Genomic DNA, 125,105 nt, shown 5'->3' on the forward strand with positions numbered 1-125,105 from the left:
GATCTCATAGCTTCAGTTATGGGAGACCGCGTAGTGGCTGAAATAATTCTCTGCTCTGTAATCAAGACCCAGTCGCCCTGTCAGCAGCCTTGGCAGTCTGTCTCGGTCCAGAGACAGCACCGACGGTGGGTCTGGGGGTCTGGGGGTCTGGGGGTCTGGGGGTCCGGGGGTCCGGGGGTCCCTCCGATACGGCTTATCTATTGTTTGTCTCGCTCTCTCTGCTCCCAACACACCAGAACCAACCCTGGACCTCAGACAGGAAGTCAGACAGTGTGTGTGTGTGTGTGTGTGTGTGTGTGTGTCAGTGTGTGTTGGATGATTCACGTCTGCTCAGTCATCCTTACATCCTTGTAGTACATCCACCTCCTGGGAGGGAAACATGGGTGTAGCATTTATAATTATAATTTAACTTCATTGATCCAAGACTGGAATTTGTTCAGAGGAAATGTACTCAAAATCTATTGGAGTTTCCTTGGACATTATATGTCGTCATCTTATACTGAAAGGTTTAAAACTGAAAACAAATCACAAATCACTGGCTGTTCTCTGCTCTGTTCAGCCACATACAGAACATCTCTTAGCATGGTTCTAGAATCTTGACACAATTGAGGAAGAAATTGAGATGTAAATATTCTCTTGATCCTAAATGTAAACCATATACTGCTCCACATGGTAAAGGAGAAGGATTTATGGTTCGAGGTAGTGTTCACACGCTCTTCCCTCTACTGTGAGGGGCAGCTCTCCCCTGTTTCTGCCACGGGCATTGGCAAGGACATCAGTTACTGTACACTATGACATGAAGTCACATTATCAATCCTGAGACAGGCCAATGACGCTCTGTTTCGTGGGAGTATTCAGTTACAACACTGTCAGTACAAGGCAATGTCAGGGGCTGGCAACAGTGAGAGGCAGGGGATGATGTCACTACCGAGGGAATATCAGAAAACCCTCACGACATAGATGTTTAATTTATAGCACATTAAACAAAGCAATACCATATTGTTACCTCTAACCTCTGGTAAGGGGAGACTGGAGCGGGCCTCCACACAGGAACATAAGGTATGGAACATGAAGAACATATAAGCCCCATCCCCTCTTCCTGTGTCTCTCACACACTCCTCTCTCAACATCAGTCAGGGCATGTGTGTGTTTGACAGTGTGTTTATTCATTTTTTAAATATTTTAATATATATATATATGGATGTGATACTGTGTGTAATATGTGAGAGGCTTTGCTGGGTGTGGTGGCTGTGTATGTGGGTCTGTAGGTATGACTGGTCTTGTGCTTGTGTAAATAAGTAATAAGTATGCTTGGACACAGCTGTTTTCTTGCTAGACCACACAAACACACACAGGGGAGTGAGAGAGGGAAACATGGGGGTCAGGGAGAGAGAAGGATAAAAGAAAAGGCTTGGAGGGAAGGGATTTAGAGACCAGTCTTTAAAAGCAGATTTAATAACCTGTGTGTGTGTGTGTGTGTGTGTGTGTGTGTGTGTGTGTGTGTGTGTGTGTGTGTGTGTGTGTGTCTGTGTGTGTGTGTGTGTGTGTGTGTGTGTGTGTTTGTGCGTGTCCACACGTCCATGTCAGTGCCTCTGATTCTGTGTCTATGTATGTGACCTAGATGAATTTAATATTATTTTGGTAATTATTCTATGATTTATGTCCCTTTCCCCAAGGACCTTATGATGCCATAAGTGCGCGTCTTTCAGGAACACACAGACCCTAGCCTGTGTAATGGCACCTGTGGACACTGACATAAACAGGACACAGTGACACATTCACCACTGGAAGGCAAATAAAAGGTAAAGTAGTCGCTATTCATTACTATTATTATTAGCTGTAGCAACAGTGTTAGAAGTGGTTAAATTAGAACATACTCCAACAGCACTTTGAAATGCTCGATATGACAGAATTGAGGCATGACAGCCAAGGAAAAGACAGGAGGTCATGTGTTGTGACGATGTCATTGTTGACAAATGTGACACAGTGGCAGTTTAATTAATTCACTATTGAAACCCTGTGTGAGGTAGGCGAGGTCACCTCTGACCAATAAGACACAGTGTCTGAAACAGTTTCACAGACAAGGTCAGAGTGAGCCAATTAAACTGTGGAGCAAGACTACAGTATAACTAACCAATGACAGGGTTGGGTCTCGGAGTTTAACTTCAATTATTTCATGATATCCCTGCATCAGAGCTCTTCCTATAGACCCATGTCTAAAAGTTGAGCTAACAGCCATACATTCACTTCACTAGAACCAGTGTGTGCAATATCACAAACTGTAAGAGACAACCACACTGATTCTCACAGTGCACATCCACATACAGTGCAGATAAATGTATCTTTCAAATTCTGTGACCATGTTCATTTGGCCAGCTGTGTGACCTTGTGAATTCTCTCACTGCTCAGCCGTGTAGCCTAATTGCTGTGTATCTGTGTGTGTGTGTGTGTGTATGCATACGTGTGTGTGAGTGTGTGTCTGTGTATGTGTGTGTGTGTATGTGTGTGCGTGCATGCGCATGCATGCGTACGTGTCTAAGACCTCCCTCAGGATGCAGCCACGTGCCACTGCAGCCCAGTGTCTCCAGGTCTGTAAGGTTAAACCAAAACTGCCATCAACACTGATGGGAATGAAAGACATGAGAGACGGGGTCCCTGGTCTCAATGTAATGGGGCTGAGATAGACATCTCTCTTATCATCACTGGCTCTGTTTAAACTGGGTCTGCAGCCCACAGGGGAACACATTCATTAGCCCCTCAGTCAATCCACCGTGAAAACAAACACATGCTAGGCTGCTATTCCAGATGACTCACTGCCCTTTCACACCAACCATGTATGTTAGCGCTGCCGGGCTATTTCCTGTCCTCTGAGCCTCGCCCTTCCCCGGTCCTGCTAGCCACCACTGCTGCGTTATCTGTCACTTTAAACTTTTAACCTTGAGTCTTAGGCCCCGAGTAAAGTAGAGTCAGACTTATGTAGCAGGGTTTGCTTATCATGTTCACTGACTACACTTGACAACGAGTTGCTATGGATAAGAGCATCTGCTGAATTAATAAGTCACTCTATGATATCTACTTGACAGTGTTTCCTCAACCATTATTCAGGCAGACAAGGCTCCCTCATCCAGCTCTGTTGTTCGACCCCAGAATTGTGGCTTCTCTTGCATGTTTTAGTGTTAGCTTGAAACCCTGAATGTTAATTTGTGGCCTAGAAGAAATCTAGCCTATCATCAATCTATCATCCTGCAACTGGATGTCAAATAATATACAGTTAACTATGTATGCCAATAAAAACATGGACATATAAATGCTGAATAGTATAAGGCTTTATAACATCCTCTCCTTCACACAGCAGAGGTTTGTAAGACCATGTGTTGTAATCTGTTTACTTCATTCAGGCTTCGCTGGGAGTGGGGTGTGCCGTCCCAGTCTTAGGGTCAGACTAACCATGTTTTTCTGTAAACAGCGAGACCAGACCTGGACTCTGGCCTGTTATACTGTCTAAAACTGGGGTAGGCAACCCTGGTGCTTTTATTCCACCCCAGCACTGAAATACTAGATTTGACTAACCAATCATGAATCATGGACTTGCCCTTGATCTTGTGTTTGTTTGTTTATTAGGATCTATTTTAGTCCATCATAGGCTAATCTTCCAAGAGTCCTTAAAATGTAATAACAGGTAAATCAAGTGTTTCAGTGCTGGGGTCAAACAAAGTCCTACAGTACAATGCACACACCCTGTTGCCATGGCAGCCTCATGCCTGGTCACATTTCAGTTCAGCTCTCATTCAAAAAACATGAAGGCATCCTATGGGCCTTACAGGCCTAAAGAGTCTACAGTATGTGTAACGTGTCGCCCTGCTCCTTAGTTTATGTTTGTCTTTGTTTCATGTTATTCATTTATTGTTTCCTGTTTATTTTTGTGTTCCTCACCTTGTCTCTCGTTTCAGACACTTCACCACCTGCCTTTGTGATTGTCTACCCCGCTCTGATTGGCTTCACCTGTTCCTTATCATCCTTCCATGTGTATTTAGTCTGTGTGTTCTTCTGTCTCTGTGCCAGTTCGTCTTTGTACCTTTGTGTCATACGTCCCAGCTATTTTCCTCGTGTTAAGTATTCCTTGCTTTTGATCTACGATTGGTTTTCTGACTTTGCCTTTTTGCCTACCCCTTATCGGATTATCTGCCTACCCATTGACTGCCTACCTGTGTACTGAACCATTTTTAAAGTAAAGATTATTCTATTGGATTTAAGTTTTGTCTCCGAGTCGTGCATTTGAGTCCTCTGCCTAAGTATTACAGTCTTTACCGTATGTGTGTTGTTGACACCTCAAATCCAGGAACTATGGGTCTGGGTAAAGGACTGATACACATGTGATGTCTGCCTTTTCATCTGATAGGAGAATTCATAAAGATGCTTGCTATTCCAGCTATGCTGTCATAGAAACCATAGAGCAGATATATCTGGTATCTAATATCCTGTGTTTGACGTTTTGTCACATCCTATCAGTCTTTCATGACTACACATGGTACTTCACCATAGCAGCATTCCTTTGCATGAAAACATACATGTACTGTAAGGTATGCTCTTATCCTTGGGTACATATGAAATGGGATAGGGTCACTGATACAACATAAAGGCATGTGCAGTACAACATGTACAGTATAACGTGTTATAAGTATATGCCATTCAAGTTGATAACGGTAAGGGATGACAGTCAAGCTGCACCTTATTTACTGCAATAAAGGTACTACTAACTCAACATTACAGTACTTAAGCGTATGAGTTATTATCAAAGTAAAGTTACAATACAATGCTGTGATGTTGTGAGAGTGATCCTGTATGTGGGGAGTGAGTCTGTTCTGTTGGCCGTTGCTGTGAGCCTGTCAAAGGCATACTCCTCCATGTACTGCCTTAAATGGGAAACACAGCGAGCAAGGCCTGTTCTCCCCGGCATGGATCTAATTAAGACCAGCTTGGCCTGTAAGCCTATGTGGTTGGTTCTGACCCACAGCCAATTCCCATTCAGGGACTGTTTTCTCTATTCTATGCATACATTTACATACGATTTCTCCTGTAACCTTTTTTGATTCTGTGGAAATCAAAGAGATCTGCTCTTAATGCCAAATGCTGTGGGGTCAATTGTCCATTATCCATTGCAGACAAGATAAAACACATGTGAGGTGAAGAGACTGACTGAATCTATTCGGCCTTTTCTACCAGACTAAGTTAATAAAAGTTATGATGAGTAATATGGTTATTGGGTTATGTTATGACCACTCATTAGTCACAACAAAAGAAGGAGAACACATGGTAAAGGATTAACCAAAATGTATTCAAAAGTGAACACGAAGGAACATAATCATAACTAGATGAGGTGTGGCAATCAGTACATCAGTGTGAATGTGGAGTGTAGCATGTGGGGTAAGAGTATCTGTGAGGGTTGTGATGGAAATCTTTCAGTGAACAACAATAAACGATGTTTGGTCTCAGTTGAGAGTTTTAATGCATATACAAAGTTTAAACAACGTTGTTTGAAGCTGGATCAGCATTCCTTCACCAACAGTGTGGATTCAGATACTGATGCTGTGGCTGAGGAGAGGACCGTCCTTAACTCCAATGCTTGTACGTCATAGGTCTAGGGGTAAACATATCTTGCACCTGTTTGCTGATAAAGAAGCTGGGAAAGAAGCGTAGGCGTTGTGAGCTACTATCTCAAACCTCAGCCTGCAGTTAGGAGTGTTCCAAGGTCAGAATAACATCTTTGATACAAGAGAAGGAGCAGTCGGTTTTGGTTCTTCCTCAGTCACAACAACCGAGGAAAAAGAGAACAGCCCGAGAGCCGCAGGTCTTGGCCCTCTTAAGGCCTCTACGCAGCTGCAGGTCATGAGCTCGATCATAGCCTACAGCTGATGTGACAGAGGCACATGTCAGTTGTATGTGTGCTCCTCATTGGTGCCACAGATCACATTTGTGTGTTTGTTTACTGAACAATAACACATCAGTGATGTACATTATCTCTAAATGTGGGGAACAATCCCCCAAAAAGCTATACCTGATAACATTTTTGGGGAAACAATTGCAAATGGGGAATGTGATATATGTATGTACAACTCTGGAGACAGTGATGTGTGGTTATCAGTTTACCTTTCGACTCGTGCATGTGTTTAACTGATGGTGATGATGACTGATGACAACGATGATAGACGTTTTTGCAGCTCCTCCTCCTCCGCTGAAGATGATACTTTTACGACACGTGCAACAGAATAACATACCAATTTTGTCCCTCTGTATACCCCGTAGGTGTACGTCATCAAAACAAGCCAGTCTCAGATGGCATGGAGATGGTCGCATTGATGAAATACTGACCTTCACATTTAGGCTTCAGTTACTCAATAAAGTAAGTTGCTTAAATCATGTCAGTAAAATAACATGAGTGTTAACTTCAAAACGGAGGTTTCGTTCGTAAACTTCCTTCACACCAACGCGACAGTTAATCACCTTGCTAATGCTATCAGGTCTCCATATAGTAGAGCATTTATTATGTTTCCCATCTCGCTTGCATCTTGAAACTGTTTTCATTTCCCACGCAGATTCGTTGACAAAAGACTGGTCAACCATCAAACGTTTTTACCATCGCACTTGGTTTTTATTCTGACCCAGGCATAATTGTGTGTTCTTTACAAGGATGTCGGTGAAGCAGGCATCGGTCCATGCCAAATGGATCATCGGCAAAGTGATCGGGACCAAGATGCAGCGTACTGCCAAAGTCCGAGTGACCAGGCTGGTACTGGACCCATACCTACTCAAGGTAAACAAACTAATCATACAAGCCAGGAGCATCTCACTGGTGCTGGAGCCGTTCACTATCCTGGTGCATCTCACTTTTTGGGCACATAGTACTGTAGTCCTAAGAAGCATCCCCTTCTCATTTCCTTTTATTCATCTGCATTGACTGAAAAAAAAAATCCCAGTAGTTAATGCACACTTTCTGTTTAATTGATTGCTCAGTGTAACGCTTTGAGTTGTTAGTAAAGAGTGAGTGATGATAAACTTTCTTGTATACATCACAATTTCCAGCAGCACTCTGCTCCATGTGACAGTTAACACTGCATTTGATAGTGTGCTAGTTGAAGCTTTCCTCTTGTTGGCCAATTCCATCACTGGCACTGAAACATCCAACAACATCTGACGTTATCATCTTTCCTGCAGTACTACAACAAAAGGAAGACCTACTTTGCTCACGACGCCTTGCAGCAGTGCACTGTGGGAGATACAGTTCTTCTGAAAGCCCTGGTTGAGCGCAGATCCAGACATGTGAAACATGAACTTGCTGAGATAGTGTACAAGGTGGGGAAGGTGGTGGACCCCCTGACCGGAAAGAGAGTGGCGGGGAACGAGTACCTGGAGCCTCTGACTGACCCTACACAGAGCCTGGAGGAGGAGACCACGCTAACAGAAAAACTACAGGAACTAAACATCACTGCTGCCTCTGCAGACCTAGCCTCTGCCTCGACAACCACAGCCTCCACAGCAGCTCCAGCACCCTGACCGTGGACTATTATTTGAAATACCATAGATTTTTTTTTTTATTTCATATCGTTATGTTGTTCATTTTGTAATATTTTTTCAGTGTGGACAAAATGTATTTAAATGTATCAAGGAACAAGCAATAGATTGTTTTATTATACATGTGTCTGTTATGCACTTGGGGGAATAAAACAAAAACACATTCAATACCACACACTCTTTAATTGAAAGAATACAATAAAAACACATCAATGGAAAAATACTGAGAATGAGCACCACTTCTTGTGTTTGTTCACAAACAACATTAATTTATAGGACCTGTTATTGATGTTAAACTGCAGTTTTCACACATGGTTTTAGTGACAGAATGCATTTGTAGTTTGCCATAAGAAGAAAATTATGTGATAACAACTTATTTTTGACGTTATGAGCTATTTGGTCACTTATTGAAAACACACTAAGTGCCTGAAATAATTGGCCCATTTCATCGAGTCTCCTGATGGACGAAGTTTCTCTTGATCTGCCTTAGGGCAGCCCCTTTTGGGACATTTTGTGTGGGTTTGCTGCCATCTAGTGGAAGCAGTGGGCATTCCGTGATGCAGTAATAGTAGTACCAGTGTACACACAAGAACGCACGAAAGGGGAAAGATGGCGACCCGAGTCCTTCAGAATGTGGGAAACGGCCTGAAACAGGCTAGAAACGGGGTCAGGACGAACGGACAGGTCGCACTTACAATCAGGTTAGACAGGTCATTTGATTCACAACATAAATGTGAAAGCACATATGTATGTAACAGTTTATTTGGACCAATACTGCTTATTTTAGCTAGCGCTAAGAAGCATTCGCCGTTCCCACTTTTAAAACAGCGTTGTAAGTGTGGTAGCTAGAGCTAGCAAGCAAAGTTGAACAAATTGTACATTTAATAGATAACTTTAGCTATCTGTCTTAAAGCTAAATTACCAAGTCAGCGGCGTATTGACACTTTCTACATGTTTAAGACAGTTTGCTATTGTTATCGTGCACGGTGCAACTATTCACATACAAAGTTAAGTTTGACCATGCTGCAGCTACAGCTAACTGCTTGGATTTGCTGCGCATTAAATGTGTAGCAAGGGATATCCCAATCGAATTATCTCAAGGTCATTACAAAATGCTGTTGTTGTGAACGTGACTATGATCGTTAGATCGAGAAATATAAGTATGTAAATGTGGCTAATGACGTGCATTGTTGCATTAAACTTTACTGAGACGCCCCACTGAATTTACTATGGTGGCGCTTATGCCAGCTGTCAAATCCTGCTCCCCCTACCAGTTACCATATATTGTGTCACTGCACGAATGTGATCCAGGCCCGGAGCCAGAACCAACACCTTGGAAGGGCTATTGATTTTGTAGGGGGGGGGGATTAAACATTCAAACACGCCCCCGGAATATCAGCAATTCAGGGAAAAAACAACAACTTTTGATTGGGTGGGCAAGACGCACGTTTGGGTGACCTGAGCCCACCCCTGCCCATAGCCACCGCCGGCCTTGATATGATCCTTCACTTTTGTCGAGAATTGAAAAGAATGTCAGTAAATGTCTCCAAGTAGGTCATTTGCTGCGTAGCTAGTGTTGCTTAACAGTCTTACCAAAGGACATTTAAATTGGAATCCTATCCGACTAGGCCGAGTAAGGAATGCACTAGTATTTAGCCTCCTAGATTACAGACCATTAAACATGATGGCTATGCCAAAGTACCCCACCCTATATCTTTATTCCATGCCATGGTCAATGTATTTGTGTTATTATTGTTCAAATATGATTAAAGTGGAACCAGTATTGATTGGTGATTGGCATGAAATGATGTGTATGTGCTCTCGTTCTATTGCTCAGGAGTCTCTCAGCTTCCACCAATAAAAACCGTGAAGACAGCTGGTTCAAGTCTCTGTTCGTCCGGAAGGTTGACCCCAGAAAGGATGCACACTCTCACCTGCTCGCTAAAAAAGAAGACAGCAACCTCTATAAGATACAGTGTACGCCATTGCTCTACTACTCCGTACTAAGACACACACACACACACACACACACACCCACACCCACACCCACACCCAAGGTTTGAGTAGCGTTGTCTGCAGTACACGATTACAATGTTCTAGACAGGATTAAGATGGATTAAAAGATGTTAGACTTTTTTTCAGGCTACTGCAATACAATCTGTTACAAGATGAATGACCTAAAACAACTATTTATTTTGCAGTTCACAATGTTAAGCCTGAGTGCCTTGATGCTTACAACAAACTTTGGTAAGACACCCCCCCAACAATTTTTATTTGAGAGTACTTACATGGTGTACTTGAAGAGCAGGACTGTGACACATAGGAGTCTGTGTGTGATTCTGTGTCCTCAGTGAGGAAGTTCTTCCCTCCATCAATGCTGACTCTCACTACCCCTGCGAGCTGCTGGGCACCTGGAATACGTGGTACGGAGAGCAGGACCAGGCAGGTAAGGACACATTTACATCTACATTTACATTTATGGCATTTAGCAGACGCCTTTATCCAAAGCGACTTACAACAAATACATTTGTTTAAGTAAGTGAATCATCTATTTATTTTTATTATTTATTAACAGGAGAGAACTTGTACAGGGAGGAAGTGGACACACACACACAATCACACACACACTTGTTAAATGCTGCAACTTCAATATTACCGGACTCATTCACATTTCCAACATATTGTAGGTGATTGTGTTGTACTGGGAGGGGGCTCAGGGGGCTCCCTGCCTCTCTGCGGGGTTTCTGCTATGCCAGTGTGCACACACACACACACACACACACACACACACACACACATAGGAGGACATGCAGTAGCTCAGTTACTCACACTGTCGCTTATTTCACTCCCATCCTCTTAGTTCACCTGTGGAGATATCGGGGAGGGTACCCAGCCCTGACCGAGGTCATGAACAAACTCAGGCAGAACAAGGTAAAAAGAAAAAAAAGGAAAGGGTGTATTTTAACTGTGTTTTAACGCAGCTTGGTCAGTGTTTGTCTCTAACAATTCCCCACTGTGTTGTAGGAGTTTATGGAGTACAGGAATGAGAGGGGGAAGATGCTGCTGTCCCGCAGGAACCAGCTGCTGCTGGAGTTCAGCTTCTGGAATGAGCCTGTCCCTCGCCCAGGGCCCAGCATCTACGAGCTCCGCTCCTATCAACTCAGGGTGAGGGAGGGGGGGGGGGTCATTCTTTGTTTCTCTTTCTCTGTCTTTCTCTTTTTCTTTCTATCTTCTCCCTGAGATTCTCCAGCTCAGTGTCTCTATTTCTTCTTGTCTCTTTGTGTGTATCTCTTGCTCCCCACTCAGTGTTGATTTCACTGTGTCTTTCTCTCAGCAACACTTACCGTCATTGTGTGTATTCCACACCATAGCCGTTGTTTCTTGTTCTGTCTCAATACTGTCAATGTTTTTATTTTGTAATATTTTGTGCTGTAATCTGTTTTTCTCATTATTAGTTGTTCCTCTCTCTCTTTCAGCCCGGAACTATGATTGAGTGGGGAAACTACTGGTAAGGCAGCTCTTTTTCTCACATGGGTTCTGTGAAGGTTATCATCTTTCACATCATTTAAATGGTCTTATGTAGAGACAGCAACACTTATTTCTTGAAGCATTTACACCTTTTGTATTATTATTATTACCTTTACAGATTAGCTGTGCATATGAGAGTGAACGGTACCTCTGGCTTGCCCTATCTATGCATGACTCAAGCATGACTGAAAATGGAGAAAGGCATAATGATTGATAACATAATTAGCTAATATGGACTCTATATAACAATATGCCTGCTGTAATTTGTCAGTAAAAAACACTCTCTCCCAGAATTGGAATGTCGGAACAATACAGACCAATCTGCTTGTCAAATCCTTTACTGTACATGGGGGACTGAAGTAATCAAAACAACAATACGAGGAGAGTCACATAATCAATGTTGTAACATTGAATTGATTCATTTGATATTTTGAATTGATGACTCTTATCAAGTTTGATCAGAAAAAAAACTGACTGCTGCCTGGACTAAAGCAAGAGTTTCAGAATTAATTATCAATGAAAGTTAATATAAAAGCACCCCTGATGAGTGGTGTTATCAGCTCTGTGGATTGGCCAGTTTGTGCCATGTGACCTCAGTGTTCTGTGTTCCGCAGGGCTCGGGCGATAGAGTTCCGCCAGCAGAACCATGAGGCGGTAGGGGGGTTCTTCTCTCAGATCGGGAGCCTCTACATGGTGCACCACCTCTGGGGTAAGACTTGATGCTGTGTGTTGTGTCGGAGCCTATACACAGAGCAGCAGCTTTGCCCAGTTTTTGCATTATTAATGTTTTTTCTCTGTCTTTAGCCTACAAAGATCTCCAGTCAAGAGAAGACACCAGAAACGCAGCCTGGCAACATGAAGGCTGGGATGAAGTTGTTTATTACACTGGTAAATCTCTGTCCATCTCTCTCCCTCTTTGTCTTTCTGTCTGTCACACTGTGCATTCAACCCCATAACGAACATGAAATGCCAATTCCCTTCCTTTCTCAGTTCCTCTTATCCAGCACATGGAGTCCAGAATAATGATCCCCATGAAGACTTCTCCTCTGCAGTAGCCCCTATGAACGCCCAGAGGAAACACCACACTGATTCATAGAGAACTTAACCAACCTCCAGAGTGTGCACTGCCAGGGATTTCAGCGTGACACCAACATGCTTGCCACATCTGTTTTCATATTGATTTTCTATGTCTTCACTGTGTGCGCCTAAAATGTTTTATTTCGGCTGAAAAAATACTGTCAACAAGATAATAGTATCTGTTACTGCAGGTGATATGTTACTGAACCAGACACTTGTGTTTTGCTTAGATTAATATCTCCCTTCTTCTTCTCTCTCTCTCTCTCTCTCTCTCTCTCTCTCTCTCTTCTCCTCTCCACTGTATAGATCACTGATCATTTGAATTTTTACCAAAATATTTGTAATTGACAGTTGTAGCTGACTTTTAGCCAGTGGTCCTGAGCACTAGTCCTGAAGGGCCACAGGTATCTGAACTCAAGCCTTGGTATACCTTAGTATTTCGTCTCAAAGTCAGACATTTTTCGGCTGGTTTCCATTCCTGAAAACGTGTTAACTGAGTATTTTCCATTTACCCTCCTAGAATCTAGCCTGTCTCTCCTCTGTCAAACTGAACCACAGCTTTTGGATGTTGACTGTGGTATAGCACTGATGACTCTTTCTCCAAAACATGGAGGGGAGAGGAGGACTCTTGACAACATATTGGTTTCTTTCTTTGTTTTTAATTGAGACAGACTAATCAATACCTGCAAACCCCTGATAAATTACTGGTTTGGCCTTAATGTTGAAACCCTCATATCAACCAATCAGGTTACTCCTCTTCATGCCAATCAACACATCAACCAATCAGGTGACCCATGCTGTAACACAGAGGAGTGTTTAGAAAAGGTCAGAGGTCAGATTGGAAGCAAAAGCTGACCAAGGCAAATCTGTTACAAGATACCATTAATATATATACCATAAATGAAGAGTTGTGTGACTTCCATACTGTTAGACAGAGGAACAGGATAGGCACGGTTTTTGCAATGGTATGTGAAATGCAGTGCTTTATTAAGATTAGTTGTACATATTGAATTAAACTTAATTAAACTGAAGTAAACAGCCTCTTTTGTTTTCACTATTTCTCCCATAGAAAATGGCAATATATAGCATTCAATAAAAGGCAAATGAATTGAATATGCAAATGTTCCTTAAATTTGTGCTACATTGTAAAGAAATGGAATTTGTAAGACAAACATGTAAAAGTTGTTGTAGATTAACAATATACACTGTGGTAGGCCTGATCAGTAACAACGACGAGTCGGCCTACAGGGAGGAGGTCCAGCACCTGGCGGTGTGGTGTGCCGACAACAACCTGGCCCTCAACACCAAGAAGACCGAGGAGCTCATTGTGGACTACAGGAAAGCTGGAGGCTGCAGACACACCCCCATATACATCAATGGGATGGAGGTGGAGCGTGTCTCCAGTTTCAAGTTCCTGGGTGTCCACATCTCCGAGGACCTCTCTTGGACCCTCAACTCCTCCACCCTGGTCAAAAAGGCGCAGCAGCGTCTATACTTCCTGAGAAGACTGAAGAAAGCCCATCTGTCTCCTAGGATCCTGGTCAACTTCTATCGGTGCACCATCGAGAGCATTCTGACAAACTGTATCACAGTGTGGTATGGCAGCTGCTCTGTCTCCGACCAGAAGGCCCTGCAAGGGGTGGTGAAAACCGCCCAGTACATCACCGGTGCCCAACTCCCTGCCATCGAGGTCCTCCAGCGCAGGCAGTGTCTGCGGAGGTCGTGAGGCATCAGTAGGGACACCTCTCACCCCAGCCACAGACTGTTTGACCTCCTCCCATCCAGGAGGCGGTACAGGAGTCTCCATTCCCGCACCAGCAGGTTCAGGAACAGCTTCTTCCCTGCAGCTGTTACTCTGCTGAACTCGGTGGTAGCCCAGCCCACCCCCCTACCAGCCGCCCCCCCTCCACCCCCCAACAAGAGGGACATTGACTACTAGTGTCAGTGTACCCTCCCCCCATACCTCTACTGGCTGCACACTCAGGACTTCAATTTAGCTTTTGCACTACTGCTTGTTTGCACATAGCATATTTATTATATTGGTCTCTAATTATACATCTCACACATACACTGTTTTCTTGGCACACTTTGGGCTCGTTAATACCAATCAATCATCGCTTGAATGTCACAGCCTATTTGAGTATTGTTGCTGACCATGTGCATCCCTTCATGGCCACAATTTACCCATCTTCTAATGGCTACTTCCAGCATGATAATGCACCATGTCACAAAGGAAAAGACAAACGGGTTTCATGAACATGACAATGAGTTCAGTGTTCTTCAGTGGCCTTCCCAGTCACCGGATTTGAATCCAATAGAAAACCTTTGGGATGTGGTAGAACGGGAAAAATCTGCAGGAATTGTGTGATGTAATCATGCCACATGGACCAGATTCTCAAAGGAATGTTTCCAACATGTTGTGGAATCAATGCCACGAAGAATTGAGGCTGTTTTGAGAGCAAAGGGAGGCCCTACCCAGTGTTAGTATAGTGTTCCTAATAAAGTGTTTGGTGAGTGTATGTAACATACCTCAAGACCTATTGCCCTTGTTCAACTGTACATATCATATTGATATTCATCTAATGTATATTCACCTATTATATTCATTTATTTATACTCACTGTAATACCTTATACTGTAACACCATGCACTGTCTACAATATAATGTATTTTGCACTATGCCACTACTTGCACTATCTGGTTAGATGCCAAACTGCATTTAGTTTTCTCAGTACTTGTACTCAATGACAATAAAGTTGAATTTAATCTAATCTAATCTAATATACAATTATGTTAGATTTATACAGTCCCGGAATCATGTCTTCACCAGTTCCCTCAGAAGCTCTCCGAAACTTGTGACGTACCAGGAACACCTCTCCTTGATCTGCGGCCTCACTACATTACCCCCAAACCCGATGAAAGCATCCTGGAATAAGAAAAACACAAGTCAAAGCAGTCAGTGGCTGGTAAAGTTATGCCACAGCATTTGTCATTGCCAAAGGGACGAGAGCCTTCGTATACTGTATAGGACCATCACTCAGAACAGAAGAACATCAGTTAATTAGTGAAAATGTGAGGTGTGTATAATTTATGTGTATGGGGTCCGGTTTGTGGAATGTGTGTGAAGTTGGGTACAAGTAAAGTTATGCACCCATAGAAAGTGTGTTCTTAAGTGTGTTCTTACTGCTGGTGGGCAGGCCTCCATGTCTGTGGCTCCGTCTCCGACCATGACAACGCTCTGCAGACCGTAGGTCTCCTTCAGCAGGGTCACCACCGTCCCCTTCCCCCCTGACTCCGCCGTGGGCTGGGACTCATCAAAGCCTGCATATTCACCTGGACATCCATACAAAACAGGACAGTCAAGAACCAGTATGCACTTTGGCATACACACATACTCAATGAACATACTCACCTGGACAACCACACACAAAAGGACAGCATATACGCACTCTTCAAACCCTGCATACTCATCTGAGAAGCGTGGTTGCTCTACATGCAATACATTCCTATCATTGTATTGAACAAGACACTGGACCATCTATGGTGGTGGTGTCTGTGTCTTGGTGGCTCACCGTTGAAGTAGAACTTGAGGCGGTTTGCATAGATGTGATGTTGGGGGATCCCAAGCTGAGCTGCCACATGCTCCACAATACACCGGAACCCACCAGAAACCAGGAACACTTTCACCCCCCTCTGCTGCAGCTTATCAACAAGCTCCCTGATGATCATGTCCACACAAACAAAAACAGTCAGTCAGTCAGTCAACCAACCAGTCCATCAATCCTTAGTGAAGTAAGTCAGATTTAAGGGTAACTCAATGGAAATTCTTCTCCACTCTCTTCGATTCAAACGGGACACTGCAGCAATATATGATGTGAACTGGCAGCACAGTATTCATTCATACTGCTCAAGCAGTCAAGCCTTAATTTCCCCATTTCAGAATGAGAGGAATACACTCACTTTATTCCTGGGGTGAGTTGGGGAGGGTGGTCTGTGATGAGTTTGTTGACTTGCTCCCAGGAGCACCTTATGATTGACAGACGTTCTGACAGGGCAGTTCTGAATGTCATTGACCCTCCCATGGCCTTACGGGTCCTTCAGAATGTGGAATGAAATCAGGATCAGAATAAAAACAGAAGGCCAAACAGCATGATCTCCTCACACACTTACTATATCTGGGAGTTCCGTTCTAGATATGAATAGAAGTCATGCGAACAGGGGTTGATTAGCTGATGTGTTGTAACTGTCTGGAGTGGGGATCAGTTCCTTTCATATGTACTTTGGACCCTCAGGCCTTACTTTGGATAACCTTGGATCACATTCAACAACTTTGCTTTCGTCAATTAAATGTCTAATCTGTGATCACTTAAAGGAAAGAGGGAAGGAATGAAAGTATGGAAGAAATGAAGAAAAGTTGCATAAAGTACTTGGAACACCACTCAATTGACTGCAGGGACAGACTCTCACAGACAGACTTTCAATTTAATTTGAAACTCAGCACACATTACAGCACTTATTGTACTCACATCTCTGTCACTGCATCACCAACCCCGCAGAGCGTCGCCAGCTCATCTATGCCCTCATCTCTGATGACAGTGCTGTCCACGTCGAAGCACACGGCTTCAGCGTTGCGAAATATCTCCTTCGTCTGCGCTAGAGTTGTCATAATTCCAAAACTTGGAACACTTGGATGGGTGCAAGGACAATCGGTTTGAAGCAGCGGTGTGGCCGTACGTCTGGACTGTCTTAAGAGTGAGAGAGGGTGGTTTTGTAGCATAACAGACGATCAATAGGTTGAGGTTTAAAAAATAACGACTGACCGTCCCGCCTGGCTTTTTCCATGATCTTATTGAACGTGACCAACCGTGAAAAGGTTTGGAACAATGCATCGTTCTGTCATGTGAAGAGACAGACACATTCTTCAAATTTCTACAAACGACACATCGCCTGGTCTAAGCTGTATCCCCGTTATTTACAGCCATGGGAACAATTGAGGAAGGTCGTTCCTATAATGAAGAGGAGTAGGCCTATGAAGAGTATTTTTTTTCTGATCTTCCCATCCTACTTTAGCCAATGACTGTAGACCACACTTTATCTACTTGCCCCAAATCATTCACCCCTGCAGTCCATCTGCTAAAAGATAAAATCCCGAGAGACAGTATATCCCGTCATCGTCTTCTTTCAGGTGAAATTATTTGCAGCACACTCATCACCATAGACTTTTAGCTCATCACACGTCACAACTGAATTGTAGGACATTGACTTGACACTTTCAGTAATTGAAACCTTAATCAAAATATTTAATATTTGTGGAACGGATATTCTCTGAACTATATTATATAGTAAAAGCTAATGCATTGTATAATTTATTTAACACTATACCAACCATCTATTGTGATATTCGGTCACGAATGTTTATGTTTTATTTGTTTTTATTGTAAACAATTCACAAATTATCAGTGTAAACAACAGTATACAATTCGGAAAATAAGTTAAAAAGCTAGGGAGTTATTATTCATTCATTCAATCAAAGTGGTTGAAACCAACTTACTTTCTTTGATTCAATTCATTCTAGACAGATCTTTCGGATTCAAAGAAAATTGGCGTACATGACTGACAATCTGCTTAACCAGTCACTTTAGTTCATCTCGTGATATCTGGCCAATCAAGGGCGCTGTGTAGGGAGGGCCGAAGAGCACATGCTCGAGACTTCTGGAAGCAGCTTCCCTTCCCTTCCGCTAGCGTTCCAAGCTAAGCCCGCTGTCTCATCTCTCGACCAGCGGTAATCTTTCTTTTTCACTGGCTGTATTTTCACCACCATGTCTGCCGTGAAAGCTCTCAACCCGAAGGCCGAGGTGGCCAGGGCCCAGGCTGCCCTAGCCGTGAATATCAGCGCTGCCCGGGGGCTGCAGGATGTGCTCAAGAGTAATTTGGGACCAAAAGGAACCATGAAAATGTGAGTCCCTAGCTAGCAAGCTACTTCTGCGTGACACCATGCGCAGACGCTTTTGTTGGGCACACGCATGCTAACCACTTAGCATTAGCTGTCAACTAATTGCGTTGCTAAGACAATTTATACGGTCGCTGTTGCTTTACATAGCTAATGGATTTAGTAAAGCTAGCTAGGCTACTTTCTCTGTATGGATTTAAAACAAGTGACTGATACTTTTGAGGCCTACAGCCAGCTAACCGGATAGCTAAATGTTCCCCCACATGGTTCCTCTGTGTCATCGTCATGATCCGGGTTAGCAGGCGAGCGTGACTCGTCTAGCCTCAACTGATGCTTTAGCTACCGTTCACATACGCCACATAGACATTTCACTCATTTTCGGTTTAAACGCTATGAATAAACTGCAAGATCCAATTCGTGTATTAAATTGATTGACAATGAATTGTGATGTAGTGTGAATATTCGTAACTGTCATATACCGGTATTTTCTTTGTCCCGCCCCACAGGCTCGTGTCTGGCGCTGGAGACATCAAGCTGACCAAAGACGGCAATGTCTTGTTGCATGAAATGGTAACACATTGTAAACAACGTAAAATCTCGCACTGGTTAGAAATTAGCCTCCATATGTATAAGATGTCTATATATGGCCTAGTATTAAGCTTTTAATTTGATTTGACTTTTAATCTGGCTTTGACCACACCCCTGCTGCATGTATGATGTACTGTATTTGGCTAGGCTATAAGTTGATATCTGTCCCTTCTGTGTCCCCCATTACCTACCAGGACTGCTTTTATTTTGTGCTTATGAAAACCTCTTGGGTACAGAATAACTTTTAGGTCTATAAAGATTAAATTGAAAAGAGTTTACTGCTCTATATAAATACATTTGATGCATAGAGAAGACCCATGGATGCTTGTGTAGCTCTCCCTGGTTTCCTATATCTGTGCTACAGTGATGTCTGGTCTGTACCTCTGCATAGGGAGAGTTGTCTTCTCTCCTACATGTATTCAGCGGACCAGCACAACCATATATCAGTTATCTGTCTTGTGGTCCTCTGTGGCTCAGTTGGTAGAGCATGGCGTTAACAGCTTATCTTCTCACCTGTGACAACATAAGCATTAAGTCCTTCCCCTGATATTCTTGCTTCCTCATGCCTTGTAATGTGGTAAGCTGTTGCATTCAATGTTAATTCATTGTCATTTTCCTTCACCATTTACATTTCTAGCAAATCCAGCACCCGACGGCATCGTTGATCGCCAAGGTTGCCACAGCGCAGGATGATATCACAGGAGACGGAACCACTTCTAATGTCCTCATCATCGGAGAGCTCCTCAAACAGGCTGACCTCTACGTGTCAGAGGTGAGAGGTCACCCAACACCCCTATAACAGACCTAAGGCTCGCATTATGCCTTCCCAAGAAATACACCCATCATATTGAGCATATTTGCAAGAGATCAACCCTGGTGATAAACATTGAGTGAAGGATGAACATTGTTGTTGCTAAAAATGCCTAAAAGAAGCTTATGGTCATAGTTTTGTCTAAAGAGACTTACGCTTAACGTCTAACCCATCTTTGTTGTGTTGTCCCCCAAGGGCCTCCATCCCAGAATAATTGCAGAGGGCTTTGAGGCAGCGAAGGAAAAGGCCCTGGAGGTTTTGGAGGAGATGAAGGTTACAAAGGAGATGGACAGAGAGACTCTCATCAACGTGGCACGCACCTCTCTCAGAACCAAGGTCCATGCTGAGCTTGCAGACCTCCTCACTGAGGTAAGAAACAGGGGAGAGACATCGGTCAGGAGTGAGAGGTCAGCAGCTGAACTACGACCACTTTTGGGTTGTAGAACACAGCTGATGCTACCGACAGGCTGTGTAGATTGGGATGGGGGGAGGGGGGGGGGACCACCAGTTTAGGGCTCTAATAAACAAAAAAATGTGTGCGCAATACCACTGTCCTCAGCATCCGCTCTATTGTCAGGGGAAACTCATGCTTTGTGGCTTGATGCTTATGTATCTCAATTATTTGTAGACCATTTTTTGATGTTTTGATCAGATGTATTTATTGTCTCTCGGCTGGGGTAGTTGCTGATGGTAGTCTTTTTGTTACCAGGCTGTAGTCGACGCTGTGATGACCATCGCTAAACCCAATGAGCCCATCGATCTGTTCATGGTGGAGATCATGGAGATGAAACACAAGACTGACAGTGACACACAGTGAGTCTATGGAAGCCCAAACTATACAAAACAATATGATCCAAAACAACCAAGCTTAATTGACCCCTTCAGTGGCATTTTTATATCATTGGGAACACGAGCACTTTTATCTCTCAAACTCTCTTTGTATCTTTACTCTGCTGTGTCTGACAAGCAATACAATAGAGCAGAATGAGGAGGTATTCACAACATGAAGCTGGTTATTCAATCAATGATCAATATTGATCCAAGTTTGTTTTCCATTTGCAACTACAGAGGTGTAGAATGGTGCATTGCACATAAAATCCTTTGACTGGAACACTGGTCGAAGGGAATAAATCCTAAGAGTAAGGAATAAGAGTATTCACTACAATTGCGTTTCTCACCAGTAAGGTATGAAAGTTTGTATATTGCCAACCCTAATGGTTGGCATGACTGAATTCTGTGTTACTCTGCTTGTCGTAAATACAATCAGACACCATGCAAAACACCACTTATTCTCTGTATACCCGGCTGTGGGAGCACTGTCTCTCACTGCTTCAGAGAGCAAGGCACAAGCTACCATTATTACTGTACAGGAGCCGATCCCCAGAGAAGACGTGATGCCAACAAACGGTGTTTAAGCTTCCATAGCCTTTAGCTGAAAACATAGCCGACACTCTGCTGTCTCACCCTCTCCCAGGCTGATCAGGGGGCTGGTGCTGGACCACGGCGCCAGACACCCGGACATGAAGAAACGTGTGGAGGACGCCTACGTGCTCACCTGCAACGTGTCCCTGGAGTACGAGAAGACAGAGGTCAACTCTGGCTTCTTCTACAAGAGCGCTGGGGAGAGGGAGAAGCTTGTAGCTGCGGAGAGGAAGTTCATCGAGGAGCGTGTGCAGAAGATCATTGCGCTGAAGAACGGCATATGCCCCGATGGGGAGAAGGGCTTTGTCGTCATCAACCAGAAGGTACAGAGAAGGGTTGTAGTAGTGCTCTTGTTATGACATAGGGTTGCTTTTGTAGCGCCATGGGCTTGCCTCCATTTCAGGAGGCACCAAACTCCAATGTGTTTTGAGCCTGAAGTACTACCTTTTGCATAGAGAAGACCCACGGATGCTTGTGTAGCTCTCCCTGGTTTCCTATATCTGTGCTACAGTGATGTCTGGTCTGTACCTCTGCATAGGGAGAGTTGTCTTCTCTCCTACATGTATTCAGCGGACCAGCACAAACTCTACCCATGTCACAAGCAGTTGTCGATATGGGATTCAGCAGTGGTGTCTGAGTTTGAATGAGGTGTGTGTGTGTGATCTCCCTCTCTCTCGTAGGACATTCGGTAGTTATGAGGTATGATTCATAATTGTTTAATTTCTGTCCTGTAGGGAATTGACCCCTACTCCCTGGATGCTCTGGCGAAGGAGGGAATCGTAGCTCTGCGCAGGGCCAAGAGGAGGAACATGGAGAGGTAACAGACAAGACTGCTCCCACTGCTAATATTCTGACCATGCTATTACAGCACTACAGTTGTACATTATTGCCATTACAGGTACTACAAGGCTCCAGACTAAGCTTTTCCCCTGGTGGGCCAACTTTTTAATTTTGTGGCATCAGCACATGATTTGATCGCACCAAAATGTTGTCATACAATATAAAACAGAGAGAGTAGGCTATCATGCTAGAAATTGACTTGCCATTGCTTTCAGAGAACTTGTGCTATACATGTGGGGAAAAAATCCTCTTATTACAATGATATTACTATTTACAAATGCATTATATGCTACATAGCCGATTCTTTCATAATACAAAAATAACATAAAAACGTTGTTTGATCATGACATCGCAATTGCATGCGGAGAAGGCACTTCCAGGCGACATGCAAGTCACTGACAGTATAGGCCAAGACGAGTCATATGGATATCGAATGGAGAGACAATGTTAAATTAGTCTTTTAAACAGCTGTCCTCACACAGCGTTAAGGAGTGTCTATACAAATTATAAGGCACTTTCTGGACATTTTGTGCTGCTTTGGTGAACGCCTCCGCTCTGTATACATGTGCATCCCAGATACAATATCCTTGTATTGCCACAACTGGCAGGGTCTGAAATGAACACCTGCCAAGCTCTAAATGTGGGTGGGCCTACATTTTTCTTGTGACGGGTCAATCTTGCAGTGATCACCTGCCACTCTGGGTGAAACGAGAGAGCTGAATGAAATTCAAACATGTTGCATTCTAAAAACATTGTAGGCTAATGAGCACTCTCTCATTTCTTTTTGCAGCTTGCACCTGGTGCAACCAACCATTTTCAACTTGCACTGCAAAGTCAAATGGTTGCAAAATGCAACCAAATGGTCACACTCTGGAGCCCTGTACTACTGTTGACTTTCACCACTGCAGTTACTGCTAATACTGTTACTATTACTTATAATACTATTACTATTACTTATAATACTATTACTATTACTTATAATACTATTACTATTACTTATAATGTGTGTGCCCTCACAATGCCATTTCGCTCTCTCAAAACCCCAAGCTGTGTCTGTTATGCGAGCAAGTTTGACATGGCTGAATTCTGTGTTACTCTGCCCGTAGTAAATGCAGTCAGACACCATGTAAAATCACCTCTCATTCTCTGTATACCCAGCTGTGGGAGCACTCTCTCTCTCACTGCTTCACAGAGACTGAGGCACAAGCTTACAGTATTACAATTGTTGTGAAATGATATCAGTCCATACTGTATTATGTCTGCTATCTCTCACAGATGCCTCCTGTATGTTTCCCAGTAATTTTCCTATAACTTTAGACTGAAATTTAACTTAGTCTGTGTACTGTATTTGTATATTAAATATTTATGAAATTCAGGATAGTTTGGGTCAATAAAAAAAAAAAAAACTTGCATTGGTTTGAGACCCCCCCCCCCCATAAATGTGTAGCAGCAGTTCTATTAATGATTTCTGTCTGTGTCCTGCAGGCTCACTCTGGCCTGTGGAGGTATTGCCATGAACTCTGTGGACGACCTCACTCCAGACTGCCTGGGCCATGCTGGTCTGGTGTACGAACACACACTGGTGAGTGTGTGTGTGTCTTTAGAACTGTAACTGTAAACCCCAGAGAATTGTAGAACTTCACTGCACATTATCTGATGCGTCACAGTTGGGTAACCATGACAACAGTCACAACATCAGGGTCAAAGTTCAATATTTTATACTAGCTAGCTCTTGGCTCTACGAATGAAATAACACCAACTAAAAATGCTTCACCGTATTGGATAAGAATGGATAAAAAAATTAATTAAGGTACCCAGACATACATGTGAAGTTTGCTGTCAGGTTATAGTTGTTAATTTTGTTCACTACAGCCAACGCCTTGTATAAGAGTGGGGTATTTTGCTTCCAACATGCGCACACATCTTACTCAATGTTTGTAAACACTGAAAGGAGTCTACATGCAGGCTTCTGATCATGACCTCTATTTGTTGAATTAGATGCATTACTGTCCTAAAGAGCTGTCCTAACCCAGTGTGTTTGCCCCCTTCCACAGGGAGAGGAGAAGTTCACGTTCATCGAGAAGTGTGGGAACCCTCGTTCAGTGACCCTGCTGGTGAAGGGACCCAACAAACACACCCTCACACAGATTAAAGATGCAGTCAGGGACGGCCTGCGGGCAGTCAAGAACGCCATTGAGGATGGTAAGAAAGGGGGAGAGTTGGACCTGCGTATGTACTGTTTAGTTATGAAGGGATGGGGGTTTTGGCTGTGAGTGGATGTGTACACGGTAACATTGTGTGTATCACTCTTTATAGATAAGATGGCCTCCGAGGTTAGGGTGTTTTAGTTACTTAACTGGGTGTTTGTGTGAAAAGGTTGTGTAGTGTCAGGAGCGGGTGCGTTTGAGGTAGCTGTGGCAGACGCATTGGTGAAACACAAGCCCAAGGTGAAGGGAAGAGCCCAGCTGGGAGTGCAGGCTTTCGCAGACGCCCTCCTCGTCATCCCTAAGGTCAGATATCTCTATCTTTCTCTCAATATTTTTGGTAATATTTTTTTTTTTACTCCATCAATGACTACCTTTGTAACTACCACTGTTTATTATAGGAGAAAGTAACTTTGATTGCAATATCCATTTGAGACCTTTGAGCCTCCACATTCTCTGGGTCTGAGTCATTGTCCTTTTGCACAGAGAAGACCCACGGATGCTTGTGTAGCTCTCCCTGGTTTCCTATATCTGTGCTACAGTGATGTCTGGTCTGTACCTCTGCATAGGGAGAGTTGTCTTCTCTCCTACATGTATTCAGCGGACCAGCACAAACTACCCATCTAAACTTTTTTTTTTTTTTTGGTCTTATCCTGTCTCATACACTTTCCCTCTTCCACACCTGTCTCGGTACAAGGTGATGCAAGGTTTTCACAGAACTAGTGTTCTTTACTCTTTTTTTTGTTTGTTTTTGATCCACCTCACTTGCACCAACAAAGCTGATCTAAACACCTCTCTTTTTCTCAGGTTCTGGCCTGCAACTCAGGGTATGACCCCCAGGAGACTCTGGTGAAGCTGCAGACGGAGTATAAGGAGTCTGGCCAGTTTGTAGGAGTGGACCTTAGCACAGGTCAGTCACATTCTGCAACAGCACACAGTACTGTAACCCACGGTGGGTTTGCCTGAGCTTAATGTTCTCCCTGAATCTCATCTTCCTAGGTGAACCCATGGTGGCTGGAGAGGCAGGTGTATGGGACAACTACAGTGTCAAGAAACAGCTTCTGCATTCATGGTGAGTTTATGGACTTTCAAATAGAGGCAATATTTTGATTGTAGCCGCTCATGAATTGTAAATTTCCTATAACTGTTCTTAGTCAATCTGTGTTGGTTGTCTGTAAGATTCCTAATATGCGTCCTCTTTCCCTCCCTCCCTCCCTTTCCTAATTTCTCTTGCTCTCCAGCACGGTAATTGCCAGTAACATCCTGCTAGTGGATGAGATCATGAGGGCTGGGATGTCATCTCTCAAAGGTTAAAGGTCAACTGAAGATATCCTCTGGGTGCCCACAGTGATAGTTTTTATTTCCTGTGGGGAAGACCATTGTGCTCGCTAAAAATGCCTCTCGGCACGCAAAAGCACCCCATGTCAGCAGATGAGCAGCCCACTGTAGCTAACGTCATGGTGTTACATCGCAATGTGTGTCAGAAACCATCATTAGCCCCTTCATGGATTTGTCTTTGCCTCCCTCCAAAATGATTGGTTTATTTATGAGATTTTGTTGAAAGCACTGAACTGTACCACTCAGTTTTGTTTGTACCCATTAAACGTTTTCTTGGCTCTTGGAATGAAATGCGTGTTGTTTTTTGGCACGTGGGGATATGATTCAATTACTTCTTGAGATGCGTCTGATTAAGTAAATGTTTACCAGTAGTATGAATGTAACTGGTGTGAAGACATGATGCATAAATCCACACCTACACAGTTGTATTTTTCAACTGATATTACCCATCATAATGTCCTCCACACTATTACGTACGGAAAAGGTGTCCAGTCTGAGAAAAATGTATAAGCTGCGGATAGACTTTGCAAGTGACAAACATTTTTCATGAAGCACACAACAGCATTTTTCCACGGAGCAATTTTCTGTCGGACCGCAGTTTCCTGTCCCTCAGTGAAAACAGTCCGACTGTTCCTCGGTAGACGAACTCATGGAAATCTGCAGATGAAGTTGAGAAATGCGTTTTGTAAATAAATAGAACATTTGTTCGTTAGATGGTGGGTCACGCACATGCAAGATCTTTCCATAACAAGTTACATATCTCACGAAGTGTATTAAAATCACATCGCATTATCGATTTACCATATAATGGACCTCAGAATAGCATTTGTGTGGCTCTCCGTTGTGTCTTGCATCGCAGGTAAGGTCCCTTGATTAAAAGTCTAGCAACTCAACTAGTCTTACATCGATTAAACATATTACAACACAAATACAGCCTCAAACTGCACACGTAAAGCTACAAAGATGACGTTATAGTTTGATGATTTAGATCAGACGCGTCTAATGATTTGCGATTTACATTTTTGTAGCTGATGCTGATGAAGGGATGGTGCACGTCCCCGGTGGTGAGATGACGATGGGAACGAATGCAGTCGACGGGAGAGATGGAGAGTCACCAACGAGAAAAGTGACAGTCGGACCATTTAAAATCGATACATATCCCGTCACTAATTCAGACTTCAGGTGAATTCAATGATATGCGACTTTGTAAGTTTATGAAAGACTGAGAAGATCTAACTCGTTTTTAAACGTATAATCTCTTTCCACCACAGAGAGTTTGTGAGGGCACAGAAATACAGAACAGAAGCTGAGACGTTTGGCTGGAGTTTTGTGTTTCAGGATTTTGTGTCTGATGAACTGAAGAGCACGGTTACAGAGAAAATTGAGGTGTGTGTACTGGGACTATGCTATCTGGTTTGACAATATTATAGAACACACACTATTTTATTTTGATGATCAAGATTGTTTTTGTAACTATCTCTCTCCCCCCTCACTCTGAAGTCTGCACCTTGGTGGCTGCCTGTCAAACGGGTCTTCTGGAGGCAGGTAAAACCATTCTTCTGTTTTTCCACTCCTCATGCTTTTTATGTCTAGCTCATCAGTCACTGTGGGCAATGTGAATGTAGCTGAGGGGATTTAGAATCATGCCTTTGTGGTGAGGTAGCCCTTCCTGAGACATATAAACTCAAGTGTTGCCCTCAAACCGAGAGGATGTTCCCTTGCCCTAATGGTAGACGCTTGTGTCTTCCATGTAGGAGACCTGGGTTTGAACCCCACCTGTCTCACACACACACACAGCATTCCAGCTTTGGCACTTCTCTCCTGGCCTCTGGTATTCTCCTTTGTTTTCTTGCATCTCACACTTGTCACTGGCTCCATTACCCCTCCTGGTTCTTTTACCCCATCTCCTGCTTCTGTCACCCCCTCTCTGTCCATTATTACCCCCATCTGGTTCTTCAGTTACCCTTTTCCTCTGATCCTCTCCCCCCTCTTGTTGTCCAGCCTGCTGGTCCTGGATCTGGGATCCGGGAGCGTCTGAACTCCCCGGTGGTGCAGGTGAGCTGGAACGATGCCCAAGCCTTCTGTAGCTGGAAGGGGAAGAGACTGCCCACTGAGGAGGAGTGGGAGTGGGCAGCACGCGGGGGGTTGCAGGGTGAGAAGGGTTCACAAAAAATGAGTAATCTTTTTTCCTGTCTAGTGGTGGTGTCTTTACTACATTGCAAGTTTAGAGGGTTTCACCATCACACTCAATATGTTAAGCTTCAAATGCAAAGACAGTGGTGCTCTTTGAGGGATTTGTTGATTCCCCGTTGTCTCCTCTTTTGTGTCCTAGGTACAACATATCCCTGGGGAAACAAGTTTCAGCCCAACCGTACCAACTTGTGGCAGGTCAGCTGAATGATACAAATGAAATATATCTATTTGAATGCAATGATTTGAAAAGGGAAAATCATTTAGTAACTATCCTGTCCTTTCACATGCTTGTGCTGAAAACTACATGTTGTATAACAATGATTTCATGATCATTCCTAAGCTGTTGAGTTACATTTTCCCAGGACGTAGTACTGGCTCATAGAATAGTATACTTTGTGTAGTATTTTCATGATGTAATTGTTTGTGCATGCGTGTGCTTGTGTGTGTGTGTGTGTTCCAGGGACTGTTCCCTGATGGAGACCTGACAGAGGATGGTTACCATGGTGTCTCCCCTGTCGCAGCATTCCCGCCTCAGAACAGTTATGGTAAATATCCATCTATTCAGCATTCTGTATAGAACATAACCCACAAGCCTTTGTTAAAAAAATACATGTACGTCTTTGGTACAGGTTGGCAAGGTTGTGGCTACAGGCTACAGTAGGTGTGTATGGGAACAAGTAAGTTTCGGCTTTAGTGTTGTAGATCAGTGTCTCAGTATTATGGTCTGTTCCTCAGGACTGTATGATATGATGGGAAACGCGTGGGAGTGGACGTCCACACCCTTTCCTGGAGCTCAACCAATGTACGTCCTTCGTGGCGCTTCCTGGATTGATACAGCAGATGGATCAGCAAATCACAAAGCTCGAATCACCACCAGGTAAGTAACCACTTCCTCTGTTGGGTCTTCTGTTTCTTCTCTCTCTGACCAGATTGTATGTCTTATGTATTGCTCATAATGGTTACTTGTAGACTTACCAGTCATTAGCATTAGAAGCATTGACCTGTGTGTTTGGTTTTTTTTCCTGCAGGATGGGGAACACTCCAGACTCTGCCTCTGACAACCTGGGCTTCAGGTGTTCTGCCAGCGGGGGCCAGAAACAGGGGAAGAGGAAGGAGAAAACAGATCTGTAGAAACTAGAAAAAAGATGAGGATATTATCATGACAAAGACAAAGATGATGATATCTGATGACATAGAAGATTTGATTGTGATGGTGATTGAAGCATAGGGACAAAACTTCAAGGGACCAACAGATTACAATGACGGTAGCATTTATGTTGATAGTGATGATGGTAAATAGTGAATGTGAGCAGAGATAAGCACTATTTCTCCCATGGAGACCTGGGATCAGAAACCAGATTTTTCTACTACTGTGATATCAAGAAAAATAAAAGAGGTTGGAAATTTTACATTAAGGTGTTGTCAGCTCTAAACTCTCTACACAAGCCCGTACAAAACACACACACACACACACACACACACACACACAAACAAACACAAACACATTCCATTGGTCTCTGACTCTTTGTGGTGTGGTTGTAGTTTGTTTATGTTTTTGGGTTGACCGTGAATGACAATGTCCTATAAATAGAAGTTGAGAGGAGGGACAAAGATAAAGCTCATTCATGATTGGTTTCAATGGTGCCTTTGTTCTTTTGTTTGCTCTCTGATGAGTGAATGGCTCATGTGAGATGGTTTCACTGAGATAAAGAAGGGACCATCGGAGTCGAACGATTGAGATAAACGTCACAGGGATTTGTTCTATTGGTCCAAACAGATTCACTTTCCTATGTGTCAATGAAATTATTTATTCGAGGGATAGTCAGTGAAACAGTGTTGAAGTGCCATTCCTCTCTACCACACAAAGGGGAATTAAATACTGTATACTCTTATCCTTTCTGGTATTTCCCCTTACTCCCCTAACTGTCTATTTCCAATTCTATCACCCAGTCTTCTGTTTCTCAAACCTTCTCCTCTTTCACTAATTGGCCCTTCTGCAGTCTATGATAAGAGAGCACTTTAAACAGACAGGTGAAGTACATCATGCCTGCATAATCTCTCACTGATTGTGTTAAACAATCAAAGGACCTTCTTCCCTCAATGTTGCCTTCAAGCCTTGGCATGTTTACACATATCCAGGCTACTCTGTCACCGTAGCGATAGATACGAAAACAAGGAGGAAGAAAAGCCAGCCACAGGTCTGTGGTGAGGGTGCAGCCTCCAGTGACATCACCCGATGACATCACACTTCAGATTTGCTGAGACACACGTTCTTGTTCTGTCCCTCAAAGTTCAGGAAAAACAAGTCGGGAGACATTCTGTTGGTGTCCCTCCCTCTCTCTCTCTTTCTCTCTTCCTCTTTTTCTCTCAGTCATATCCTCTCATCAACAGAAGTCAGTTTCTTGATGTTCCAGTGAGATTGTAAGCTCAGTCCTCTTTCTCTGTCTCCCCTGTCTAGTAGGTTTGCTGTTTGGTGGGATCTCTGTTGTACGCCATGGGAGACTCTGTGCCTTTCTCTGTCCTGAATGATAGACTGAGACCACGGTTCACTGCTATGGAGCGTCTCTGCTACTCTCTGGATACACTGGAAGATAGACCAAACCAGCCCAGCACAGTCAGGAGCGGTTCAACCACACGGTCTGCATTACTGAAAGTGGAACCAGAACCCACAGACAATGGGAGCTTGACCATCACAGAACAAGAAGATGAACCAGAGGAGGGGGATGTGGTCACAGAGGGGTTAACATCTTTGACCGAAGAGGGGGACAATGCTGAAACTTTGACTGTGGATAGTGACTATTTGGTCCCTTCTCTGACCATGGAAGACATTGGTTCTGTTGGTTCTGATGAGTTGTCCTTGGTCCGGGAGAGTTTGATTACCTCTCTGACCATGGATGGTGATGGTGCAGATGGTCTAACCACTGTTCGGGAGGGAGATGGTTCTGATCCGGCAACCACAGGCACAGAAGATGGGAGTCCAGCTACCCAGCAGGGCTACATAGATGGAACCTTACCAGACCTGATCAGGAGTGGCAGGCCGCTCAGCAGGCGCAGAACACTAGGACCAGTCTCAGACACGGTAGGAGAGAGAGAGGGTGTTTGTGTGTGTGTGTGTGTGTGTGTGTGTGTGGCGTGTAGTAAGAGAATGGTTGCATATTGTGATAAAGACTGTGTAAGAGGGAGAAAGAGAAGGAGACTGTTTATGTGCTCATTACCTGTTTGTGTACACTATGCTTGTGGCGTCTAATGCAAGCCTGCGTCATCACCTGATGGTGTCTAATGCAAGCCTGCGTCATCACCTGATGGTGTCTAATGCAAGCCTGCGTCATCATCTGATGGTGTCTCATGCAAGCCTGCGTCATCACCTGATGGTGACAGGCCTTGATTTGTGACTATGAGTGTTGGCTGGAGGAGAAGCGTGGGAATACTGTTGTCTCTTTGTACCACGTCCTTATCAGTGAGACAGCCCTGGTGTGTGTGTGTGTGTGTGTGTGTGTGTGTGTGTGTGTGTGTGTGTGTGTGTGTGTGTGTGTGTGTGTGTGTGTGTGTGTGTGTGTGTGTGTGTATATTAGCTCAGCCTGTATAACTGGATTCCTGTTCAGTGTAATCTCTACTGTTTCTGTCAAGAATCTTGATTAGCAAGGCGTTTTTCTGACACTGTCTTGACGTTTTCTTTTATAAAACATAGTATCTGTGTGTATAGTTAAAGGAGGTGCGGCGGGAGGTGGAGCTGTCTCGGAGGCGCAGTCTGAGGCTGAAAGCTCAGGTGGACAAACTACAGGAGAACAGAGATGGACCGGAATGGAGCCAACACAGAGAGAGGGTAACTCACCATTCACACACTAACACTCACGTGGATGAAAAAAGGGAGTCTACTGATGCTCATAGTTCAGACCGGGAAGAAACCTATTAAAGGGATAGTTCACTTGTTTACACCTTATTGTCAGATGGTTCCTTACCCTGAAAGTAGTCCATGGGCCAGGAGAAACTGTAATCCATGATTCAGAGTTGTGTAAATAGCCACTACTAACTTTAGCTAACTTTAGCCACTGCTAACAAAAAAATCAATGGGTGTGAATGGAATCAAGAGGCAAAGTTCAACATTGCATGGCCAAATCAACTCAAATGAACTTTTTGACTTTGTTGGTAGTAACATTGAGGTGATTTGGCCACAAATGTTGAACTTTGTCTCTTGATCCCATTGATCTTTTGTTAGCAGTGGCTAAAACTAGCTGAAGTTAGCAGTCTGGGGTATATCTCTCCCTGCCCGCATCGTGTCTGTCTCACTAGATCTCTCTCTCTCCCTTCTTCTCCTCTCTTTCTCTGTCTCTCACTCCTTCTCTCTAGGTCACTGAGGAGGTTTTATCTGTTCTGGGGCTGTTGCTCCCTCTAACGGAACCAGAGTCCAGATCTACAGAACCCTCGTTTCAGGAGAACCGCCTGGGCAATGCACTAATCCAGCTAAAGAATGTAGCACGCAAGCTGGCAATTAGTCACACTGGACAGGTGAGCACAGCTTCCTCTCCTGATTCCCTCTCTTTAATCTGCACTGATCATACAATTCACAATAGGTGAAACCAATAAGGTGGATGCCTAAAAGGTATTTGTTTTCACCACTTAAATTCTTTCGGATCAGTGAAGAGTGAAGATGAAGTGAAGTAGACAAGAGCTTAAATGAGGGGAAAACATTCAGTGCATTGCAGATAGAAATGCCTTATCTGAAACAAAGACATTCTTTTACACAGTGCTGTTTCTATCTGCAACATTCAGAATGTTTAACATGTTGCCAGGCATGTTCAACATGTCCTTAGGCATGAACTCAGATCATGACCTTGTTTACCTGAGTGGGTCAGGTCAATTGTCTATAACAAGCAGCGTGTTTGTCAGGTGAGCTTAGATCACACCCCTGAGGTGAGCCTAAACCCCGCCCCTCAGGTGAAACTAGACTGGTTCAGTTATGTGAACTGACAAGTTCAGGTGTATTACTGTAAAGCCAAGCAAAGAGCTACACCTGAATGCAGTGATGCCAACAGTGTGGAGAGCAACAGTGTTCTATTTGCTGTTGCATGGTGCATTACCATACAGAATATTATACCAACACAACAACTATTTGATCTGAAGCAGGAGAATATAAATATTTCCTATAGAACATATCAATATTTCCAATGACTATAAATATTAAATAACGACCCAACTACCATGCTTTCTGTTCTTCCCAGGGTTCCAAGTCTGGAGTGCGGAATAGGAAGAGTGTAGAAGATAATGCTATCCTACAGCAGGCACTACGGGACAGAGACGATGCCATTGATAAGTGAGTGTGCGCACACACACACACACACACACACACACAGGCACACACACACACAGGCACACTCATCTCTGGTAGCGTTAACTGGACAGAGAATAGCACAACTCAAAAGGAGTGTCAGCACTTCTAGATAGGGGGAACGTGGGAGGCTCTCTTGTGAAATACAATAAGACACTGGTGAAGTTACATTTTTTCCACTTCCTCCTGTACAGGAAGCAGGCCATGGAGATGGAGCTTCTACGCAGTAAGACAGAGATGATGTCACTGAACAACCAGCTATTGGAGGCTGCACAGAAACGTTTGGAGATGTCTCTGGAGCTAGAAGCCTGGAAGGTACTGGGGGAGATGGGGTGGACGGGTGGGAGGCAGGAGTCCAGTGAGACATTATAAAAGTTGAGAGAGGAGGGATAGAGTCTCAGTAGAGCTCTCTCAAACAGGTTTGGAATGCGTGAGAGAGAGGAATAGAGAGAGAGAGCAAGTGCGGAGGGAGTAATGAATAGGTGGAATGCAGATATAGGAGATTAAGACTGCCGAAGATTGAGAGAAAGTTTAAAAGAGTAAAAAAAAAAGAGGTGAGGTAGAAGAGGTCAGGCAGAAAGGGATAACCTCTGAAACATGGGAGCATATGGGGCTCGGTGAGGGTGTTACTATGGAAAATAAGCTACTTACTAATGAGAGCCAAAAGCAAATTACCCATAGGTTAACAGCCACACACACACACACACACACACACACACACACACACACACACACACACACACACACACACACACACACACACACACACACATTATGTTCAGTCCACATTCAGGCAGTACAACTGGTATCATAGCATGGTTGTAAAGTTTGCGCCATCTGGTGAGGGGCTTGCTCCCCCTAGTGTTTCTTTTTAGTAACATGCAAGTCACTGAACCGCATATCAGCTTTCCCATCTCCTAATCACACACCATGGCGAATGAGAAGATGTCATTACCATGTTTGATGTATCTAGCTTTGAACCTCTCTTCTCTCCCCTGACCTTTGCAATAATGTGAATGTGTCCTAAATCCATTTGCCTGGATTCTATTCAAGAATATTGTATTCTGCTCTAATTCTATTCTAAATGTTTTCCCTGTCTCAGGATGATGTCCAGTACATCATTCAGCAACAGCTGCAGAGCCAGCAGCAGGCAGAGGAAGCCCAAAAGAAGCCCACACGTATGGGGTTAATGAGGAGGACCAACAAACCCCCGATGCAGAGACCAGCCCCCACTCCTGTCCCAACCACTACACTTACATCCTCAATCTTTATCTCCAAACCTGCCCCCTCTACCCCTGTTAATACCCCAGCCCCGGTCACAGCACCTACATCTGCCCCTGCGCCATCTCCTGCCCCCCAGCGCACCTGGAGAGAGAGGCTGAGGATGGGCAAGCTTGGTCGTCATAGTGACCAGGATGCAGTGCAGGAGTTAAAGCAACAAGGGGGTAGCAGAGAGGAGAAGGGCTTTCATAATGTCTCACTAGACTAAATACTGATAACACACACACACACACACACATACACACAGTGGAGGGCTGTCATATCCAGAATGAATGCTCATCATATGCAATTAAGAGGGAGTTAGAGATAAGCAAAATAACATCTATCCATAAAACTAGTTCATACAAACTGGAAGAATGATGCTTTGGTGCTGATAGTGAGCAGACAATAGAATAGATGTATAGATGGAACTCCTGCACCATACTCGCACAGTGCACCATTATGATCTACTCTGTCTAAATTGCATATGATGAGCATTCATTCTGGATAGGAAAATATACTTAGGAGCTTTTATTATATATAAGAATATTCTTTCTTTTTTTTCAGTCGGCACAAAACGGACGCAAATTCAAACGCAGGCGTATTGACAATTTCGGTCGGGGGTAACAGGCTGTCTCGCTTGCGCTCAGGTAATCTCGTTCCCAGACACTTCCGCCCAAATGCGCGAAAGGTCAGGCGTACCAACGCGTCAAACTTGACCTTCATAAAGCCAATAGAAAGACCGTCGAAAACTAAGGTCACTCCCACTAATGCCAGGTTTGAGTCGTTGTTATTCCAGGCTTATATGTGCTGTGCGAAATAGCCTGTTAGCGCTCAGATGGATGGAACACCGGTAAACACGCCTCTTTTACCGCTACTCCACCCACCTGAGCGCAGGCGAGACACCGCTCCAGCGCTGTGGTAATTTCACCTGTTACCGCCGATGAGCAGTGCATCGGTTGTTCTGAAAAATTCTGGTCTTGAAAATAGCACTAATATTTCAGACACAGCGCTGACCATGTTTCCCTTTTATTGTAACCTTGCTCAGAACATTACACCAATTCATTGAGTTTATTTTCTATTGTAAATGAAAAGCACTGTAAGCATTTGTGTTGACTAATGTGTTCAGGCCTGATTAAAGTAATTCAAGTGGCTGGTGTGCTATTCACTGTATTATCCAAGTGTAATGTGTTCTCTTCATTGCATCATTCATGGTCTAGTGTGCCATTTGATTTGAGGTTGTTACACAGTTACACAATCTACAGCTGAGAATGGGAGAAAACAATGATCCACAGTCCCTCTAGAATATTACTTGTCTATAGACACCATCTTGTACATTTGATCTTTCCTGTTTGATACCATACATACAATTTCTATTTCTAATTGAGAAGAATATTACACAAATCTGAAAGGGAGGAAGACAGACATGCCGTAAAAGCCAAGTTTTAATTTTTAAATGTTATTATATATCAGTAATACATTTTATACAATTTCAATATACTCTATATCTCAATAATTATTCACACAATATATGCATCTCACACAACTAAATAACATCATCAAATTAATATCTGCCATGTTCTAGAACGAATGACGTTACTGTGGCAATGTTTTAAAAACAACCTGTTCAAATGCATATCAATAAATTACACTTGAAATAAAGGGAGACAAGGCATGCTTATAGTGAAATTCAGTAATGCACCTCTATTGAGATGTCTGTCTGTAAATTTAAACATAAATTCACATTTCCATAAAATCACCAAGTTGTTCCTCCTTGACACATTCATGTCCAATAGCAAGGCAATGCAAACACTGATCTAGGACCGTTATCTAACGCAAAACCGACCTCACCTACTGTTCCCATCCAACCAACATATTGTGCAACAAGATAAAACTGGATTAGAGGTCAGTGGTTGAGATGCGTAGAGCTTCACTAAACTATTTCACTTAAAACAAGGGTTAGTTCAACTCAAGTCATGTTTTAGATTAATCAAACCTGGCATCCAAGTGAGTGGACTCTCTAATAGCCCATCATTGGCTTCAACAGATCAACTTCTCAGTGCTATACAAATTATATACAATCTAAGTTAGCACACACTAAAACCCTTGAGGGTTATGAGTCCCTGACAACATACACCACTGGCAACACAACTGCCAGTCTCAACACTGCTGGCTATTACAGTAAACCTTTTAAGCAAGTTTTACAGAAGAAAAATAGCTCAAAACAAGAGAGACTCAATAGGCACACACAACACACATCTCACTCAAAAACAGACTTATGGCAGTATCTCGGTTCAACTGTACTTTTCCCACACAAATATTACCCTAAAGAACCAACCTGTCCACACAGAAGGAAAACTGATAAGATCAACAACATTGTTTTGAGTTAGATACATATATTCTTTGCAGCATATTTGAATACTCATATTCTGAAACCTTTAATAGTCTACTGAGTTCAATGTGATTCATATATTTCAATAAATTCCCATTAAAACAAAAGAGTAGATTGATCACAAACAGAGTAAACAGATAAAACAAAATGGCTGCTCACAAGACAGAGTAAAGTAGAGAGTATAGAGTTGTAACCTGGGAGATTCAGGATACAGTTTGATAATACAGTACCTGGAGGCTTAGCCTAGCTCTTGTTGGCATGAAAACATAGCTTGCTCTCTCAACTACATCACATGGTAAAGGTAAACGCAAAACTTCTACATGTAATCCAGAACTATGACACACAACAACAAAAAAATAGCATTATAAATTGTGGGAAAAAAATGTATGAAATTAAAAAATAAATAATTAAAAGAAAAAAATACAATAAAATGCATTCCAGACTAAATGTGTAGTCATGAAACACTTCCCATAACACACAAATAATGTTGGTAAAAGTGATTGTACTCAAATACACATCAACTCAGCCTCAACAGCCCAAGGCGTTCCCTGACATTTGGTGCTGAATCCTCATATCAGACAGAACCAGTGCCGCTGTATTAGACATTCCCTTCACTTGACCCGTCTCCAAGCCCAGCTTCACTTCTCTTATCCAGTATTATGAATTAGGGTTTATATAATCCAACTCTCTTGCCAAGATCCCCAATGACTCACCCCTGTAACCAGCCCAGAGATACTGTACAGACTAGAGCAGCCCCAGACTAGATAAGATTTGGCCGAAAGCCATCATCCCTCTATGCTGTTATAAATCTAGCTCACATACAGTATGATACTGTGCAACAACAAGAGGATCTTTGGATTAGTAACTCACCTCTAAACATCTGGTAAACTAGCCACTATCTACCTACAAACCTACAGATCTACCCCACTACCTAACTACAATATATACTTGTCTACCTATCAATCTACCTATCTAATGGAGTTAAGTAATACAGTTATATATACATTTATACACATAATCCTTGAGCATATTCAAAGGTTAAGATCGACTGCATGAAAAGGGTGAGTTTGGTCCAGGATTAGCAATTAGCATTGTCTACAAGGATGGCCATGCCTCCTCTAATTGTAGCCCCGCCTGCTGTCCATTTAGTGATGGAGCCCCACTGTGGGTTGGTGGAGCACACGTCTTCTATGGGGGAGGAGCTAGGGTTGCAGGAAGGATATAATGGAGCTGATGAAGTCTAGAGGTTTGTCTGCATGAATCCAGTGGCTGGCGTCGGGAATGTACTGGATGTCAGCGCAGGGGAACAGCCGCTGGATCTCTGGGTAATCCTCAGAGCTGACAGAGTGACGGGGAGGAGGTATGAGGGAGGGAGGGAGGGAGGGAGGGAGGGAGGGATAATAAGCGAGGAGGGAGGGATATATAGATATCAAGTGAGAGGAGGATAGGAATAGGAGAAAGACAGAATTAATCAAAAATGTAACAAATTAGTCTCACACCATGATCCATTTGTCTGGGATGTTCACCTGATATATGCAGAACTGGCTCCACCCAGGAACAGAGTGGGACCCTCATAGGTGGTGCTGAAGTCAGGGAAGCTCATGATGTCATCAAGGTGCGCTGAAATGGCATCTAGGTTGACCCTCCAGGCATAGTGACCGTTCTGCTCCACCAGATTAGTCAGCAGGAACTGACGCACAGAGTGCTCCTGTGGGCAGGAAGGTACACCATATGACTAGACAGTCACTATTATCATAGAGCACATATCCCTTTGAACACCTAGTCACTATTAATATAGAACACCTATGCCATTAAAAACCTCACGAGGGCCATGTTTTTGGTTTCACAATGATCTTGTGTCAGTCATGAAATACACAAAATGCCCAGAGTTCAAAGGGGTTAGGGGCTAAAATGAAGCCAGGCAGTAGGATAGTCCTGACCTTGACCAGTTTGCGTAGCTGGTCCTCCGCCATGCGTCTGGCGGTGGAGCGAGGAATGTCACTGGAGATGTTCACCTCCTTCATGGCCTGGATGTAGGAGCGAAAGTTGGTGCGAGTGGTGGTCTGAGCCGGACTGATGTCCACTACCACCAACCTCTCCACCAGACTGGGCTGGAAAGACAGAGAGAAAAGTGAAGGAAAATGGAGAGAGGGGGTGAGAAAGGTAGAGTAGAAATGATAGGGGGACAGGAAGGGGTGGATGAGAGTTGGTGGAAGAGAGAGACAAAGAGGAAGAGAGAATGAGGGACAGCATAAGAGAGACATACATACCAATGCATGACACTGTAAGCAACTTGTTCAAACAAAAAACTAATTCCAAGCATCCAAAATAAACCACAAAGAAAACACAATCAATCTCATCAAAATCAAAAAATACGTTTTGGGCATTTACCTGCGAAAGGGCTGTTGTCATGGCTACCTTGCCTCCCATGCTGTGTCCAATCAGGACGCACTTCCCGATGTGCAGCTGGGCGAGCAGGTGCTTCAGGTCGTTGGTCATCGCATCGTAAGTCAGCACATGGCTGTGCGTGCTATTACCGTGGTTACGGGCGTCGACAGTCAGCACCTGACTGGACAAAGGACATTTAGGACACTAGGGATGGGGGGAGCGAGGGAGGGGAGAGGACACAAGCTAGACTCCATGGGTATTTAGTTGAGTTTCCTTTTCTTGTGTCCTTTCCTCTGTGAGGGAGGCACATGCCGAATGGAGGCAACATGTATGAAAAGCTATCCAGTCCTTTTCAGGACTTTTACATATAATGAGATACTGCTCATCATCGGGAGAAACTGTTCAAATAATTCTGTAAAAGCATTTGCAACTCCCCCCTGCCTCCCTGCATTACCTTCCTGCCAGTCCGCTGCACCAGAGACTTGGCTATGGAGTGGAAGTTGGATTTGCTGCCGAACAGACCATGGAGAAACACCAGCGGAGTGTTCTCTCCTTTACCGTCAAACACATCATAGGTCAGGTTGACCGGGCTGAAAGAGACAACACACTTTGTTAAAACTGGCACATATCTCAAGATCAAATCAGCAGAGAATTTATATTACACAACAAAATAGTTCTATAACACAAGCAGATATAGTTCTATAACACAAGCAGATTGCCAACATCATTCATAACACCACAACAGCACAAAGGCATCAATGACAGCAACATCCAATTAACACACACACTGCTTGGCATTACGGAACATTTTGAATTTGACTCTGTAAGCTTGGAATAAGTCGTTATAGCATAAAGCTGACAAGTCCCATAATGTAGCCAGCCAGCTAGTAGGAACTCAATTAAACACACCATCCTCGACCTCGGATAATACAGCTAGCTAACAAACGTCCACAAATTAGGCCGCTGCTTTAGGGATTCCATTTGTTCTATAATTCAAATCTGGCTAATGACTGTATAGCCTGTAGTGACTTGGTAGCTAGCCGGGTTAGCTAGATAGCTAGCTCGCTATGATTAGCATGGAGCTTGTAGAGGGCATATACCTGGACGAGCCAGCAGCACGAGCCATGCGAGGCACGCCACCACCAAGGATATCCCGCTGTCCCGTTACAAAATGACATGATGTCCGTCCGTTGAGAAGTCCTCTCTGAATGATGCGACACAAAACACTCATGACCAGACTAGTTAATCCTCAAACTGACAGACGGCATAAGCTTTAAATGGGCAATTTTAGAGAGGAGAAGGAAAATCTTCTGACATGAGAAGAGCGGAAAACAGGCGGGGCCTAGAGAAGCTGCAGTGTCATTTGCCAGCTGACACAATACGTCATGACGTAAAGCGCACTGGGCATTCACGTTCTGAACCCTCCACCACCAGGTGGCGTCAGATCTTAAAGGTATCCCTAGGAGATAGGAAATATTTGTATTATTGTAAAGTTGAACCTACAGGTGTGGCCTAGGGCTTAGGTTTAAGAAGTGAAGATACTTCTTAAACCTAGGCTCTAGGCCACACCTGTAGGTTCAACTTTCCAATAATACAAATATCTCCTCCACAACTACAAGCCTATCTGGTGTGTGAGGAGGGAGGTCTAGTGCAATGCTCAACAGCAGTACATTGCCCAACAAAGTTTGAAATACACAATGATCCTTGGGGTGACCTAAAGGCAGTTATAGAAGGCAGTTATTCACATTGATGGGGTGACCACAGGTTCACATTGTTTACGGGCAACCCTGACTTGTTATGGGGAATGGGCACACCGCATAATTATAAGAACATTTTATTATGATCTATTTGGAGCACACCCATAATTAAACCCTTGCCCAAAAGAGACTGGAATCATTGAGGCAACAGTGTTTGGAGAGGATCGCTATGAACTGCCATCAAATGCAGTACTGGTCATGTTATTCAACAAGTTTCTTCCACCTGCCCAATATAGTCTGTAGAACCGTTGATTTAAGGCCGAAGTTTTGTGTTCTCTTTTAGCACGCCTGCCATCACAACGACATGCAACCGCAAAGAGGCCATCAATTTGACCAAGTTGGAGGTCTTGTCTCTCTAGCCTGTTACTATAGGAGACATGTTGACCAGGATATAGCAGGCAATGCATTGCATCACCATGGTGATGGCAATGACATAGAGAACTAAAGGGAGCCAACTGAAACTTTCTATCAATGTGTGTGTGTGTGTGTGTGTGTGTGTCTGTGTCTGTGTATGAGTGGATGCGGTGTAAGCGGGTGCTGGCCTTGTCCTTTAGATGTATTTTAGATGTGCCGGGGGCCTCAGACCACCTGCATTATGCTGATTCTCTCCTACTGTTTAATGTATCAGTTTTTCAGTTTGCAGCAGCCTCTAATCTTGTGTTGTCCTATTTGTACTTATCTGTCCGAGGGGCTCTGAGCCCCTCAAAACTAGACTCCAGTTCTTGAATTCGTCCAGGATGAGTCTACTCCATCATACATCCTGGTCCTTGCCACCCCACCCCGGACCCACCAGAAAGCTGCCCTTCACTATAGACCCTTGAACTCTTGTACCACACCACATTCCACATTCCACATTCCACATTCCACATTAGTTTACTCTTCAGCAATCAGCCAGAGGAGGAATGGTCCCCTTGGAGTCTGGTTCCTCTCAAGGTTTCTTCCTCTGAGGGAGTTTTTTCTTGCCTTCTTGCCCTATATTTTTCTCGTAAAAACAATAGTTTAGTGTTATTTTGTTGTGAAGCACTTTGTGACATTTGTCTATGTAAAAAGCACTGCACAAATAAACTTGATTGATTGACTATTGTATAGATTGCAGGGCTTGTTCCATAATGTTAACTTATTCAGAGTTTGATTTTGTGAGAATCTTCACACAACAGCAGAACAGCTTACCTACTCTATGTTGGTCTGAGGCAGGGTTGGGGGTACTTAAAATGTTTTTCCATTTGAATTTTAAATTAAATTTAAATCACGGAATTGACTGAATTCAAATCGATTGACCCCAACCCTGGTCTGAGGCTTGAGAATCTTCATACAACAGCCTTAGTGCCCGGCCCCATGTTGCGTGCAGTGTCTTGATGATGAACCAGTCATGATTAGAGCAGACTGTTGGAAGTTAGGGACAGCTACTCCAATTTTCACATCTCAATTAGGATTACAGCACTCAGAGGACCATTGATTCCTGCTAAGGGCAAAAAGTTTCATCAGAACACAATAACACATTATCATCACACACATAAGGCCTGTCTCAGTCAAAGACCTGGCCTTGCATAACAACTACATTGACATTTGGTTATTCTGAATGGAATAAAGTACAATTCAACCATGTCCGTGACACCAGCCCTGAGATTTTCTTCCAAACAAGTGTTATCTTGCTGTAAATTCAGTCCAGAAAGACAACCGTCACACTGAGTTGTGTGTGTCTATGTTGCAGGTGAATCAGTTTTTTGTAGGACATGATATCTGTGTAAGCAGTTTGTGTTTTAGACAGATATGACTAATAAAGGTCTCTATCTGGACATCTTTATTGAGACCTTTTGAGCTTCAGCTGCTGTAAACGTCCTTGTCCCTCCTTACATTCCTCTCAGATATTGACCAAATGCAGTCAGAACTACTACTATGTCCAAGCTTATGTACCATACAGTATGTCCTTCAACTGATGATGATATAATCGATACTACAGCTATTTACAATCATAAGAAGTGTCATCTGAGTTGTTTTGATCAGATAGCCAATATGAGTTATCTCACACTGATGCAAAAAAGTCAATATAGGTTAAAGAATCTTTGATAGCCTGTGGTGAAGGTGGGTCCTTGGGATTATTAGATAGGTGTCCCTATCAGTTGTCTCTTGGACTTTGCTGTCTGTTCATCATCTTGTTTATGTGAATTTTGCCACATGTCAAATCTGGATGACCTTTTCCTTTTCCTTCAAATGCTGTGGGATCAGTAACATCTAAGGGTTCAATATATATGTGCCTCTCTCTTTCCCGTTTTACCATTTGGTTTATATTTAATTTTAGTCATGTCATGAATTTGTCTAGTCATCCTCTCCTGTCCATATGCTCTAAGTTCCTCTTTGATTTCACTACCATGCCATTCTCTCTCTCCTTCCTCCTGCTGCTGTATCTTCTTCCTCTCACAGCTCATTGTTCCCCTTTTTTGTCATTTGATTTGTCAGGTAGTAATGTCAGTATCAATCTGCCTTTCAGATACAGATTCCAACTAATAAAAGTTGACTGCATGATGGTTGCAAAGAGAATAGATTCCTGTAAATATTTTTATTTGACACTTTGTGTTCTACAGTAATGCAATTTTTGTTGTTGTAACTACCCACTTGATTCTGAATATTTTAGATTATTTAATTTAATTTAATTTATATTTATAGTAGGTAATCATATTCTCTGTACAGGCGCAGTACTACCATGAACTACGTTTTTCTGCTCAGTGAATATTGTTTTGATGCACTGATTTGCTTTTGTGACTACATTTTGAGCTATAGTGCATTTAGCAAAGGAAATGTGGTGTTTTGGTAAATGTGTTTAGGGGAACGTGTCTTGAAAAGTTTAATACTGTTTCAAGAAATGTGCTCAAGAAATCGAGAAAAACTGCAGGATATTAGGACTAGTGTTTGCCATTATATCAGGGTTTATTCTGGGGGTGTTACAAGACATTTAATAAATTAGGTGTGTGTGTGTGTGTGTGTGTGTGTGTGTGTGTGTGTGTGTGTGTGTGTGTGTGTGTGTGTGTGTGTGTGCGTGTGTGTGTGTGTGGTGTGTATTCTTCCTGACCCGACCTTTCATGCAATCTTTTTCACATTTCACAATAGCCTAGTTTGCTTAGTGGGGCACTACTGGTCTTTATTGCCCTAGCTTATCAAATCAAAGCTAGGACAGACCTGAACAGGTACACTCTGTATAACACACATCCTGATTTCACCAAGTAGGACACGGTTCTGGATTGTCTTTATGCTCTAATAACCCAAACCCTTATTCGTAGACTAAACTACTGAACTCATAGCCTCATTTCAGCAACATACAGTAGAACATACTGTACCACATATTCAATATGTAATGGAACATAACACTACTGAAATTAAACAATCTTTGGCTAGTCCACGTTGGCAACTGTGCCACTTTGTTGGTGGATGGAGGATAGTTTCTGTGCAAGAGTGAGATAAGACTTCACAATAACAGAAAATAAACTAAATGTGAAGAAGACAACTGCTGTACGGCAATAGATATTTGTTATAATTCACCTTTATTGAAACATAGAGTACAGTTGAAATATTTAAACCAATACAGTACATTTAGAAACTTACATTTTTTATTTGAGCCTTTCTCTTAAAAAAAAAACATGGCTGTTTACAAAATCACTTCTGGAGCACACCTTCCACAAGGTGTTACTCAACAAGGCACTTTTGAGTCTAAGAAATAGCTTGAACTGAGAGAAGCATTTGCAACTAAATTCAACAACTGAAGATATCAGTTAGGTCTAGACAAGTCATGCTTGGTGTAGCATGGATAAGGAGAGGCACGGTTAAGTGTCCTTGACAGTAAGGATCACACAGGTGTAAGCCTGCTGACTCAACCATTCTCCCAGAGAACAGAGCTAGCAAGCAATCCAGTGTGTTTCCAAAGAAGCAATGTTTTTGCAAAACAAAGCTAAACAATTGAGAGCCCGTACAGTTTGTGTGTGAGGATATAAAGCCTCACTCTGCATACACACACACACACACACACACACACACACACACACACACACACACACACACACACACACACACACACACACACACACACACACACACACACACACACACACACAGGTGCTATGTGCTTAGGTGCTGTGCTCCTATGATTACCACTCCTCACCAAACAGGTCCTTTGGCTCCTTTGTTTGCCAAACAGAAGACTCCATACATTAGTCAGACTATTGTCCTCCTTTAATAGCTCTCTTCCTTACAATATTGATTTTACACACACAGCACTCGGAAAAATGGGAAATGGGACACAATGGGAAAAGTCATAACCCATTACGAATTACAATACACAAATATTTGTACACATTTTACAGGAAAATATAGAAGAATACAGCAACACATTGAAGCATATTTTCAAAAAGTCTACTTAAGTTTATGTTACCATCGTGAGAATGTACACACAAACACACACCTAAAGAATGGAACAACGAAACTGTGAGGAGGAAGGTATCTATGATGTGACCTGAGGCCGTATCATGGACCCATCTTCAGTTTCTGTCCTGACAGAATCTCTAATAACCAAATGCATGCAAAAGACACATGCACACACACACACACACACACACACACACACACACACACACACACACATACACACACATACACACACACACACACACACACACACACACACACACACACACACACACACACACACATACACACACACACACAGAATCACAGAATCACATAACCAAATCCATGCAAAAAGAGAGCTAGTTCCTCCTTGTCTTTGTTAGCAACACACAATGCAGTATTTTAACTGAAAGTTTCAGTGAAAGCTTTTTTCTCAACAACAATATTGAAACTGAATGGAAATGCACAACTAAGGAGAAGCCCAGCAGTAACAGTAACATGCATCCCTTCATCTCGGAGTCTTTGAGGAGTTTCTCCTCCTGGTTTTCTTCTCAGACAACAAACAAACTGATACAAAACTGCACATGAGAGAGACCTTTCCTCTCACTATAATTTTCCCCTCTTCCCCCCTCCACTTTTTTTCTATACCTTATTTCAAGCTGGTGGGTGAGGCAGGCTTTCTGTCAGACATAGTCCTTTCTGTCATAGCCACCTGCGGCCCCGCTTGTGCTGCGAGGGGCAGAGTAGGCCATGCGGGGGGGCTTGTACTTCGTTTCCCTGGGAGGGCAGGAGCTGCACAGCAAGGCCCCCCCAATCAGAAGCAGGGCTGCGGCCCCCCATCCGATATAGACCGAAGCCCCAAGCTCCCTCCTCTGGGCGTTGATCAAGACGGGGTTGTAGAAGTCCCTGATGACTGAGCTAGCCGTCCAAGAGACAGGGATGAGGACCAGGATTCCGGCCAGGATGAAGAATATCCCAGCGATGATCATCACTTTGGCCTTGGCAGCCTCGTCCTCGATGCAGTTGGTGCACTTGGCCCCGACTATGGAGACCAGCACCCCCAGGACCCCCAGGATGATGGAGACGATGGTCATAGCCCTGGCAGCCTGCAGGTCCTGGGGTAAGGCCAGCATGGAGTCGTAGACCTTACACTGCATCTGGCCCGTGCTCTGGACGACACAGGTCATCCACAGGCCATCCCAGATGGTCTGGGCAGTGATGATGTTGGCTCCTATGAAAGCTGTCACCCTCCACATGGGCAAAGCACAGACCACAATGCTAATGATGAATCCTATGACCCCCAGGGCGATGCCCACGATCTCCAAACCCATCGACATGCTGGCTCCCTGGGTGTGTCTCCGACACCTGCCTTTCCTGGTGAAACGAGGATGGGACTTAACAACAAGGTTCTAGAGCAGTAGAGATTCTAAACTTCTAGAATTTGTAGAGGTTTAAATCTAGCCAAAATTCTTGAACAGCAGATTGTGTGCCAAATCTTGAGCTCTACTCTCCCAGAGGTTTTTTGTTCCTTGCTGTGTTCTTCCTTGTGATGTCTTATGAGCTGTATCAGTGTGTGGTGTCTCTAAGTGATGCTGCCACGGAAACAGAGATCCTTTATACCCCTGGGGAGGCCAGTGAGAAGGGAGGAGTCCCCTGTTGATGATGTCAAAAACAACACCGGCCCACAGTGGCTACTTAGGAGGAGAGGCACGGGGGAGGGGATGGGAGGAGGGATGCAGCTGGTTTCACCTGTAAGATGACTCCCTCTTCACTGTGCCTTCCAGGAACACACACAGACAGTGCATGAAAATGTACCCTGTACTACTTATTTTGACTCTCTGAGGTGTTTTGGGAACAGGCTTGAAGAATGCTGCACCATGTACATTTAGTGTATTAATGAGTTCAATGTTTAATTACACATTAAGAGTGGGGTATATCACCTGAAGCACAAATCTAACATCCAATTGTCTTCTAATGGTTTGAATATGTCACACAAATAGTGATGAGGCGGGAGGGCTTACTGTTGATTTGAAAACAAACACAGCCTACATATGCAGTGAACTGTCCACCCCCCTCCGCAACTCCTCCGTTTAGGAAAACATAGAGACAAAAAGAAGGAATAATAGCCAGTCATTGTGATGCGGTCCACAGAGTTTGTTGTCCTCCCTGAGTGGTTGGGCCTGTGGCTACTTCAGGATTTAAGACTGACTTGGAAACACACACACACACACACACACACACACACACACACACACACACACACACACACACACACACACACACACACACACACACACACACACACACACACATACACACACACAAACACACACACATAATGGACGAGCTGTCTCAGTGAAACTCAGGTAATGACCATGAGGGCTCACAAAATATATAGAAGGAATATGACCCTTTCAGAATGGCTCTGCTACTGAGGTTGATCTACATCCTGGTACCACAGAGTCACTCAGGTTTCTGTGACAGATCCTACAAAAGAGATATTGTGTTGGAAAACATTCACAAATACTTTCAAACCTGTATAAACTGCTCCCAGAGTAAATATGCTCAGAGGCAGCCCATATCCTCTAGACACCCTTAGCACACACACACACACACACACACACACACACACACACACACACACACACACACACACACACACATACACGCACACACACACACACACACACACACACACACACACACACACACACACACACACACACACACACACACTATTTACTCATCTTAGTATCGGTTAGATCCACTCTCCCATTACATGGAGGGTTCTGCATCCTCCTACATTCACTTACACGCACACAAACACACAAACACACAAACACATAAATACACAAACCTGAGGAAACTGAACTCTCACTCTGGGACCCACATTTAGTTGCTGATATTTATAAGTCCTAGGGGGATAGCTTATAGACAAATTACAACAACATTGAGATCGCTACATTTACACATACAAACCTGTAACAAAAGGAGGGAATGCTATTCATCCTCTACATCTGAGTCTGGTATGTTTAGGGTTATTTGTGTTGATTGGTTAATTAAATCACTTGAATAACAAGTACAAAGGCAACAGCAACAATAACAACAACAATAACAACAACAGAGTGGCATCCCTCATTCACTTAAACGTTTTCCCCCAAATAACTACTAACATGCCTCACAAATTCTGATTGCCATGGATGATAACCTATACCTGGTCAACCTGGTCAAGTTAAGTAGGTCACATGTGATAATCACCTACAGCACTGACAGGTTTCTCCACTGAACCCTCTGCCTGCCTACACACCTGCCAAACCACAGAGGATGTGTTTGACTATTCAAATAAGCAGGCATCAGTATCGACACCAGCCAGTCCCTGAGACAGCAAGACACGCTGAGTCACAGTCAATGAGTGTCGTGTGGATGGAGGGTTTACACCAGTGTGAACTGGGAACTTTCCTCTGACTTCCACTTTTTATTGTGTTTTCTTCATCATGCATGTTTATGAATGTCTGTTCCAGCAAAATACATTATGATCACCGAAACCTGCTCACCACTGAAACTGTTTTCTGTTTTCTAGCTATGCATGGCACATGTGCTGTGGAACTGATGATAGTCATAGTACGATGCTTGAGTATAATGGACTGGTTATCAAGAATGATAGCGCAGCATTCCCTGGTACTCACGCCTCAATTCCCTTATTTCTTTATACATACTGTATGTAAAATAACAGCCTTATAAGAAAAATAATATAGATTACAGATCTCACTATGCTGTGATGACATTTTTGATAAACAGTGATACTGACAGTGCAGTGATACAAAACTTGGGTAAACAGCAGTGAAACTGAAACCCTGGGAATGTGTTTAGTCAGCCAATCCCCAGCCATCCAAGTACTCCTATCAGTGTTGTTTACTCTGAAGGGTAGATCCCTCCTTTCCCATGCCAAGTTCTCATCTCAAACATGTTTTATAGACATTTCAATTATCCCTCCCTAACCCCCTCTTTCTGTTTAGCAATATACAGAAATGTTGAGTAAGTCAGTCATTAAACAATGAAGTAAACACTTGTCGTTTTACTGTGGAGAGTATAAAACTTTTATTATATACATGGATTTCATTTATCATATTGTAAACACAATATTTTCAGCTAACAGGGGTCAGTTGATTGAAAGTTTGTATCATCAAAAGGTTCGAAGATAAACAGAGCCTATTGGCTATCGTATGTTTACCACAAGTAAATAGATAACATATTACAACAACAAAAGTAGAAATGATATCAAAGTTCAAACCTTCTGTGGATATGATTGTTATTCAGATGCTTTCATGCATGTACAGAGGTAAAGATTGTATGTCCTTTTTGAAGTGACAAGGAAGTCAGTTATTGCTACCGAGGCACTTTTCACTTCACGTCTCATGGATACTGCAACACCATTTTGACCTTAATGTTTGGTTGAGCCCCACAAATCCTGTGCAGAGTACAATGTATCTTTTGTGTATCTGCATTGTTCTATACAGTACATTTGAAATGTCTGTTTTATTGATGATTCTGACACTAAACCAATTTCCCCCTTAGAGAAAATAAAAATGAACAGTCATTTACTATATAAAACAAGCGTCTGTTGAATTCTATCTCTGATTTACAATACAAACCGAATCTCAATTTTTTTACAGTAATTTACTGCACAAACCTTGGGAAAGAGACATGTTTGAGTTGATCAAACAGTTACAAATGAGGATTACACACTGAAAAAGTTCCAATAAATATCATATAAACAGTTAGTTCGGGCAACACCATCTCATTATACAACTTGCGCTAAAACATAATTAGATATATTGAAATTTCATAATGATATGACCAATACTTTTTCAAATAATAGTAAGAGCCACGGGCACAAATCCTCGACTCCTGCTCAATTACGAGTGACTACCAAATGTAAATTGGACCAGAGGTTTAAAAATAAATCATTTGTCCAGTATACAATTATTCAAGGCCTTTTTCTCAGTCTCAGAGGAATAATAGTAAACTTGATTCAGAGCTTTCAGAGTCACCTCAGTTATCCTATTCCTCTGATATTTTCAAATATAGAAACATTATACTACATTCTCATATAGTATAACAAGCCCATACCCATTAGCCCACATGTACACCAATACAGTAGACATCCCCCTTCTTCTCAACACCCCCATTCTCAAACGTAGTCTCTCCTGTTGTAGGAGCTTGGGGCTGCCGACCTCGGAGCAGCGGAATACGCCATCCGGCTCTGAGGGGGTAATGTGTACCTGATGGATTTCTCCGCCTGGGGAGGGCAGCTGCAGCAGAGGATGGATCCCCCCACCAACAGCAATGCAGCCGCGGCCCACCCTAAATATAGAGCTGCCCCAATCTCCATCTTCTGGGCTGAAGGGATGAGGGGGCTATAGAACTCAATGATGATGGAGTGGGCCGACCAGGACACAGGGACCAGCTGAGCCAGAGCAGCCAGAATAAATGCACCACCGGCTGACGCCATCACCTTTGCCTTCACCCCCTCCTCTTCAATACAGTTGGTGCACTTGGCCCCCACTGTGGAGATGAGGAGAGCCAGAACCCCCACGATAATGGAGACCACACACATAGCCCTGGCGGCCTGCAGGTCCTGGGGTAAGGCCAGCATGGAGTCGTAGACCTTACACTGCATCTGGCCCGTGCTCTGGACCACACAGCTCATCCACAGGCCCTCCCAGTAGACCTGGGCAGTGACAATGTTGGCTCCTATGAAGGCTGAGACTCTCCACATGGGCAAGGAACAGCTGACCACACTCAGGATCCAGCCCAGCACCGACAGAATCACACCAACCAACTCCAGAGCCAAGGACACCATCACACACACTCACTGGGTCAACGAGGATAGCAAGCCTCTTTCTCTTACGTCTCTCACTTCCTCTCCTTGCTCTTCTTTCAGTCTCTCACTCCTTTGCCTCACTTTCAACCCTTCCTCTTCTTTTTTCCCACCTATCTCAAGCTCTCACTCCTTTCTCTTTCCCCTTTATCTCCCCACAGTCTCTTAATGCTCTGTCGTTCTTCTCTCTCAGTCTCTCCCACTTTACTTTATCACTCTTGCTTCTCTTGGTCACTTGCTTCCAGTGCAGTCATTTGGCAGCTCACTTCACAGTTTTAGAATCCAAAAGGAAGGCTTCTTTCTCTATCGGTGTGTTTGCGTACAGGTATAGATATCCGGTTCTCTCTGCCTGTTAAGGAGACGTCCACTCTTATCTTTATGTATTTTATTGCGCAGTGGTCAGACCCACCTAAGGGATGACATCACACCTCAAAATGAGCCAATCAGGTGTGTCCTGGGCATTGGCTATGTTAACCACAATGGTGTGTGTGTGTGCACTGGGTTTGTGTGTATATGTGTGCGTTTCGTCTCGTAAGAGGGAATGGTTTTATGGTCTAGCCTTTTGCCCATAGTAGTGCTGGCTCTGTCTTGTTTATTGGAGTTGATAGGTAATAAGTGGCTAAGGCAGGGCTTGTTATATGGTTGATGGGTAACCTGGGCGGGAGGAAGGAACTCTGAAACAAAGCTGTGAGTGATGTGAGTGATTGCGCGCGTGTGTCTGTGTGAAGTTACTGTGATTTTTGAGTCATTGCACAACACTCTTTTCACTTTATACGTTTCTGTGAACATTTGTTCTTATGTTTCCACATGACTGCATCTCTGCTTTACATTTTTTACTTTCCATACAGTCATACAATAGTAAGAGAGAGAGAGAGAGAGAGAGAGAGAGAGAGAGAGAGAGAGAGAGAGACAGAGTCTGTCATGTTTAATTAATCTATCTTGTAATTTCAGAGTTACCCCTCACTTTTAACCCCACAACATTTTTCAAACAAGATGAAGGTAAAAGAAAAAGAACATAACTTTCTAAAGTTATCTCATGCAACCTAAACCTCCGGTGACTGTATGTCTTCACGTTATGTTTGTTCACTTTACTGTACATCTAATTCATTACATCAAATTCACTTCCTTCTCTACTGTGTTTTTCTACAGACTTAGACTGAAACCCCATTAAAAGCCCTCATGTACAGGGTGATACTGAGGCTGTATGGAAAAACATATTTACCTTAGCTTAGAAATCCTATTAAAACTGGTTAGAGCAAAGCACAAGGAGCTGGACAGAGACACAGCACAATGTTTATAGGCAGGAGAAATGAGAGACCCTTTTTTATTACTGTCAATAACGTGGTTAAACAACTGCTAAACATAGAGTGAATTGGAACATCTTTACTGGGTCATGTGTGTAAATGTTATACTGTACTTTATGGTGAATGACTAACTGTGATAAATAATAATATCATATAAGGAATGTATAATATAAGCACAACGCTTGTTAGAAACATATGAGATTATATACAAAAAATCTTTCTGAACATTCATCATTTGTATCTCTGGTTAAACATCTCTTGACACAATATTTAGAGATGGTCCAAAAAGCATGTATGTGAATAATAATGTAATGAATAACTAAAAGGGTTTTGTACAAACCAACAATTGAGCAACATCCAGTCCTAAAGTGTTGACTCTCATGGAGACAATTTGCTGATAACAATGGTGGTGTTGTTCTAAGCAAAGCTTCCTGTTTTATATTCCCATAGATTGGCTGATAACCATGTACGGCTACGTTTTTATCAAGGTCAAGACTGCTGTGTATAAACAAATGTGTTTCTGTCAGAGTCAAGACTTGTGTGTTTATACTAATGCTTAGGCAAGCATTAGGCATTAACACTGGGTCAGCCAAATGAACAGCAGAAATGAATTATCACAGCTCCATATGGTAGCCAGTTAGCCTGATACCCAGAGCAGAAATAACATAATGTTTGGCTCTAGCCTAGAACAGACACACTTAAAAAGATGCTACAGGATTTTTGCTGCTAAATCTTCAAATTTTGGCTGAAGGGTTGACCTTATGGTTAATGATATAATGTTAACTGATGTCTTCTCATTAGAGGTCCTTAGTTTAAGGCCAACAAACTTTAGCAAAATAAGCTTTTGGTAATCAGGTAATTTCTTGACAATTGTTTCTATTTTGGGTACCTCGTTTTAGAACTAGTGACTGAAAATATATTAAAATCCTGTGGCATATCTTTAAGTACTGACTTATAGACACATAATAATAAGATGGAACACACACACACACACACACACACACACACACACACACACACACACACACAGTGCATTCGGAAAGTATTCAGACCCCTTCACTTTTTCCACATTTTGTTATGTTACAGCCTTATTCTAAAATTGATTAAATTAATTTTTTCCCCTCATCAATATACACACAATACCCCATAATGACAAAGCCAAAAGAAGGTTTAGAAATGTTTGCTAATTTATTAAAAATAAAAAACTGAAATCACATTTACATAAGTATTCAGACCCTTTACTCCTTTACCCTTTACTTTGTTGAAGCACCTTTGGCAGCGATTACAGCCTCAAGTCTTTTTGGGTATGACGCTACAAGCTTGGCACACCTGTATTTGGGGAGTTTCTCTATTCTTCTTTGTAGAACCTCTCAAGCTCTGTCAGGTTGGATGGGGAGCGTCGGTGCACAGCTATTTTCAGGTCTCTCCAGAGATATTTGTTCGGGTTCAAGTCCTGGCTCTGGCTGGGCCACTCAAGGACATTCAGAGACTTGTCATGAAGCCACTCCTGCATTGTCTTGGCTGTGTGCTTAGGGTCATTGTCTTGTTGGAAGGTGAACCTTCACCCCAGTCTGAGGTCCTGAGCGCTCTGGAGCTGGTTTTCATCAAGGATCTCTCTGTACTTTGCTCCGTTCATCTTTTCCTCAATCCTGGCTATTCTCCCAGTCCCTGCCGCTGAAAAACATCCCCACAGCATGATGCTGCACAGCTGTTTTCAGGTCTCTCCAGTGTCTCTCTCTTGCTTGGAGTTTGCCAAAAGGCACCTAAAGGACTCTCAGACCATGAGAAACAAGATTCTCTGGTCTGATGAAACCAAGATTGAACTCTTTGGCCTGAATGCCAAGCGTCACGTCTGGAGGAAACCAGGCACCACTCATCACCTGGCCAATACCATCCCTACGGTGAAGCATGGTGGTGGCAGTATCATGCTGTGGGGATGTTTTTCAGCGGCAGGGACTGGGAGAATAGCCAGGATTGAGGGAAAGATGAACGGAGCAAAGTACAGAGAGATCCTTGAACCCGAACAAATATCTCTGGAGAGACCTGAAAATAGCTGTGCACCGACGCTCCCCATCCAACCTGACAGAGCTTGAGAGGTTCTGCAGAGAAGAATAGAGAAACTCCCCAAATACAGGTGTGCCAAGCTTGTAGCGTCATACCCAAAAAGACTTGAGGCTGTAATCGCTGCCAAAGGTGCTTCAACAAAGTAAAGGGTAAAGGAGTAAAGGGTCTGAATACTTATGTAAATGTGATTTCAGTTTTTTATTTGTGTGTGTGTGTGTGTGTGTGTGTGTGTGTGTGCGCGTGCATGCTAATGCTGGCAGCCACAAAGGGAAACAGATGTAGTAGACGGTTATCTTATTTACTCATACATGTTATCACACAACACATTTCAGTATCAGTCTAATAGGGCTACTCAACCAACTAATCATGTAAAAGCCGCGATAAGATAACATTTGCAAATCATAATTTATTATAATAAATATGTGTTTGAGGAAGGATACAATCGCCTATTATCAGCCAAAGCACACCTTATGGTCAATATCATCAATCAATATTGTTGAAATGAGAAAATGGCTTTAGATCAATACTTTTCAATAAATAAGTACAGGTAAGCCCCTAGTACTTGTGAAAAATAGAGGACTTGTTCCATTAGTGCTGTTATTCTGTAGCCTGCATTGTTTGACTATTGCTGTTATAGGCCTAAGTAGGTAAGTTATGATATATAAAAGTAAAAAAGAGATTTGTGAAGGCCTGAGGTAAAAGTAAGGCTTTGCACCAGCAACATGTACAGGCCTAAAATGAATGTGTTACTTAAAAAACACCCAAACTCTTGACAAACCTTCATCCCACTAAAGACCAGCGCCATGAATAGTGTTGAAATGATGCATTCCATACAATCAGTTTCAGGAGAGGAGTCTGAGCCCTAGGAAATCCAACACCTCTCAAGCAGCCATCATAAGCTCTGAGAGAACTTCAACACTCCTACTACAGTGCTCCCAGTGACATTTCAGGGAGTTTGGAGTTTCAGTCTGACCTCCCTCACACGAATGACGAACGAGTTTCAGTTGGCAGAGGGATTACGGCGACATTCCGCTGGATTTCTCACATGCTTCACCGGACATGTGAGAGTGCAGAGGGCATCCTTTGTCCTGACCAGGGAGTGGCCAGATGAGTGGCCAATTAAATCAAACGAAACTGATTCTGCCCGCAGTATTTCGAAGAATGATAAAGGCAAAATGTGAATGTCGGCGGCAAATAACTTGTTGAACTTTGAATTATACAGAAAGCCAATTTAAACTGTGTCAATTTGGTGTAAAATCTTTTGTATTATCTATTCGTTCTCATTCACTCACCATCACCAATTTGAGCGGTGGTTGCACAGGCAGGCACCAGACGCACCTACAATAAGTTACGGGTTGGCGTCGCTACAGTGCCACAGCCATGTTGTATTCAGCTGGGTACATGTCCTTAAGTTTGAATGGCCCTATGCGATTTATGGACTCCTGAACAGCGAGCTGAAAAGACCTTCGAACACTGAATGATGACACGTTTCGAAAACCACCCAGAGCCTTTATCTGTGTATAGGGAACTCTGTAAGCATAACCCGTGTCCAAGTCATGTCTTTGTTACCATGGATAACAGCCGCAAACGTGGTGTAAATACAAATTGGATGTCAAGTTCAGAAATTCACACATCTGGTGTTTTTCACACATCAGGTGTTATTCCAATGTGAGATAATTTGTTTTTGTTCCATCCAACACCCAGATCCTGTAGCCCTTCTTCATTTTCTACATCAGGACAAGCCTACTATATTTTATATATTTGTATGACTTCAGAGCTCGTCCTTATGTTGGAGTTAGAGTGGGAGGTTTAGAGTTGGAAGTTGCATAACCAATCCAGAGGTGTCAGGGAGGCCATACATTACAGACACCCCCCATTACCACCACGACCACCACCCCCTCTTCTCTTCCTCCCACACTACACTCCCACTACCTCTGCAACAGTTTCCTGTGAACTCTTCTGAACAACACATCAGTCTGTTCTGTTCTTACAGTCTGGCCACAGTTTGGCCTTAAAACACACCAATGACACACAAAGAACACACTCTCTCTCTTTCTCATTTGTACTCATCAGTGCTCTCAGTGTCAAATTCCTCTTCGCTGTAATTCTGCTTAAAGGAACACATAACAAAGCAATACTGCTAATTGGGTGGCATTCAATTATACAGTAAACTGATTGGCTGATGGTTGGCAGTGCACGCTTTGAATAACATCAAACAGACATGCACGCATGCACGCATGCATGAATACTCTACAGTGTCTATTTTAAATATTACAGGAAGATTTTTTTTTGCACCTTTTAGCACAAGCAATATGGAGGCCCCTGACTCACTAAATATTGCCATGCCTTCCTGTCTGGCAAGACAACAAGCTTGGTTATAGTTTCTCTTGTTTGCTTAAACCATTTGTATGAAACTATAGTTAACATGCCCACCACAATAACATACATACGTACATTTTTAGCAAAACAGTTAGTTATTTCTAATTGCTTACACAAAAATGCAAATGTTAAGCACCTTTTTGAAAAACAGTTAACACAACTCTACATAAGATACAAACATCTATTGAGTAAGTGTGTAATAATTAGTTCATTTCAGCATATACTGTAGCTCTCTCTCTATCATAGTGAATCTCTACTCCAGAACTCTCACTGCTCAACAGTTCAACTGACATCAGTTATGCAATATCTGCTACTTTATGAAGATTTTTGATTAATTAGATTTATATTTATAGTAAGCATTCATATTCTCTCGAACAGAAGCAGAACTAAAAAAAAGAAATAGTACAATATATATCTATAGTATAGCTTACAACATTAAATTATTTTGTACCTTTGTTTTTTAATTAAAAGTTGGCCAACCTGCACAATACATACTGATGGTTATAGTTACTATTTCAGCCATTATGAAATTAATGATTGAATGAATTCTTCATAAATTAACAAATTATACTGTTTTGATACACTGATTTGCTGTTGTGACGAGTTTTGAGAGTTGTAGTGCATTTTGCTAAATAAATGTGGTGTTTTGGCAAACGTGTTAACTGTTTTGAAAAGTTTAATTCTGTTTCATGTGCTCAAGCAAACGAGAAAACCTGTAAAGCAGAAACAGACAGGCACCCATGCTACTACCTGTGAGTGGATTCCATATGTGTGTAACTTGGAATGCACCGGGGCAGGAATGTAGACTGACAGTAGACCTAGAGGTGGGAGACCCACAGGTTTGTCAACCAGCTCATTCTCACAGGTAACCTGTGGTCAAAGACACTAAACAACAACACAGAGTGTCACTGTGTCTTAGAGGTATGTTGTTTTCTAAGTATAGCAGACATGGTTTGGTGGAGTGACCTTAATGACTACTTTCCATTAACATTGTGTTTTTCTCAACCTCAAAATGTGACTCTTGACATCCCCTTCAGAGCAGCTGGTACAGAGAACGTCTCCTTCAGTACACGAGCATGTTGATGGTTATAGAGATTGTGGGTATCGCCCTGGGGGGGGGGGGGGGGTCATAGGATTAATCATCATCATTGTTGTATGTGCTTTGCCCATTTGGAGGATGACAACAAGAATTTTGGCTAGATTTAAACCTCTACAAATTCTAGAAGTTTAGAATCTCTACTGCTCTAGAACCTTGTTGTTAAGTCCCATCCTCGTTTCACCAGGAAAGGCAGGTGTCGGAGACACACCCAGAGAGCCAGCATGTCGATGGGTTTGGAGATCGTGGGCATCGCCCTGGGGGTCATAGGATTCATCATCAGCATTGTGGTCTGTGCTTTGCCCATGTGGAGGGTGACAGCTTTCATAGGAGCCAACATCATCACTGCCCAGACCATCTGGGAGGGCTTGTGGAAGATGTGTGTGACCCAGAGCACGGGCCAGAGACAGTGTAAGGTCTATGATTCTATGCTGTACATACCTCAGGACCTGCAGGCCCCCAGGCCTATCACCATCATCTCCATCATCCTGGGGGTCCCAAAGGGTCCTGGTCTCCATCGCTGGTGCCATGTGCACCAACTGCATCGAAGGGGAGGGGTCCAAGGCCAAAGTGATGATTGTTGCAGGAATATTCTTCATTCTGGCTGGAATCCTAGTCCTGGTCCCTGTCTCTTGGATGGCGAACACAGTCATCAAAGGGAGGATTACTTTCCAACGGGATATAAAGGACAATACACTCAGGTAAGAGTAAGGGGGGAGGGGTGTGCTTTACGATCAACAACAACTCATGTGTGGACGTAGAGACATTAACAACCCACTGTTCCCCCAACCTGGAGCACATAGTGTTAAAATGAATACCCTTCTATCTACCACCAGAATTCTCGTCTGTTATCATCACCGCTGTCTACATCCCACCCCAATCCAACACTACCATTGCATCCAAAGAACTGTACGGGATACTTAACAAACAGGAAACGGCATATCCAGAGGCCTCTTTCAATGTGGCTGGAGACATAAACCAGGCAAACCTGAAATTCCTACCTAGGTTCATCAGCACATCTTTTGCCCCACGCATGCTAACAACACACTCAACCATTTCTACACTCTCGTTTTGAGATAAAACCCACCCTGACCCCCATTTGGCAAATCTGATCACGCCTCTATACTGTTATTACCGACATTTAGACAGAGACTGAAACAAACATCACCAGTGACGAGAGTTGTTCATCGTTGGAACAACCAATCAGATTCCATGCTCCAGGGTTGCACCGACTGGGACATGTTCCGGGTCGCCGCAGACAACAAATACACTGAAACTGTCACTGGCCCGAACCCTAACCCTAACCCTAACCCTAACCCCAATCAAAAGCCATGGATTAACGGCGACATCCACCACCACATTTAAGTCTGGGGATTTGGACGAATACAAGAAATCCGGGTACGATCTATGAAAAGCTAAAGAGGAAACACAGGGACAAGAAAGAATCACAGTCACAAACAACAACAACAAACAACAACAACAAAGTAAAGTGACAATAGAATAATAGAATAAAACAGACATCTGAAACATTATATACAGTAAGAACAGTCTAGTTATGATTTAACATCCCCCAGCCTGACTCTGATCTCACCCTAAAGTCAAAAACATTCATGCTCCAAGCTTTTAGAACTGTGTCATCCTTAGTACTACCCCTGATAGAGTGTTTATAATTCAGTCAGGAAATTTATGTCGGTTGAACATTGTTTAATGAAAAATTATAATACATTAAGTTTGGCGTAATTGGATGGCTCTGCTCTGTATAGCTCCCCGTCTGAAGCTTAACAACATAAAATACAATAATATGTGGCAGGGAGCCCATAACTTATCAAAACCCCTGTAGGCAGGTAAATACAAAACGACACAGCGGGTGGAGGCTGGGGCGGTGAGTGGAATGACCAACAAGTCATACTCTCATAGCGTGGCACTGTTTAACCATGGTGGAGTAAAACTCGGCTCTTTTAAACCTTGTCCCTGAACATGTGATGTGTTTTGCATATGTGGTGTGAACACAGTGTGTCATCTGACGGACAGCTGCGCCTTAAAGTATCCTGCCTGAATTTGTGGAAACTTTATTAACAAAGCTATACCTCCAAATGACGTGCATGACATACAGTGCCTTCGGAAAGTATTCAGACCCCTTCATTTTTTCCACATTTTGTTGTGTTATAGACTCAATTTAAAATAAATTAAAAGAATTTGCCATCAATCCACACACAATACCCCAGAATGACAAAGAAAATTTCAGTATATGTATTAAATACCTCAGAAATACCTCATGTATATCAGGATTCAGAGCCTTTGCTATGACACTCTAAATGCTAAAATGCAAAAATGTCATCAACAAATCACTCAATAAGTTGAATTGAGTCCATCTTAGTGCAAGGATAATAGTTCATGTAATTTTGGAATTAATATCTTTGTTTTTATAGGGTCTCTGATTTGCATAGGAATCAATTACACATTAACATACCGAGATGGGTCATTGTTATTCTCTTGCAGGAAACTAAACTTCTAAATTAATCACAGACATGAAGTTGTGGGTCTATAGTTCTCAGACCCAGTGGGTTAAATAAGAAATGTCAGGGGTAAACGTGGCTCATGGTTGGCAGGACGGGCATGGAAGGATGTGAGAAGTACGAAAATAAGAAGTAGTTGACAAGCATTTTTTTTTAGATCCACTGAGATAAATTTTCAGCACTTCTGTAAAACTCAGTGGTTGGAGTCTGACAGAGCCGTGGTTCAAATTCAACCATTTATCTTCCATTGGCAGTGGTGTCAATTCCTGTCCTGCTTTGTCCTGCTTTGTCCCTTGCTTTGGCCCTCACTGCAGACTAGTGACAAATGACCAGGACACCCTTCTAGTAATAAAAAGTGACTAAGTAGAGTAAAAAAATGATAGTGTCATGAAAGCTGATTGTCAAGAAATATGTCAAGACTAGAACAGGGCTGCAATTGAATAGTCAAATAAAATGATTATCAGTGATTTAATGTTCAAAGGAATAATCAATCCAGTGGTGCGGGGCAGAGAGCTGTGTGTTCCTATTCACATATTCCTGGGAAGTATCGAGGGGGTTCAGGGAAACTTGTTGTGTTGGCAATACACTGCCTTCCTGTCTACTCCTATGAGAACATTCATGTGTGCTGATGAGGATGACATTCATGTGTGAGGTTAATGAGGTTGCTCCATTTTACAATGTTCTTTGACTGTGATTTAGATCAAGGGTTTATGGATCTGCCTTCCTTCTTCTTACAATGTAGTCACTCTCTCATTCATCCTGTCTTCAAAGAGATTATTTTGTATATAATGTACATTTTGTGTGTGTGTGTGTGTGTGTGTGTGTGGGTGGGTGTACACATGTCCATGTGTATGAGAGAGAAAGAGAGAGAGAGCGAGTGAGAGAGAGAGAGTGTGTGTGTGAGAGGGAAAGCCACTGTAGAGGTCGCCTATATTGTCCTAACGTTGCACTATGGCCCTTTGCACTTTTAACTGAAAGCACCACCACACATTCCTATTGATTTCCTTGAGTATCAGCCTCTCACAATTCTAAAACTGTGGCACACACATCCCATAGATGGGATAAGTGACTCACTGAGGAAGTGACCATATTTGGTTACTAAGAGGTGTTTGTCTGAGGGACTAGTATTTGGAGGAGCGTGACACACCTGCCACTCTCTAGGACAACCCCTAACTGAGGTAAAACAAGAGAGGGGGAGGGGAGAGGTGCAAGGAGGAGGAGAGGTATAATATTACCACTTCCTACCTGTTAGGTCATATATTTTTCTTTTTGTGTTTTAGAAGGGAAGGTTTTGTCTTAAATGATGCTCTAGAATTAGAAATACTGAAATGGAATCACATCACTCAGTTTATCAAAGAATGTAAGAGTGTGAGAGAGAAAGAGAGAGAGGTGTGTGTGTGGGGGATGACGACCTGTAGAGCAGGTTGGTTGTGAGATGCTATCCTCTCTGGCCCCTCCCCTGTCAGAGAAGGTCATAAGTAGCTGCTGTTCCTCCCCTACTAGGGAAACAGACTTTAAGCAGGGAACACAGCACCGAGATCTACTATATTCAGATTACACAGAAGGAGACAAGGACCCGAAACATCACACAGAGAAGACAATAGACACTTACCACCAAGACACAGAGAGAGAAAGAGACAGGAACAAAAGAGAGAGAACCACATTTCTCACAGACACATAGACAAACAAGAAACTAACAGATCCAAGATGGTGTCCGCTGGGCTACAGATGCTGGGCACGGCCCTAGGGATCGTTGGCTGGATCGGTGTCATCATTGTGTGCGCCCTCCCCATGTGGAAGGTCACCGCCTTCATCGGCAGCAACATCGTCACCGCGCAGACCTCCTGGGACGGCATCTGGATGAACTGTGTGGTCCAGAGCACAGGCCAGATGCAGTGTAAGGTTTACGACTCCATGCTAGCCCTCAGCTCAGACCTCCAGGCCGCCCGCGCCCTTACCATCGTCTCCATCGTGGTGGGCATCATGGCCATCCTGCTGGCCGTGGCAGGGGGTAAGTGCACCAACTGCGTGGACAACGAGGCTTCCAAGGCCAAGGTGGGTGTGGCGTCCGGGGTGACATTCATCATAGCAGGTGTACTGTGTCTTATCCCCGTCTGCTGGACGGCCCACACTATAATCCGGGACTTCTACAACCCAATCCTAGTCAGCTCCCAGAAGAGGGAGCTGGGGGCTGCGCTCTACATTGGATGGGGGGCTGCTGCCCTAATGCTCATTGGAGGGGGTCTGCTGTGCTGCAACTGCCCCCCGAAGGATGAGGTGTCCTACACGACTAAGTACACAGCTGCGAGGTCTGACGCCTCAGCCCCATCTGCAAAGGACTACTGAGTGAAGAAGAGAGTGAGGTCTGTCAACAGCTTACATCATGCAATGAATATTGGGACACTGTACTTTAGTACAATTGTAGCAGTGCAGCTGAAATGTATGTAGAAGGTATGAGGTTTGAAGATACTTGAAGTTGAAGCCTTGAGATTGAAGGTTTGGTGGAAGTGAAGGAGAGAAGGGAGAGAAGAACCACACCCAAACAAGAAACTGTGTTCCTGTGGCCTGTCCTGTGCTGGTGTGGTTGTTTCTGTTTTTCTGTGTCTTTGTGTGAATAAGTATGTGTCATTTTTTTTTATCTTAGCAATGTATGTGTTTCTTACTGTATCTTGCTACTGTTGTTATTTTATCTAATTGTACTTTTCTTAAACTAAATGTATGAGCTACAGTATATGTTGGTGAAACTGTAAATAAATATTTTTCATACACACTTGATTTGACATTTTCATTCATTTCATTCAACTCCTCAATAAATATTTAGTGCTGTTTAAATTGCACATGACTAAGATAAGGTTGCATAGGTGTCAAATCACCTGCTGTATTTACCTAACGAAATAGGAGAGAAGGGTATTTGATGAGAAACCATTTTGAACAAAGCCCCAGTTTGCCATTAAAACCATTTGAGAAGGATTCATTGTCTCTTCTTGTAGATCAGGTCTAGGTGTGGCAGAACAAAGGAGCATGGGATTGATTGTTCAAAACCGGTCTTTGTTCAAACTGTGAGCTTAAATTGCATGGTAAAGAGAGAGGTTGTTTGGCCATTTGATTGCTTTTAATTTATTTGTAAAACAGGTGCTCATCAGAGAAGGCAATAGCAGAGCTGTTGGCACAATATACGTAATATTCACTACTTTAAAAAAAATAAGGTGCATATCAATAGAAATGTTCAAAGTGCAAGTGCTGTGTAATAATTGCTTAAATGATTGCCCTATAAGTCATTATTATTGCATCTGAAAAATCTGAAAGACTTACAATGATCCATAGTTACAACTGATACACAGCAGCAATGCTCCAGGACAGACAGGTGTATTCAGGTGTATTTCCTCAAGGTTGAAATACTCATGTGGTGGCATTCATCACACCCTGCTGCACCTTTGTGGCATTACACTCTGGTAACCCACAGATACCACTGTGAAGACAGTTTAGAGATACCTTGCAAACAGAAATAGAAAACCTTATACATGGTTCCTTATTCTGAAAGTTGGGCCAGGAGAAACTGTAATCCATTGTCAGAGTTGTTTAACTCATTTAGTGAAGGGTGAATCAGGGTGAATAAAGTCCATAAAACTATCTCTTTAACTGAATATTCCCCTGATAGCAAACACAACAGTTGGCACACATCCCCCCACTTCACCTTAACCTCCCCACCTTTACACTGCTGACACATTCCATTAGGGTGTGTGTGTGTATTTCTAACAGGTGTATGTGTCCAGGTGGGGGCTGGAGACATTGCTTGAGGTCCCTCAGCTTATATCACTAGGAACAATAAACACAAAGGACAAAAACAGGGCCCTGGGATAGCCGGTGTCAACTTTCCCCTTTTGTTTGTGAGCACAGAAACCCCACCCTCCAAGTTTGAACTATATAATAAGATCTTGTTTTCTTCCCAGTCCTCTTCTCATGGTAAGATCCCCACAGCTCCACACATAAGAGTACCGGTGTGAGGAAAACGCCTCTAAAGTCCAGTCTGAGGGAAAGAGAGGGAGAGAACTGACACCATCACGACCTACAATCTGTCTGTGTGCGAAACAGTGAACCCACGGCATTGCTTTGATAAAGGTTGACTTGACCAAATCGTCTCCAAATAACCATACAGAGGTAAACCGTGCAGGAGTAACTTCCTATCTGTCATCTGAGCAGCAGTAACAGCAGTAGTAGTAGCAGCAGCAGTACAACCATGGCTTCACAGGGCCTCCAGATAATGGGTCTCATCCTTGCCATGATCGGCTGGCTGGGCACCATCATCACCTGCGCCATGCCCATGTGGAGAGTCACTGCCTTCGTAGGGGCCAACATCGTCACGGCCCAGGTGATCTGGGAGGGCCTGTGGATGAACTGTGTGGTCCAGAGCACGGGCCAGATGCAGTGTAAGGTCTACGACTCCATGCTGGCCTTACCCCAGGACCTGCAGGCATCACGGGCCATGGTCACCATTGCTGTCATTGTTGGAGTGTTTGGGGTCATGATGGCCATCATCGGGGGTAAGTGCACTAACTGCATGGAGGACGAGGCAGCGAAGGCAAAAGTCTGCATTGTCGCTGGGGTCATCTTCTTCATCGCCGGCCTCCTCATCATCATCCCAGTGTCATGGTCAGCCAACACTCTCATCAGGGACTTCTATAACCCTCTGGTGACCTCGGCTCAAAGGAGAGAGCTGGGTGCGGCCCTCTACATTGGCTGGGGGTCTGCAGGGCTGCAGCTGCTGGGAGGGGGGCTGCTCTGCTGGAACTGCCCCCCCAAGGACAACTGGCCCTACGTACCTGTTAAATTTGCCCCTGTCAGGCCCACCTCTCCACCCATGGACTATGTGTGAGTTAGGCTGTTAGATCTGTTAGCTGCAGGTTAGGTAGCTTGTTCAGTGGGATGGAACAGAGGGTTCAGAGTGTTATGCTACATAATAGAAATACATCACATAGAACCGTTATGATCATATTGACTCTCAATTCTGTATGAAGTAGTGTTGGTTTCTATACATTTCTTGTTGTACATTTTTATGGTCTTTCATTTCTATGGATGTTCGGCTCAACTGAATAATTTCCTATAAGAGAGAGACATTGTTGACTACTGAATGGGTTCATTTTCCAGACAGAATTCAGTTTTTGATGTATACAGCACTGAGCAGTGTGTTTAGCATTTCTACAGATGTTGATTATTGACAGATTTCAGATGATGTCCACTTATTATCAAAATAATTTCCCCTGCTAAGATCAACTGTTAAATATAATCAGTGTATGTCAGTGTACCCTCTTTCTAATGCTTTCCCAAAGTATAATGAGCTTTCTTTTTCTCTTGTGTTGTTTGTTTCATGAATATGACAATTCTAATTAAACAAAAATAAATGCTATTATTTCTATTCAACAGAACCATTATTCTCCCCGATCAAAGCAGCGATGTTGGTGGTCTGTCATTTCAGTAAACTGCCTCGTGGGAATTTATCTGGGCAAGTGAGCTATATGTCGTTTGGCTGTTTGCCACGATTAAATCGACTGTCCTTGTGCTGTGACAATTATTTACAGTAACTGCCTTGAATAAAACGTCGAGAGTCAACTTCACACAATCCGTCTGAGCGCGCTTGGAAACATGTTGCCAAGAGACGGTTTTATTGCGCGCACATCTTGCCTACAAAAGTCCATCTGCCAATTTCACGTGGGGTGTTAGGCTGGGCCTAAATACATTGCTAAATTAAGCTTTTGTTTCCACCAGTTCTTCTTCAAGACCGCGTTCTGAAAGAAAAATCCACAGGCTTATTCTCACACCATGCAACACATTTTGCAACCAGTTTCGAAAATGATGTTTAATAATAAAAATAAAAAAACTACATATGAAATTACAACACTTTATGGGAAATTAAGTGCCTCCGTTTTCTGAAGTGCTTTTGTTGAACAATATCGGCCTATTTAGAGAGTGATGTAGCCTGCATCTCAAAGGACATCCAAAGAGGAAAGACATCAGGAAACAACAACACGGTGTCCGTTTGCAATGGAACATTCACAGTAATACAAATATTAAAGGTTTGTCTGTTATTCAATAACTATCTTGTTGTGACAAACACGGCAAAGTAAATGTACTCCGATGCAAGTCGCACATCTCATTTTAAAAACTGGCTCTCCAAAAACGTTAGGCTATAAGAGAAATTTGTGACTCAGATGAAATATAGTTGTTTATATGTATATAGTAGTTGCTAAACATAACTTTGAACATTTTTAAGATGGTAAAACATGGTTGTTTTTCTACAAACGAATAACAAACAATCTCATACAAATTCTTTCCCCGACGTAGTGGACTTGGGCGCGGAGTATTTCGCTCCGTAGCGGTCCCCGTTCGACGGGCACTGACAGCACAGAAGCGCGCCCCCGATCAGCAGCAGCCCTGACGCGCCCCAGCCGATGTACAAGGACGCGCCCAGCTCTCTCCTCTGCACATCTGGAACCAAGGGGTTATAGAAGTCCTTTATGATGGCGTTAGCAGGCAGACACACCGTGACTAGACAAAGCGCCCCACTCACGATGAAGAAAACTCCCGCGGTGATGGCCACCCGGGCCTTTGCGGCCTGGTCCCCGACGCAGGTGGTACATTTCCCCCCCACAACCGAGAGCAGGAGGCCGAACAGGGAAACCAGGATAGCGATGACCACCATGGCCCGGGCCGCTTGGAGGTCTGGAGCCAAGGCTAGGAGCGAGTCGTAGACCTTACACTGCATCTGACCAGTGCTCTGCACCACGCACGACATCCACAGGCCCTCCCAGATGGTCTGCGCCACCACGATGTTGTTGCCGATGAACGCCGAGACTTTCCACATGGGCAGGATGCAGATGGTGATGTTACCAACCCAGCCGAGGACCGCCAGCCCAACGCCCAGAATCTGCAGCCCTAAAGATGCCATCCCTGCACGCTGCTGCTACTTTCTATTTCTCTCCGTCTGCTCCACAAAGAGCATCTAGTATGGGGCCTTATGACCGGATAACTTTATATACAGAACCCCCTCAGCCCCCTCCATCCTCGGGGTGGGCTTTGGCCCCGTAACTAAGAGATCCACATCCATCATGTTGCCCTTGTTCAGGGATGGTCCTCCCACTCACAGTCCCCTCACAGCGTCAAATACTGGAATGTGCTGCTGCTAAGAGTGGCCCGCAGTTTCTTATTTGATTTCAATAAGTACTGTTCGCCGGTTCATGGAACAATTTCAAGTCCACATATAGGTTGGAAAACACTTTCAGTTTATGTTTCAAATCCCCCTCGTAGCGGACGTGACCTTTTAAATTATAGGCTTAGCCGACAAATATTTTCAGCATCTTGAACTATTGATGCCACAACGATATTTCGCATGAGAAGGTGGAGATTCAAAGTGAGTTTTCGTGGGTGCATGGTTTCCTTTCATCGTCCAGTCAATGCACCAATGAATGTCATTATCGTCCGTTCTTTCAAGAATAGCCTCTTCTCGACTAGACTGCTCAACTACAGCCTTTCATCTTATTCAGAGAGCAGGGCAGTGCAAGAATATGTGTTAGGACACAGGGAAGAATAATAAGACAATGAAGGAGAGAAAATAGACTGTATTATGTTTTGCACGATAGCCTATAAACTACAATTGCTTTTTGCAGGAATCAACTTACTTTATTTACACATTTTAAGTAGGCCTATATTGGTAGGTTACATTCTGTTTCACTGGGGATCACTTGTAGCCATTATGAATAGCCTATAATAATACAATGATTATCAATCTGTTGCCTAACCTGTAGGTCTATATGTATTGAAAATGCAAGCTCTGAAACATCAGAACTATAATTCTTCTTTTCGAGAGTTCGTCAACGGCCTGTGCGCTATACGGAGGCTGTCCTGATATGATCCGTCAGGTGGCACAGCAAGACACCACAGTCGATGGAACTACGCGACGCAGCACGTTGACACACGCGACGTAGTACATTAGGATGAGCTGTCAGCTGTCGATCAGGGCTGCTGGCCGGTGAGGATGAGGTGTCATAGAGACTGAGATCACAGAAAGCTATAGAGATAGGCGATTGGCGATGCAGGTGATTTGGAAATCACTGGATTCACCTGCGCGCGCGTACACACGAATGAACGGGCAGTGAATGAGTGGCAGGTGGTATCAATCAAACGTAGTTGATTGACACGTCTTGCAAGTGGCAACGGCAATAGGACCGATAGGCCTACTGTTGGCATGTATAGCAATTGATGGGCGTGTCTATTACCAATCAACTTTCACGGGTGCTTTCAATCGCGCCATATAGTAACCAAACCCTGACAGATGGGTATATAACTTGCGGGTGGGACTCTCATCAAAACAATGTGCGTCACTGTTGCCAAACACAGTTCCTTCTGTTTTTAAACGAGTCTTGTTTGAGTTAAGACAATTATGGCCTCCGCTGGTCTCCAGATCCTGGGGGTCGCCCTGGCAATCATTGGCTGGATAGGAGACATCATCACCTGTGCGATTCCCATGTGGAAGGTGACTGCTTTCGTCGGCAACAACATCGTGACTGCGCAAGTATTCTGGGAGGGTCTCTGGATGAACTGCGTGAAGCAAAGCACAGGACAGATGCAGTGTAAGGTCTATGATTCCATGCTTGCTCTGCCCCGGGACCTTCAGGCCGCTAGAGCCCTGATCGTCATCTCCATTTTGGTGGCCCTCATCGGAATCCTGCTGTCGATGGCCGGGGGAAAGTGCACCAACTGCATCGAGGATGAAGAGGCCAAGGCCAAGGTTGCCATCGCTTCCGGGGTGTTTTTCATAGTCGGTGGAATCCTCTGCCTGATCCCCGTGTGCTGGTCCGCCAACACCGTCATCAGGGACTTCTACAACCCTATACTCACCGACGCACAGAAAAGGGAGCTGGGCTCATCGCTGTTCATTGGCTGGGGTTCTGCGTGTCTTATGCTCATCGGTGGCGCGATTCTCTGCTGCCATTGCCCCAAGCGCGAGGAGAGGGGTTACTCTGCCAAATATTCCGCCCCGCGCTCCGCTGCCAGTGGAGGGGCCTACGTTTGACGAGATTAAACGTCCCAGTCACCGCCAGTGCTAATGTTTTGGTGTGGAGAACTGATTGCTGATACCCTCGCTTCACTTAAACTCACATGGACCGTAAGCCTAAGCATTGTTACCCTCCTGTTTTTAATCGAAAGACATTTCTTAACTGTTTGTATTGCTTTAATAAATTTTAATTAAATGACACTTGACTCCTTTTCTGCTGCCATGGTATTTTGAAAAACATAGGCCCACTTTGTATTTATGGAGACTGGTGTTGCCATGGATAATTAACACTTTAAGAGCAAAACAGTTAACAAATAATTGTCCCTTTTTAACAGTCAGCTCCTAGAGGGGAATTAGATTTACAAGATTAGGCTACTCTGCGCAATGATTTACATGGGGAATACTTTCCACACATGCCCTTCTAAGGAAACCGGACAGGCAGGAAACTTGAGCCACAAAGTAGTTCAATCCCCTCCCTGTTCTTTGCTCATAATACCTGCAGTGTTAACCCAGTACACAAGCACAACAGAAGTGTTTGCGCTCTGCAACAGTTCTACTCTGCTTTCATGGCTGTGTTGCCTTAAGTTTATGAACTTGGGCTATAGTTTTTATTTTGTAATTTACAGCTGGAGGCTATAATGGAGACCACTTCAAGACCTTTTTAAGAACTTTTTACTTTTGTAAATAAAGAAAATGGGCAGACAGCTTCTCTCCTTCATCCTGGCCTTCATCGGCTTTCTGGGCACCATCCTCATCTGCGCCCTACCCATGTGGAAAGTTACTGCCTTTGTCGGTGCCAACATCATCACAGCCCAGGTCTTCTGGGAAGGTTTATGGATGAACTGTGTCATCCAGAGTACAGGACACTCTCAGTGTAAGGCATATGACTCCCTCCTGGCCTTACCCCAGGACCTACAGGCCTCCAGAGCCCTCATCTGTGTCTCCATCGCCGTCAGTGTGGTTGGCATCGGTCTGACAGTGTTTGGGGCAAACTGCACCAACTTCTTCCGCGACGACATGCTGGCAAAGGCAAAGATTGGAATTGCAGCCGGCGTGGTGTTCATAGCGGCAGGGGTCCTGTGTGTTATTCCTGTCAGTTGGTCGGCTCACACCATCATCCAGGGCTTCTACAACCCCCTGGCCACCCAGGAGAGGAGAGGGGAGCTGGGGGCATCCATCTACGTGGGTTGGGTGTCTGGAGCTCTGCTCATCATAGGAGGGGGCATGCTGTGCAGCACATACAGGTGCTGAGGAGGGCGATGGGGGTGTTTATAGATGGACATTGGTCGATGGGGAGAAGAGAGAGGATATCTAACTGTATGCTCTCATGCCTCTACTTAAGACATGGCTATCGATCTGGGATGCTCTAGGTCAGTTCTTGTATGGTCATTCAGCACCACAGAGGGCCTGCTGATGAACTGTGTGCACATGCCATATACATAGTGTAGGGTCATTCTGAATGCTTAGGAATGCAACCTTCATCCCTCTCCCTCATGTGATCCCGGACATGTGAAAACAAGGATTCCACTACATTGCTTTCACACATACAGTTATGTTAGATGAATACATGGAGGAGAGAAAGCAAGAATGAATGGTCAACCTTTAGGGGTTTGCAACTTTAAATATACTGAGGCCAGTGTGGCACAATGGCATGGTGAGAGACTGATATCTGCTGGACATCTCCTTACTGACAAGCCATTATGAGAAACATTAGACAGATGCACTCTTCAGGCACTGGATTCTTACTCTTGTATCCTTAAACAAAGAGCACAGTGGAATGTTAAGGTACGAACTAGGAGAGATAATATATGAGAGAATATTGTGGGACAGAGATTAGAAGTATTTAAATGAAGTATGTAGATATGGTAAATGCACTATGATTAAATAGCATTTCATCAATAAAATGAGTTTCTATGTATCTGTGAATTTGTCTGGTCTTCTGTAATGGCCTTTAGCAGACTGGGAACTTATCCATAGTGTGCTGGTGCAAGTGTGAAACTACAACCTTACTATATAGTCCAAGTGAGTAGTTGGAGTGCTACTAGTTGGAGAGAGCTTCTTGGAGGTAAAGCAGCCAAAGAAGGAGACACTTGAATGTCTGTTGTTTAATTTTCTGTAGAGTGCACTGTAGCCACTACAAAATTCATGAAAAGCAAGGTACAGTAAGTGGATTTGGATGCCCTTGGGGCATATATAGAGTAATACCCAACCTACTCTTCTGCATATATGTTCAGGACAATCCAAATAGTCTCCCTGCACCTCTAGAGTTTCATGTGACTTGCTAAAATACCTTCCAGGAGTAGGCAGTGTGTCTCCTCTGATTAATGTAGCATAGTCAGCCACTCTGCCTCAAGCATTTTGTTACATTGTATACTTGTATTCAATGTAATTATTATCTACGGCTTTCTATTGCACTATTGGTCCATATTGCTTGGGTTTTACTTGAATAGTGCTTTAATTATCTATTACCATTGCTTGTATCATGTAAACATGTAGGCTACTGCTGTTTATTTACTGTTTTCCTATTTCAATTTCTTCTATTGTACTATTGTTTCTCTGACTTTCTATCTACAGCACTTTGAGCTGCAGCCTCTGTACGAAAATGTGCTCTATAAATAAATGTATTATTATTGTTAATAATAATAATAATAATGGCAAATAAACAAATAAACAAGACATGACTCTAGACTTGCTCCCTGTTTGAAGAGGAATGCATAGGATATAAATTACAATTTGTACATGGATTTACTTGAGCAAGACAAAAAAAAAGGACAGACAAAGATCTAGATTTGTATTATAATCTCACTGGAGCATTTTAAAGACCAGGACATTATAGACGTATGTGTGGACTGCCAATGTGGTGCCAGACAACGTTGGGGGCAAAAGTTATGACAGCACAAAAGTTAGAAAATATGATTTATTTTTTTTGATCATGTGAGTGGTTAAAAGAAAGACTTTTTAAAAGTCAACTGCTACATGACCACAGTTCAGAAACAGCACATATTATAGTATCTTCATATGAAAACCTTCTGCAATACATCACTTAATTTACAGCTCTATATACATACTTTAAAATCCCTTGATTTGGATTTTGGCACTGATATGTTCTATGTGTGGGGTGGGCTTTGGCTTCACCAGATGCAGTATAAGAGACAATCCTTACCCATCATCATGACCTCTGACCTCCAGGCTGCCAGTATCTTCACCATCCTCTCCATCTTGGCCGGGTTTGCGGAGGTCATCGTCCTCGGAGGGGGGCTCACTAACTGTAGTGTTAACACTCTAAGGGCAAGGGGGTGTAAAGATAGTCATTCTTACCATATATGAAATACAGTAGGATACTTGGAGTCATATGTAATCATGCATCTTGTCTGGTCTCCTCTGTTTGGTCCATGTGAGCTGGTCAGCAGCTAACCCTTTCAGTCCTCAATGAACACCTGGTGGCTGAAGCCCTGAAGAGGGAGGTGGGCCTCCTGCTTCCTGCTCCTGGTAGAGGGAGCCCTTCTGTCCTGCATCGGCCCCCCAAGGCAAGACTCCTACACCTACCCCACCTACACACCTCAGAGCTCCTGCACTGATGCAAGCTACAAATGTGTAAGGCTAAGCTTAAACTGAGTAAGTCATGCATTGTTCAATAATGTATTCAGATGTGAGACCAGCAAAGCTTTTAACGCTTCATTTAGGCTTAATCTTACCTTTGGTTGTTGTTGTTTTGGTCTTTTGCTCTGCAAAACATCCATTCGTTGTGTCATCATTTTACTGTGTTGCAATTTGGGCTCAAATGTCTGTATGAAATATAGTACCTCAATGAATTAACAAACCTTATTGCAAATTAAATGTTAAATGTTGCAAATGGAATGGCTTCTAACTCTATCAAAAATAAATACTGTTTCAATAAATACTCTGTCAATTAATGTAATGTCAGTGGCATTAATTCATTTTTGTGTTTATGAACGTATGTTTTGTTTTAATATTATATTACAGCATCAAGCTAAACTACTTAAGGCATAGTACATACATATATCTGCACACTGTTTTATGGCCAGCAGTCCAAAATAACATGTTATGATACATGTTAAAGGGGAAATCTGGGATTGGTAATAAAACATGTTCGACTCTTAATAAAGAGTTGATTAAAGTGTCTTAGGTTGCTGTATAGCCCATTGAACAAAAAACACAGATGAGATTGTGTGTCTCAGTTAGTGTTGGTTCCTTTAGAACCCCAAACCTTAATTTCTAGTGGCAAATTATAAAGTAAACATAAAAGTGTCTTTTAAAAAGAAACACCAGTTGGAGCACTGAAGAATTTACGACTTTCTACAATATGTTTGTAAGCTTGCCTTTGATTTCACCGAAACCAATCTGAATTCCTCTCATCCTCCACTTTCCTGTCTCCATTGGTGAACACAATAGGTGTGTGTGTGTGTGTGTGTGTGTGTGTGTGTGTGTGTGTGTGTGTGTGTGTGTGTGTGTGTGTCTACTGCTATAGTAATGTGGTCAGTCTTGTCGTGTGAGATCTCCAGGAACCAGTTTCACAGTTTCACCTGAAAGAGAGAGAGAGAGAGAGAGAGAGAGAGAGAGAGAGAGAGAGAGGTGGGGATGTGGGTGTTTTACAATTTTACAACAATGTACAAGTATGTGAGTTCGTCATTGCCATCCTCTACTCCATTGTACAGGCTGTAAATGCTCCCGCTCTCTCTCTCCATCACCTCTATCTCTCCCACTACTCTCATTCCATACTACAAGGGATCCCTGAGGTGAACCACAGAGCATCATCATGGTGTCCAAGGGGAGACAGATGCTGGGCTTGGTCCTGGCTATCATCGGCTTCCTGGGAAGCATCATTATCTGTGCTCTCCCTACCTGGAAGGTGACAGCCTTCATTGGGGCCAACATCGTCACCGCCCAGGTGATCTGGGAGGGCATGTGGATGAACTGTGTGACCCAGAGCACGGGCCAGATGCAGTGTAAGGTGTACGACTCCCTCCTCGCCTTACCCCAGGACCTGCAGGCTGCCAGAGCTCTGATCATCATAGCCATCATTGCCGGCGTGTTCGGAATCTTGCTGGGCATCGCAGGTGGGAAGTGCACCAATTTTGTGGAGGACGAGACGGCAAAGTGCAAAGTGGCCATCGCCAGTGGCATCATCTTCATCATCGCGGGGATCCTGGTCTTGGTCCCGGTGTGCTGGACGGCCAACACCATCATCAGGGACTTCTACAACCCTGTCCTGATCAGCGCCCAGAAGAGAGAGCTGGGGGCCTCGCTCTACATCGGCTGGGGCTCTGCGGGGCTTCTGTTCCTGGGAGGGGGGCTCCTGTGCAGCTCCTGCCCCCCCAACGATGAGAACGACTACGATGTGAAGTATGCTAAGGCCCGCTCTGTGGACAGCAGCAAGGCGTACGTGTAGAAGAGACAGACCAGCACTGTGGATTAGACATCAGGGATGGGAGCCTGGTAGGAACAGGGCAGTGAGAGGACAGAGGGGGGCTTGTTTAGAGTGGTAGTCCCAGGGAAATGTACTCACTGTTAACTGTGATACCACAGTGAGATGTGTGCATATATGTGAGTAAGTAGTCAGTGTCACAACCACTGAATGTTTGTCAGTGCCTAGACCATTGTATGTAGAGTAAGTCCTCCATGGGTATGCTTGTACTTTCAATGTAAATAAGTGATGTTATTCATTATGTAAATCCAGTGAATTTCTAAATTTTGAGAAATCTACCTTCCAGCATTGTAAGACCTCCACAGGTCTGCTATGATTTATGAAATATGATAGTGGACTCTCTCTCAAAACAGTTCTGGCAACAGTTACAACAGTTGCAATTGAAAAGGTTTTACTTTAACGGTAACCTGAATTTTGTTTTATACTGTATACTTTTGTAAGTCACATTTGTTCTGCCATATGGAATTTTATTTCAGCTATGCTGTGTATCATTAGACTCAATACTACAGTATGTTATTTGAGTATCAAGCTGAAATATATTATTACTCAAAATAAACATTTATTAAAAATATATATGTTTTCAAATCAAGATCAAGATTATTTTTTGTGTATCAATTGAATTTCTCTTTTCTTTACAACCCATGTCAACTTTCGGAGTTTCTGTTACTCAGGGGATTACCACAGTTACCAATAGAACTCGCTGGGCAGCCGTTGCTAATCTCATTTGAACATGAAGGAATCTGTGCAAACAGGTTGTGTTACAAAGAGATGTGACGATGTGGCCAGGGAGGGGGAAGGAGGGAGAGGTAGAGAGGTTTTGTGTGTGTGTGTGTGTGTGTGTGTGTGTGTGTGTGTGTGTGTGTGTGTGTGTGTGTGTGTGTGTGTGTGTGTGTGTGTGTGTGTGTCTGTCTGTCTGTCTGTCTGTCTGTCTGTCTGTCTGTCTGTCTGAGCTACCTCTGTGAAATATCAAGGAGAAGAAATACAAATACAAATAATAACAGTTACACAATAGGCAATAAGGCACAGTGAAGTACTAAGTCAATAACAATTCAATAATAATAATCATCATCATCATCATCATCATTATCATCATAATCATCATCATCATCATAATCATCATCATCATCATAATCATAATAACAGTAGAGAATAGCAGAGCACTGGATATGGTGGAAATTATACAGATAAATTGTATAAATATAGCAGCAATGATGGAAGTGAGTGTAAGTGTGTGTGTGTGTGTGTGTGTGTGTGTGTGTGTGTGTGTGTGTGTGTGTGTGTGTGTGTGTGTGTGTGTGAAGAGGAATAAAACACAACAAAACCTCAATAGATTCAGGCATAGACAGGATAGACAGAAGAGCATACACGTTCGATGATACTTCACATATGTACTGGAGTGGACCACCTCAAAATCTCTGTAGTAACCTCATCATACATACATTCATTCATTCATTCATTCATTCATTCATTCATTCATTCATTCACTTATTCTTCATTTCATGTATGATATGAGGTGGGGCGGAGAAAATAGTTTGCATACATTCTTCATTCTACACTTTTTAAGGGTTTTTAAAGGGTAACCGATTTTCAGGATAAATAAAAAATAAATAATCAAGCATTATGTTATTGACCCACCCCCCTGTGTTTGTATGTGTGTAGGTTAAACATGGGTGGGACATCTAGACACAAGATCTTATCTCTGTCTAAAGAGCTCCTATGTAAACTCTGCTTTCAGTATCAACAAGGTGGCTTCTGTTTTCCATGCCAATGAGGTAGATCTTTTAAATAGTGTGTTTGTGAGGGACATACAACACTGACAAATTGGATCATCTGCAGCCAGCTGCATTGCACCAATGCTTTGCCTTATAGTAGTGATTTATAGTTCTCGGCCCTGCAACAACCCTGCAACGGCCCTGCAAATCTCCTTTACAACATCACAAGAAGGGTGAGATAAAAGAAAGAGGGAATGTCAAAATGAAAAGGGACGTTTGAAGGGTTTTGTTCAAACAATCTTTTGTTTGAACAAAAAGCCTTTTCTCTCAGGAGATCCTGTTACACACCCCCTCCTCATGTTACACCCTAAAATACCCCTCCACACACACACACACACACACACACACACACACACACACACACACACACACACACACACACACACACACACACACTGCTTCATGCTCCATCCCCAGAGAAAAATCTCACCAGGCCAGAATAGAAAAGGAGGTTGGACAGCTATCACAGCCATACCCACCTATGCTTCTCTCTCTTTCCCTCTCTCCCTCCCCCTCGCTCTCATCCTCAGGTGTGGTTTATACACCGTCACCCAGGTGGATACTCTTCAGGTGAGAGAGAGGGAAGACAAAACACTGCGGGTGCTGCTCAGAGAGAGAGAGAGAGAGAGAGAGAGAGAGCGAGAGAGAGAGGGGTGTGTGTGAGAGATAGCAGGAAATGTCAGTAAACAGATGTAGCAGAACAGGTATCTAGATACACCTGTAGTCAGGTAGGAGCTGCTGAGAGCTGGAGGCTGGCCTGTAATAGGCAGGCAGGGCAGTGAGCTGTGGTGTCTGGAGACCTCCTCTACATAACAACAGCTCAGGAGAGGAAGAGGAGAGGAGAGAACAGAAAAAAAGACACCAGGAAAAACCAATTGAGAGGCAAACACATTTGAATACCAAGGCAATGTCAGCCATTGATGGACATTAAAGAAAGAGAGGAAGTGATGTAACTGGACAAACATCACCCGACAATTATACAAAATTGAGCCAGAGGAAACCAGTGGATCAAGTGTGGCTTAAAGTGTGTTAAGGACTGTGTGAGCCTTAAGGGAATCAACTGAAGACAGTTTACAGACTGAGGGATCCAGAGGGGAAGCCAGGGACTCGTCTCCACCATGGCCTCTCTGGGGATGCAGATGCTGGCCAGCGCCCTGTGTCTGCTTGGCTGGACGGGAGTCATCATCAGCTGTGTCATGCCCATGTGGCGGGTCACGGCCTTTGTTGGCAGCACCATTGTGACCTCCCAGACCATCTGGGAAGGCATCTGGATGAGCTGCGTGGCTCAGAGCACAGGACAGATCCAGTGTAAACCGTACGAGTCCCTCCTCGCTTTGAGCTCTGACCTGCAGGCCGCCCGGGCGCTCACCGTCCTCGCCATAGCAACGGGCGCCGCAGGTCTCCTATTGGCCTTCGTCGGGGGAAAGTGCACCCGCTTCCTGGGTGAGGCAGGGGAGGCGGCTAAAGGCAGGGTTGCCGTGGCAGCGGGAGCAGTGTTGATTGCAACAGGGGTCCTGTGTTTGATCCCAACATCGTGGGCAGCTGGAGCGGTGGTGCGGACGTTCTACAGCTCAACTATCGACGCGCAGCGGAGGGAGATAGGAGCATGTCTATACATCGGGTGGGGGGCGTCCATCCTGCTGATCCTGGGAGGGGGGCTTTTCATCAGCTCCTCCTGTCCCCTTAAGGCCCACGAGACTGATAAGAGCCCCTCTGTCCGCTACCTCGTCGTCCGCTCCTCCAACACTGGGGGGTCCAGCCAGGGAGCCTCTCAGCGCAGCAGAGGACCGTCACAACCCAATGGACCAGCGTTCACAAGGTCTATCCACAACGAGAGGGTCTCTATGAACTCTCAGCCCAGAGGACTGGTGCATACAAGGTCTCCCTGGGAGGAGGGGTTGTCTGTGGCTGAGCAGGAGTACAGGCCAGGGTCTGGGGGCAGTAAGACACCATCCACAAAGTCTCAGCTGAAGAAACTTCAGGCGGGGTCGACCAACTCGGAGCAGAGTGAAGGAGCATCTACAAAGTCCCAGCTGAAGCAAGCTGGATCTGAAGAGAGTTTGGCAGAGTCAGCCAAGTCTGAGGACGCGTCCTCGAACCCTGCAAAAACATACATATGAGAGCTCACACACACACACGCATTCACACGCACGCACACACACGCACGCACACACACGCACACACACGCACACACACACACACACGCACACACACACACACACACATACAAACACACACAGACTTAAACATATATTGAAGTACAACTGTATATGAGCTCTTTGCAAATGCATGTACAATACGTTTCCTTAATTATTTGTTTTATGTGTATCAGCTGTAATATATGAAGAGATAAGCTGTAGAATGATAGTGACGATATTAGAAGGACATGCATTGCACTGGAGGCAAGTTTAATTGGTTTGCTTTTGTTACAGTAAGAATGTATTTGAGTTATAGAAACTGTCTATTCCCTTGTATGTGAATATCAACCATGAGCCTTTGTCATAATCACACTTTATACTGTACAACTGTTGCTTTGTGTTTACATGAGGGACTGTTAAAATAAAAGCCAGTTTTCACAAAATAAACATGAGAGGAACAGCTTTATCTTTAGTGTATACTCAAAACTGAGATAAAAAAAGACCTTAGACCACTGTTACAGGAAGAGGCGTCCATTTCTAAAAAAAAAGACCTTAGACCACTGTTACAGGAAGAGGTGTCCATTTCTAAAAAAAATACCTTAGACCACTGTTACAGTAAGAGGCGTCCATTTCTAAAAAAAGTTATTTCTTGTATCGTAAAATGGACACTATGCTATTGTGTGAACTAAATAGCCATCCTCCAAATGGGGTTTCTGTGAGGACTGAAATAGCCATTCCTACAAAGTCCTTCCTCCAGCATCCCCTGTGCTTTGATACTCCATCCACAACTAGACAAACTGGTTTGACAGAGAGTGAGCTCAGACCAATGGTTTGTGTATGCTGAGGATTCAAATGTAGTTTCAGCGAATCAAGCGCACAAGGCATCCATGTGTAGTTTTGTTTATTCAAATATTTGTGTTGTCTGTTCATCTTGCACATTGCCTATGTTCTCTCTGACATAGATAAACTACTCACAAACACAAGGTCAAAGTTTACCAGATCAACAATTTATATTTGAATGTCTATGGACAGAGCTGTCTTTAACACTCAAATGAAAGGATACTTGAATCGTATCCAAGAGGAACACATTATTTCACCTTTACAGTACTTTTACCGTGTGACTACAATAATGGCCAAACTACGCGTGGTAAAGTTTCTGGAATAATTGCGGTGAATGCAGGTCATGTCATCTGATTCTGGGATTGGAGAATGTGAGTATCGAGGGTGTGGTAGTGTCTGCAATGACTGAAAGGTGAAACCTTGGGCTCTCACTGGTTGACTATGCAAAACGCCAGGCCTAATGAGCAGATGTACAGTCTCTCTATGCTCTGTAGATTAAAGCTGCATTGCGTTAGGGTTAACGGAGCATACAGTAGTTGTGTAATTCTATGAATGATGTACTCCTCTCTTCAACCCTCAACTGTTCACTGAGATCCAACAACAGGGATCCTTTTTTGTTGTTGCTCCCAAGCATTCATCGAGGACATTATGTTCTGAGAGCAGCTTTAAGGTTATTGATGTGACATTATAGTCTTATAGTCATATCCTATCAGCTCCTTATAAAATCCCAGTGATTTCAAACCACAAATTAGCCTTCATCACTTCATCTTCATCACAGCTCAAAAATGGCGTTACAATTGCTCCCCCTCACTTGTCTACGAGGTGAGTGACCTCATGAAACCATGTGGGCTACTGAAACAACAACAATACCCAATTATACTCAAGTCTCTTTTGTTCGTAGGTGACATGCTGTAGGTCCCATTGTAGAGGTGACATGCTGTAGGTCCCATTGTAGAGGTGACATGCTGTAGGTCCCATTGTAGAGGTGACATGCTGTAGGTCCCATTGTAGAGGTGACATGCTGTAGGTCCCATTGTAGAGGTGAAATGCTGTAGGTCCCATTGTCGAGGTGACATGCTGTAGGTCCCATTGTAGAGGTGACATGCTGTAGGTCCCATTGTAGAGGTGACATGCTGTAGGTCCCATTGTAGAGGTGACACATTATGGAAATCAAAGGTATGACCGGCATTATTTTAGTAAGCATTAATATGTTTGGGATGTATTTAACATTAAGCTGTGAGCATACTGTACCCTGCAGAAAAATGACATTTACTGATCACCTGACATATACTGCATTGGTGGAAATCAGTCACAATGGGATATTCAAAGCACTGAGAGTATAGAGCTGATACAATTCTCTACTTTGCTAATTAATTTTTGCTGTGAAGTCAATTTATACAGTGCATTCGGAAAGTATTCAAACCCCTTCACTTTTTCCACATTTTGTTATGCATATTCTAAAATGGATTACATCTTATTTTTCCCTCATCAATCTACACACAATACCCCATAATGAATTTTAGAGGTGCCTGGCAAGGCCTGTAAAGTAGTAAAGTTTGAGAGTGCAATGTTAGGTGCCAGTGTCTACCAGTGTAGCTGTACTCCCCAATGTTATCTTGTGGGAGAGTGTTCTGCAGAGCCTTGAGAAAACTTGAGCTGCAATATCACATCATATTTGAAACTAGGTTTATGGCCTTTCAGAACATGTTACACAGTTCACACACAGTTCACCTTGCCGAAAAGGACCAAAGGAGATGACATTATCACAACTTCGCAAATCAGTACACAAGCCATAAACGGAGGCAATCTTAATCAGTTGCGCAGCCCTTATATACTGCTCTCTTACCCACCAGTAACAGTAAAAAAATAAAAAAATAAAAAAATAAAAAGACATATACATGATACTCTATTTGGTCTAAATATAAGTATCTGGTTATACCTACACTGGTATGCCTATATGATGACCATTATGATCAGACTCCTATTCTTTTCTCCTCTGTATAACCCTCCTCCAGCCAGATATTTGCTTCACTGGCCAATGGATTGTTTCCAAACTAGGGGTGAGCTGCCATGGCACCCCCTGGCTGCTGTGCCACTCCTTCCTGCACTGCTCTCAGTAGATCTATGAAGAGCTGCCCAGACTCATGGACTCCTTCCAGTAGTGTTTCTGGGGTAAAGCCAGGACTTACATCCTCAGCCATGAGCTGATGAACCAGTGGATCACAGTACAACCTGGACAGCCAAGACAAAATAAATTAGAATCAGACTTACAATGAAGGGATAGTTCTCTGACATGATTCTAATGCTAAATTGTAGGCATCCAAATACCAATCTCAGGTCACTGACCTCTAGGGTGAACAGACTGTGTTCTTATCTGTTAGATGACATGACTCTATGATTGTAATGTTCTAATTCTAAAGGGAGGGGAGGCCAGCAGCTGGTGGAGGTGGAGGCCCTCCTTCAGGCAGCATTGCCATTGGCTGAATGAGTGAGCCACCAATCTTAAATAAAGTTTATTCCAGCTATTTGTTGTATAGTAACTAAATCCTGCTTTCCCGTGTTTTGTATTTACTCTGGGAACCATTTGCAGATTGGTCTCAGATGATCTTAGTGGTCTAGAAGGCTTGTGTAGCGGAAGCATTTCAGTGATATACTTTGGCCCTACGCCATGTAGTGATTTATAGGTGAGCAGAATTGGTGTAATGTGTTCAAATCTTTTGGTTTTGGTAAGAACTCTAGCAGCAGCATTCTGAACAAGCTGTAGCTGCCTAAGAGTTTTTTTTCGTTTTTTTATTATTACTATTATTCTACCGTCCTTATTATAAGTCTACAGCACAACAAATGGCAGGGCTCTCTTGTTTCATAGCAACCACTGGTAATTATGGGCACTGGCCCATCCCAAGGTGGCAAAGGACCCGTTATCACCCAACATTTGTTGTTGGCTGTTATTTAAGTTAGACTCTGACTCTCATGTTTTGAGGCAATACAAGGTGTGCAAGTAAAAAAGAAAAAGCATGTCTGTCTTCCTAAACTCTTTTTCAACTTTGATAGACCAACTGCCTGATCTATTGAACTAGGAGGCTGGATGCTCGTATAAACAAGTCTTTAAACCTTATTTGATCAATGGTTTGGTAAGCTACATACATACTGAGAGTCCCTCAAACAAAATGGGTGTTCCGAAATTGCAAGCATTTACAGTAGACACTTATAGATATTCATAGCGTGGAAGAGGTTAGATTTAGGTACAGCAGTACTCCAGAGGTCTCATCATGTAGTGGTTAATTCACTCATAACAGCTCTCCAAAGACTCATAAGAAAGGAATTGTTTGTATATTACCTCTATTTCATTGAACATACAAACAACTACACCAACAAATATAATTATTTAAGTATTGTCTCAGACATGTCTCAGTATAGATCTTCAGTACAGGTACACAGTCCCAGGTATTCAGTCTCAGGTGAGTATAGTATAAGTATCGTATAGATCCCCTTCAAGGGACCAGAGTCCTGGGTGTGTCACTGTGTGGATCTCCTAAATATGTACACAGCTCTTTATGTCCAATTCATGTGCATTAGTCTTGAATGTTGATGATTTCCTTTAGAAGAAGAAGAAGAAGAAGAAGAAGACTCTTTATTTGGCCATGCAATCAATTCTCATCAATTGTAGGAATTTGACACGTGCACACCCCTCCTGAGACAACACACACACACACACACCACACCCCAAAGGGAGAACAGAGCTCTGGGCACAGGGCAGCCATATTCGGCGCCGCTGGAGTAGTTAGGGGTTAACGGCAATGGTAGGAGCCTTAGATATGATGCCAGCAACCTTCCAGTTACCAGCTCACATCCGGCTCCCTCCTGGGGTGGGGATCGAACCAGCAAAAAAAACACCAAAAAAAAGCAATCTCAGGGTCTGCCTCGGTGATACACTGATACATTGTTTACAGGAATATATTGTAAAGGCCTCCTGTATAGAGACAATGAGCTCCAGGTATGTTACTGTGCAGCTGGCCTCCTGTACAGGTAAACAGTTCCAGGTATGTATCTCTCCTCCTGCTCTGACACAGCTTTCTCCCAGTCCTCCACCTCAGTGACCTCCACCCGGCCCCAGAGCCCCTCCCCCTCCATCAGCTCCAGTTCACGCTCCAAGGCTGCCTTGTACTCCGTGTTGTCATGGTTACCTCTCGTTGTCATGCAGACATAGCCACCTGGGACAGGTAGCAACAGAGTGGTGGTTAGTTTGTTCATTTGTTTCAATCTGTCTGTTTATCTAAATAGCAGTCTGTCTATCTGTCAAAATCTATTGATCTGTGTTCACTTTCTTTATGCACATAGTTTACAGTTCACTGCATAAAACAAACAAAAAAACTACAACAAAAAGTGTATTGTTTGTGTTAATTTTTGACTGACATGTTTTCATCTTCAGTCAATCAATTACCAAACAAAGACGACCTTGCCAGACAGCCTATAAGACAGAGGCAAAAATACAGCAAGGATAAAGAGTTCTGAGTACTGATTCTTGGTGATGTGGAGCCTCACCTAATTTGGTGGCCTGACACAGATCTCTGACGACACCTACAGGTACTTGACCAACACTCAGGCTCCCGACAATAACAACCACATCAAACGAGCCTGTGGGTAGGGAGGGATTGAGGGAGGGAGGAAGGGTGGGAGTGGAGAAAGGAAGAGGGGAAGAGGAGGTGGGTGAGGAGTAAGCAAGAGTAAGAAACTGTGGTGTGGAGGAAAACAACACAGAAACAGGTGAAGCTCCCCTCTCTTTGATTTGAGGTGTCAAGCTTAAAATATATAAAAAGTACACACATAAATGTCCCCATTCAGAGCAAATGGTCATAGGAATTAATAGGATTTAAGGCAAATTTGAGTACAACTCAGAAAGTATAAATGGTATGAAATCTAAATACAATCTCAAAGCAATAGGTGAATAGGGTGAAGTTGTAGAGATGAATTACTCAAGACAGACAGTTAAGATAATTCATACATTAATTACCCTCATTATCAGTTATGCACACAAAGGTCAATGTTCAATGTACTGTAATAATACCATCTTCGACAGGCAATGATTCCTCTCCCAGGAGGCATTGCCTGAGGTCCTGATAGAGGCTTGTCTTATTGGACAGTTCCAGCATGCCCTTACTCCCATCAATGCCAACGAAATGCCTGAAGCCCAGCCTTTTCATCTACATACCAGGGGAGACAGGGACAACATGTGAGATATATTGTGAGATACATTATCAAATGTCAGGTATATTCATTCAGTTCCAACATTATTTATACTACGTATACTATGTGTGTAGGAGTGTTTGAGTATGTGTAACCGAGTTGAGTTCAAATACTCCTAAAGTTCAAATACTCCCATCCAAGCTGTTGAACTGCTAGCTTTTCAATAGTGTAGGGTATTTGAGGAGACGGTCACGTGTGTTGGCAAGTCAGAGGTCGCAAGTTCGAGGCTCGGTCAGAGCAAGTAGAATTGCGTGACTACTGTTTGCAACATCTTGACGTCTGTTTCATATGCTGGCCATGCTCCATTTTTTCATCTGCGATTAAAAGCTAACTTTACCTAAATCTATCAAATAAAGGGGAGTGTGGTTGTGCGCTTACCTGTACAGCGACCAATCCAGTGCCACAGGCCACGTCCAAAACTATCGCCTTCTCCCGGTCACCATGGAATCTGGAGGACAGGCAGTTTGCAGCAAGACATGGGGCGCGGTAGTCCAGTATAGCCACATCCTAGTTGAATCATTAAAGAGAATCCAAAGAGTCACAAAGGTGAGAAATTGGACCACAGTATGCTGACATAGAACCTGCATTCAGTGTCAAGGCCATAGTGGTCACAAGTTATCTCTTTGATTCAGGATGGCTCCTCATTACCTGTTCATAGTTCTCTGCCCAGGTGTCATAGAAGCCAACTTTATCTCTAGTTCCTGTGTTCTTGTGAGCAGATAGGATGACCTTCTTCACTTCTTCAAACGTTCTAGTGGAATCTGCCATCCTGCAATCCTTGGAGCAAAGTAATATGGTTACATTCAAGATGTGAACGATTAATTGTAAGATGTGAACATGTGTAACAAAAATCTGCCTAATAGCTGCCTAATGTTTAATAATAATAATAATAATAATAATAATAATAATAATACAGGTCAGATACAATAGGCTACAGACTCCTCTAGACCAAAGACATTAACTCAACCAGATTACACATTAAATTATTATAAAGTAGCCTCCAGGCCAAAACATCAGTGGCGATCAGCACCTTTCAATAACCTCGTCTAGCCTAGCCTGAATTCTAGTCGAATTCAATTTTGAAGTCAAACAAGCCCGTTGACTCGCTAAAACTCGCACTACAGAACGTACACTGCAACATAAAATGTCGTTGTTCCTCGTAACTCCAGACCGGAGTAGCGTTGGCTTGCACTTCGAAGACTATGCTCACAGCTCACGCGAGAAAATACGTTATCTCCCCCCCCCCCCCCCTCCCCCCCTCCGGTCCAACACAGTCAAAACAAAAGCTTCTGGAAAGTCCTAGTAGGCTAGTTAGCTAGCTACGTGTTCAGTTTTGTCGTCCTTTATATTCTACAATTTGTTAAAGAAGTGACAATTGTAGAATTTAGTTTTCAATATGGACGTTTGGAAAACGCATCGTTCATCCCACAACTTGTTATGGTCCGTTTTCTTGTTCGCTTTCTGGTAGCCAGAAGCTAGCTAGCTTAGCATAGATAGGTATCCCAATAAAATCTCAGTTTTTCCTGAGTTCTCTAGGTCGGCAGAAGTTGATAACTTTATTCCAGGGACTCGGCCTCCGTTTAGCTGCGACGTTGGGAGGTATGATAATCGCTCCAGATTTACAGAGTTGCATACTTTGCACGAATAACTTTAGCCTACATCAAATGTTTAAGTTGGCCTAATGTTTCCCATGCAACATATTATTGCAACATGTTCATTGGCATTGACATTGCCAATGAACATGTTGCAATAATATGACATTGTGCAGAATGTACATTAATTACATTACAATTAATTACATTATCAAGCAAAATCATAAACAAATGGCATGAGTGAGAGGAAGTGTGTTTACGATGCTTATGTCCAGGATAGATGGCAATAAGATGTATGCATGGGGAAGTAATGTCATGTCAGAGACCCTGGTCATGGAATTGTTGTTATGTTATGGTTGATATGTGTGTATGCTCTTGTTTTTTAACCTCCTTAGGTATCTCATCAAGCTTCAAGCTCCCCAAAATGTCGATTCTAGGATTAAAAAAGAAACAACCAAAGACTTTTAAAGTCAAAGTCATCACTATGGATGCTGAAATGGAGTTTAGCTGTGAGGTAATGATGTTTAGCATTACCGCAATAATGCAATGCATTTGGCTCTAAACATAGCATCAACAGTCAGCCAAAATAAAAGTCTCTCTCTCTCTCTCTCTCTCAGGTGAAATGGAAAGGGAAAGACCTGTTTGATCTGGTGTGTCGGACGGTTGGTTTGAGGGAAACCTGGTTTTTTGGCCTCAGGTACACGGTGAAGGACACCTATGCCTGGCTGAAAACAGAGAAACGAGTGAGTGAGACAAGGGAGGGAGGTATAAAGGGAATAGATCTGTCTTATTTCAAATAAGGCAGTCTCAGAGGCATCAAGGAGCAAACAGGAAAACCTAAGCCTATGTTCAGATGTGACTGTAGGCCTATGTAGCAGCTTGGGCTAAATATCAGATTTTATCGACACTTGAATGGAGTATTTCATCATTAGATGTTATGACCAAGATGCTTTCAGAAAGGTTATCTCGTAATCTTTGATCATTTTCACATACTGCGTCTTATTGAACACACTAGATATAGAAAAGGCATTAATGTGTCATTGCCTGACAGTGGTTCTATGTTTGTGTATCAAGGTTTTGGATCAAGAGGTCCCGAAGGACTCCCCCATTACATTTCACTTCCTGGCCAAATTTTTCCCAGAGAAGGTAGAGGAGGAGTTGGTCCAGGAAATCACACAGCACCTGTTCTTTCTGCAGGTAAAGTAATAAGTCTGTTATATTTGCTGTTTTCAGTTGAGGAAATAAATAATTGCAGTGTTATCGCCTATCATAGATAGGTGTTGAAATGTACTTTGCTGCTACTTGAAGCCAAACTACTGATTTTCAGTTCTGTGACAGGCAGAGTGTAGCAACTCTACCACAGTGACATATGGCCCTTCCTCCTTCATGGCCAAATTCTAACTTGAGATGTGTGTTGTTGTTGTGGAGCGGTACTAGGAGGACCGTGTATTATTTTCTAGAGAAGTTTGGATTCACACAAGTGTGTCTGATTGTCTTTAGGTGAAAAAGCAGATCTTAGACGAGGAGATATTCTGCTCCCCTGAAGCATCTGTTCTCCTGGCATCATATGCTGTTCAAGCCAAGGTAAAAGTCTCTTAGAGTTAATGTTCTCTAAACCCACCATGTTATTCCTTACAAACTGGCTCTGGTGCTCAAGGCTTTTAGAATTTAGAACATTTTTTCTATTTTTATTCTGATGTATGCGTTTGCCCTGAACTTGATAATGTAGTTGTTTTCATCAGCATTTCTCTCTTTTGTCTTATACAGTATGGGGACTATGACCCAAACTTTCACAAGCCTGGGTTTTTGGCCCAAGATGAGCTCCTACCTAAAAGAGTAAGTAGTACCAGTAAGCATTGTGTGTGTGTGTGTGTGTGTGTGTGTGTGTGTGTGTGTGTGTGTGTGTGTGTGTGTGTGTGTGTGTGTGTGTGTGTGTGTGTGTGTACGAGCAAGCATGTAATCATCTGTTTTACATGTGTGTGCACTCAGGTTCTGATGCAGTACCAGATGACAGCAGACATGTGGGAGGAGAAGATCACGGCCTGGTATGCAGAGCACAGAGGCATTGCCAGGTAAGTCTGTTTACATCCAGCCAGAGCTACCAGACAAGTCTGAACCTGTGCTCATACTGGAATGCTCTTATTCACTGTTATAGGCACTATTATACCTCATCATGGCTGAGTCAGTGGTCCACAGCTAAATGTCATTTTCTCTTTTTGTTTGATAGCCATACATCCTTACGTGTAATAAGCATATTGTTAAGTATTTATTCATATTTCTCCCCTTCTACCATACTCAGGGATGAAGCTGAAATGGATTATCTGAAGATAGCCCAGGACCTGGAGATGTACGGAGTCAGCTACTTCGCCATTACTGTGAGTGATACTCTGACAGATGTCTTTGGACTGAAATGTTGGTCTTTGCGAGGTGTAAGAATTTCACCCTTGTGAAATAAAATATCTTGCAGTTCCAAAAGTGTTTAGTCTAGTAACAAGTGTATTGTCTAAGCAAAATAGTATTGTACAGTATACAGACTATACCGGGTAATGAAAGGCAGTTCAATTCCCCTTATTCATTGTTGTTTTTACAAAAATTCCTTTCCCTAAGGACGGTGCCCAAGTTTTTCTTTGTCTGATCAGTGTTCAGAATCAAACACCAATTTCACTCACACTAATTGTGCTACTTAAATCAATCAGTCAGTTATCAAGCAATTCACTTGTGTATTGTGCTTTGTAAGTAATTTGGCACAGAGTGCGCTTCAAAAACATTGACATCCAATGAAGCAAGTGTCGGGCAAAAGTTGCAAGTGTAACAGAGACCATCCTGCACAAGCTAATTCTCAACTGTTATACAAGCACAAGGCAACTTAACATTATATCATTTGTAAACATAATTCTTTTGTTGCTTTGCCCAATGATATTCCACAGCAAAATAAGAGGGACACAGACCTGCTACTGGGGGTAGATGCCCAGGGTCTACACATCTACAGCCCCAACAGCAAACTCAACCCCAACAAGTCCTTCCCCTGGAGCGGCATCCGCAACATCTCCTACAGCGAGAAGGAGGTAACTACGGTGAATACACTTCTGTCAATAACAACAATCAGGGGGCATATCAGTTGTGTAAAAGGGGGTCTTGTATTGTATTATATTACTGCTACTCAACTGCCACCCCTATTGGTCCTGTGTGGCTCAGTTGGTAGACCATGGCACTAGCAATGCTAAGGTTGTGGGTTTGATTCCTGCTGGGACCATATACAGTGCCCTCCATAAGTAATGGGACAGTGAAGCTTCTTCTTTTGGCTCTATACTCCCAAAGATTGACAGTTACTATGAGGTTAAATTTGTCAGCTTTTATTAAAGGGTATTTTTTTTAACAATTCAGAAATTACAACTAGTTTTATACATAGTCCCCTATGTGTCAGGAAAATAAATGCATGCTCAATTGGATTTAAATCTGAAGGTTCTTAACTTAACTTTCCACTTTTTGGCACTGAAAAACTCCCTAGTTGTGATGTTTTTGGTCATTGTCTTACTGTGTAATGAAGCCCTATCCAATGAATTTGGAGGCATTTGCTTGTACTCGAGCAGACAAGATGTTTCTGTACACTTCAGAATACATTCTGCTTCTGCCGTCAGCGGTTACATCATCAATTAAGACAAGCCGGCCAATTCTAGTGGCAGGTATACATGCCCAAACCATAACACCCCCGACACTAAGTTTGACCGGTGGTATGCTGTAAATCTTGGGCAGATCCTTTTTTCACCAGACTTTCCTCTTGGAATCACATGCTTTTTAGGTACCTTTTAGCAAACTGTAACCTGACCATCCCATTTGAGGATAACTAGTGGTTTGCACCTTACAGTGAAGCCTCTGTAGTTCAGCTGGTGACATATTCTGCAGATGCTAGTCTCTGACACATTCACACCTACAGATCAGTGTTCCTGATTTGTGGGACAGTTGTTTTGGGGTTTTTCTTAATTATGGTGAGCATTCTTCTGTCATTCACTGTAGAAGTCTTCCTTGGCCTACCAGCCCGTTTGCGTTTGCTTAGCTCACCAGTGTATATATATTTGTTTTTATTATTTTGGCATGGCTAGTTTTGGCTATGTTTCTGATTATTCTGTTTATTTCAGATTTTCAGCCTAATAATGGCTTCCTTAATTTTCATTGACACCTCTTTGGTCCTCATGTTGACAGACTCCAAAGGCAAACGCCTAGAATCAATAGACATTGACAGCTCTCTTATGCCTGCACAACTAATGTGACGGACAACACCTGACTAACCAGAAACACCTGTCAAGCCAATTGTCCCAAGACGTTTAGTGTCCTGAAATAGGGGGACTATGTATGAAATAAGTGTTGCCATATCTAAATGATAAAACCAATATGTACACAAATATCCTCAAATAAAAGCTCAGAATCTATACTTGAACCTCATATTATACATATACGTTTTACTGATTTCAAATCCACACTTTTGGAGTGTAGAGCCAAAAGAAGAAAAAATGCTTCACTGTCCCATTACTTACGGTGGGCACTGTATACAAAAAGTGTATACACTTACTAAATGGTATATATTATTATGATGCAGATACTGACATATAACAATGCCCTCCCCTGTTGCAGTTTACAATAAAGCCTCTGGACAAGAAGAAGGATGTTTTTAAATTCTACTCCTCCCAGCTGAGAGTCAACAAACTGGTAGGTTATTGATCTGGTTTGCCTTGGCAGCAGCGCTGCTGGTCTCAAGCGAATCCTCCTAATTATGCGGATCTCTGTGTGTGTTCAGATCTTGCAGCTGTGCATTGGGAACCATGACCTTTTCATGAGGAGGAGGAAGGTGGATTCTATCGAGGTGCAGCAGATGAAGGCTCAGGCCAAGGAGGAGAAGGCCCGCAAGAAGGTCAGCTCTCAACCAGTGATTTATTTATTGATTGACTGATTGATTGATTAGGCCATACAAACCTGATTAATTGTTCAATGGATTTGATTTTCAGAAAAGTGAGGTGGGCTAGCGGAAAAAAAGATGAATAAAAAAACAGAATCAAAGTGTATCAAGTATGAATATCCAGCTTAGATCGATAAACATAAAAAGTATTAGAAATATTATGCTACATTTCAGTCTGGTCATTAAATTCTAGGGATGTACCAGAATATGAATGTACACGAATAATGAACGATTATGAATAATGAATGATTTAAACAGATACAAATACAGTGCCTTTCAATAAGTATTCACCCCCATGGCCTTTTCTACATTTTATTGTGTTACAACCGCACTTTAAAATAGATTTAATTGAGATCTTTTTGTCACTAATATGGCCTTAGTCTTTGTTACTCATGCAAAATATATATATACAGTGCATTCGCAAAGTATTCAGACCCCTTCACCCCTTTCCACTCCTGGGTTGTCTTGGCTGTGTGCTTAGGGTCGTTGTCCTGTTGGAAGGTGAACCTTCACCCCAGTCTGAGGTCCTGAGCTCTCTGAAGCAGGTTTTCATCAAGGATCTGTCTGTACTTTTCTCTGTTCATCTTTCCCTCGATCCTGACTAGTCTCCCAGTCCCTGCTGCTGAAAAACATGCTGCCACCACCATGCTTCACCGTAGGGATGGTATTGGCCAGGTGATGAGCAGTTCCTGGTTTCCTCCAGATGTGACGCTTGGCATTCAGGCCAAAGAGTTAAATCTTGGTTTCTCATGGTCTGACAGTCTTTTAGGTGCCTTTTGGCAAACTCCAAGTAGGCTGTCATGTGCTTTTTACTGAGGAGTGGCTTCCATCTGGCCACTCTACTATAAAGGCCTGATTGGTGGAGTGCTGCAGAGATGGTTGTCCTTCTGGAAGGTTCTCCCATCTCCACAGAGGAAGTCTGGAGCTCTGTCAGAGTGACCACTGGGTTCTTGGTCACCTCCCTGACGATGGCTCTTCTCCCCCTATTGCTCAGTTTGGCCGGGCGGCCAGCTCTAGGAAGAGTCTTGGTGGTTCAAACTTCTTCCATTTAAGAATGATGGAGGCTACTGTGTTCTTGGGGACCTTCAATACTGCAGACATATTTTTGTACCCTTCCCCAGATCTGTGCCTCAACACAATCCTGTCTTGGAGGTCTAGGGACAATTCCTTCGACCTCATGGCCTGGTTTTTGTTCTGACATGCACTGTCAACTGTGGGACCTTATATAGACAGGTGTATGCCATTCCAAATCATGTTGAATCAATTGAATTTACCACAGGTGGACTCCAATCAAATCATAGAAACATCTCAAGGATGATCAATGGAAACTGAATACTTCTGTAAATGTGATCTTTCAGTTTTTTATTTTTAATAAATTAGCAAACATTTCTAAAAACCTGTTTTTGCTTTGTCATTATGCGGTATTGTGTGGAGATTCATGAGGACATATATTTTTTTTAATCCATTTTAGAATAAGGCTGTAACATAACAAAAATGTGGAAAAAGTGAAGGGTTCTGAATACATTCCAAATGCACTGTATATAACTTTGCCTTCTTGGTGCAACAACACAACAAACTAAATAGATTCTGGATCTGTGAACAGTTATTGGTTGTGAACGGTGTTGTCTGATCTGTGATTGGCTGTGCTGCAGGTGGAGCGTCAGATCCTGGCTCGTGAGAAGCAAATGAGGGAGGAGGCGGAACGAGCAAAGGAGGAAATGGAGCGACGGCTGTTCCAGTTGCAGGACGAGGCACGGCTGGCCAATGAGGCGTTGGTGAGGGCATGATCTCCCACTCTGAAATTATATTGCACAGGGAAAGCATGTGGTTGCTGATCCGTCAAACCACAGGACTCAGGACCTCAGGACTAAGATTAATGCTTAATACCTGTTCAGGAAAGTGTGTCAATATGTGTTGTATTCATTTTAAAACCTCCACTGTAGCTGAGTGTATGGTACTGTAGATATAGTATATCGTGCCCTGGGTAAGTAATGGGACAGGACAGTGAACACCTGATCATGGGACAGTGAACACTTTTTTTTTTTTTTTTTAGATTAGATTAGATTCAACTTTATTGTCATTGTGCAGAGTACAAGTACAGAGACAACGAAATGCAGTTAGCGTCTAACCAGAAGTGCAAAAAAGCAGAAAAGTGCAGTGTGAACAATATATACAGGTAGTGCAGTATATGAGCAGTATAGTAGTGCAGTATAGTATAAGTAGTGCAGTGTAAGCAGTATATGAATCACCAGTAGTATTATAAGCAGAATAAATAGAATGCAGTATAAACAGTGTAAGCAGCATATGAGCTGTATAGGCAATGCAGTATAGCAGTATATATGTATTAACAGTAACATTAGAGTAAATAGCAGAATAAATATGGAATGCCGTATAAACAGGTATGTACAGTATGTACAGATATGTGCAGTGTATTAACAGTAGTATTAAAAGAAAAATATAAGGATATGTGCATTATGAACAGTATAGACAGATTATGAACAGTAAAGACAGATATGTACAGAAGAGCAGTGGTATGTAGTAAGAGCAGTGTGTACAAGTGAGGATACAGTATGTACAGTTTATAGGAATACTGTAAGAGTAGTGCAATTGTCCGGGGGGGGGGGGGTGCAGGGGTTGGTAGGTTGTCACCTAGGTGCAGAGTTGGAGTTCAGTAGGGTGACAGCCGCAGGGAAGAAGCTACCTCTGAACCTGCTGGTTCGGGTGCGGAGAGACCTGTAGCGTCTCCCGGAGGGGAGTGGGGTGAACAGTCTATGATTGGGGTGAGAAATGTCCTTGACGATGCTGCGTGCCTTACGCAAGATGGTGCAGCGGTAGAAGTTCACCAGGATCTGAGGAGACAGATGGACCTTCTTTAGTCTCCTCAGGAAGCAGAGACGCTGGTGAGCCTTCTTGATCAGGGTAGAGGTGTTGAGGGTCCAGGAGAGATCCTCAGAGATGTGGACACCCAGAAACTTGAAGCTGGTGACTCGCTCCACCTCAGTCCCATTGATGAGGATGGGGGTGTGTGTGCCAGCTTTTGACTTCCTGAAGTTCACAATGAGCTCTTTGGTCTTCCTGGTGTTGAGAGCCAGGTTGTTGTCGTTGCATCACACTGTTAGGTGCTGGACCTCCTCCCTGTAGGCCGACTCATCGTTGTCGTCTGCGAACTTAACAATGGTGTTTGAGCCATGTACAGGTGTGCAGTCGTAGGTTTTGATACATAGTCCCCCTATTTCAGGGCACAAAAGGTAATGGGACAGATTCAGCACTCGTGTTTAGTATTTGGTCGAAAATCCTTTGCATGCAATACTGCCTTAAGTCTGCTACCCATTAACTGCACCAGACTGGGTGTCTTCTCTGGTGATGCTCTGCCAGGCCTGTACTGCAGCCATCTTCAGTTGTTTGTTTTGAGGTCTTTTTGCCTAAAATCTTATCAGGAAATTAAATGCATGTTCAATTGGATTTAAATCTGAAGATTGACTTGACCAGTCAAGAACTTTCCACTTTTTGCTATGGCAGTATGTTTTGGATCATTGTCTTACTGTATGATGAAGCATGATCCAATGAATTTGGAAGCATTTGCTTGTTTTTGAGCAGGCAAGATGTTTCTGGACACTTCAGAATACATTGTGCTGCTGCTATCAGCAGCTACATAATCAATCAAGACAAGTAAGCCAGTTCTAGTGGCAACTATACATGCCCAAAACAAAACACCTCATCCACCATGTTTCATTTATTCTCCAAACGTTCCTCTTGCAATCACTCATGATAATATTCATCTTATCTGTCCACAAGACCTTTTTTAGTTCGGCTGGTGAAGTATTATGCGGATGGTAGTCTCTGACACATTCACGCCTACCTCCTGGAGAGTGTTGCTGATCTGTGGGACAGTTTTTGTTTTTTCCAGCCTTCTTCTTCTTCATCCACTGTATAAGTCTTCCTTGGCCTATCAGCCTATTTGCGATTGCTGAGCTCTTTTTTCTTTTAAGTGATGTTCCAAACTCTATTTAGGCAAGCCTATGGTTTTTGCTATGTTTCAGATTGCCTAATTGTTCAGCCTAATAATGGCTTACTTGACTTTCATCGACACCGCTTCAATAGCAGACTCCAAACAAAAACCCAAAGCCTTCTAGACATTGACAGCTCTCTTATGCCTGCACAAATGATGTGATGGACCACACCTGACTAACCAGAAACCCCTGTCAAGCCAATTGCCCAATTACTTTTGGTGCCCTGAAATAGGGGGAATATGTATAAAAAGTGTTGACATTTCTAAATGGTGAAACCAATATGTACACAAATTAAAGCTGAGAATCTATATTTTTACTTCATAGTAATTGTTTGATGTCAAATCCAAATTTGGAGTATAGAACCAAAAGAAGAAAAAACGATTCGCTGTCCCATTTCTTACGCAGGGCACTGTATATTAATTGCTTATTGAGTCATGCCTTTAACCCTGTCATACAGTCCACCCCTCGTATACCTGCAGCCTTACTGCCATAATTAGCGGTATAAGCGTTGAAGGAGTTGTGTCTGTCTCCCTGTCTAGCTGCGCTCGGAGGAGACTGCTGACCTGCTGGCGGAGAAGGCCCAGATTGCTGAGGAGGAGGCCAAGCTGCTGGCCCACAAGGCAGCTGATGCCGAGCAGGAGAGGCAAAGGTTAGAAGTCACCGCCCTCAAGACCAAGGAGGAGAAGAGACTGATGGAGCAGAAGATGAGAGAGGCGGAGCAGCTCGCCGTCAAACTGGTGGAGCAGTCTGAGAGGAGGTGTGGATGTCATCACTTGTGGAAGTCGTGGCTTTTAGAGCCGTAGTATCAGAGATATGGGTTGTTTACCTTTCATCTCCTTCTCTACCTCTTCCTCTCTCTTTTTCTGTCCTCCTGCTTTACTTATAATATACTCTTTGTATCATTTCAATTCCTCCCTCCAGGTCGAAGGAGGCGGATCATCTGAAGCAGGACCTGACCGAGGCCAAGGATGCAGAGAGGAGAGCCAAGCAGAAACTGCTAGAGATCACCAAAACCACGTACCCGGTACCTAGAACAATAACTACCTATACCACTTACCCAGATAACCAAACCCAGTACTATGCTCAGAATTAGAATGAGTACAACTGAGATGTCCCTCAGACTGTGCACCATATACCCTCAAAGAGATCACTAAACCTACAGTACTTATGCGGTACCATGTAAAAACCACTTCCACTCTTCTGTGTGCTCCTGCTCTCCTCAATAGTCCCTAACTGCCTCTACGTGTGTGTGTGTGTGTGTGTGTGTGTGTGTGTGTGTGTGTGTGTGTGTGTGTGTGTGTGTGTGTGTGTGTGTGTGTGTGTGTGTGTGTGTGTGTGTGTGTGTGTGTAATCCAGCTCATAGCGGCCTACTCCACCCCCCCTCCTCCCCCTGAGGGAGGGGACCTGGCTCTGGAGTCTGCATCGATGCGGATCGACTTCAAGGACTCGGACATGAAGAGACTGTCCATGGAGATTGAGAGGGAGAGGTGAGTTGCTGGAGCCTAATCTCGTCCTATGAAAATGGCCGTGTTAGAAAGATGGCGCTGTGTGCGAGTATGACTCTCTCTCATACGCGTTCGTACTTTACACTCTTCTCTCTCTCCCCTCCTACCTAGACTGGAGTACATGGAGAAGAGCAAGCACCTGCAGGACCAGCTGAAGGAGCTCAAGTCTGAGATCGAGTCTCTGAAGCTGGAGGAGCAGCAGCAGCAGCAGGCTGGAGTCTACAGCCTCCGCAACGAGGCCCGAGGTTACCCACCCGAGCCCCCCTACATGCCCCACAGCAACGTAAGATTGAAACCCCACACCCCCTTCATACCCCACACAAATGCAAGAGATTATTAGTGTGCTTGCGAAAGGGCCCCTCACGATGTTGACCACCCTGAACCCCCCTATATACCGCACAGCAACGTGATAATTACCCTTACCCACACATTTATAGCTCACCGGAACATAAGTCCTCCTTCCTATTCCCTACAGATGTTGCTTTGTTGTTGTTTCTCCAATGTGAAAATGGTGTCAGTGTCACCTATTGCCCCAGTGGGAATGTTCTTATTTAGTCTGAATGATAAGAGCCCTCAGATGGTACTGTACTGTTTCATGGTTACCAGGACTACTGTAAACATAACCCAGGGAAAAGTTGACACTTGATATGTTGTGTTACCTACCACAGTTTTACTGAAATGTATTTATCCTCCAAAACTTGCCATTTTAATGTTATGATTGTTAAGACAGAAAGTCTTAATAGATTGGCCAACAATTGAATTATATGATTGAGTTGTGTTTTATGACCAGGCTACAATAGTCTTTTCCCCCCATCACATTATGTTTCCTCATAAATCATCACTTGGCTGAAACTGTGAAAATCTTTTCTTTTTCAGAGAAACTCTGCGTACATGGCTCAAATGGCCTTCTTTGAGGAAGTGTGATCCAACTGCCATTTGGATAAAAGAGAGGAAGGACGGACATCAGATGTAACTACCAAGATGTGCCTATTCATATACATGATGATATGTATGTTTTGTAACTGACAAGAGAAACACTCTCACACACTTGCTTACAGTGACACACCCCAAAAAGACTGTGTGCTTTGGAAAGACTTTCCTAAACAGCATGTTGGACTGCTTGCACATGCTCATTGTACACCATACTGCAACACTACAGGTTTTCCTCAAGTTTTACGTTTTGTTTTTTTGAACATGATATACAGATCCTGTATATATCACATGCCGCCCCCTAACTCTCCCTGTTTCCTGGCGTTGTGCTTGTGTGTTGATGGACTGACTTCAGCGTTTTGTTTCAAAGGGACACCTGTTAGAGTATGGTAGATTTATGACTGAGGCCTTTTATCCTACATTTACACACACACACACACACACACACACACACAACACTACACTACACTAAGCAGCATTGTGCCTTTGGAGAGTGTCTCTCCCCTCAGGGACTTGGATGATCATGTCTCTAAAGCTAAATAAGCTTCAGGTGTCATAATCCACGTCCACTTATCAACAGTGTTACATATTCAGTGTCTTGTTGTTTTGTTTTTTTGCTTGTTATTGTGACTTGGTATTTGGGTTGCCTTTACTGAGAGCAACATGCATGTGTCTCATCTCTATTGCCTCATATATGCTTGGCAGAGATGCTCCTAACCATTATCAGTTCAAGCAAGGTCATTTCAAGTGTTTTTGTGTGTTAATTATTTGTATTTTAGACTATTGACGTGCCTTAAACTTGATTTGTTATCCTTTTCTCTGTGTTCAGAGGTTGGTTGTGCAGTCCCCCATGCACAAGTGCATTTGAGACCTGCCTGGAGTGCACTGCACCTCAGGGTAGAAGGCTTTTATTGATTTTTCAGGCAGAGACTTTTTCAGTCCACTTTTCTTCCATCAAGCATCTCTCAGGGCCTGTTTCTATTGAAGCTAATAGGAGCAGGTAGGAGGTCATGGTTGGGGTTAATTCGATTTTAATGTATTCACTTCATGTAAAAAGCTTCTAATTTTCAGTTAATTGAGAATTCATTGAAAATAAATGCTCTATTTGCAATCATCGAATTGTTATTTCAATTTACTTCATGAATTAACTGAAATCGAACTGACCCCAACCCTGGTAGAAGTTGCTTCTAACCACTGGTCAGTTATTATTTCATCCCCCTAATGGTTCAGGTTTGGATAAGCCTTCATGTAGTCTGATCTGAGATTCGTGGATAGGTGCAACTTTAACCTGGAGCGAGGTGATACTGTGCTTGAGGTGAGGTGGTTAAGCGGTGGTTATAATGCCTTCATAACACACACACACACTCATGAGGATCGTCATTCAATGTCCATCAAGACTGTCATATCAGATTGTGAGACAAGTGTGATGTAGTATTCATTCACTACTCTGATTATGATGAACCTGTCATAATGTCAATCAAGCTACTGTACATAGTAAGTTCATAATATCTGTCATGTCAGCCTTGAGGCAGAAAGACATTGTTAATAACATTATGAACATCACTTTAAAGGTCTAGTGTGTAGATTTGAGCTTTAAAACAGTGCAAAATGGCCATGATTAATCAGTAGACATGAATCTCAAGGAATGAGATCAGATGATAAAGAACTTGCAGTGAAGAGCATTGTTTTTGTCCAAACTAAGTGCCTTCTCAAATCTGGTGTCATGGACGTGCACTGGCATTTACGTACCTATTTTACGTTTTGTTTGTTTACAAAGATATGCACACAATTGCTATTAGAAAATGTAGCATGTGTGCATTTTCAGTGTGGCCAGAGAGGGCAGCAAAGCCAAAACTACATGCTATACCTTTAAGTTACTGCAGTGGAGACAATGTTTTTTTGTGTGTTTCTCATTTGCTTTGTGCTGTGTCCATTATTGCTTTAGCTCAGAGGAATACTCCATTTTTAAAAGGGAAAATATTCAGACCATAGAGATATGGAGAGGTGTAGTTTAGTGGTGCTTAAGGTTGCGGGTCAGTTCCATGATTACACAGTGAGTCCATTTAAACATTACAGCTAATTGAAAAGAATGGACAATTGTTTTTATTATTATTTTTGTAGAAATGGAATTGACCTCAACCGTGCCATGATTTGGATGAGAGCCAATGCTTGTATGGTCAGATGTTCTGATGGAAAAATTGCTTGGCAGCTTATGCAACATTGCAAGGCTGGGGTTTGTGTTTGCATTTGTATCAGTTTTCACATATGCACAACACGTACACACACACACACACTCTCCCTCTCTTTCTTTTTTCTCTCTCTTACCATAGCACACTCTCCAGTCAACACAAAAATGTCTGATGATTATATAAGTAAGTAGAATATTGGTTGCTGTAAACTGTTTGTAAATTGCCCTTTATCTGTATTTTTATGAAACTCTAAACTTGTGTCTTACTGCTGTTGACAACCATTCCTGCTTTGTCCTCTTCCTCCTCCTCATCATCGGCATCATGTGTTAATCAGCTTTAATTGTCTTAAGAAACACGTCACTTTAAGAGGAGAAGAAGCAACTATTCATGTTTTAGTGAATGACCGCAGATGCCAATCTCTATGTACAGGGTTCAACACCCATAGAGCCAGGGACACATGATAGCAAGTCACAATTGTCAGAAAAAACTGAAAATCTTTGCCATTTTGGGGGGTATGGTGGTACTGTCATGGTGGATGCTGTCAAAGGGCTTTACTATTGTTTGTGTGTCACATGAAAACATTCTGCAAATAAACAAACATGAAAACATGGTTTCTATCTCTCCAAATGTTGTTTCTGTCATTCAGATGGATAACTTTAGAAAGAGGCTGTTTTCACACTGATTTTCCAGTAGAGGGCACAAGGGATTCAGGCACTTTGCGCTCCTGGTGTTTTTCCCCTTTGAATGAAAGATTCTCGATTATTTACAATTTTTGTGCTATAGAAAATTGTTGCACATATTACCCTTTTTCAAAGATGTCCCAGAGCTCTATGAACACTGGTAAAATTGTGAGATGGATGTGAAATGTGTAACAGTATTGTGTGTGTGTGAATCAGATAAGATCATACCCCACACAATTACGAGGTCCTGTCGCCATGAGAGTAAGAGTAATTTATCTGTGTTTGTGTGTGCATGTTCGTGCGTGTGTCTCTGTGTTTGTGTGGAGAGGATTCTGCGTGTGATTGTGTTCGAGCCAACTGACGAATAAGGATAATTTAGACCAATCTATTTGAGCACATCAACCAAGGCATTTTAATCATTCAGTCCAGAAAATAAACTTAGATTAAAAAGGTGAGACCTTCAACTAAGTAACAGGCTGGATTCTCCCATGGCTTTCTATCAGATTCAAATGACCTGCTGCATTCTTCGGTCATCCACTGTAGAAGTCTGCCTTGGCCTACCAGCTTGTTTGCTGAGGTCACCAATGGTTTTTTTTCTTTATAATGATGTTCCAAACTTGATTTTGGCAAGCCTACGGTTTTGGCTATGTTTCTGATTTTTCAGCCTAATAAAGACTTCCATGACTTTCATTGACCCTGCTTTGGTCCTCATGTTGACAGACACCAATAGCAGACTCCAAAGGCAACACAAAACCTAGAATCAATGCTAGACATTGACAGCTCTCTTATGCCTGCACTAATGGTGTGATGGAACTCACCTGACTTACCAGAAACACCTGTCAAGCCAATTGTCCCATTACCTTTGGGCACCCTGAAATAGGGGACCACACATAAAAAGTAATTTCTGAATGGTAAAACCAATATGTACACAAATAGCATCAAATAAAAGCTGAGAATCTGTACTTTAACCTCACAGTAATATTTGATTTCAAACTTTTAGAGTGTAGAACCAAACAAAGAAAAAATGCTTCACTGTCCCATTACTTACGCAGGGCACTCTTTATATGGGAACCTGTTGATATGAGTCTAGTATTACTGGTTGCCTCAGTGTCTATGGGAGACTGACTGTACAGTCGGTCTCTCTGTCACTCTGCTTCTCCTCTGATGCAGGTTTCTTCAAAGCACCGGGGAGAAGAGTCTACTACATCAGACTATGTATAAGAATACCCAGAGAATAACGTGGAATTTGGAGTCAAATGAAATACTGTTTACAGTGTTTATCCAATGCAGTCACTTCAGAGTTGGAGGCAGGGGATGAGGTGCACATGCATTTACCCTCAGGCTATGGGGCCTTTGATAATGGAAATAACCATAGAACCTACAGCAGCTGAAGACTGTCATTGTAATAAAGAACATAATTATAAAAATGACTGTTTTGTTTCATTGTGTTTGTGTGCATTCGTTGGTGCATGCTTGCACAATGATGCTCTACCTGCAGTGTGTGGAGAGAGTGAGGGGGGAGATAAGGAAGGAACCAGGTTTTTAACTCTCCTGTTTCTGTCCCTTTTCTCCACTGGGGCTCTGGGTAAAGGGCATTTGGCCAGCTGTGACTGTGAGAGGCACACCAGAGGCAACGCACTGTAGTGTCAGCATATGACATCACAAAATCCAATATTCCCTCTTGTCTGGGTCTCACCACTGTATCCTCTAAAATCTTTGGGATTGAAACACACAATAAAAAAACTATTTTCAAACACTGAGATGTATGCACATTCAGTGTTAGGAATTACAAGCCAGAATTCAACTGATCACAGATCAAACCTACATTACATTATGCTTTCCCAGAATGTTTAGCTGTTCACGATGCCAAAGTTATTAATCTGTAAATCCAACACACTTCCCAGGCTCCTATAAAGCTTGTGTAGATTTTCAAGTAAAATCCTACCTAAGACTTAAGGCTGAAGAAACCACACTTGTTGTTTATTTGTTTCAGTGCTTTCTGTGTTCTATTGAATTCCAGTCACAGTCCATTAGGAATATACACTCATATTTCTGAGTGCCCTTCTCTACTGGATGTGATAGATGTGACTCCCTGTTGTTACTGAAACAGGATAAGATACCAGATTAGAGGTGAAAAAAGCTTTCGATTTCCCCCCCTACTTGTTCTACCCCCCCCATCTCTCACTCCCCCAAGATAAAAAAGGGAGGAGAAGAGAGGGGAGAGGCGGGCAGAAAATGGAGAGGAGAGGAGAGGAGAGGAGAGGAGAGAAGATGAGAGGAGAGGAGAGGAGAGGAGAGGAGAGGAGAGGAGAGGAGAGGAGAGGAGGACTCAGTATGGTGTTATATCCATTAAATGTTCTGTAGGGGGAGAGACGTGATTATACTACAAACATTTTTTTCTCCAAGCTAGAGGGATGGGAAACGCTACCTCTGGTGCCCTTAACTAAATCAGCTTTCTTTTCTATTGTTTTATTTCAAATATGTTTTATGGCATCCAGCACATAGACTAGATTAGAACAGTGGGAGAGGTACATTTAAAGACTGTCAATTACATCCCAGAGCTTTGGAAGTGATTCAAGCGGAGTAGCAAAAAAGACATTAGGAGGAGTAATCAGGTTCTGTACAGAGAAAGAGACAATGAGACTTTAATGGGTTTTGGCTGTAGAGTAATTTAAGGACCAACAAACTGGATTCAGAAGTTTAATTCAACATAAACCAAAAATCAAGCTATTGCTACTCTCTCTCTCTCTCTCTCTGTGTGTGTGTGTGTGTGTGTGTGTGTGTGTGTGTGTGTGTTTGTATGTTATTGATAAGTTATTATCTTCTTACTGTATGAGTTTCTTTTTTGTCTATATGTACTGTATGTCCTATGGTTGATTCTGTTTGCATTTAATTAATTTAAAAACGTTACTTTTGTGTGTATTCCCTATGTCTGTACTATTCTCCACAGCACATGTGTATTGTGTGTATTCTCCATCTCAGTGCCCTTTGCTGCACTGCGACGATAACGACTGCTGAACTGAAGATGGCCGCCCCTCTGGCCCTGTGTGTCCAGCACTATCAGCCCAAAGCAGGAAGTCACAAAGACTGCACACATCTCCACTGAGACACAGAGTCCACAAAAGCACTTACACATAACAGGCACTGTGTGTGTGTGTGTGTGTGTGTGTGTGTGTGTGTGTGTGTGTGTGTGTGTGTGTGTGGGGGGGGGGGGGGGGGGGGGATGAGACAGTGGGAAAGCATGTTGGAAAGCATTTCTCAAATTGTGAGAAATGTGTGTACATGCTGTATGCAAATGCCCCTGAGTGTCAATGTGTGTACGTCTGTTCATGGGTTTCTCTGTCTACGACTGTTCCTGTGAGTATGCGTGCTTAACTCAGCCTTTATGTACAGAAGACAGATGAGATATCTAAACTAAGATTGACAGGGTCAATGAGCCGGATCCGTCATGTTGTCAAATGGGAGTTCTCTACTGTCAAAATGTTCTATCGGTTGGCTGCACTGAATGATTGACAGGACACGGTATGTTCTATCTACAGGGGTTTTACAGGCCTCCTGTAAATGCCTCTACCCTGTTTGTATGTGTGGGTGTGGGTGTGTGTGTGTGTGTCTGAGTTTCTGAGGGTTTTACTGGGAGCCAACAGGAAAGCAGTTTCTGATGTTTTCATCGGTTTGTGACCTCTGAAGGGACAAACAGGGCAGCTGAAGAGTAGACTAGCAGAAGTTTGCTTTATTGTTGTTTATGAATAGCAGTTCTTCAGAAGGGGAGGTAGAGATTTTTATCTGGCCTGTATTTTGGTTTCTGCAGGGTGTTTATTGGGCTTTTTGTAGGAAGTCAGGGAGAGTGCAGCCTATTTGGCAGATAGACTTTGTAATTGAGATGTAAATCCAGCACTGAGGGAGTAACACACTCAGAGCACACATGCACGCACACGCGCCTGTCAATTGATATCTGTTGAAGACTAGACACATAATCAGCAGGGAAGGTGCTTTGTCACACAGAGAGAGAGAAAGGGTCATTGTCACCACAGTGGAGTTGGAGGTCACACAATTTGCTGTGCTGGGCAGACCTGATGAAGGTGGTGGCTATGTTAAATTAGATATTGATCTGTGCGTGTGCTTGTGCATATGTATGTGTGTGTATATACACTCATCGAACACTTATTAGGAACACTATACTAATACTGGGTAGGGCCTCCCTTTGCTCTCAAAACAGCCTCAATTCTCCGTGGCATTGATAAATAGATTTTTGTTGAATACATCAGTATATTTAATGTTAATAAAGATATGTACATTTTGTCACACTCCTTGTTCTCAGAGATAATTCCTGGGAGATTATGAAGTCTAATATATGGCTAACTCTTTGGAGGGGTTTTGTCCCTGTTTAAATCTCAGTGTGAGTGGCAGACGATGTTGGCCTGGGAAGCACTGCCTGTCTGTTTGAGCTTTAAGAGAGAGGGGAAGACGGAGGGAGAGAGTGAATGAAAGAGAGAGAGAGAGAGCAAGAGAGAGAGAGAGGTGGAGTGAGAGAGAGAGAGAGAGAGAGGGAGAGAGAGAAAGAGGGAGGGAGAGAGAGCCGGGAAGGGAGAGAGAGAGAGAAGGGGGGCGGGGGGGCGGCGTTTCAGAAAGAGTACATCTGTGTCCGCTTCCTTTGTTGTTGTTTTTGGCTCAGTGTCCTAAATCCTCGGGCGGTTTATCTTATCATTGATGATTTGGCAGCTTCAGTGTGTGTATGTGTGTGCGTGTTTCTCTCTCTCTCTCTCTACCATCTTTCTCTCTCATACAAACATACACACCTACACTCACTGAACACTTTATTAGGAACACTGTACTAATACTGGGTAGGGCCTCCCTTTGCTCTCAAAACAGCCTCAATTCTTCAGGGCATTGATTTCACAAGATGTTGGAAACATTCCTTTGAGATTCTGGTCCATGATGACATGATTGCATCACGCAATTCCTGTAGATTTTTCAGGTGCACTTTCAAGCTGTGAATCTTCCGTTCTACCACATCCCAAAGGTGTTCTAATGGATTCAGATCCGGTGACTGGGAAGGCCACTGAAGAACACTGAACTCATTGTCATGTTCATGAAATCAGTTTGAAAAAAGCAGTGCATTATCATGCTGGAAGTAGTTATTAGAAGACAGGTAAATTGTGGCCATGAAGGGATGCACATGGCCAGCAACAATACTCAAAATACTCAAATAGACTGTGGCATTCAAGCGATGATTGATTGGTATTAACGGGCCCAAAGTGTGCCAAGAAAACATTCCCCACACCATTACACCACCTCCACCATGAGAAGGTGTACTTTTTGGTTGCAATGTATTAAATTTCACCCGCAGCTGATAATGATCACCCGTTGTTCCCCCCGTTGATCTCCTGCCTCCCAAGATGAACTAACCAGATGTAAGCACTCAGCTAATCGGCAAGTCAGATCGTTTGGTTGCAATTGGCCCCCCTTACTAAGAAGTCAACAAACCAACCTCAGTGCTTATTCCAATCCTTTCCCCCTGGTGTGTTACAATAGTTCAATGGAGAATTGTGTGTGTGTGTGTGTGTGTGTGTGTGTAGGCGTAGGTCTCTTACAGTCTGTAAGTCTCTGGTGAGCTGTCATGTTAATCGGGAACCCTGCTCCATATTAAGTGTGTCCTTGATTCCTTTCTCTTGCTAATGCAATCCTGAATTCCATCATACTTGGCTCCAGGGCAGTGTGCGTGCCGTGCACATACAAACACACATGCACAATGTCTCACTCGCATGCACACACACACACACACACACACACACACACACACACACATTAAATAGAGGTTGGACACTCCCCTTTCGCCTGATCATGAAGCATTTTTCCACTTCAACTGATAATAGAAGTATAGCGCATACATACACACATACACAGCTGCTGCTGTTTGTTCACCATGCTATCAATCATACACAATTTGGAGAAAAAAACGTACCAAAACAGAGTTCAATAACTCATAGCTTAAATCAAAGCTGTCTTCCATGTGACTATCTCTCTGCTCCCCTTCAGAACAGCATGAATGGAGGGAGTGAAAGATGGAAGAGATCTCACTGAGAGGTTCACACTGAGTGACATGAAGGAGCTCTTACTGTAATGGTGTATCTGCAGATCCGTCTCCACAGGCGTCTTTGATTACCTTGTTACCTAATAAACACTTCACATAGATACCAGTTAACAAGTGTTTACAGATCCACCATTACACCTCAGTACCTTCAATCATCAGATCAGGGCCTCATCTTCTCTCCCTGTAGAGACCAACAGCTTGTTGCTGAAATGTGTGCAGTCCATAAACATTTTCTACATCTTATAAAAGCATATATGCTAAAAGATATGGAAAACCTTTTAAATTGACAGTATAATAATATAAGTTAACAAAAATAAACATAAAATATGTCATGATTGACAGATAATTCATTTTTTTGTGCTGTCATAGCAGATATAGACTATGGTTATCCCATGTCAAGGTGAGCATGTCCTTCACCACATGCAGTGTGTGTGTGTGTGTGTGTGTGTGTGTGTGTGTGTGTGTGTGTGTGTGTGTGTGTGTGTGTGTGTGTGTGTGTGTGTGTGTGTGTGCTTCAGCAGAGCCAGAGAGAGATGGAGAGGAGAGATGAAAAGCAGAGGGGGTCAAGGAGTCAGGTTATGAGAAGATCATTTAATAGAGCTAGCCACCCATGGTGGAGAGAAAGAGAGGGATGAAAATACAAGGTCTCAGACTCAGAGGTTAATATATTCAATCTGTCACTCAAAAATGTGGTTGTGAGCCTGTAAATGTGATCCGATACACTAAAAGATCAGGTAGTGAGTGTGACACACTGACAGATGGAGACCTGTGGCCAGTACAGTGATTCATACAGGGGCAACCTCCTCCACAGTGTATGCTAAAGATTGATTTTGTTTGTGGGTGTGTGTGTGTGTGTGTGTGTGTGTGTGTGTGTGTGTGTGTGTGTGTGTGTGTGTGTGTGTGTGTGTGTGTGTGTATGTGTATGTGTGTGTGTGTATGTGTGTGTGTGTGTGTGTGTGTGTGTGTGTGTGTGTGTGTGTGTGTATGTGTGTGTATGTAAAGACATTTATGTACACACTGAGTTCTCTCTTCTCTCTTTCGCCCACCCCTTGTTGCTTTAGCTTAGTCTCGGTTGCTCTCTCTCTCTCTCTCTCTCTCTCTCTCTCTCTCTCTCTCTTTCTTTCTTTATCTCCCCCTCTCTATAGAATAGCTTCTCTGGGCCAATGGGAATTCCCAGAACTATCAATCCCACACCCTGACAGCCCCATCGCCACGGCGATAAAGCCCAAACCCACAGCAGGACAGCGCCGGCCTCCTTTCTGGGTCCCTGGAGATGGGGGTGGGGGAGGGAGGGGGGGGGTAGATAAGGAAAGGAGGGAGATGGATGGGGAGGGGGGAGTGGGCAAAGGGGGGAAGAGGTAGGTCGGGTTCCATCACTCTTCCAAGCCCAGGTCTGCCTCTAGCAGGCGGGTGATTTAGTAAAGAGGAGGTACTGTTGTCAGTTGCTCTCTCCAGTTGAGTGTTTGTTCCCATGGGCGTTGTTACTCCCTAACAGAACATACAGGTTCTATTCTGTATTCGACTGTATAATGCATCTTACCTTGTAGGTGACGACATGATTCAACATACACTTTAATGTATTCTTTCCCAGTGGTTAGGTCACACACTCACTCTGCAACAGTGTGTCATTTCACATCCTCTTCCTGCCCCCCCCCGCCCCCCCCCCCTCCCTGTTTCATCTCCCCCCTCACCTTTTTCCCTCTCTTTTACTTCCAGTCCACCCCTTCACCTATCTCTCTTACTGGCCCTGTACCCCAGTCACTCTCCACCCTTTTACTCCCACTCACATTTACTACCTCCTCTCCATTCTCCCTTCCACCTTCTCTCTATGGCTTCCATCTCCCCTTCCTTGCTTTATTCCCCCCCCCCCCCCACACACACACACACCACCACTTCCTTATCACTCCTCTCCCACCGTCTGCTTGCGATGTTTAATTTACTCTAATTTGATTTAACATTATTTAATTTAGAGAGCCGTGACTCTGTATGGCTCAGCAGGGATTCCAGGGTAAAGTGTGTGTGTGTGTGTGTGTGTGTGTGTGTGTGTGTGTGTGTGTGTGTGTGTGTGTGTGGGTGCCTGTGGGTGCATGCTTCTTGACAGTCCAGACATTTTAATTTTCACATTGCATAAAACGCCCAGTTTCCAAATTGGAAACATCTTGACATATACTCTGCCTTTGACACGTCTTGGAACCACTGTCTTATGCAGACGACCTTGTGTTATTGTCATTTATACATGCTGATACATTTGGACACATGCTGTGTCATATACACTGACACACCTCGATACACTCACAACACATCTGGCTTCAGATGATGTCAGGTCCTTTGAATGGCATTTACACATCCGGACACCTCATGACACATGCTGTATCATATACTTTGAGTCACCTCTGACACATCCTACCACTTCATAAATTAGGATTTGATACCTTGTGAATCATTTTAAAATAGATAAAAATGTAATAGAAAATTTAATGTTTTGCTAGTTGGCTCTTACAAAATGGAAATTTCTTATAAATTATTGAGAACAGTGTTTATTACTGTTAAGATAATAGGCCTTGGAAGAGCAACAAAACTGTAACTACTACAGTCCTAAGAAATAATGAAACTTCGTCTATAGGCCTATAAACACAATGTAGACCTATGATTTCACCAAGAGCGCAAGTAGCCCAATTGGGTACTAAGACTTGCAGGTGAGGTGCAAAACTGTTGGATTGTCAGTCTGAGTTTGTGTTTCCTCTCAGATAAACAAACAAACCAATAATCGTGCCAAGATGAGTCATTACTTATTTACACAGTCGAAGAAAAAGGAGGGAGACTGGGAGAAAAACAGAATCGAGGACAGGACGTGAGAAAACCTAGAGGGAGAGACGTGAAGGGTGTGGAGATGGGAGTCGGAGGAAGAGGAGGAGAAGGTGGAAGAGGAAGTGAGGAGGACAGCATCAAGGAAGAATGACAGACAGATGAGATGGAAAGTGAAGAGGAGAAGAGGGAGCTATGATATATGACATCATGCATTATTGATTATTGCATTATTAGAGGTTGAGGAAGACTGCCCCCCTGTACCTCATCTCTCTGGCTACTCTGATATGCTGCCAATGATATACATAAGCTATAAAGGTAAAAATGCCTGCTCAAAAATGCCTGCTCAAATGCCTGCTCAACTGACCCCTATCCCCTTCCCCCAGGCCCTACGTGTAGATCTGGAAGGATTGATAGTTACAAAGCAATAAGATGAACATTCTACATTAATGAGACATAGGCTATATCTGACCTTAATCTTGGCACTCAATAACAACAGTTAAGTGTAAAGGGCTTTTGGGATAAATAATAATTTTTGCGAAGTTGATGTTCGAAAGAGCCCACTTTTTTACTTTTATAATATTTTCCCTAACTAACTTTATTGGCATTATGTAGCTCAACTGATTGTCATATTTAACTTATTATTTGCCTACTATAGGGGAAGGTGGAACTATTCTTCACTGATGTGTTGTTTATAAAGATTTTTGCAGCACCCGCTGCCACTGTGGGTAATTAGAGTTAGATGGGTTGTATAGTTTGTAGGTCATGGACTGAAGTGTTGACATCCGTCCAGCACATAACAGTGTTAGTGTCATTCTCTCCAGCGTCTCAGTGAACAGCAGTGACGCAAGCTAAATTTAGCATTTAAATGCATTACAGCTAATTAGGTTGTGTTTTAATTAAACTTCTCAGTGGGTTATGTTACCCCCAGGAGGTGAAGGCAGAGTGAGATGAGGGGGGGTTGTATATATTACATCTGGTGATAGGGTTTTAGGTTTGAGTTTTGAGTATTGAGTATTGACCTCTAATCCAATAGAGGATAATATCAGTTGTAGGCAACAAATGTGTTATATCCTGAATTACCTTTGCTTGAATAGCATTGCATTGAGATTGGAGTGTACTGGGCACAGTTGAGGAGGATGTGTTTGTAGCCTGTATCCTTGAATTCATAATTGAGAAAAGAAAGCATGTTGAACTTCAGCTAAATTTTTACTTGTTCTTAATATTTCATGCAAGAACCCAACAGAACGTAACCACAAACTGGAGTGTCTATTATATTATAATCTGAGCACTCAACAAGCCTACAGTGGCGTGCCAAATTCAACCTGCTGCATGTCTCCAAATGCTGTTTCATGTTTAATTAACCTGTTGCACTTTTCTCATGTTTTTCTATTATTTGGATCAATAGGCAATTCTCCTTTATCTCTAACAACCATCAGTCACAACCACAATTTCCTTCCCTACATGCATGTATTTATAGGAGGCAGCCTGGAGGGAGGCAGCCTGGAGGGAGGCAGCCCGGTGATGAAATCCAGGGACAGGTGGGACCAGGGCCGGTTGGGAATGGGCAGGGGATAGGCAGCCCAGTTAGGTGTTGCCGTGAGGATTTGCTTTGGGCATAGGTGGAACAGGCTGTGACGAAAGAGCGCACGTCTTCCACAATGGAGGGCCATCAAAACCACTCCAATTCACCCCACTGTTACACCACATCGATCTGTGGGCTTCTGTGGGAAAGTCCAGGATTTGTTATCCCAGGATTTGTTGTCCCAGTCCGTCCCTGGGGGAGGTTAATCTTTTTCTTGATTGTTTCTGATTAACAAACAAAGGCGTGACAATTTAGTAGTAGTTTACCAGTACGCTCTCCCCTTCAAACGATCCCTCCAAAGCGCTATAGTATACAAAATAAATGCATCATTATTATTATTACATTGTGTGAATGAGAGAAGGCTGCCCTTGCTGCCCTTGGACGGTCGCATCCTATTATAACTGTAACTACTTTTCTACCCAGTCTCAATCCCATTGAAACCCAATTTACTGTACGTACTGCTGTCACGCATGAAAATTCCTAACTTCATTTTCTAATCATTCTGTTCCATTGTCATAGCCGACTTGAGCTTATTTATGTTAGACTGCACTAAAACATTTCCCCCTGTTTCTCTGCACTGTGAGAGAATGCGTGATCTGCAATTCATGCATAAGCATCACAAATAAGCTGCTATAATAAACGTCATTTTACCAATCTACAGTACATGTACATGTATCTGATAAGGCATACCATTCTCTTTTCAAACATCCTTCACAACTCTTCTCACTACCTTGTGGTGGCTTTAGGCAGCACTTCACATGCATACATGGCACGGCGGCGTGCAGTGGTAGTGTGCAGGGATTAAACCCCTGCCTACTGCTATGTTCGCCTATTGGTCATTATTTAGCCTCATTTAGCCATACCTCCAAATCGCATTGTTCTCACGCCTCCTTTTAAGGTCTGGAGAATGTTAGATTAACCGATCTGGCTTGGATAGAATGTGGAGGGAGCGATGGGAGAATGTGCTCAAAATTTAATTGTGATGTTACATTCCAAGAACCCTCCCCCACACCACCGTTGGGTGGTCCAATAAATGTTTTTAAAGGATAGATCAGCTTTGAAATGGGAAGATAGCAATGAAGTTCTATCAGAAAGCATTACTTACGTAATGTCTTCTCCGTTTTTTAATGTAATTTCTTAATCCCTACCACCCCCTCCCCTGATTGGAGGACATATAGCTACTTACAGCTATTTATTGTACATGTAATATAAAACAATAAAGGAAATATACAGTACATTTCTGTCTATAGTTTCTTATTATTGCTTGTAATGGACTTATAAGTATATTGGTTAATTCATTCTTAATTCTATTTTTAGTTCCAACCATCAGATGCCGACAGTGAACTCATCTTGAAGCATTCGTCGAAGCATTGAGTTTGACTAGGCTACTGTAACACCGTAATATTGAGCTCTGTGGAAATAAGGCATTGAGTGTAGGCTGAGTATAGGTTACTGTAATATATATATATAATATGATGCGCCGGTGCGCACGACATTCATTTAGTTTTACTTACACGTTTATAATTTGAGGCTGCATTTGTTCCAATGCGGCCCGCGACCAAAAGGAGTTTGACACCCTTGCCTTAGATGAATGCTTGTTATGTGCGTCGTCTTGACTCTTTTCCGTCCGTGTAGAACTATTTTGCAGAGAGATGTCGCTAAATGCTATAGCTTGCAACATTGACAGAGAATTTAAGAAAACCTGAAGGAAAAACTGAATTCTGTTTTGTATTTCCACCCCTTTCTACTTTCACGTTAGTGATTATTGAACGTGACTCTATGACTCTAACTTTAAGAAAATAACATTTATTTACAGCCCTGAACAACAGATGGATGTTACCGAAATCCGATAGATACATCTAGTACTCATTATGCCTCTTACACCAGAGCCAAGTTTCACTTTCTGGACAATCCGACTTGCGTGCGTGCTCAGAATGCGCGATGTCTCATCTAATCGATTGTATATATTTCTTAAGTATCCTGCCATGGGTTGTATACTGCTCTCCGTGTCCTGAATCAGATCAGCTTTTCATTGGTGCACTTCCACAGTCCCCAATTCGCCCCCCCACCTCCCCCCCCCCACCCCCCCCCCCACCTCCCCCCAACCCCAAAATCAGAAAGTTACTTCACTAAGTAAATGAAAATGCCTGGGTGCTGGCAATTGTATGACAGGATGGACTGGCAGCCAGAGCTTAGACAAGCAGACATGAGACTGCAGGATCTATTTGTGTGTATGTGTGTGTGTGTGTGTGTGTGTGTGTGTGTGTGTGTGAGAGAGAGAGAGAGAGAGAGAGAGAGAGAGAGAGAGAGAGAGAGAGAGAGAGAGAGAGAGAGAGAGAGAGAGAAAGAGAGTGAGACAGAGGAGAGGGGAGGCATCCTTTTATCATAAACTCATAGTATAGTGATCATGCTCATCTCATCTAAGCCTGTGGTGTGTGTGTGCGCGTGCATGTGTGCCCTGGCCCCTAGTAAAGTATCTCTTCTGACTCTGGCTACGGTCTCATGTTAAATTCACACACTGTTACATTATTCATGTGTTGTTACAGACATAACCTTCTGGGGCAACATTACCCGCTCCTTTGGACATAATTTATTTTCCGGGAGCAGGTCTGTGTGTGTGTGTGTGTGTGTGTGTGTGTGTGTGTGTGTGTGTGTGTGTGTGTGTGTAAGAGCCGCGGGTAATGGATTGTTTTAATGGGGAACATAACACTCAAAAGCAGTGTTTGGCGAGATGAACTGTGAACGCTAAAAGTGTTTCTGATGGTTAGAAGAGTACAGTTGTGTTAGACCTTAGTAGAAGTTAAGACCACGTTCATTTCAAGTCAAGTCGCACTGCTGCACATTTACACATGCGCACACACACCCACACACACACACCCACACACACACACACACACACACCCACACACACACACACACACACACACCCACACACACACACACACACACACACACACACACACTCACAGACACACACACACACACACACACCCACACACCCACACACACACACACACACACACACACACACACACACACACACACACACACACACACACACTGTTTTTGATTGTTTTGATATCTCACAATCTTGAGTGCCATGTTGAAGCTGGATGAATATGAATGTATTGGTTTTTATGTTAAATTCATTTTGAAATTATTTGTGATGCTTATGTTATCTACTTGTTGGTTGACAGCAACCCATATTTCCTAGTGGATGGTCAAAAGATTCCACAACGTTTGCAAAATAGGAATGGCATCTGAGGAGTAAAATAAATGATGTTCCATAAGTTTGCAACTCAAAGGCACTTTTCAGCTAAATTTTGTAATTTGGGAACATCACACATTGCATTAAGATACGACCTGTGATTGGATCACGTATGATATGATAACAATCGGATTTTGCCTGCTCGCATTTACACTTTGCATTTAAAGGTTGATCAGGGTGATTTTTTTACTGTAAACACGTGCCACTAAAGTGTGGAATTTTGGAATTTGTGAAAGTTGGGCTGCAGAATGTTGGGATTCCTCATTTGATTCTTATCATGGCCTCAGTATTGATTGGTTCAGAGTGCATTCCATAGTGTAGTCATGGTATCCTTTGATGTGTCAGGGTATGTGGCTCTCTCTGGTACCATTCATCTTGTATTTGACATGCCTGTGATTTGGTCTCCTAGCCAGGCATCACAAAATACCTTAATATCGCAAGGGGACTCACTTGGATGAATAAAGGATAAATTAATAAAATCTCAATCTATCAACAGTCAGGGGTCAGAGGTCAGGGGACTTAACTCAGTCAGTCACTTAAGGACCCTGATCATAGAGGATTATGGGCTTGTAGTTTTTGACTGTGTCAAATCTTCTGGCTTAGTGAGGTTGTGTAAAAGTGCTACTCAGACCAGATGAATCCAACAGACACGTGAAAGGCCAAAACAGCCTCTCAAATATGTACATTTGGAAACCATAGACATAAATTAATATACAGTGCCCTCCATAAGTATTGGAAAGAGGAAGCTATACTAATTTAGTCTTCTTTTAGCTCTATACTCCAACAGTTTGGATTTGAAATCAAACAACTACTATGGGGTTAAAGTAGAGATTCTCTTTTAGAAATTACAACCCTTTTTAGACATAGTCCCCCTATTTCAGGGCACCAAAAGTAGAAAATTGGCTTGACAGGTGTTTCTGGTTAGTCAGGTGTGTTCCGTCACATCATTTGTGCAGGCATAAGAGAGCTGTCAATATCTAGTATTGATTTTAGGCTTTGCATTTGCCTTTGGAGTCTGTTATTGGTATCTGTCAACATGAGGACCAAAGAGACGTCATTGAAAGTCAAGGAAGCCATTATTAGGCTGAAAAATCAAAAACATAGCCAAAACCTTAGACTTCCCAAAATCAATAGTTTGCAATATCATTACAAAAAGAAAGGAAGCACTGGTGAGCTCAGCAATTTCATACAGGCTGGTAGGCCAAGGAAGACTTTTACAGTGAATGACAAAAGAATGCTCACCATAATTAAGAAAAAAACCCTGTCCCACAGATCAGGAACATATACGTCACCAGCCGAACTACAGAGGCTTCACTGCAAGGTGCAAACCACTAGTTATCCTCAAAAAGGATGGTCAGGTTACAGTTTGCTAAAAAGTACCTAAAAAGCCTGCAGAGTCTGGAAAATGGTCTTGTGGACTGATAAGACGAATATTATCATGTACCAGAGTCATTGCGAGAGGAAGGTTTAGAGAAAAAAGGATCTGCCCAAGATTTAAAGCATACCACATCTGTCATCTGTGAATCATTGTGGAGGGGGTGCTATGGTTTGGGCATGTATAGCTGTCACCGGCTAACTTGTCTTAATTGATGATGTTAATACTGACAGCAGCAGCATAATGTATTCTGAAGTGTACAGAAACATGTACACTTGTTTGCACGAGTACAAGCAAATGCCTCCAAATTCATTGGATGGCGCTTCATCATACAGTAAGACAATGACCCCAAACATACTGCCATAGAAACTAGGGAGTTTTTCAAAAAGCGGAACGTTCTTGACTGGTCAATCTTCCGATTTAAGTAAAATTGAACGTGCATCTCATTTCCTGATGATAAGATTTTAGACCTCAAAGCAAACAACAACTGAAGATGGCTGCAGGACAGGCCTGGCAGAGCATCACCAGAGAATATACCCAGTGTCTGGTGAGGTCAATGGGTCGCAGACTTCAGGCAGTTATAAACATGAGTACTTTATTTGGACATTATATGATTTTTCCAATACTTTTGGAGCCCTGAAATAGGGGGAGTACCTATTCTAAATGGTGAACCCAATCTGAAAAACAAAACCATTGAATTAAAACAGTGAATCTCTACTTTGACCCCATAGCAATTGTTTGATTTAAAATCCAAATGTATACAGCTAAAAGAAGACAAAATGCTTCCTCTTTCCAATATTTATGGAGGGCACTGTAGATGATAATTCATCACTAGGTTGCTGTTGACTATCATAGTGACATCAATTTAACTGATCACATAAAAGAGATATAACATCTGCACACTGATTTGTGTGACCAGAAAGTTTTACTGCACAGTGATTATGAACCCCCCCCCCCCCAAAAAAAAAAAAAAACAGTGCAGTAGATTAATCTTTTTTTATCCATCACATAATATAATGAATGTGTGCAATCCACAGTGAAATTGTGATGATTGCCCTTCTAAATACCTGACAGCTGTTGTCCCCTGGGTAGATGGCTAGACATTCAGCCCCAGTGAATGTAGACGCCTAGCTGTCTTGAGACTGCAGATTACTGGTGATCACTAGGCATAGACAGAACCTGCACAGGCACACTGTAGGGCCTTATAGGGTGGCAGTTACAATACGAAGGGTTGGTAAATGATAGAAAGAGAGAGAGGTAGAACGGGAGAGAGAGAGAGAGAGAGAGAGAGAGAGAGAAACAAAGACCAAGATGACCGTTACTGTACTCACAAAACAACACCTGGGACCTCTGACTAGAACACAAAGAGAAATAATCTGCTCCTCAACCCTGTTTTTATACTTGACTTCAAACCATAGTATTTCAACTAAGAGCTGTTTGCAAGGAGGACCAATGAGACCTCATCCTATCAATTATATTCATATGACACAGCATTAACACATTCCCACAGGTTCGTAAAACATCACAGAGAGATTATTTGGCCTTTATACAGTTATTTGACCTTCAGGGGAAGGGCTCTCAAGAAGGGTGGCAGAATTGATGTCTCCCCATCAACACATTTAAAACTCCCCTAATTTATTTTGTAGACAGATACCCTTTGGAATGAAGAACAGTCGAACCAAACAGTACTGACACAAAGAGGCACAAACTGTTGTATTGCTTAGTTATGCAGACAACACTGCAGAAGTATTGATAAGAAGTCATCACCATAGCTTCAGTCTAGCCCCATTGATCGTATATCAGAATTTTGAGTGGGACTAGCTTGCATTAATAACGACAGACACGTGCAGTATGTTTACCCTGATATTTCTTTGTCTATACTGTCATAGAAGCGCAAGAGGAAACGTTCCCTGAGGTACACCAACAAAACATGAGAGAAGGATGAGAGACACTGTCTCTTGCTATTGACAGTACCCTTGTCAAAACTCAAATGACCTTTTAACCCTTACAAATCTAACATTAAAATACAGCTGTGGATATATGTAAACTAAGATGATCTCATTCTTCCTAAAACCTTATCCTACTCCTTAAAAGTAATCTAGGAGCCCAGAATCTCATCTCTTGATTAATGAGACTAGACTGCCTTAAAGGTAACAGGAAGACACTGGAGGAGGAATTTTAAACTGTTCAGGACCAAGGAGAGAGCAACCATTATTCACATAGTTTTCCATGCATTTAATTTAGCAGTTTCCCTCTCAAAGACGTGTTGCCATGTAAACTGAAGACAACATGCTTTTCGCTGAGAGTCGTTCTACTGTGCATACTATAGAAGGCATACTGTAGATCACAGCTTTCACATGTACTTTGCATTGATGTCTTTCTGCACAGTGAAAGAAAGGGTAACATACACCAGTAGAGAATTCCCTGAGGCACACGCAGAGAAGGACAGGGTATTATCTCTTTGAATCTGTGGGAATAAAAGCTTGATCTGTTAAATGAGTAGTAACCACTTTTAATTATAGGAATGTACAACCGAGGGAGATATTGCTCAACCTCCCGGCTAAGACTGTAGTTGAGCTGCTGTGGCCCCGTGGGAGAGAAGAGAGGCTTCAGATAGTAAATAATTAGTTGGAGATGTAATTAGTAGTACGGCACTAATGAGTAGTGTAGTACTGAATTCTGTAAGGTAGAGGAAGGAAACTGCAGACTTGCATAATGTGATAATGAGGACCACTCCCTCCGGTCTTCAGACTGTGGACATCTTCTTGTCAAAACCAAAACCACCTCTGAAATGTTCTGCCCGCTTCAGTCAGAACCTCTGATGGTCTGGATATTTTTAAGACCTGGTTTAAGACCCACCTTTTTAGGCAGGCTTTTAATGTGACTTTGTATGTTGCCCCTGTTCTGTGCTGACCCAATATGATCCATGTTTTTATCAATGTTTTTTTTGTTGTTGCTTGACCTGTGAAGTGCAATACAAATGAAATACATTATTATTATTATTATTATTATTATTGTTGTTGTTGTTGTTGTTGTTGTTGTTGTTGTTGTTGTTATCATGATTATTATCATGATTATGATTATTATAAAATGTTTGGATTACTAGAGTTTATATTTAGACTTGTATAACCATCATGTGTGATCATATGTGCAGAGTGTCAGTGTAGAGTGTCAGTGTCTGTATCTGCAACATAGTCTCCTGCTAATTCTGTATCCATCTGGTCAATTTACTTTAACTACATTATGTATTCACTTATTGACAAAGTGTAGATATATTTGTATAATTTATCAATTCAGTTGACTGATACAATTTCCCAAAGCAACATAGCACAGATCAAAGCAGATCTATTGCAGATCAATTTGAGTTGCGTCAAAAATTGTTATAGGTGAAAAATAACTACACAGAAACCTTACTCCAGGGAAATTAGGTATATCTGTGGCTGTATTGATTTAGTGGAATTCTTTAGTGAAGTCTGATGTGAACACACACACACACACACACACACACACACACACACACACACACACACACACACACACACACACACACAAACCTGTTATAAATCACTGCGAGGCGGGAGTGCCCATTGAACGCATCAGCATCACGGACTTGAGCTCACCTACACCTCTGCTCCGGGGCGCCTCGCCCCTCCCTCCCGGATCGGACGGATAAATGGGTTCACCGGGAGAAGACAAATGGACCAAGAACGACGGGGAGATCCTTTTTTCCCGAACCCGCCCCCGCTTACTGTTGTTATATCGATTTGAAATCTAACGGTCGTTAAAAAGACATCCTTATCCTACATTATTTCGTGTCTGTGATTCGAGGGAACATTTGGTTTGAGATTTATAGAGACAGAGAACCGGTAACACTGGAGCTCCAGACCCGTGGGCGGTTGGGTGGCGTCCGTCTGTGCCGCGGGAATGAATCATTGGGAGGGGGCTCTGAAGATTTGACACCGCTTATCATCACCCAAACTCCAAGATATGGAGATTGAAGATAGAAACGGATGACTGGCCATTCACATCTGAGCTTAGCTGAGGGAACAATATCGTCTGCAGACTCTGAATCTGCCGTGTGGGATTTTCAACGGGCATTAAAACTCTGTGGATCAGTTCAGATCAGTGCAGTTGGACGTTTGACATGCCATTGAATCCTGAGAAGAGGTCCAATCGATCTAATCATTATTTCTCCCATTTTGGCTCCCAGAATCTTCAGGGACATATCTGATGCTTTAAAGAAAATAGATTCTTCATTGCTCAAAGTCGGTTAAACCGCCCCCAGGCGCAGTAATACGGACTGAAGGACTGAATCTTAATTGACTGGGATCACCGTTTTAACAGGTAGGTAGATAACCGACGATTCAATACTGTGTAAGTGTTTATTTTGTACTCGTTGCCGCTCATTAAACATGTAGGTTAGGGGTGTGAGTCGTTAATGGGAGGCTATCGTTTAGGTGACTCAGTCACTTTACGCTTGGCCGGTGACCAGCCGATTGCACCTGTTGTAATTGGTGCAAATGGAACAGCGGAGGCATGGGCAGGTTTCTACCGTGGGGCTGTTTGTGTCATATCAAATGTTATCACATTTATCGGATATCTAGTCTTCAGCAATATCACCTTCAACTGATAGATCACAGATGTCTATCTGTGATCAATCAATTGAAGGTGATATTGCTGAGAACAACAATTACATTTTGCATTTATAATAAATGTTTAATTTATTTAAATCCAGGTTACTTAATCATTTAAATGACTCGATTGTTTTCCATATGGCCTACGCTAATGATGTCTGTGGGACATGAAAGAGCGCGCGCGTTCGTGCATGTACGTGCGAATGTTCTAGTCATATTGATATCGTAGTCTAGTTGTTGTGCGGGCTCTCAGCTAAGGCACCTGGTATAGGTATCATTGACTACAATTGTAAACAATGTGTGCATGTTTTCACATACATGTAATCCTACTGCCAGATGCGCATTGAAGTCCATGGTCATAAAACATGGTGGCCAAATATGTCACCTGTCACACACACATTCATCATCTTACTCCGGGGACCTGCCTGGGGCTGCAGCGCTGTAAGCCTGAGTGTGAGAGTGTGTGAGAGAGCGTTTGTAAGGGATGGAGAGAACAAGTTTTTTTTCCTGTTACACCAATCTCCTGGGGCGACTTGGCGGGATGGCTCACGGCAGGCGCGCCGAGTTCATTAGCACAGGCTGTTTCTCTCAGATAGGTGGTCGGTTTGGTTGACCACGGTAGTACAGTGCATTCAGCTCTTTCATTGCTGGTAGAGAGATGTGTTGAGGTTACTCTCCGGACTCGTGTCTTTCAAATCAAAGACCAAGGGCAGGACCCACGTCACCTACCCTATAGGCTATCTGAGGTTTGCTGTAGCTCGTTAAACGGCAACGGACACTGTTCTTCTTGGTCGCATGCCCCTGCTGCGGGAGACGTCAGAGAAATCCAGGTGGCAGAGATGATGATTGGATCGGACAGGTCTGTACTCCTGGAGTTGCCGCTGCGCCCGGTGGATGTTCCTGGTTCACATCCGCGCGAGTTGGCAAGAGAGGAGCCGTTGGGCGGCAACACGCTAGAGAGCTCTGCGAGAGTGTCGGTTGAGGTGCGAGATACGGTGGAATACAGTCCGTCCGGGTAAGAGACAATAAACGGTCGAAACCGCATGGTCATGTAGACTCTATAAGACCTGCTATTGCGCAAGGTGACTTTGGCTACCAGGCAGCATGGCCGCTAGTTTGACAGCTTTTGTAATTTGATAGCCTAGGTGAATGTGAGCATTACAGTGGTAGAGAGTAATATATTAGGCTACAAAATGTACATTTCAATCATCAGTTAAATCACGTTGTTTTTTTATCCAAGTGTCCCGCTACAGTAATTGCCTACCAGGTGTACAGGTGGAAGTGATCTGGTTTTGCTCCTGGCTGCAGTTACTTTAGTTACTGTAACCCTCTGCTGTTGCTGTAGATCACATTGAGGGGACAGTCATATATGGATCAGGTAGACCTGTATCCATCACTGCTGCCTTGCCTTGTGTTGAAACTATACAGTCTATGACATGTTGGCCCTTTCATGAAAATGACCCTGCTCCATAAGGAGATCAAAAGTGAAAGGCTCTTTATTGTCCCAGACCAGGTAAGTGCAGGTACAACTAGAGTGGTCTAAGAGCCCATTGACGTTGTTGTAAATGGTCACATTGGTCCAGATTGGATAGGCCTGTGGTTGATATTGTAACATTACGCGCATTATTGAAATTATTTCCCTTAAAATGTGCAGATTGTGTGGGTGGATGTCTTGGTGTGTTAGTAAGTTGTGGTGTGACACTGGATGTGTGTGTGTATTTGTGTGTGCGTGCGCTTGTGTGTTTGTGAGTGCATGTGTGTGTGTGTGTGTGTGTGCGTGTGTAATGGAGTGTGTGATGAATGGTGTGGTCACCCTGATCTCTCTCTCACCACTAATGCATCTCTGTCTAAGGGGAATGACAGAGGTGTGAGCAACAGCAACAGAACATGTCTCTCTTGATTGTCCCCCCCCCCCCATCCCTCTCACTCTTTACCCTCTCTTGCTGTCTTCTCTCTTATTGTCTTCTCTCTTTCTGTCTTCTATTCTCTCCCCCCTGCTCTGTCTCTCCCTTGCTCGTTCCCCAATTGCTGACAGACAACCCTCTGATTTATCACACAGAGGTTTCCCGCTAAAGCCCAGATGTCTGAGTGTGTGTCTACATGTTGATTCCAGGTGCAACCCCCCTTAGAGATTATGTATATCATAATATGCACACCATATTATGGGGTGCAGGGGAGTGCAGTTATTCTACTGCATTTATGGACAGATTTTCTTAGAGACTACAGACCCAGCACCCCATTCATTCCAATCTCAGTGCATTCTTTGCAATCTCTGGGGATTTTAACCATGTCACCCTGACAAAAACACTGGCAACGTTCTCCCAGATTGTGAAGTTCCCCACTAGGGAGAACAAAACACTGGACCTGTTGTATGCTAATGTAAAGGACACCTCCAACACCCCCCCCCCCCCCCCCCCCCCCCCCCGGGCAGATTGGACCACAACCTAGTTCGGCTATACATATCATCGACCTATAGGTGTCGCTATAGTTATTAAGAGTGAGCGCACCTGCTGATAGAGTTCAGTTATAGTTGTACCTGCTTGGTGAGCAGAGGTAAATAAAGAGCTAGCACTGCTAGCATAAAGATACAACTTTACGAAGTCTTATTTGTGCTACAAGAAGAAACATTACAGACATTGATGGTCTTTTGAATTGCATTTCGGACTACATTAACTTCTGTGTAGAGAACACAGGGTGCAGTGTTTTCCCAAGAACAAGCCTTGGATTACAAGTGACCTAAAGGCCCTCCTCAATGACAAGAAGAGAGCCTTCAGGTCTGGTGACATGGAAGAACTGAAGGTTGCTCAAGGAGAAGCTGAAGGAGAGCAGGGACACCTACAGAAGATGGAGGACAGCCTGCAGGACAGCAACACGAGAGGACCCGCAAGTGGCTGGAGATCTGCACAGGGCCAACGAGTTGAACCAGTTATTCAACAGGTTTGACTCAGGGGCTCATTGTCTCCCTCCCCCTTGCTCCACCAACGACTCTCCACTCCATCCTCCTTCTCCTTCTCTTCCCCCCAGTTCCTCCAGCCCTTCTCAGCTACCGGACCAGACCGGTAGCCTTGACATCTCACATCATGAACACCATGGAAAGACTGGTGCTAGCACACATGAGGCCCCTGGTGAAGACATCCTTGGACCCCTGCAGTTTGCCTACCAGGCAGACATTGGTGTGGATGATGCCATCATCTACCTGCTACGCAGAGCTCACTCTCATTTAGGTAAGGCTGGCAGCACTGTGAGGGTCTTGTTCTTTGACTTCTCCAGTGCATTAAACACCATACAGCCCTTACTACTTGTGGATAAGCTGCTGATGATGCAGGTGGTCTCCCCCATTGTTTCCTGGATTACGAACTACCTGATCAACAGGCCACAGTTTGTATGGCTGCAGGGGTGTGTGTTGGACTGGGTGGTGAGCAGCACTGGCACCCCCCAGGGGACAGTTCTGCCTCCCTTCCTCTTCACCCTCTATACCTCATACTTCAGGCACAACACAGATACTTGCCATCTGCAGAAGTTCTCGGACTATTCTGCTATTGTGGGATGTGTCAGTGGAGGCCAGGAGACCGAGTACAGAGGACCGATGGACAGTTTTGTTGAGTGGTGTGAGCAGAACCACCTGCGAGATGGTGGTGGACTTTAGGAGGACTAGGGTCCCCCTGTCTCCTGTTTCCATCCAGGGAGTGGACGTGGAGGTGGTCCAGTGCTACAGTACCTGGGGGTGCACCTGGACAATAAACTGGACTGGATGGGTAACACAGATGTCCTGTACAAGAGGGGCCAGAGTGCAGGACTCTGCTGAACATCCAGCGCAGTGCTGTATGCGGTGGTATGCTGGGGGGGCAGCATCAAGGAAGGTGACACCAAGAGGCTGAACAAGCTTATTAGGAAAGCTGGTTCTGTCCTTGGTGTCACCCTGGACACTGTGGAGGAGGTGGCCAATAGGAGGATAAGGACCAAACTCCTGGCCATCACGGACAATCCCTCCCATCCCCTACATGTCACTGTGGCAGAGCAGAGAAGCTCCTTTAGCAACAGATTATTACAACCATGTTGTACGAAGGAGCACTATAGGAGATCTTTTCTGCCTGCCGCAATAAGACTGTACAACTCCTCCTCCGGCTGGCTCGATCGGGGTGATCAGAGTCAGGCTGGGGGATGTTAAATGATACTGGACTGTTCTTACTGTATATAATGTTTCAGATGTTTATTTTTATTTTTTTCTATTATTCTGTTGTCACAGGGAGGGAAAGAGGAAGCGAAGGAGAGAGGGAAATAAGAGGGGAGGGAGGATGAACTGTATAACTCGTACACTCACATTATGTGTATTTAGACTGTGTGTGTGTGTGTGTGTGTGTGTGTGTGTGTGTGTGTGTGTGTGTGTGTGTGTGTGTGTGTGTGTCACTATTGTCACTTTATTTTGTTGTTGTTTGTGATGTGAGCTGCTGTAATGCTTAATTTCCCCTCTGGGATCAATAAAGTACCTACCTACCTATCTATCTATCTATCTATCTATCTATCTATCTATCTATCTATCTATCTATTTATTTTTAGGCTCAAAAGAAACATATTTCTGTGTCCAGGCAAAGGTTGATGGTGGTTGATGGGAGTTGTTGAGTAGTTAACGTTTCTGTTTGTGGCTAGTTAGCAGACTGTGTGGCATCTAGGTTAGATACATGTTACCGTGGTGACCTGAGTGCCTTATTTGTGCACCTGTGCA

General features: G+C 43.2%; 18 protein-coding genes across 23 annotated transcripts; 12 read left to right on the forward strand and 6 right to left on the reverse strand.

Moving 5' to 3' along the window:
• Positions 1 to 6,312: 6,312 nt before the first annotated feature.
• On the forward strand, positions 6,313 to 7,773 carry mrps17 (mitochondrial ribosomal protein S17). Of its 2 annotated transcripts, none has more exons than XM_083695639.1 (3): positions 6,313 to 6,400; positions 6,688 to 6,811; positions 7,213 to 7,773. In XM_083695639.1, the coding sequence occupies exons 2-3, from the start codon at positions 6,689 to 6,691 to the stop codon at positions 7,549 to 7,551; spliced, it is 462 nt and encodes a 153-aa protein (XP_083551765.1). In that variant the 5' UTR covers positions 6,313 to 6,400; position 6,688; the 3' UTR covers positions 7,552 to 7,773. The 2 variants fall into 2 exon arrangements, with proteins under 2 accessions (XP_083551765.1, XP_083551766.1); XM_083695640.1 differs by having other exon boundaries at positions 6,333 to 6,400; positions 6,685 to 6,811.
• Positions 7,774 to 8,171: 398 nt separating this feature from the next.
• On the forward strand, positions 8,172 to 13,234 carry LOC310822896 (protein NipSnap homolog 2-like). The gene is made up of 10 exons (XM_083695464.1): positions 8,172 to 8,270; positions 9,407 to 9,546; positions 9,771 to 9,816; positions 9,921 to 10,015; positions 10,430 to 10,500; positions 10,594 to 10,734; positions 11,046 to 11,077; positions 11,712 to 11,806; positions 11,902 to 11,985; positions 12,088 to 13,234. The coding sequence occupies exons 1-10, from the start codon at positions 8,179 to 8,181 to the stop codon at positions 12,150 to 12,152; spliced, it is 861 nt and encodes a 286-aa protein (XP_083551590.1). The 5' UTR covers positions 8,172 to 8,178; the 3' UTR covers positions 12,153 to 13,234.
• A 1,755-nt stretch (positions 13,235 to 14,989) lies between these two features.
• LOC310822489 (phosphoserine phosphatase-like) lies at positions 14,990 to 16,840 on the reverse strand (the record flags this gene model as incomplete). The annotated part of the gene is made up of 5 exons (XM_083694838.1): positions 14,990 to 15,100; positions 15,359 to 15,507; positions 15,747 to 15,892; positions 16,135 to 16,269; positions 16,701 to 16,840. 5 exons carry the CDS (start codon positions 16,838 to 16,840, stop codon positions 14,990 to 14,992), a joined length of 681 nt encoding a protein of 226 aa, XP_083550964.1.
• A 1,056-nt stretch (positions 16,841 to 17,896) lies between these two features.
• On the forward strand, positions 17,897 to 25,618 carry cct6a (chaperonin containing TCP1, subunit 6A (zeta 1)). The gene is made up of 13 exons (XM_083695363.1): positions 17,897 to 18,130; positions 18,631 to 18,694; positions 19,350 to 19,484; positions 19,719 to 19,892; positions 20,233 to 20,336; positions 20,998 to 21,268; positions 21,680 to 21,762; positions 23,271 to 23,367; positions 23,840 to 23,987; positions 24,162 to 24,295; positions 24,797 to 24,899; positions 24,989 to 25,061; positions 25,231 to 25,618. Exons 1-13 carry the CDS (start codon positions 17,994 to 17,996, stop codon positions 25,301 to 25,303), a joined length of 1,596 nt encoding a protein of 531 aa, XP_083551489.1. The 5' UTR covers positions 17,897 to 17,993; the 3' UTR covers positions 25,304 to 25,618.
• Positions 25,619 to 25,967: 349 nt separating this feature from the next.
• On the forward strand, positions 25,968 to 28,935 carry sumf2 (sulfatase modifying factor 2). The gene is made up of 9 exons (XM_083695454.1): positions 25,968 to 26,186; positions 26,356 to 26,509; positions 26,599 to 26,713; positions 26,828 to 26,872; positions 27,329 to 27,479; positions 27,660 to 27,715; positions 27,981 to 28,065; positions 28,256 to 28,397; positions 28,549 to 28,935. Exons 1-9 carry the CDS (start codon positions 26,135 to 26,137, stop codon positions 28,649 to 28,651), a joined length of 903 nt encoding a protein of 300 aa, XP_083551580.1. The 5' UTR covers positions 25,968 to 26,134; the 3' UTR covers positions 28,652 to 28,935.
• A 952-nt stretch (positions 28,936 to 29,887) lies between these two features.
• bicdl2l (bicaudal-D-related protein 2-like) lies at positions 29,888 to 35,272 on the forward strand. 2 transcript variants are annotated; one of them, XR_014554906.1, is made up of 7 exons: positions 29,888 to 30,599; positions 31,224 to 31,343; positions 31,868 to 32,026; positions 32,740 to 32,831; positions 33,041 to 33,161; positions 33,949 to 34,464; positions 34,519 to 35,272. XR_014554906.1 is itself a non-coding variant. In XM_083695377.1 (6 exons), exons 1-6 carry the CDS (start codon positions 30,015 to 30,017, stop codon positions 34,333 to 34,335), a joined length of 1,464 nt encoding a protein of 487 aa, XP_083551503.1. In that variant the 5' UTR covers positions 29,888 to 30,014; the 3' UTR covers positions 34,336 to 35,272. The 2 variants fall into 2 exon arrangements, 1 of the variants encoding a protein (XP_083551503.1); XM_083695377.1 differs by having other exon boundaries at positions 33,949 to 35,272.
• A 136-nt stretch (positions 35,273 to 35,408) lies between these two features.
• Positions 35,409 to 40,152, reverse strand: abhd11 (abhydrolase domain containing 11). Its single transcript, XM_083695440.1, has 6 exons — positions 39,987 to 40,152; positions 39,341 to 39,476; positions 38,890 to 39,063; positions 38,439 to 38,609; positions 38,025 to 38,206; positions 35,409 to 37,836 (listed from the first exon to the last, which is right to left on the reverse strand). Exons 1-6 carry the CDS (start codon positions 40,115 to 40,117, stop codon positions 37,701 to 37,703), a joined length of 930 nt encoding a protein of 309 aa, XP_083551566.1. The 5' UTR covers positions 40,118 to 40,152; the 3' UTR covers positions 35,409 to 37,700.
• Positions 40,153 to 44,158: 4,006 nt separating this feature from the next.
• Positions 44,159 to 46,608, reverse strand: cldn3c (claudin 3c). The gene has a single exon (XM_083695541.1). It carries the CDS (start codon positions 46,373 to 46,375, stop codon positions 45,722 to 45,724), a length of 654 nt encoding a protein of 217 aa, XP_083551667.1. The 5' UTR covers positions 46,376 to 46,608; the 3' UTR covers positions 44,159 to 45,721.
• Positions 46,609 to 49,117: 2,509 nt separating this feature from the next.
• LOC310822935 (claudin-4-like) lies at positions 49,118 to 51,252 on the reverse strand. Its single transcript, XM_083695517.1, has one exon. The coding sequence runs from the start codon at positions 50,899 to 50,901 to the stop codon at positions 50,230 to 50,232; it is 672 nt and encodes a 223-aa protein (XP_083551643.1). The 5' UTR covers positions 50,902 to 51,252; the 3' UTR covers positions 49,118 to 50,229.
• A 10,534-nt stretch (positions 51,253 to 61,786) lies between these two features.
• LOC310822958 (claudin-4-like) lies at positions 61,787 to 63,051 on the forward strand. Its single transcript, XM_083695552.1, has one exon. The coding sequence runs from the start codon at positions 61,986 to 61,988 to the stop codon at positions 62,622 to 62,624; it is 639 nt and encodes a 212-aa protein (XP_083551678.1). The 5' UTR covers positions 61,787 to 61,985; the 3' UTR covers positions 62,625 to 63,051.
• A 1,277-nt stretch (positions 63,052 to 64,328) lies between these two features.
• On the forward strand, positions 64,329 to 65,239 carry LOC310822963 (claudin-4-like). Its single transcript, XM_083695567.1, has one exon. It carries the CDS (start codon positions 64,516 to 64,518, stop codon positions 65,149 to 65,151), a length of 636 nt encoding a protein of 211 aa, XP_083551693.1. The 5' UTR covers positions 64,329 to 64,515; the 3' UTR covers positions 65,152 to 65,239.
• A 1,352-nt stretch (positions 65,240 to 66,591) lies between these two features.
• Positions 66,592 to 67,221, reverse strand: LOC310822984 (claudin-like protein ZF-A89; the record flags this gene model as incomplete). The annotated part of the gene is made up of 1 exon (XM_083695607.1): positions 66,592 to 67,221. One exon carries the CDS (start codon positions 67,219 to 67,221, stop codon positions 66,592 to 66,594), a length of 630 nt encoding a protein of 209 aa, XP_083551733.1.
• A 1,491-nt stretch (positions 67,222 to 68,712) lies between these two features.
• On the forward strand, positions 68,713 to 69,345 carry LOC310822970 (claudin-like protein ZF-A89; the record flags this gene model as incomplete). Its single annotated transcript, XM_083695587.1, has 1 exon — positions 68,713 to 69,345. The coding sequence occupies one exon, from the start codon at positions 68,713 to 68,715 to the stop codon at positions 69,343 to 69,345; it is 633 nt and encodes a 210-aa protein (XP_083551713.1).
• A 497-nt stretch (positions 69,346 to 69,842) lies between these two features.
• On the forward strand, positions 69,843 to 71,990 carry LOC310822994 (claudin-like protein ZF-A89). Its single transcript, XM_083695617.1, has one exon. It carries the CDS (start codon positions 70,021 to 70,023, stop codon positions 70,576 to 70,578), a length of 558 nt encoding a protein of 185 aa, XP_083551743.1. The 5' UTR covers positions 69,843 to 70,020; the 3' UTR covers positions 70,579 to 71,990.
• A 1,910-nt stretch (positions 71,991 to 73,900) lies between these two features.
• Positions 73,901 to 75,358, forward strand: LOC310822976 (claudin-4-like). Its single transcript, XM_083695593.1, has one exon. It carries the CDS (start codon positions 74,105 to 74,107, stop codon positions 74,735 to 74,737), a length of 633 nt encoding a protein of 210 aa, XP_083551719.1. The 5' UTR covers positions 73,901 to 74,104; the 3' UTR covers positions 74,738 to 75,358.
• A 1,773-nt stretch (positions 75,359 to 77,131) lies between these two features.
• LOC310822873 (claudin-4-like) lies at positions 77,132 to 79,124 on the forward strand. Its single transcript, XM_083695426.1, has one exon. The coding sequence runs from the start codon at positions 77,664 to 77,666 to the stop codon at positions 78,663 to 78,665; it is 1,002 nt and encodes a 333-aa protein (XP_083551552.1). The 5' UTR covers positions 77,132 to 77,663; the 3' UTR covers positions 78,666 to 79,124.
• A 3,368-nt stretch (positions 79,125 to 82,492) lies between these two features.
• mettl27 (methyltransferase like 27) lies at positions 82,493 to 85,934 on the reverse strand. Of its 3 annotated transcripts, none has more exons than XM_083695476.1 (6): positions 85,798 to 85,934; positions 85,416 to 85,544; positions 85,146 to 85,274; positions 84,589 to 84,724; positions 84,066 to 84,158; positions 82,493 to 83,734 (listed from the first exon to the last, which is right to left on the reverse strand). In XM_083695476.1, exons 2-6 carry the CDS (start codon positions 85,533 to 85,535, stop codon positions 83,523 to 83,525), a joined length of 690 nt encoding a protein of 229 aa, XP_083551602.1. In that variant the 5' UTR covers positions 85,536 to 85,544; positions 85,798 to 85,934; the 3' UTR covers positions 82,493 to 83,522. The 3 variants fall into 3 exon arrangements, with proteins under 3 accessions (XP_083551602.1, XP_083551603.1, XP_083551601.1); XM_083695477.1 differs by having other exon boundaries at positions 85,899 to 85,911; XM_083695475.1 differs by having other exon boundaries at positions 85,416 to 85,912.
• A 125-nt stretch (positions 85,935 to 86,059) lies between these two features.
• On the forward strand, positions 86,060 to 100,550 carry nf2b (NF2, moesin-ezrin-radixin like (MERLIN) tumor suppressor b). Of its 2 annotated transcripts, none has more exons than XM_083695342.1 (17): positions 86,060 to 86,366; positions 86,755 to 86,873; positions 86,977 to 87,102; positions 87,434 to 87,556; positions 87,860 to 87,943; positions 88,127 to 88,195; positions 88,349 to 88,431; positions 88,659 to 88,734; positions 89,287 to 89,433; positions 90,989 to 91,063; positions 91,152 to 91,265; positions 92,963 to 93,085; positions 95,860 to 96,077; positions 96,242 to 96,344; positions 96,677 to 96,807; positions 96,937 to 97,108; positions 97,702 to 100,550. In XM_083695342.1, the coding sequence occupies exons 2-17, from the start codon at positions 86,784 to 86,786 to the stop codon at positions 97,747 to 97,749; spliced, it is 1,782 nt and encodes a 593-aa protein (XP_083551468.1). In that variant the 5' UTR covers positions 86,060 to 86,366; positions 86,755 to 86,783; the 3' UTR covers positions 97,750 to 100,550. The 2 variants fall into 2 exon arrangements, with proteins under 2 accessions (XP_083551468.1, XP_083551469.1); XM_083695343.1 differs by having other exon boundaries at positions 89,287 to 89,424.
• Positions 100,551 to 125,105: the final 24,555 nt, after the last annotated feature.

The sequence above is a fragment of the Argentina silus genome, assembly GCF_951799395.1.
Source record: "Argentina silus genome assembly, chromosome: 2".
Classification (NCBI taxonomy): domain Eukaryota; kingdom Metazoa; phylum Chordata; class Actinopteri; order Argentiniformes; family Argentinidae; genus Argentina; species Argentina silus.

What these genes read in the sequence shown, in the direction of transcription:
- abhd11 (XM_083695440.1), bottom strand. Translation starts at nt 40,117, where the DNA reads ATGAGTGTTTTGTGTCGCATCATTCAGAGAGGACTTCTCAACGGACGG. An exon ending in AGCTACGCAAACTGGTCAAG is followed by an intron (nt 38,207 to 38,438) that starts GTCAGGACTATC and finishes TCCTGCCCACAG; the next exon opens with GAGCACTCTGTGCGTCAGTT. An exon ending in GCCAGTTCTGCATATATCAG is followed by an intron (nt 37,837 to 38,024) that starts GTGAACATCCCA and finishes TCACTCTGTCAG; the next exon opens with CTCTGAGGATTACCCAGAGA.
- bicdl2l (XM_083695377.1), top strand. Translation starts at nt 30,015, where the DNA reads ATGGGAGACTCTGTGCCTTTCTCTGTCCTGAATGATAGACTGAGACCA. An exon ending in GGAGCCAACACAGAGAGAGG is followed by an intron (nt 31,344 to 31,867) that starts GTAACTCACCAT and finishes CCTTCTCTCTAG; the next exon opens with GTCACTGAGGAGGTTTTATC. An exon ending in TGGAGCTAGAAGCCTGGAAG is followed by an intron (nt 33,162 to 33,948) that starts GTACTGGGGGAG and finishes TCCCTGTCTCAG; the next exon opens with GATGATGTCCAGTACATCAT.
- mrps17 (XM_083695639.1), top strand. Translation starts at nt 6,689, where the DNA reads ATGTCGGTGAAGCAGGCATCGGTCCATGCCAAATGGATCATCGGCAAA. An exon ending in TGGACCCATACCTACTCAAG is followed by an intron (nt 6,812 to 7,212) that starts GTAAACAAACTA and finishes TCTTTCCTGCAG; the next exon opens with TACTACAACAAAAGGAAGAC.
- LOC310822896 (XM_083695464.1), top strand. Translation starts at nt 8,179, where the DNA reads ATGGCGACCCGAGTCCTTCAGAATGTGGGAAACGGCCTGAAACAGGCT. An exon ending in GATGCTTACAACAAACTTTG is followed by an intron (nt 9,817 to 9,920) that starts GTAAGACACCCC and finishes CTGTGTCCTCAG; the next exon opens with TGAGGAAGTTCTTCCCTCCA. An exon ending in TCCGCTCCTATCAACTCAGG is followed by an intron (nt 10,735 to 11,045) that starts GTGAGGGAGGGG and finishes TCTCTCTTTCAG; the next exon opens with CCCGGAACTATGATTGAGTG.
- LOC310822976 (XM_083695593.1), top strand. Translation starts at nt 74,105, where the DNA reads ATGGTGTCCAAGGGGAGACAGATGCTGGGCTTGGTCCTGGCTATCATC.
- LOC310822935 (XM_083695517.1), bottom strand. Translation starts at nt 50,901, where the DNA reads ATGGTGTCCTTGGCTCTGGAGTTGGTTGGTGTGATTCTGTCGGTGCTG.
- mettl27 (XM_083695476.1), bottom strand. Translation starts at nt 85,535, where the DNA reads ATGGCAGATTCCACTAGAACGTTTGAAGAAGTGAAGAAGGTCATCCTA. An exon ending in GGGCAGAGAACTATGAACAG is followed by an intron (nt 85,275 to 85,415) that starts GTAATGAGGAGC and finishes TGATTCAACTAG; the next exon opens with GATGTGGCTATACTGGACTA. An exon ending in CTGGATTGGTCGCTGTACAG is followed by an intron (nt 84,725 to 85,145) that starts GTAAGCGCACAA and finishes CCTGGTATGTAG; the next exon opens with ATGAAAAGGCTGGGCTTCAG.
- nf2b (XM_083695342.1), top strand. Translation starts at nt 86,784, where the DNA reads ATGTCGATTCTAGGATTAAAAAAGAAACAACCAAAGACTTTTAAAGTC. An exon ending in GGCTGGCCAATGAGGCGTTG is followed by an intron (nt 93,086 to 95,859) that starts GTGAGGGCATGA and finishes CTCCCTGTCTAG; the next exon opens with CTGCGCTCGGAGGAGACTGC. An exon ending in ATGGAGATTGAGAGGGAGAG is followed by an intron (nt 96,808 to 96,936) that starts GTGAGTTGCTGG and finishes CCTCCTACCTAG; the next exon opens with ACTGGAGTACATGGAGAAGA.
- LOC310822994 (XM_083695617.1), top strand. Translation starts at nt 70,021, where the DNA reads ATGGGCAGACAGCTTCTCTCCTTCATCCTGGCCTTCATCGGCTTTCTG.
- LOC310822958 (XM_083695552.1), top strand. Translation starts at nt 61,986, where the DNA reads ATGGTGTCCGCTGGGCTACAGATGCTGGGCACGGCCCTAGGGATCGTT.
- cct6a (XM_083695363.1), top strand. Translation starts at nt 17,994, where the DNA reads ATGTCTGCCGTGAAAGCTCTCAACCCGAAGGCCGAGGTGGCCAGGGCC. An exon ending in ATGTCTTGTTGCATGAAATG is followed by an intron (nt 18,695 to 19,349) that starts GTAACACATTGT and finishes TTACATTTCTAG; the next exon opens with CAAATCCAGCACCCGACGGC. An exon ending in AAGAGGAGGAACATGGAGAG is followed by an intron (nt 21,763 to 23,270) that starts GTAACAGACAAG and finishes TGTGTCCTGCAG; the next exon opens with GCTCACTCTGGCCTGTGGAG.
- sumf2 (XM_083695454.1), top strand. Translation starts at nt 26,135, where the DNA reads ATGGACCTCAGAATAGCATTTGTGTGGCTCTCCGTTGTGTCTTGCATC. An exon ending in CGTTGTGTCTTGCATCGCAG is followed by an intron (nt 26,187 to 26,355) that starts GTAAGGTCCCTT and finishes ACATTTTTGTAG; the next exon opens with CTGATGCTGATGAAGGGATG. An exon ending in AACGGGTCTTCTGGAGGCAG is followed by an intron (nt 26,873 to 27,328) that starts GTAAAACCATTC and finishes CTTGTTGTCCAG; the next exon opens with CCTGCTGGTCCTGGATCTGG.
- LOC310822963 (XM_083695567.1), top strand. Translation starts at nt 64,516, where the DNA reads ATGGCTTCACAGGGCCTCCAGATAATGGGTCTCATCCTTGCCATGATC.
- cldn3c (XM_083695541.1), bottom strand. Translation starts at nt 46,375, where the DNA reads ATGTCGATGGGTTTGGAGATCGTGGGCATCGCCCTGGGGGTCATAGGA.
- LOC310822873 (XM_083695426.1), top strand. Translation starts at nt 77,664, where the DNA reads ATGGCCTCTCTGGGGATGCAGATGCTGGCCAGCGCCCTGTGTCTGCTT.